The sequence below is a fragment of the Dermacentor silvarum genome, chromosome 7, assembly GCF_013339745.2.
Source record: "Dermacentor silvarum isolate Dsil-2018 chromosome 7, BIME_Dsil_1.4, whole genome shotgun sequence".
NCBI lineage: Eukaryota > Metazoa > Arthropoda > Arachnida > Ixodida > Ixodidae > Dermacentor > Dermacentor silvarum.
This window is the reverse complement of record NC_051160.1, coordinates 42,441,101-42,585,279: the sequence shown is the minus strand read 5'-3', so window position 1 is coordinate 42,585,279 and position 144,179 is coordinate 42,441,101. Positions and strand designations below refer to the sequence as shown.

The window sequence follows — 144,179 nt, the reverse complement described above, 5'->3', positions numbered from 1 at the left end:
AGTAAGTGAAAATTGTGATAGTAAATTCGAAATTGTGATAGTAAATGTTAACCGATAAAGATGTGAAGTGAATAAAAAAATTGGTGGCACATACATTGTTTGGAGATGATTGGGGACGTTTCGATTAGCAATCTTTCTTACGATGGGAGTGAAGTCGGCTATGATATCTTTTATATGCTGTGATAATTATTACTGTCTTCGTTCGTCCCGTTTCGGCGGCGTTGGCGCTTGGTCGCCCGCATTTGCTTCGAGGATATTGCGTTCTTAAAACTCTTGAGCGGTAACCAGCGTATCTGGGCGAGGCTTGCATATAGTTCTGAACCTTCTGCCATCGTTGCCGTTCTCACGCTGTTGTCCTTACCGCATACAGTTAACGCTGTTGTGGATGACACCTAAGCAATTTCACTTCCATGGGCCCTATATATTCCTGTTTTATTGCGATAGCAATGACAAGGACACTCCAGGCGCATTTCTGCCGTCGCCGTGAGGTTCCACATAAAGTCCACGGGCGATAAAATCATCGCCGCGCGCTGTATGTGCGAGTGAGCGAGAGCATGCGACGGTGAGCCGCCAGTCGCAGCTCGCACACGCAAGGAAGTGCTCATTCTTCCAGTCACGCACAAGGCTCGGGAGGGAGGGTGGTAACCTCGCCGAGCGATGACGTCACGTGCATCGCCTAGCAACGCCTCGCACCAGCTGTGCGAGGCCTTGTTGGCAGTGCACGGTGACGCCATCGCTAGGCTCAGTTTTGAGTTCGCACTACGTGGCCTAACCAAGAGCTTGAACAGCTCCGCTATTAAAACGCTCCTCTACCGTGTGTTGGTTGTCAAAATGAATCCGCACTTCTCCGATATATGACATGCCTTATAATCAGATCGTGATTTCGTCGCAAGTAAAACCCCAGAATATAATTTCTTTTAGTTTTCACAGTTAAGCGCTCCACTGGTGCCCATGTATATATGCTCAGCTACACCAGGGCACGACGCCATCTACGCGGTCACGTGCACACAAGGCCATGTACCAACAAGGCCATCCACACTGCTTTCAGCCCCACGGTGCTGTTTCGTAAAAGAAGAAATGAAAAAGAAAAGCTTGCTCTTCTTCCATATGTGTGTAAGCGTCTGGAACACGACACGTAACCGCGGGACCAACACCACCATCATGACCCCTGCGTGGTTGCATTCGCTTATTCCCGCGGACCCCATGTTGTTGATGATACAAATTACGACCAAGGTCGGGCGCACGCGGTTTGGCCGGACAAACTGCCACAGCACTATCTATTCTATCTCAGCCTGTGTACAGTACACTGTGTATACACGTTCACCGAAGCGGCACTTGCGACACACAAACAAGAAAGATAAATAAAAGGACAAGCGACGGCGAAAGAATGCCACCGAACTCTCGTCCGCGAGAAATCGCGCCCACGTTTACGTCGACATCGGTGCATGCGTGCGGTTCTATACGTGCGTCTTTATTATTCGCCTCCTTTTTCGCGCTCTCCGGCTGGCAGGCCAGACAGAGCAAACCACCGTCGTGGCAGTCAACAGGCGTGCAACAGCTAAGTACAACAGTTCAACAGCACTCATCGAGCCATAACGCCCCCCACCAGCCCTGCAGCCCCCCCCCCCCTCCCCCAACCACCGATCCCACTCCCCGTCCCTCTATTTCAGTTTCATGGATGTGCGTAGACGCGGAAGCTGACAAAGGCACCCCCTCTCGGCCGAATATGAAAACACGCTATGGCGGAGGCAAAAACTTGTATGGAGAAGCAGAAAGGAGGGGGTAGTGGGGGGGGAGGCTGTAGGGATGCTTGCCCCGTGCAGTTTGTAGAAAACCGGTGCATTTGGGGGTGGGAGGGGAGGCTGCGACAACCCAGGGTTTTGCAGAACGTGAAAAAGAAAACGAAAGCAACAGAGCCCGCAGATAAGTTTGGAGTTGGGGGAGGGGTAGGGGCAAGATGGGGGGGGGGGGGGGGGGGGGCCTCTTGTTGGAGAGCGACTAAACATCCCTAAACGGCACCGTGAAGAAGCTACCCCGCGCGCCGCGCGCGCAGGTCGGGAGCGCGTGCTTTTGTGCCGAGCTAGAGAACGTTGTGCAGAGGGCGCTGACAGCGGGATGCCAGTAGAACCACCGGGGAAAAGGCGGCTGGGTGGGTGGGAGAGGGAGTAAAGCGGGGAGGAGCGAGGGTCTACCGCATCGTCGAGCGTATTACACCCCAGTTACCGTTTTAATCTGGAACGGCTTCGGGTTACGCGAAGCGAGGCTTAAATTGAGAGTGTAACGTCGGAGTCTGGCGTTATGTTTGAACGAAGGCAAGACGGAGAAGAAAAAGCGTGTGTTTCTATAGCCTTTACTTTTTGAAGCCGCGTTAACGGGACGAAAGACGCGGGAAAAAAGTATACACAGGACAGAACTAAAAGGTCGTGTGGCTGCAGTCATTTTCAGCACAGCTCAATGATATGCAAGCATGCAGTAAGCACACACGTGAAATCTCGAAAACATTCCTGATCAGAAAAATGATAATTGCATGCCAGTTCCCTCGATCTATTTCCCAGTTGGATTGCGAAATAGGTTTTCTCGAAACCGCCTTTGGTTGAATGCATGCGCATGGACGTTGACCATTTTGCATTTATTCGATGGTTTTCTGGATGAAAAAAAAGAAATGCCGGTGTTAGGCCTGTGCCTGTCCTGCGTATTTCATCCCCGTGTCTTTCGTCCCGTTTGAGCTGTTCCCCAAAATTTGCATTTTCGCCCGAAAGGCGAAGCACTGACTGTGATAGCAAGGTATAGCGGTGCGCTTCAACTTCTCGGACATTGTTCTAACTATAGGTGGGACTAACGCGGACGCAACATACGCAGGTGCGCCGAAATTTGTGGCCTCCATAAAAAATTTACACCGCCCATGCACCCCGTACAGATGGTAAACCAGCGAAGCTGAAATGTGCGGCCCCGGTGTTTATCACTGGGTTAATCCCAGCGGTTAATTGAAGTCTTTCTCAATTACTGGTTACGTCTTTGTCTAGCTCGGCCGCACGAGCCGCCGGATTGGCCGACATTGCAGCTTGCGCGGGGCAATCGCGGCCCTCATCTTCTGCCGAGGCGTCGGTGGAACGCCGACGAGATCTCTGCCGCTCCTGCTGTCGGCGGTTCATACCCACATATCCAATGCGGGCATGAGCCACACGTGGTTTCTTTCTTTCTTTCTTTCTTTCTTTCTTTCTTTCTTTCTTTCTTTCTTTCTTTCTTTCTTTCTTTCTTTCTTTCTTTCTTGTCCCTGGCTCATACCCGCACATCCAATGCGGGTATTCGCCACACGTGATTTTATTACCGTTAATCGTGACGTAACTGACGAGCATGTGATGGTATTGATGTCATGACCTATGAGTCATGTTATTCCTACATTCGTACCCTTACGTGCCAATTTTGGTATATACCAAGTGAATGAGACGCGAGTTATCGATAGGTTTTCGATAGGTTTATTTCCGCCAGAGGGTTTCCATGGTCGGACCAGGAGTGTTTCGCCAAGGCATATACAGCTTCGCTGTAAAGCTTCAACACGCCGTGTCACTAATGACGTCGCACAGGCGCCTCTACGCTGCCCGTAAGGAGCCGCGCGAGTAAAATCACATCTCTTTGAGGTTTGAGCTCTAGCTGGTATCGTTTTGCAAGTTTAATATTTATTAGTCTGAGAATATCTAAGATAAAAGGGATGCGCTGGGAATAATATGTGTTATAGCATTTGTTCGTGGGCTGCCATTCTCAAAATTCCGAGGAATAATTTCTTGATGAACGTAAGAGCCTTTATGAGCAACTTCGTGATTGAATAATGAAGCAGTATAACGTGCATATGTGGCATGGACAAGCGTATAGCACACACACACACACACGCACACACACACACACACACACTATATATATATATATATATATATATATATATATATATATATATATATATGAAGCCTCACGGCGACTGCCCACATAACTGCTATCGCAATAAAATGAAGCCCAATTCGGCCGACTGGCCGCCGCACTAGCTCTTAACGCGGGCCTCTTAAGGGCCGCGTTAAACGCAATGAGCTTTTGGGCAAATGAAAGCACCTCACCGCCCCCCCCCCCCCCCCCCTCGAAATAGAGTGCTAAAAAATATACAGTTCACTACTCTACATTTACTGGCTACTGCGCTTATTGCCACCCCTTAAATTCGTTTTCGACAGGACCATTACGCGCATTTGGTGCTTCAGCGAAGACCCAACCAAACTGTGGTCCTGGGACCTATATACGTATATGTATTGCTTATTTAACCCTGGCTGTCTGTCGCGTCGCCACGACGAGGAACAGACTTAGCACGCAACGCTGTCTGTGAAAATAACGAACTAACACGGTCCCGCACGGCTCCAACAAGCGTGAAATCGCCGTGTCAGCGCACTTTTTTTTTTTTTTGCCTTGGGCGATGTTCTCTTCATTCAACCGCGCAAGACACCCCGCCGTGTCGATTGGGGCGCGGAACTTGAAAAGAACAACCCGCAGTGTGAACGCAAGCATTGAGGCTACAGAAATCAGCAATGGATTGGAGAGGGTCAGGAGGAGGGGTTGGGGACTTCGGGCGAGGGGGGTGGGGGTAGCGAGAGACCCCCCCCCCCCTTCGTCTAGCTCCCTAGTATATACTACACCTTTGTAGTAAGGGACATAGCGAGAATAGCAAACGCTGTGTGCCTTTTTTTTCTCCCCGTCATTTCTCGTCCAACTCGAACAATTTTTTTTTTTTTTTTTGCGTGTGTGAACGCGTATACGTTGTGAAGGAACAGGAATCGGGTCCGTGTGGCCGGTCAAGTGCTGCCCCACAACCTGACTACGTGCTGTCCGCATGTTTAGCTGCAGAAGGCAAAGAAATCTTATCTTCTCCTGCAAATTCGGCAAATCAGTTCTGCGTATATAATTCCTCAAGGTGGAGAGTGTCGCGAAAAGCAAAAATTTACATCCACCTGAATGTATAGCCTGAAGCTATAGAAGGGTAACTCATTCGATCGAGTTTCTGAGAGACCTCAACGCTTCGCAGTTCAAAAAAAAAAAAAAAATTCCTCCTGGTCGGAGATTTTTCATCGAATGTTTATTGGACGAATTGTTACTCAGCTGCTAAGCGTTCTTTCCGTGAAACTGGGTTTCCTTTGTAGATTCGCGCTACATTCGGCTGGATGACAGTTTTCCTTTTCGTGACGCTTCCTTCACCTTCGGGGTTATACCGTAGTGTTCCTCTGCTTGGAGTTGTCGATTAATTCGCCCTCGCGCTGCGATCTGCTAGCCTCCTGGTTAGCTCAGATGGCAAAGCGACCGCCCCAGAAGGGCGTTCGTCCCGGGTTCGTTTCCCGGATCAGGACGAATTCTTCTTCAACTGCGAAGTGTTCTTTCTAATAAACTCGTTCGGGGGTTTCCTTTGTAGATTCGCGCTACATTCTGGTGAATGGCGATTTTTCCTTTGGTCACCCTAGAAGTTCCGCGAGGAGTACGCTGGATTCAGGGTTCTTTTGCTTTATCCGGTGCAAGATAGCATATCTAGTGCACTTGCGGGTCAAGTAGAGAGTGTTTGCAGTGTATGCATGTAGGATGATTCATCGCTATTTATATGGGCGATATACCTTCCAACGACATGAACAATTGTTAAGGAACAAAGTTAATGAGCACTTATCTCTGCATTGTATTGAGGGAAGGGGAGGGAAGGAGCATAGGGATGAATGATCAGTCGAGAAGAAGGGAAGGAGTGGGTGCGTGCGAGTACGTACGTTGCACAACGGCCTTGCTAAAGTCACTCAGCCAGCCGAGACACGGCACAGGAGGATTTAGTCGTTTGTAAACCGAAGCGTGGGTCTCTGTAAGTTGTGCGCAATTAGTGTTTTATCTCTCTCACTCTGTATTCGAGAACCCTCCCGGACTTTGCCGATCGTGGCAGTGGCGCCGTGTATAGCGCAGGACGGCCGCTCGTATACAACGAATCGTCTGTCTGTTCTGTACGGAATGACGCCGTGAAGCAACACGCGTATACCTAATTGTGCTCACTGAAACAAATGTGCGCCTTCAACTGCGTAATTACTTTGTTAGGGCGAAGCTCTCAAAGCCTTCTTTCCCAGCTTTTGGCGCATCTGCCGAGTCGGTTTCTCGCCGAGTGAGTAAAATGGGCCGATCCTGAACATGGTGCAATAGTACCGTGAGACGGCCCTCGGGACAGTGTCATAGAAATGTGGGCCGATCCCGGCGACAGTTTAAGCCACGGATGCGCACGGGTCACGCGGGTTGAGGGGGGGGGGGGGGGGGGGGGAGGTGTTAATCGCTATGCTAGAGAACGCCGTCTAGAAGATGAACAGTTGTATAACGTTTAATTAGGCGCTTCACGAAAGCTTCGCATCGCATAGTTTCTATTGTGTGCATTGGCACCGCTGCTGTTTAATTTGATTTAAATGTAAAAATAACTACGAATGCGTCTTAAATTTACGACAAGCTTCCTATTTCTAACATAAAGAAAAAAAAAGAAGGGGAAATAAAGGAAGACACAACTTGCGTGCTTGTGGAAGTCGAACTCAAAACCTCAGCACCCACGACTGATCTAAGCTGATTCAGTGTTGCTCCTTAGGTTCCCTTTTGGGTTACGACAATACATCTACGTAGCCTTCTTTTAAACTACAATTAAAAAGAAACAAGACCTCGTACTGCGAATACTGCTGTTTCAACATTCCTCGATGATATCTCGGGAAATACTTCGACGGAAAACCGACGCGGCTCGGTCTCTCGGCCTCCGAGCTGTCTCCGCTGAGCGCCCGCGAGTGCCCCAATATACGAGCGTGAATGCCCATTTCCCTTTTCGCTGCCGCATGTCTCTCTCGAAGAATGGTTGCCTTTCTTGCGCGGCCAGCGTGCCTTTTTGCGGTCTCCTCAACAAACCACGGCTCTCCCCCTTCCTTAGAAGCGCACCCACTGTCCCATTCGGGCATTATGCTTCTCCTTGAATGGGCAAACCCGACGCGACTATAGTATATGAAGATGTCATTGCCCACTTCCTCTGTGGAGGGAACGAGCCCGAAAAAAAAGCGAAGTGCTCTTCCTTTTTTTTCTCCCCCGACTCACTGCAAAGCACAGCACCTTTGACATCACCCCTACTTCAATCCGAACCCCCCCTCCGGACACTCCTAACGCGACCCTGTCTCGCAAACCGTATGGCGTATAAAAAGGCCATTGGCATTGTGTGCTGTAGGAGCACACGGTATACGCCTGTATACTGGCTGCCGAAAAAGACAAAAAATATATAAATAATCTGGCTGGCAGCGGGGCGAATCGGTTGTTGAGTGTACTCGGCTACATTCGGTGTGGATGTTTCAATTTCCTCAAGGCGCACGCATGTACTTCACAGCCAGTTTCGGTACGAGAAAGTAGAGTCCTTGCTCGTCTGTAAACGTACATATATATATATATATATATATATATATATATATATATATATATATATATATCGGTAATTCGGTATATAAACTAAAAATTTTATGCAGAAATTTCCAGGGGGATTTTACAGCTGTTCCATATACGCCGTAATTCGTTATATGCGGGTACGATATATCCGGGTTCGACTGTACTACCCTATACGAAATAGCGGGTTACAGTAGCCCTGCACGGCCGTAGCAGCGCTTGGAGCGACACCTAGTGGCGCTCTGTGAAGCTACAACACGTCTGAAATGATTTTGTGTTACGTGTGTGTTCTTTGTCGAATAAAATTAACGAAAGGAGTGCATGTTAGCGATTACCTCGCTACCTCGTACTTCGCATCGTCGCCGTGCGCCGTACGCTGTATGTGAGAGTGAAAGTGTGCGAGGGTGAGCCGCGGATGGCGGCTCAATTTGAGTTGAAGCGAGAGGCCGCACGAAGGTCAATTCGCTCGCTCCTGCTGCCGCGCTTCCTCACTCCAGCGTTTTGACGGCGACTTTTCATGGTCATTGTGTGGGGTGTGTTCATACATGTTTGCTAGTGCGCGCGTGACACCATGGTTGTTAATTTGGTTCGTAAGCGAATGTTTACAAGTTTCTACGGCCGATAACACTACTATCCTCAATTGGTATAGCTGTCTACTAATTTGCCATCGCAATCGATGCTTCGCCTTGCTGGCGAAACTGCGACATCTTTTGTTTTATTTTCGTATAAAGAAAAAAAAGACAAAAGGAAAGCCACTATACATCCTTGAATATCGCATTAGCAACATCATTCGCATTAGCAACTGAGTACCATTATGCCGTCGTTGCAATGATAGCTTTGTTCACTTTGGTTGAGCTAAGCGTCACGAGATGGCACCACCAGCACATGCTGCTCACGTCTACGTCTCTGGAGTTTTCTAAATGGTAATACGAGCGTTACCAAGCTAAACCTCTAGAGCAGTGAATCCTCTATTAAGCTATGCATGTTATCGAAAGTTCGTGTGAGCAAACGCACGCAGTGGAACATTTATCGAAAAACATGGCTTGATTGTCGGCGTGCTTCCTTTACATGTAATGAGTTACACGGTTGTCATTTGTATTTACTTCCGTGATCTTTTTCTCACATCGTTTAATGCACCGTGTTTACTTCTTACTGTTGGCTGCTGTGGGCACAAATAAATAAATTACACTATACACATACAGATATATTTTGCATATTGGCAGAGAAAAGAATAAGGCCACACACATCCACTCGCCCACAAACTGGGGAATTGTAGGCAACAGTGAGCACCATGAAAGGAGTAAAATGGAAAACAGCTTTATGGCATCATAAATAACGAAATGTTATCCATCTATCTATCGTTGGCTGCACCAGCGCATACCTCGCTTAACATTATCGTAAAAGCAACAGCAACAATAGCTTAGAAACGAAGGTAACAAATTTTCCCCAGGAAACCGCAATATCATATATTTTTATTCACTACTGTATATATTGTTTAAAACCGAGTATGCATGCACATACGTACGCATAGACACACGCACGCACCTAAGTAAACACATGCACACAGACACACACACACACACCTACAGCAAGGCAAGGTGTGCCCTATTCGTGTAACAGCGCGAAAAATAACAAGGAAGGGACGACAATAGAGACAGAGTGAAAAGTCGTCCCTTCCTTGTTATTTTTCGCGCTGTTACACGAGTTGCAATGAACCAACTAGCCCAGCAAGCTGCTATTCTGCTGTGCCCTATTGTTGAATGAATGTGTCCAGCTCGCGCGCGCCCCCTTACACAAATCCGTCCCACTCCTCCCGTCAAACATTCCGTGCTTTCCAGCACAACGGCCTGGATGGCCGGCAAGCCATGTTTCTGGAGCTCCTGAAAACATCGCCGCCGACCAATTCACTCCCGCGACCGACTTAGGACCCTATCTAGACAGACGAGGCACCCACTCGTTGTTCGCCTGCAGCTCCCCCAAAAACGCGCTCTATAGACAAAGCCCCCAGGCAAGGGAGGTGCAATGCCTCGCTCCTCAGAACGAACTGTTCGCGTCTCGCATAAGCGTTGGACCCTGGTTGGACCCAGCTGTGAGCAAAGCACTCACCAACGCACGCGCCAAGCCGCTGCCCGTCACCTCTCCCTTCCAACAAACACTTGCATCCCATTCCCTTCCGCCTAATTAGTTCCCTGCAGCACTGTGAAGGTTACGAACGTTGCTGACCAATGGGGAGGTTGAACGTCACCGAGAATGTGTTCATCCGCGCCCCGTCGTCTGCTTCACGTCCGCTATGATTCCCAGTGCCCAATTAACGCTCATATAAAAGCTTATGCCGGCATCACTGGCGTATGTCAGTGTACGTTATTATAGTTTATGTCTATATAAGCATATTGTTTGAACGTTGCAAGCGGTATATATGCGCCGCGCCACAACACAGCTTCAGAATCACCTCGTAGCCTGCCGGAGTGCTGTCGATAACTATACTGAGGGGGAGTGTACAGAGTAAAGAAACAAACGTATTTCTATAATGCGCCCGACTCCACGCCATTGGACGCACATTTCGTTGATCCAGGAGCGCGCAGTCCTTTAACGGGCCGCTTAGCAGCTTCACCGCCGCGGCCGCGGGCGTTAATCCTCCCCAATGCGGTCCCTGCCACCCTCCTGTTTCGCAAACGCGCCGCCCGACCGATAATCCGCCAGCCAAATCGGTCGCTGACAGAATGCGTACGACGTCCAATGCAGCGTTCCCAGCAACGCATGCGCGTGCGGCAGCGATTAGTCCTATTTCGAGTTGTGGTGTGGGGACGGCGCTGGGCGACGCGGACCGGTTGCGGATCCACCGGTGCTGCCGCGACGTGGGGCCGTATTCTGAAACGATACACTTCGGCGATAGTTCGCCTCGGCGACAATATCGCCTTCAGACGCGCGCTGATTGGCTGGTTGAGCAAAATTGGATGACTCCGTGCGCAACCAGCCAATCGAATCATCAAATTTTGCTAAAACAGCCAATCAGCGCGCGCCGTTGGCCAACGCGATAGTATCGCCGAAGTGGATCGTTTCAGGATACGGCCCCTGGTGCAAAGAACTTGGCGATGCGCTCGGAGCACCGACAACGCTTTTGACGGCTTAGTTCCGCGCATTGCTGGCAAAAGCTGTGCTTACGCGCTTTAACAAAAAACCGTGAGCCATTCCACTCTGTGAAGGTGGATGACCAGCGAAGTTTAGCACGTAGGCACGTTGCTCCTCGGGTGTCCGGACTATACGCAGCATCGCAACGACAGAAGAGAAGTGAAATTGAAAATGGAAAACGGCAACTTGTCTTTCTGGTTTTTCATATACATTCGCGTGGACAACACCAACCCCAACCCCCATGCGTCAATTAAACGTCTTCCCTTTCGATGCCGCCTTTTTTTTACAGCGAAGCTGTTACAGGGTATAGGTTCCAGGAGATCGCGTCCGGCAACCGAAGTAGATAGACCGGAAGTAGATTAACAATTTCGGCTCCATGTGCATGCCGGTTTGGTTCCATGTGCGTGGGGGTTTCCCGCCAGTAGTGCCTAGCACATGTGTCAAAACGGATTATGGATGGCCCATTCTTATATCCCTCGCCACCACCGATGCCTCTTTATCAAGTGTCGCGATGCTCGGCGGCGGCACGTCCCTCCAATCGTTGTGCGCCCCTTTGTCTCGTGACGTACAGATCGCGCTGTTATCAGCAGTTGCCCTTTGGACTCGCTATGGGACGAACGCTCGTTAAACCACATCTTCCAGGATCCTGACGATGTCGTGTAGTATGCCGCGGCTATGAACGCTGTGGCTCATACGCTAGTCTATGACGATGGGGCGGACTTGGCGCAGCAAACGTACTACTTGGCCATATCGCGCCGGGCGAAAACAAGACGCCGGTGTCCTTGCTCTTTGACGAACATGCCGAAGACGCTCAATATAGTCAATAATTATAATATATAACTGATGATGAAGTTAGGAAATTTGCAGGCGCAAGTTGGAATACGCTAGCGCAAGACAGAGGTAATTGGAGATCGCAGGGAGAGGCCTTCGTCCTGCAGTGGACATAAAATATAGGCCGTTGATGATAGTGATGATGATGATGATGATGATGATGATGATGATGATGATGATGATGATGATGATGATGATGATGATGATATAAATTCACGATAGCTATATTCGCTATAGCAGATACAGTCACAGATTCGCTGGCTTCCATCTTCACATGAGTGGAAAGGCTCTGATTTTTTTCTTTAAACTTTTCATGTACAGTGTTCTTGTTTTATTGCGATAGCAATTACATGGACACTCCAAAGCGGATTTCTGCCGTCGGCGTCGCTGTCGCAGTCGCCGTGAGATTCCGTATGACGTCAACGGCGATGAAATCGTCGCCGCGCACAGTATGTTGTACGTGCGAGTGAAAGGGCGCGAGGGACGCGCGCGCTCACGGGGAGCGAACGCACGCCGCAGAGCAAACGCGCGTTATGCGCCGTGCTCCATGAAGGGCTGCCGAATTAAGCGTCTATTTCCTCCTTTACAATCACCATATAAATGTAGCAAACGCTACTTCTTCCGTGGCGCGAAAGGCCGTGGGGCGACGGGAGGGAGGGTGGGGAGGCGACGTTTAGCTGCGGCAACAAATGCGTATTTATATATAAAAACGTTGTGAGGCGAGAAGGTGCCATGGTAAAGACTTCCGACGCTGCTCGTCGAGTATCCCACACGCGGCTGTCGTGCAAATTGTGAATGCGCCGCATGGCTACCCCTGACAGTCAGGAGCTGTGTAATCGACGAACCTTCACTCTTTTCTTTCTCTTTTCTTTCTTCTTTACATCCCCCGCCCCTTCCCCAAGGTGCTGAGCTGTGCTCCCTAAAGGGCTGCAGAAAATAGCGACTCTTCCTTGGCAGACTACTTCGTTTGGAATTTGTACAGACATCTGTCGTCATATGTGAGCCATAGGTAAACGTTTCATTTGCTTCACATCATGGGTGTGACAGCACTGCAGCCGGACATCGTGCATCGGTCAGTGTCCTCTGACCGCGCTTTGAATATAACGTGACTCGCGTGCCGAACTTCAACCTTCGTATTGTGTTCCCGCTCAAAGCCGACAAATCATGCTCACGTCTTCCCTTCAAGGACGGCGTGAGCATGATTCACAATCGCGTCGTCCTGAAGGGAAGGTCGCGTTAGACGACTCTTGCACACGAGAATCCTTACAGTGCACTTGAGAGTACTTCGCTGATTATCGCCGCTTATAGGCGCTAAAACAACGCGTGATGGGCGCTCGCGCGATATAGTTAAAAACGCGCGAGGCTTTATTTACATCCACTTGGCGTCGTCGCTTTTGCAGCCGAATGCAATATGCGTGTCTCTGGAGTCATTATCGCCTTCCGCACGCGGTCGGCGCATGCGCGTCGGTACTGTGACAGCATGCACGCGGTAACTCCAACGGCGATGGCGAAGACGCGCCTCAAGTTTTTCTCTGGAAGTTGCGGCAAGACTATATGAGACATAAAGAAACAGAAGGAAACATTAGAAACTCGTCTGTGTTACAGTAACACCAGAGCGCGGCGCGCTAGCACAGTTCATAAGCACTTTGACGAAATATAGCTTTCATCCATTCGGTGCAAATAGATTTACTTACTAGTCGGAATACGGGCTGCAGTATTTTAGTGGCTATATGCAGTGGCACTTCTGGGCACAAGGTCGCTTGGTCGATTCCAGCCGCGGTGGCCGCATTTCGATGGGGGCAAAATGCAAAAAAAAAAAAAAGAACATGCTTGTGTGCACCTATATAGATTTGTGTTCATGTTAAAGAACCACATAGACGGTCAAAGTTAATCCGGAGTCCACCACTATAGATGCAGCGTACGTTCATAATCAGGCAGTGGTGGGGGTACGTATATAAGAAACCCAACGATTTGTTGTTAGCTGTAGTCGAGAAATAGAAAGTTATGCCTTTCCGTTTTCTAATTTCGCGCTAGAACAGCATCCTGCACAACGATGATGTCACAGCTAGTTCTCAACGTACTTCAAGTATTTCGGCCGTTTTGATGGAGGAAAAGTTATCGAAGCTTGCTATAGGCCGAGCCTTTGGTTTCTTTACAATGCGAACTACGCTCCTTCTTTACCAATAAGCAAATTAACTAGACCCGATGAGATGTTATTGAAAATCTCGACGTCATGAAGTGCTAGTGCGGAAACATTCAAGGGGAGTTCAAATATTCAAGGGGAGTTTTTCATATAGGTGAAGTGTTATATACTACTATAGCTTCATTACCCTTCTTTATAGTGTACTTTTGAACCTGTTTGTCACGTTAAAGATATGAATTACAGAAAGAAATGGCTATACGTACATCGAACCACGATTTTTCTGAGTGGATACGACGCCTTAGCGGCAGCGGTGCCGTATGTAATGAAACGCATGTGCGTATTGGTGTATTCGGTACTCCCGGCGTTTTGCACCTTTTCCGCATGAGCCAACCACCTTCCCTATATCCACGCATTCTCTACCCCTGTGTTTCTTTTTCTTTCTTTTTTTTTTTTTTTTTTTTTGGGGGGGGGGGGGGGTCCTTGACAGCCGCCGCCGCCGCTGGAAGGCGTTCTGGATTGCGCGACGCAAGCCACTTGCCTCCGCACAAAAGAGGGACGTGCGTGCGCACTTGATCCGACGCCGCTCTATATACTATACCGGGTCGTTGAAGAGGCGACGCTCGCCAGCCCCTCGTTGCTCTCAAGCCAGTTCAGACTCCTGTCGAACGCGCAATGAGACTTCGGAATTCGACGAAAAAAACCTGTAGGGGGCTGAGCGACAGCGCGTGTCGGAATTGACGCCGGTGATGGAGGGAAAAAAATTGAGGTTATGCCTTCCTGCGCGCGCCTGTGTGTGTGTGTGTGTGTGGGGGGGGGGGGGGGGGGGTGCGTGCGCGCCACAACATAACCCTGATATTCGATCGAATTAGTCACTCCTTTATTTAAACGCGAAGCAAGGGGAAAACGTGCAACGAAACTAATTTTGCATATTTTAATAATGTAGCCTATAGTGTGCAACACTGCACAATGCGTGGTTAACATGCACTATAAGAGTAAAAAAAAAAAAAAAAGAAAAGAAAAACAAGAGCTTGACAGCATGTACCACCCTCACGTTTCAAAATGTATGCTCATATCATCATCATCACCGTATCACCACCACCACCACCACCACCATCATCGTCATCATCGTGTATCGTGAAAGAGGTTAAAGCGTGCGGACACGGTCTTTCTTTTACATTGCGTTTCTCATTTTCAATATATTTTTTTTTTTAGCTACCTACTGCCGCCCGATTCTTGGCCTATTCCCCTCAGTAGGTACAAGCCGTTATAGTGGTTCATCATCATCATCAGAAGTGCTTTGTGCTCGTGTTTGCACGCCTTACCTTCTTTTACGATGGATCCCTAGCAACTAGCTCAACTTCCTGTAGTTCTAATCATCATCGTGTGCTGTTGATGCTGCTGTCCACATCTCCGACGTTGGCATTACATAAGAGGTGATACGTGTACGGGGCGATAAGCTATAAAATTTTTCACGCCCATCGCGGTGACTCGGTGGCTATGGCGTTTGCGGTGCCCAACACGATCGAGGTCGACGGTTCGACCCCGGCCGTGACGGCCGCGCATTCCAGATGAGGGCGCGGAATGCAAAAGCGCTCGCGTACCGTCAACGAACCACTCCACGGTGGACAAAATGAATCCGGAGCCCTCCATCACGGCATCCCTCGTGACATACAATACACTGCGGAGTTACGGCATGTTAAACGTCACGATTTAATCTAATTAATTTACGACTATTCACAACCACAAAACACGGCTTCCTATAATCGAGCCTTGGAATCTGTAGTAAACGAAGGCCTGTATATACCAAACGCTGCCGATTCATGCGTGGACCCTGCTGTTGACGTCACAAGCTGAAGGGGGGGGGGGGGGGGGGTGTGAGCGATGGCTTCGAATGACGCCATACCGCTCGCGCTCCCCTTACTCCCCAAGGAACACTCCACTTTCCCCCCGTGCCATAATCTCTCTCCCCGAGTTGGGGCCGCCCGTCTGTTTGGACAAGGGGGATCTCGGTGGTGAGCTCAAATTATATCGCACCGATTAGGGACGTAGTTTGGCCCGGTTTCGAGCGCACCTAACCTCGCCGGTCCCTTGGCTCCCCTCCGTGGCCCACCTTGTCTATAGATCAACGTATCGCGTATCAAAACACAGTCGTTGACTTTTTTTTTTTTTGTGCAGTGTGTATTTAGGCTTAGCGACGCTTCCCGGACCTCGCTCTATCGCTGTTACATTTTATTTTTATAATATTAAAAAAAACGTGAAATCCAACGCACTTGCTGAATCAACCCAAAGCGAAGGATGTAACGGTCATTGAAAAGTTTCAATTAAATGCTATACGCAAAAGGTACGCAAAAGGTACGCACGATGCGTGCAATTTTATTTTATTTCACAGTTTCTACGCGCAAGGAAATGCTCGCGTTCTTGTCCCAGAGCAGGGGGGGGGGGGGGGGGGTATTCTGTAAGCATCCACCTAGCGGACATATCCATTTCGTCTGCTGCTGATGTGCTGATTGGCTGGGAGGGGGCAGGGGGGGGGGGGGGGGTTGCTGTCGCCTTCTGACGCATAACCGATCCCAGCCAATCATATATGTCTAGTCGCTGTTCAAGTTCTGCGCGACGTTTCGCAGCATAAAACGAATACGTGTTTGCATGACAGTATAATCTACAGCAAGGTGGGGATACCCACACCAGACGATACAATTGACCATGGATTATACACTGACTCCGCAACCGGCCCACTTGGCAAAAACCGGCCGAGCATGCGCGCTAAATCACGGGGGAAAAAAGGTTCGCTTCGATAAAGAAAATATGTACTTGAACGCATGTATTTGCTTCGGTATAATTATGGATATTGTCACGGGTATACTCAAGGCTGTCGCGATGATCCTCGAGGACTGACGATGACAACAACGATGTTGGTCTGACTGAACACTCCAAATTCCGGTGCCATATTTAGGTGCCATTTGTTTCATAGTGGAAAGAGCGGGTTTTCTCTGAGTGTCCACTGAGTAGGATGTCCATTTCAGCACGCGCTGATTGGCTAGAGCTCGAAGCCAGTATAGGCAGGTGCCAGTTGTGACCGCCGGATCTCAAGCTCTACCCGTTCAGCGCGCGCTGAAATGGGTAGTCCACTCAGTGGATCTGTTCCAATGGACTCCAGGTCACCGGCACAACTGTAACGACCGTATACAGATGACTATGTAAGCCGACTGACTCTATATTACAAATGGCTTGTCCTGTGTCGAGCTATTCAGCAAGACGTGAGAGCGCGAGTTGACAAGTACGCAGCCGAGAATGTTCACGAAGAAAGCTTCGGCGCTTTAATAACTGTTTCTTGATCTTGAAGGAGGCTCGGCATTCGTCGCAGTAGCTCACTGACTACACGGTGGTGTGTTTAGCTGGGGAGCCAATAGTCGTGCGTTTGATTTCCGGTCGCGGTACATGCGTGCATTTCCGCGTTGACGAAATGCAAGAACAATCGTGTTCCGAGCTCTATATATATAGGTGTTGGATTAATTTCGACCACAGCCCCATGTGGTCGAAATTAATCCAAGACCCCCTCTACTGCGGCATCACTCACAACCCTGGTCTTGCTTTAGGACATTAAATCCGATCCATCAACTGTCTTCGAACCGCTTTTCTTCTTTTTTTTTTTTTTTTTTGTCTCTTGAGTTTTAATTGTTCGCCTGCAGCGTCTCCTTGCACTTCTGGGCAATGATTACTTGCGTTACGTCAGCAAATGTGTAAGCCTAGTTGGTGGTGTGGATAAATATAAACAGTATAAATTATTGTATTTTACGTGCCCAAACGACGGTCTGCTTAGGAGGCACGCCGTACTCGGGTATTAATGCGTATGCATTCTTCGACGAGTACTCCAGCAAAAATCTGTCCGTCACGCGAAAAGTGTAATGCCTTGTATCTGCACATAAATGCGTTATTTCCGAACTTAAGACATTTTATCGTTGTAATAGTTTAAATGTAGATGATTGGTAGCTTCTTAAGCAGCAATGAACAATTGAAGATCAAAAGACATGAATAAAATTGATCACAGAGAAATCCGTTGTCATCGGACCACCTTGTAAAGCTTACTTTTCCGCATTATGGGTGTGTGTGCAGAGAAGTTTGCTGTGGGGCTGCTGAGTACAAAAATAACTGATTGGTACGTGTGATAACAGTTGAATAATAATAATAATAATAATAATAATAATAATAATAATAATAATAATAATAATAATAATAATAATAATAATAATAATAATAATAATAATAATAATAATAAATGAGTGGCAGAGTTTAAAAAACTGGTGACGTAGCCGTCGACGCGTCAAGGTCGTTACGAAAAAGGAAAAAGAGAAAGTAAAATGAAATAAAAGGGAAAGGCAGCTGTGGTGAAACCGTTTGTGACGGCGTTCCCGCTAAGTTGATGCGAACGCTTTGAAGGGGCTGCTCGCACATCACATCAAGAAGAGCACAGCGTTCCAATTCCGCTTTTGAGGACAGACGCCGCAAGGCAGCTGCGACACTTGGCACGCAGTCTCTCACTGACCGAGTGGAACTCGCCGCCAAACTTAAGACATACACGCAGTGCATCGATTAAATCACTCGCTGCAACTCCGACCTCCATTCTGACTTCCTCGACGTGAAGCTTCACTTCTCTGTCGCCTTTGGTTAGGAGTCGCCTTCACAAAGGCATACTCTACATTAATCGGAGTGACCGACAGTGCAGCATGCGAGGTATGCGGCACCGACGAAACTATCGACCTAAACCGACGAAACTATCGACGAAACTGGCTGTGCCACTGTCCACGATATGCCCCAGAAAGGTAAAAGCTTGCAAACGCGCTACAAAAAATGGACAATCGGCCGCTTTCGGTGCAGGTGCTGCAGGTGCGTCGGCCCACAATGTGGTGAAGGCACTTTTGCGTTTCTTGAGGACGACGGCCTTGTGCCAACGTCTTTGACTAATAGTGCAATAGCACACGCGTCGGCGAACTCACCGCTAATTTCCTTCTCTCCTTCCCTCCTCTCTCTCTCTCGCTGTCATCTTTGTATTCCCCTTTCCCATTCCCCCGGTGTAGGGTAGCCAACCGGACGCTATTCTGGTTAACCTCCCTGCCTTCTGTTTTTCTCTTTCCTCCTCCCATCTCCACACCGTTCAGTACATGGATTTAATTTCTCTGGTGCCGGAAAAGCGGTGGGTAGACATGCATAAGCTAGGAAAAGCAAGTAAGCAAAAGCAAAGTATACGTAAGCGCAGTGCCAAGGAGTGCTTACACATCAGTAGAGAATTTCTGTAGAATTTTTAATTTTGACCACCTGGGGTACTTGAGCGTTTTTATATTTATTTTTTTTGTTGTTGTTGGCCCCGTCGAAATGTGGCCGGGTTCGAACCAGCGACCTCGAGCTCAGCAACGCAACACCACAGCAACTGTTCTACCGAGGCGGGTGGTTACTTGTCGAGGAAATGAAAGGGCCACTAAAATTACATCTCATTGTCGTTTTCTTTTTTTTTTTTGCGTACGATGGAAGTAGGAACCCTCTAAGCCCTACAAGATGTACTGTAGAGCGTTAAAGAGTCCCCAGTACTTAACGGCAATGCTTGTTCTTCTTTATTATTTTTTTTTCACTACATTGGTTGAAACGTGCATATAGTGTGCACTAACGCGGTATTATAAACTGCATGGGCGCCTCTATGTGCTACCCATGCACGAAAGGTGAGCGCGAATGAGCCGATGATTTTGCTGCACGAGTAATGTACCCCCTGGGCCTCTATATTTACATGACATTCGCCATATACCAGCTGTTTCTTTTTATGCGGAACACTCAAAAAGAAAAAATAAACTGTCATATCTAGACCCCTGCCGTCAGTGCTGATCGGATACGCTGGGAGGACACTAGGTGCAAGAAAATGTTCAATGATAATTTCGACAATTATCGCATGTATATGCTGATTGACGTTTTTATTGTGCTAACCTGTGTCGTAAACGGTGAAATCGAAGCGGAAAAGTAGTGAAGTCATGTATGCTCAGAAGAAATGCTATGGCTATAGCACCACTTTCAAGATGCGGGACCCTACAAAGGGGCTACGGAACACGTCGGCGTTCCGGTGAACTGTTTTCCCAAAAAGCGCGCCCCTAACTGTTTACGACCTTATTAACGGAAACACCGAAGCATTTTTCGCTGGTTTTGGGTAGGCATATCTCGAAAGGGGTGCTAGCGCGTCTTAGGATTTCCGATAAGCGGGCGAGAGATTCACTACTCCCGATCGGCTTCAATTTCGCAGTTACAACATGTGCACTAAAGTTAGTGATGACAAAACTATTTCGCGTTTTATCGTTGAAAGTTTTCAAGCTTCCGGAGTCCGCTAAACAATGCAGCCTATGTGCGAATACGGCACGGGCCTAGATATGACTTTTTTTTTTTTTTTAAGCGTTGTACCTTAAAAAATAAAAAAACACAGCTGGTATCAGCACGTCTTGAGCGTTGACTGGCTCTTCACCTGCAACATGGTCAGAAAAGTAATATTTAAATATGTGCTTTGTTAATTAGAAATTAACTAGTGATTAACGCACAATTCCTCGTCTCAAAAAGTGCGCATTCACACTTGTTCTACCAGCGTTTATTTACCTTCGCGACACTACGTTTCTGCCACCGTACTGCAGCAGTCTCTTTACACGACTCTTCTTCTTGCTTCCTCAAGACTCGCAATGGTTAAAAGCTGAGCGCTTCTAGAACGAACACGCACGCACGCACGCACACCCACACACACACACACACACACAAAGCTTGACGACTTGGGACACTTGGGGGTTTTGTTTGCTGACTTGCTCAATATCGCTCGCGAAAATCGCACGCAGATGACTTTATGCTCAGTCGCTCGAGGTCTCCTGAGAACCATTCATTAAAACGAACCCCTCGATCACTAAACTGGAACAAAAAAAAAAAAGAGAAAGAAAGAAACGTGTCAAAACAAACAACAGGGCGATAGTGCGTATAGAGACGTCTGGTGTACGGTGATGTGACAAATGACGGGCGGGTTGCCGAACACGCGTTTGCAACGCGACATATGGCTTGGTTTCAGAGCGCGGGGTGAAATTGTTTTTAGTCAACTTTCTTTTTTCCTCTCTCAGTCTTTTTCACTGCCCACTGTGTGTGCCCTGCGGGAGGTGGCGCGCGCGACAGGGGAGACAACGCGCATACATTGAAAAGAGAAAAAAGAAAGAAAAAGTACAAAGGAAAAAAAGCCACGACAAGGAAGTGCTGGTTTAATAGGCAAAAATGAACCTACTCAATTCAAAACTGTTGTTTGCTTTGCATTGTTTGCTATTCTTTTTTTCCCCTTTATTTATCGCCTTTATCTCGCAACATTTTGCTCTTGAATTATACTTGCCGGTGTACAGTCGGCTCTGACCGCACACAGCCGTCTGTTGGACGGACGATGACTCTGCATTGTTTTCTATTTTTCGTCTGCTGATTTAGTACTTAGAACAGCCTAGAACGTGCAGTTATGTTCACGTGTCACATGGAAGCTATCTGAACCTGAAGGGTTTTTTTTTTCCTCTTTACTGTCTCTCTCTCTCTCTCTCTCTATCTTCCTTTTCAAAGCGTTACCAAAAATGCGGCGCTGGTTAAGAGGTCAAAGCCACCACCAGTTATATCATCGAAAAAACGAAGCAAGCAGTTTTTCAATAGGTTGTGTCATTTTCCAGACGCTGTTATCACTTTAAAAAAGAAGCAAATGGAAAAAGAAAGCGCCGTACACAGAAAAATATTTCAGTTCTTTGGAAGGATACTGTTTCTTTGCCAGTTGGTGCTATACCATTGTCAAGTGCGGGCGAATTTCAAATAATTTGATGCCGGTATATGCTGTTGGCTTTGACGAATAGTAAAAATCATACATTTACATACTACATAGCTGCAGGAATGCCGTCTTTTTTTCCGTAACGCTATCAAATCGCGCAAGCCATCACTATAGTCCCTGTGAATTACTATCTGAAACATTTTTGCGCCTTGCATCAGACATTCCGAGGTTTAAGGTGTCGCCGCCGGCAAAGCTTCTCTAAGCGCAGGCGACTGCGTTTTGTTATATCTGAGATATTTTTCCTTTTGGCGGCACAAGTCATGTGCTGTGCACTAACAAGGCAATTTCTCCGTAAATAGTTGCGATAAATCTGCGTCCTATCTCGAAACAGAACATCGAAACAAAAATGAAGTAAACGATCGCCGTATGCATTGCATTGTCAATCGAACCGGCCACTACTGTCTACGAAATTTTTGTATTCTTACTTTTTTATTGCGATAGCAATTATATGGACACTCAAAAGCAGATTTCTACCGTCGGCGTCGCCGTCGCCGTCGCCGTGAGGTTCCGTATGACGTCATTTGGAGATGAAATCGTCGCCGCGCGCCGAACGCTGTATGTGCGAGTGAAAGGGCGCGAGGGGCGCGTCTTTCACAGGGAGTGAACGCACGGCGGAGAACAAACGCGCGTTCTGCGCCGTGCTCGCTTAAGGGCTGCAGAAGTAGGCGTCTCTTTTCTCCTTTACAATCACCATATATGTAGAGCAAACGCGCCTTCTTCAGACGCGCGAGAGGCCGTGGGGGAGGGGGAGGGAAGGGAGGCGACGTTTAGCTGCGGCACCAAGTGCCTATTTATATCAGAGGCTCCAGCAACAGTCACCAACGCCGCACGCATTTTGAGCTAACGCGGGCAAAACGCCGATGGCGTCGACAACAGTTCTGCGTGTTGTTGCTACCAAAGCCGCTCACCTTACTTCGTATGACATTGCTGTGTTGCTATCGCATTCATTGCTTCGCCCTTAGGGCGAAACTGTGACATTTTTTTTAATTTGACAACAACGCAGACACGTTCTCCAAGCAGCACTCCTGGCGGATCCAGAGGGCCGCCGGCCCTATTGTTGTTCAATTCATTCATTCATTCATTCATTCATTCATTCATTCATTCCCTTTTATTGGCTGAGAACGCATTCATGGTCACGACAATAAATAAAACATATGTAACAGCGACGTTTCCTGTCTATTAAGGTGGCTAGGTGTAGAGCCACGTCATTCTTTCCGTAACTGCGCCTAATTGGAACGTCTTTAACGAACACCAAATGCAGTTTCCTCATCAACGCTTGTCTATTATGATCTGCAAAATGCGGCAGACGACACAAACGGCGCGCTATCGAACAGTACAGGGTGAAGAAAGAAAAAGAAAAAAGAAGAAAAAAAGCAGACGACAGAGATTTGGCCAAAGACGTCACTGCACAGAAAATGGCGCCCCTACATAAGCAAACGCGAAGCCCTCGAGTTGCAAAATATAAGAAAAGAGCCAGATTTGATGAGGAGAATCGGAAAGGAAAGGCGAAAGATGAATGAAGCCGCCGCGAAAGAAAGAAAAGCGGGAGAGAAAGGAAATAAGCAATGGACAAATGAGGCGCCGGTCCACGAACGAAAGGCTGGGAAGGGGGCTACGGCCTAACGCAATCCGACACCACCTGCTGACGACCCACGGATGGCGTCGCCGCCGAGCAGTCATTTTCCTGCCTTTTCTTTTTTTATATATTACTGGCCCAGAGCTTTCGCCCTGTCGTCGTCGTCGTCGTCCATTGCATCGTCCCACTTTGCAGTGATTACGGCGTAACACGAGACGGTAATAATGCCTCAAGACCGCCATCCCTCATTCCTTTCTATCCCCCCCTATAGTCCCTTCTTCCCCGAAGCCTGTCCCGTTATCTCTCCATACTGCGAACTACTTTCTCGCTTTTTTTTTCTTCACTTGCATCGTCTGCTATTCACTCGCCTTTCGACGCGCCGTTTTGTCGTCTGCTCCTTTTTCTTCGCCGAAGCGACGCCTAGCTGTCATTTGGCTTGACTTGACTTTGTTCTTATCTCGTGTTGTCTGTGTGTTCCTTTTGTTCGCGCCTTACGTCGCGTGTTCTATTTCTGATTCCTTTTTCTTTTTTTTTTCCGCTCGCATTTGTCGTCTGTTGTGCCCATAGAGTTTCATGTTTTTTATTTAGAAACTCTATGGTTGCGCCTCTTCACTACATACGGCAACGCTGTTCCTGCGCAAGGCGTTGATCGGCTTGGCTATGGCACTGGTTTGCCTTGACTGTGGCCTTCGTTATTTCACCCTTCGTCGTCGGTAGTTAAAGTTAATTCCAGAGTTTTCTGTTTCTTTTTTTTTTCGTCGCTCTTTGAATATTCCTTGCTCGTTCTTCTTTTTTTTTTTTTTTTTTTTGGCGGCAGAATATACGGCCCTTCGGCATTCCAGCTTGGTGCCGTTCTCAGCGTCTCTGTTTAACTGTTATCGCCCCATCAAGGGAATTTTTTTCCGTTGTCATAGCGATTTTTTATTCTCTGCGGCATGCGAAATATTTTCCCTGGTTTTGCTGTTCACCCGAACCTGGTATTTTATTACTTTCACAAATTTTCTTTTCTTTCTTTTCTGTTTGATAAGCCAGAGGCTCGTAGATCTGCTCTCATGCACAACAGCCATTATGGCAGTCTGAAACGTGGTCCCATTTCTCGTCAGGCATGGTTTTGCTTTCCTCTTATGTCACGATGTTACTCGCCTCGTCTAAACAACTTGTTTTAATTTTTTTTATCGCTGTACTGCAGTCAAAAGACCATTCAATTTTCGTCTGTAGCGCAAGAAAGGCGGATAAAAGAAAATAAAGTCTGGGCTTTTACGTGCCAAAGCCACGATATGATTATGAGTCACGCCATATAGTGGGGTACGCCGGATTAATTTTCACCACCTGGGGTTCTTGATCACGAGCACCTAAATGTTTATCACGCGCACCTAAATCATTTCGCCTCCATCAAAATGCATCTGATGCACCAGAGGGGAGTCCATTACCTGGTGACTGGTTTGCCTCTAGGATGTCTAATCTACTCATAATTGCTGCTATTGCCTTAGCCATTTGGTTCATCATTTCGTCCCGTTTTTCATTTGCCTTTTGTATCTCTATTAGGGTCTTTCGGATATCGACTAATGCTTTATCTACCGCCGTGTTATCTTGTTTATCATTTCTGGCTTGGGCCTTGCGTTTGAGTGGAGGGGGGTTATCCCCTTCGTCCATCTTATTGTCCGGGACCTCAGTTGAATCTTTCGTGCTCGCCTGTGGAGCGGAAGTTACCTGATTTAATTGGCTTTTTGCTTCCTTGAGACTCTTTATTTCATCGCTCATACGTGCTAGCATAATCCTCAACTGCGCGTTCTCATGTTTTAGTTCCTTTATCTCGTTATTAATGGCAGTATCCCCGCCAGCCCCCGGGCGCTTGCCAATCCTCAATCCACAATCCTCACCCACTTCGCAACCACAAAATTATATAAGATCAGCTTCTCTCCAGCCTCCCGTCTCCCTCCCATGGTCGCACCCGCAATGAGGCGCGCTGCAAAAGGGTTCAGGATATGGCAATGGAACTGTAGAAGTTACAAAAACAAAAAATCAGTTTTGCTGCAGTATTTAAAAGACAAGGATAAGCCGGACGTCATAATTCTGCAGGAAACACATGGGGTCGCAAAGCTGGCAGGATACAGATCTTTTGGCTATGCCGAAGGGGAGACCAGGCTATTAACCACGCTTGTAAAAAGAAACATAGTATGCGTGCAACACAATACAGGCATAGCGCACATAGACAATATTCTATTGGAACTCATCCCACAAAAGAAGACAGGACCTAGCTTATTTATTCTGAACATTTATAGCAATCCCACTAAACATAAGCACAAGTTCAAGAGCCTATTCCAGAAAACACTCAAACTAGCTCGAGAAAATCCGGTAGTAATAGGAGGAGACTTTAATGCCCCACACACTGCGTGGGGATATCTATATTCCAGACCAAAAGGAAGGGCCTTATGGAATGACTCGCAAGAATTAGGCCTCACGCTAGTCACAGACCCCGGTACTCCAACCAGAGTAGGCACGGCGTTAAACAGGGACACAACCCCAGACCTAACATTTACCAAGAATATTGAAAAGGTGACGTGGCGCAACACACTACAGGATTTGGGTAGCGACCACCGCATATCGGAGTTACTCGTCAAAGAAGGGCCGAATAGACCCAACGAACGACAGATCAAATTAATAGACTGGGAACTACTTCGTAGATCGCGAGAGGCTACACAGCAACGATCCATCACAGACATAGAGCAATGGACTAAAGAGCTCAGCGATGACGTCAAAGCTGCCACAAAAATAGCACCACCTGAATCTAACTTGGAGAAATGCGACAGCAGACTTCTCCACATGTGGGAAGCTAAGCAGTCGCTGCAAAATAGACTTCAAGGTCAGAAGCATAACAGAAAATTGAGAAAGCGCATAGCGCTCCTCAACAAAGAAATAGAAGAATATGCTGCGCAATTGAGCAAGCAACAATGGGACGAGATATGTAATTCCATGGACGGGCAATTAAGCACCGGCAAAACCTGGCACATGCTTAGGTTCTTGCTGGACCCTGAGAATAACAAGAAAAACCACAGACAAGCCATTAATAAGTTAACACACGCCTATGAGGGCACGCAGGAGGACTTTCTCAAAGAATTAGAACAGAAATACATAACACAGGTACCCCCTTGCAACCATCCTAGCTACAACGGGAATATCAACGCAAAATTAGACGAGGAATTCACGGAGGCATAATCCGCGCGGCCCTACAAATGTTGAACACCAAATCAGCCCCAGGCCCAGACGGTATAACAAACAAGACTCTCAGGAACCTCGATGATGGGTCGATCACCAACCTAACGGAATATATGAACGAGTGCTGGATAAAAGGAGCAGTACCAGCTCAATGGAAGAAAGCGACGATAACGCTTATTCCAAAACCTGGTAAAAAGCTTTCGATCGACAACCTCAGACCGATCTCCCTAACATCCTGCGTCGGAAAATTAATGGAACATGTAATTTTAAACAGAGTAGATAACTTCTTAGAGGATAATAACATATACCCAGATACAATGATAGGATTTCGCAAAAACCTTTCGACACAAGATGCGATGCTTCAACTTAAGCATCAGATAATCGACTATAAAACGCGCTCTACAAGAGCCATATTGGGCCTTGACCTTAAAAAGGCTTTTGATAACGCCAACCACGCAATCATATTGGAAAACATCGAGCGATTAGGACTAGGGCAACGGACGTATAACTATATCAAGAGCTTTCTATCAGATAGGAAAGCAGTCTTTTCCGTCGGAGGACTCACGTCACCCGAAATCGACATCGGGGGGGCCGGCACGCCGCAAGGCTCTGTCATCTCCCCGATGCTGTTCAATCTCGTATTGATGGGACTCCCCGAAAAACTAAATCACATAGAGTCCCTCAATCACACAATATATGCGGACGATATTACTATCTGGGTCTGTGATGGCAGCGACGGATCAATAGAACAACGACTCCAGACCGCAATAAACACAGTAGAGGAACACCTCATAGGAACAGGCCTCACATGCTCTGCAGAGAAATCCGAACTTCTCTTATACCGCCCCACACTTAGGGGCAGGCCTCCCAAAGGATACGACAGAAACAAGGCTCATGAGGAAATCAAGCTACACACCAAGAACGGGCGGAATATCCCAATAGTGAATCAGCTCAAGGTACTGGGTCTAATAATCGAGAACAAAGGTACAAACGGGGAAACCATAAGGAAGTTAGACACAAAGGTAACGAACACCATGAGATTAATCAAACGAATTACTAACAAGCACCAGGGTATGAAGGAAGAAAGTATCATACGGCTCATACAATCATTCATAATCAGTCAGATCACATACATAGCAGCCTTCCACAATTGGTTTGCAGCTGAAAAGACCAAAATTAACATCCTCATAAAAAAGGCATACAAACTAGCACTAGGGATTCCAATCAGTACAAGCACAGATCTATTCCTTAAGTTGGGACTCCACAACACACTGGACGAACTCATAGAAGCGCAACAAACATCCCAGGTGGAACGACTAACCAAAACCAAAACAGGACGGCATATACTACGCAAGCTAGGAATGAATTACCACAATCAATACGGGGAAAAGACGACGATAACGAGAGAAATTCGCGACAAACTCCTAGTAACAAATATACCCAAGAACATGCATCCAGTTTACAACAAGGGCAGACGCACGAGTAGAGCAGAGAAAATGATCCGAAGCTATGGCTCAGACGACAGAGCAGCCTTCGTAGACGCGGCTGAATACACACACAGAAATAGCTACGTGGCAGTAGTCGTAGATCACACCCAAAAACCCCTTACAAGCGTGTCAGTTAATACCAAACATTCCGAGACAGCAGAGGAGGTAGCCATTGCACTAGCATTGGTCTCCACAAATGCTCAATACATAATTAGTGATTCTCAGGCGGCCATTAGAAACTATGCTAAGGGTAGGATCTCTCCTGAGGCGTGGCACATCATCATAGTCAACAAAGCAAAATTATCTAACGCAGAGAAGAACGGCAGGCAATTGCTCTGGTTCCCAGCGCATACGACTCCAGCAATTCACGCAATCAACCCCAACGAGGTAGCACACCGCGAAGCTCGAGGTCTTACTCGCCGAGCTGAGCAAGGAGTGACTTCCATTGGTCAGGGAAACGCGGAGGAGGAGATCTGGAGAGAAAAAGACAGATTAACAAGATTTAGCGATATTACAAAATTCTATCAAAATCAGAGGCGAATATTACCACCGCCTCACACTTAACTGAACAGAACTGAGTCCGTTGCTTGGAGGCGATTACAAACAGAAACCTATGTGAGTCCCGTGCAGTTAAAGACTTTCTATCCTGAGATATACGCCAGCGATATATGCAAGCTATGCAAGTCTGCTAGAGCCACCCTTCAACACATGTTGTGGGGATGCACAATATATCAAGAAAAAGTGGCAGTCTCCCCGGAAAATCTACGGGCGCGGTGGTCGGCCACGCTGCTCAGCTCAGAACTCCAAGACCAACTTTGGGCCGTCCAGCGAGCCATGGATGCCGTGCGGGAGCAACAGCTCCCAGTGGCCATCTAGGCGGCCCCAGGCCCGGGCCTCCCAATCGCCGGATTTAAAATAAAGTTATGTCACTCACTCATCAAAATGCAGCCGCCTGGGTCGAACCTTCGACATCAGCAGTGGATGTAATAGCCAGTAAGCTATATACCATGGGTCAAAGGAACAAACGGAACGGCTACAGACGTGAAGTCAGCAACTAAAGATTTTACCAGTAATGACGTAAGCGCGTGTAAATAAATACACCAGAGCAGGCGTGTGCGCTATACATTGTCTGATTCAAGTAAAAAAGTTACAAAAGTCACAAAAATAAAAATTGCTGGATCCCCAGTAATCGAGAGTAGATGTAAGCATGAAATGGCTACCATCTTTTGCTGCCTGTGGTGCCGCCGCCTATCTTGAACCGCGTTTCTTCTAGCAACAGTCCAACGCGCTCAGCGTCTGTCACCACATTTAAGCGAAGCTTTATAGGCTCGCAAGTGTCACGCTGAAAAGTGGGCCGATCCTGGCGATATTGCAGAAAGGGTCCAAGCTCAATGGCACATCATCATCATCATCATCAGCCTATATTTTATGTCCCCTGCTACAGTGTACTAGAAGTATGGGGTAGTGGGTTCAGGGAGCGCCCGCAAGCGAGGCTTCTCACGTTGACGGCGCGAGGTGGCGCCAGCAGAGCATGGGCTGTATGAAACTCGCGGTACGCGTTGCATCGCGGCCTGGAATCGTCGCTCTGTATCTCAGTGCATGTCTCGTAAGTAATTGCCGCCGCCCACAGGAATTGCTGGACTTACTGGCTTTTGAACGACCACCACCTAACGCAGGAAACGCTGAGACTGCCAAGCGGCCAACATGGAACAGCCGATTTTCAATGCTGCCCAGCACGGACTCGCGGCGTCGGTACATGTAAAAATATTACTGGGGCGTACCACGAACAAACCGAGACGATCCTATTTCAACTTTGTTGTTATATCGTTCTGTGCCTGATAACTGGTTATCGCAAACGTGACAATTTTAAAGTTTCAACCATGTTCTGTTATTTTGTCTAAAGGTGCGGTCAGGATTTGTTAGAAACCACCGAAGAGAAGTATTAGGTTAAGCTACGTCGTTATGTTTCTCTTTCTGAATAAACCATTTTTATCATTCCGTGTAACTAACGATTCTTCAAGGTTCGCAAAGGCCTGGCGATGCGACCTTGTAGTTGCCTCCAGGTTCTCGTGCCGTCATAGATTTATATTGAGCTCCCTTGATGCATTGAGCTGTTAACGGCTTTAACAAATTTCTCTGCCCTCAGAAGAAGCCAAAGCGCTGGCATGGAAAAAATGGGCGTCTGCATGCTTTCTAAACATGGCTGAATGAAAAAAAAAAAGAAAACTTTAGAGAACACAACAATTCTTTATTTGAAGCTATACAGGTGTTGCCAATTCTCAAATGTACATCATTCTATTCTATTTATACAGCACTTCCTGGTATTCATGCACAGAACATAGGCTAGAGAAACAACTATGAGCACTTACACATCTTTGCATGAAAGTTCTTTTTCCTACACGCTTCCCGTGACTCGTTAAATCTTTTTACATAGAAGTGAAGCCGTGTCAGGACATAAAGTTTCACTATGCTGGCAGTAAGCACTTCGGAGTGCTCGCTGCACCCTACACCATATGAAATCTGAAAGTTGCCCAACAGCATGACATCTACTATGCTGTTGCTACACAGCTTTTCCTGGCTGAAGAAAGTAGTGAACATATTCTCTAACTTTCTTACTGTTAAAAAGCACACGTGACGGCTAAATCAACCATCCTTTGTCACAAATAGCAGTGAACATATCGTCTTCGGCTATGTCATTGGGTCCTTGCAGAAGCAAGTTTTTGCATTCTACACAGTCATTGCGAGCTATAAATTTGCGCGCTACATAACCTTCCATGTAGTGGATGAGCCGGTCATCACTCTTTTCTATGACGTAGCCACTCTGTTCAAAAGAAATACGATGTAGCTTGCGTTCTGCTAATGACAGGTTACCTGACTCGATGAGTGAATCAATGTCAGTTTCTGCAGTGTGAGCATCACAATTAAGCATTGAGCAAGGAACTGAGTGCCTCTTTAGTGTCAGCATTGCCTGAGCTTATATTGAGTTGGCCAAATTGTAAAATGAGAGGCAATTCACAACAACCAAAACTGGGTGGGCGTCGGGTGGTTGTTTGATCCACAGGATTGTCTTACGTACAATGCCGTAAAAGTTCTCTAAAGAATCCTGGCTTAAGCGAGACGTCATTAAATGTTTCAAGCCTTGTGTGCCGAGGTAGTCCAATAGAGCAAGGGTGGCAGTAAGTGCGACCCTGAGACCGTCTGCCGTTGACACACTCAAGAATCCCCCTGCTCCATGTGCATGCTTCTCCCAGTGCGTCTAATGCTTTGTCCTTTCGGTGTAGGTTCAGTTCCCATTATTTTAGTAGATTTTCATCCTTCGGCACCGCGAACAGTGACGGCTGCTCGTCTTTCGTCCATTGGTATCCTGTCTTGCACCCGGGAGCGAAGCAATGACGTTGACGCCTGCGGCCAGGCATTGCATCTGTCGTAACCCCTTTACAGCGAAGAAAACGTGGGTTGCTTCTTTCGGCAAGCGAGGTCAGAGAGCACAGCAGCACAGCACAGCGACGCAAACAAAGCAAAAGCAACACATTGCCGCCGTGCAGGGAATACTGAGCTTACAGCCCACGCTACCGCAGCGTCACCGCATACATCCGGGACCTGTCAACACTCGCCGCTTCACGCCATCATATGGCGCGCGCCCTCTCCTGAACCCACTACCCCATACTTCTAGTACACTGTACCCCTGCAGGACGAAGGCGTGGAGCAGAGGTGGTGGCGTGGAGCAGAGGTAGAATACCCGGCTTCAAATCTGAAGATCGTAAGCTCGAATCCTACTCCAGTCCACTACATTTTCAGGCATGGAGTGGTGCCTGAAAATCGGCAGAATTGCCGCGCGACTGGCCGCTCGAGGCACCTTGCTGTATTCGCGGGTTTCTTTCAAGCTCAGAAAAACACTTTCATGTAGCACGTATTGAGCAACAGAAAGCTATATCGGGAGTTTTTCAAGTTTCTCTACAATTTTCTCATTGACACTTTGATAATTAGGTACAGTACTTCTCGAGTTAGATAATTAAATTACATAATTAAATCTCAGTAACGAAAAAAATACTGGCGGCTACTCCACTGTACTGGAAACAGTATGCACAAGGTTTACTTCGCGTAACGCCCTTCCTCTTTTTTTAAATCGTGCTGCGTGATAGCTGGGACACCCTGCACACACACACACACACACACACACACATATATATTAAATCTTGGTGCATGACAGAACTATCATGCACAGGGTGTCCCAACCTTGGGACACCCTGTGTATGTTGCCTAGAAAGGTAGCAGAAAATTATCCTAACAAGCCGAGATCCGAGAAACATTCCCTTCTTCCGGCGCTATTTAGATTTTCCGTCGTGGGTAAAGAATCGTTACGAATTAAGGGTGTGCCTTCAGGAAAACATGAGGGTGTGTGCACTCCCCCCCCCCCCTCCCCCGAAGTGTGTAGGGAAATCATTGAGCGGCGGTGAGGCTGCCTGGATAGCCGCGGCGTCCCAGGAAGCGGATTTCGGCCGTCGGCGTCGCCGTCGTCGTGAGGTTCCGTATAAAGGACAAGGACGACAAAATCGTCGCCGCGCGCCGTTTGCTGTATGTGCGAGGGAAAGCGTGCGACGGTGAGCCGGCAATCGCTGCTCGCGCACCCAAGGGCGAGAAGGGGAAAGGAAGCGCGCAGTCTTCCAGTCGCGCACAACGCTACGGAGGGAGGGTAGGGAGGTGGAGGGGCCGCGCTTTACTGCGGCTACGCGCTCCCGCCGGGCCGCAAGTCTGCGGGGGGAGGGGGGGGTGGGGGGTGGGAGAGTTCTGGGCCGCGAGCGCCCGCCCGCGCGGCTGTATCTTGAAAGTCATCTGTGACCGGAGCAGAGTCCGCCCTCCCTGTGTTTTGGCGGCTCAGATCGCGTTGATGCGAGTGCCGGCACGAAGCTAAGTTCGCTCGCTGCGAGGTTCCGCAGTCATCGAGTAAGATGCTGTCATATTTGCTTGTGCGCACGTGACGCCATGATTGCTAATTCAGTTAGCGTGCATATGTGTTTACAAGTTGATACGGCCAATAAAACTACTACCCTTACTTCGTATAGCTGACACTAATTTGCTCTATCGCAATAGAGGCTTAGCATTTCGGGCGAAACTGCGACACTTTTTTCACCGACGCTGCAGCACGTCCCCCAGCGGTTCCGCTGTCTCTTTCACAGTCTCTAGCTATAGTTCATCGCGAACTGCATCCTACTACTCTTCGTATACGCTATAGCAGAGCTGTATGCCCTGGCTGCTGCTTTCCGTCATCTATACCTTCGAATTCTATGCAACCTCCGATAATATTCGCGGATTACATTTGACGCCTGTCGCAACCTTCTGCAGGGAGCGCTTTCCACCCCACCTGCCTCTCCCATCGCAAATTCTTTACGCACACCGGTGGAGGTTGTATATATGGGTTCATGCGGGATTGTCGTTCAATGAACGGGCTAACTAACCAGCTCGCCTGTGAATTAAGCTTTACGCAATGGCGCGATCCTGACATCCCCGACCCCACTCCATACACGTGCACCCGGCATTCTTGCGTGGCAATGACGCAGTCGTACTCCTTGTTCTTCTCTGCAACCTGCCTTCATCTTCTCCGCGCTCTTGCAGATGAACTCCCACCAGCGCTTAAAGTCTGGCTCCATCGAAGGGACCCTGCATATCTGCCTGCTAAATGACCCCATAGAACCGTATCGTACAAATCAAGGTAAGTGCATGCGCACCAGAGGAAAAAATAGCAGCACAGGCAAATGGGCCGGATTACTGATGTTCCCGTGGGAGAAACAAATATTTCGGCCTTTTATTGCTTATATACTGCAGCTGATTAAACCCCGAGACGGTGAGGCTGACCGATACGGTACAATCTGTAAGTAAAGAAAGAATGTTTTTTCTTACAGGCCGGGCCTGGTCATGCACACGCGGGCCCTAGCTAAGCTTAGTGATGGACGGCCGGGCCCGGACTCAGTTACACGGGCCCGGGTCGGGCCCGGGCTTGGAACCACGGGCCCGGGCTGGTCTCGTTCGTGTACGCCCGGGCCTGGGCCGGGCTTTGTATTACGGGCCCGGGCTGGGCTCGGGCCTCGTAAAGCGGGCCCGGATCGGGCTCGGGCCGAAAAATCAGGCCCGTGCAGTGCTCTAGGATTCTCTAGTGATTCGAGCAAAGGTGGAGAGGGAAGTAAAGAGGGAGGAGCTTGTTTTAGACATCGTTTTTAACGAAAGGGCCAAATAATTTTAACGGTGATTTGTTTTGTTTGTTTGTTTTTACTCAATTTATGACGCAGACGTGAAACAAGCGGTTCCTAAAAACTGCCATTGTGCTCGACGGTGTCTGACATAAAACAGCTCACAGTGAAGCGAAGCGTCGACACTTCGAACGTATGTAATATTATTCGCGAAAGCACTATTTCATATATAGTAACCATGACATCAAGGACAAAGATTGAGTTTCTGGACAGTCTCAACGGTCTGGTGCGACGGAGACTTTGTAAAACTACGTAAATGTAAATAACTTTTTTTCCCCCCAACAACGGGCTGCAGCCATGCCTGGAACTCCAGCGCTGTGGTGCAGCGCCCGCACTTAATACAAAAAACGCGAGATTGAATTACACCTTTACAAACAGTCAAAGAAGCAGGGTAAATATTTAAAAAATTGCTCCGCAACTAAACGAAACGAAAAGTATCGAAAATACTACAAGAACAATAAACAAGTCTAGCGAGAGGAGGGTCTCACAGATCCCTTGTCAAGACTGGGTGGGGAGGGAGCCCGGGGGGCGGGGGAGGGGGGGGGGGGGGGGGCTTGTCTGAGACCTCCCGCGACCGCCTTTACTTTAAGCACTCCCACCTGTCTGACCTTCTTGTGGGGTTTGAAATATCGTAATGAAATGACCCCCTACTGGCAGCGCCCGCAACTGTCCCGCGTTAGAGTTAATGTATATAGTTACCATATGATTTTGATAACATTTGCAGTAACTCTACCCTGGGCAGCTCGAGCACGCCGCCCTCGTAGATGGTCGCAACTCCTGCGCTTGCCTCAATTTCCTGCGTGTGCGCTCTTTATGGAGACGGACACGTTCAGTCGTGGTCAGAGAGGTTGGCTATACCGTTGTCTCGCTGCCCGACCCGATCTCTTCACGCCATTTCTTGACCCTGCGTGTCGAACGTAGCGGCTCCATAACCGAGCAAGCGTGACATTTATGCGATACATTGCACACTGGGAAGTCATTTACAGCGCCTGGTGAGTTTTATGGGTTATATACATATTATATAGCTGAGTCAGCTCTCTGAAACGACAAACGTACTGCTGTGTTCCATGAACGCCGTGCGAGGGGCTAAATGTAGTTCCGATTGCGTCACGCGTGGCGCGATAACGGCGTCATCTGTGCACTCGACTAATGCACGATCGAGCAATGGCTTCTTTCCTATACACGACGATACCAAAGTAAGGCGCGTGGGTAGTGTTGTTGCAAAGTTACAAACGATAATGCTATAACATGTTTTCGTTGCGTATACGCCAAACTCGGCATGATTACAACTCCGCGTAAAAACAACGTGCTCCCTGGTGGTCCCGCGTTTCATTGGGGCTACTAAATGTTACGGCGTTTCCTCACTGAAGGCGCTAAGGGGGTGATGATGATGATGATTTAATGGCCTCACATTTGAAACGGGGCGGTGACAAATAGTCATCTAGCCGGCTTGATTTAATCAGGTATGCTATACATGTTCTTTATGTAGCATTTTTTTAATACATTTCGTTGATATATTTTATTTCTTTTGCCTCAATACAACTAAGCGATGATACCTATTACTAAAAGAGATCAAATCAGGCAGTATCGTTCCCTTCCTTGCTTTTTCTCCACCAATACTAGTCTAAACGTCTCTTGCTTATCTCGACTGCTGACCGGTCGATGCTTCCGTCCACCTTATAACCCAAGCGCTTCTGGAAGGTGTACGTTACCTACTGTTCTCACTGGGTGAATCCCTTCACATTCCATTAGGATAGGTTGAGCGGTCTCCAGATTCTTGTTTCAGCACACACGTGCCTCATCTAGTTCCGAATATTTGCTCCGGCATGTTTTTGGTCCTTGGGCAACTGGCTCGAGCCTCGAATAGCGCTGCGCTCTCCAGGGGGCGTGGGTGAAAAACAACCCGTGCCTTGCGCATGGTTCGAGCTAAATGTGCGGATAGGACATGGACGAAGGAATGTGCAGGGTGGAAAATTATGTATCTGAGATGAGGTATCAGGCAGCAAGAAAGTTCGCACGCTAAAACAAAAAAAAAAAAAAAGAAAAAAATTTTTGAAAATACTTAAAAAGAATAGCGAGCTTGCCAGGATTCGAACCTGGAATCTTCTGATCCGTAGTCAGACGCGTTATCCGTTGCGCCACAAGCCCGAACGGGAAGTGCAGCACTACATGAAATACTTCTGCATCGAAGCATAGCCTCAGAAGGCTATGGTCGAAGTATCATTGGGGCAAGGTTTGATTAGTTTGCCGCTAGAAGACGTTCTACTTAAAGCACGACGCGTGCACCCGGTGTTGCAGTCCACTTGTTCCAAAACAGATCGGCTGTTTCTCAGGCAGCGCGGGCAGCGTGAGCAGCGCTGTCCGCAACTGTACTGAGTGTTGCATCAATTGGAGTGTCACTCTTGCTGGTAAACCACTGGTTTCTTCGCGCACAAGCTTTGCAAAGAGATCGCATTTTGTATCCAGTTTAGTTTTTAAAAACATTTGAGGGCATTACTTGCCCGTTCCGTCTACACCAAGTCCAAAAAAGGGGCGTCGTCTGCTGTGACGTGATGATGATGCTTGCCGCCAAATCCCATTGAAGTGTGAAATGGACGGGCATTGGCCGATAAGGCCAAAAGCGTGAACGAGAAGTTATTTAAAACGTTAAAAATTGTCTACTGCTAATTTGAGGGCATATCTGATGCAGTCGATGCAAGTGCAAAGAAACGTGGCGCCATCTGTCCTAAACACAGTGAACCGTGTGTATTTTTTAATGGCCTCAGAGCTCTGTTCGTTCTCGGAAGCGCTGATTTGCCGTTGTCATGACAGATGGCACTAACGTCAAGCCATTTTGGAAATTTTGGAAACATCTTAACTCCTTGAGTAATAAGACTAGCCTAGAGCAGAGGTTTATAGTTACAGCTCAAGGTGTTCGACTAGAGGGAGATGAGGCAATGAAACATCTAAGAACAATGATGACAGAAAATTTTAAAGAACGAAACATAGCATGTGCTCAATCAGGTGAGGATGGACTAGTCAGTGCAGTGGCTCCACTGGCACAAAGCGAGTGGGAAAGGGCAGAGAAGAGGGTTCCTAGTAGCACGTCGACATTGGCGCTGAGCCGTGCTCCCTCAAGGGCTGCAGAAGATAGCGCCAACCTTTCCCTTTCCCTCAAGAACCACTTATCATCATCGACAGGTCCTGATGGCATCCCAATTATGTTGATAAAGACATTGGGCCCAAAATCTAAGAAAGCATTAAGAGAGGCAGTGAGCAAAATGATAATGGACGGTAAAGCCCCTGACGGGTGGAGACTGAGCAGGATGAGCATGATATATAAGGGAAAGGGGGACAAAGCCGACATAAACAACTACCGTCCCATAACAGTGACGTCAGTGGTTTACAGGGTGGTGATGCAGATTATAAAGGACAGACTGCAGGCATGGGTGGAGAGCGAGGAGGTGCTGGGGGAACTACAAAATGGGTTCCGAAAACAAAGAAGGTTAGAAGATAATCTGTTCTCATTGACGCAGTGTATTGAAATAGCAGAAAAGGAACACAGGCCCCTATGGCTTGCCTTTCTGGATATCAAGGGAGCCTATGACAGTGTAATCCAAAAGGATTTGTGGGACATACTGGGCACTCTAGAGGTGGAAGATGGAGTAAGAAATCTTTTAAAAGATATCTATAAAAGTAACAGGGTGCTTATAAAATGGGAAAACAAGGTATCTGGGCCTATAGAGATACAGCAGGGGCTTAGGCAGGGGTGCCCTCTGTCACCTCTGTTGTTCATGCTGTATTTACAAGGATTAGAGAAAAAATTAGAGAGGAGCGGACTTGGCTTCAACCTTTCCTATTTCAAGCAGGGAGAATGGATTAAACAGTCATTACCAGGACTGATGTATGCAGATGACATTGTACTTATGGCTGACAGCAAGGAAGACTTGCAGAGATTAATGGACATCTGTGGTAAAGAGAGAGATAGCTTAGGTTTGAAGTTTAGTAAAGAAAAATCGGCAGTCATGACTTTTAATGATAATCAGGGCAGCGAGCATAGAATACAGGAGGTTACGCTGGAGGTGGTGGATAAGTACAAATATCTTGGAGTGTGGATAAACAATGGGGCTGAGTACCTAACGGAACATGAAAAATATGTGACGGCTAAAGGTAGCAGAAATGCAGCTGTGATGAAAAATAGGGCACTGTGGAATTACAATAGGTACGAAGTGGTGAGAGGGATTTGGAAAGGGGTGATGGTCCCTAGTTTGACTTTCGGCAATGCGGTCCTGTGCATGAGATCAGAGGTTCGAGCAAGGTTGGAAGTTAAGCAGCGAGGGGTAGGTAGACTGGCTCTGGGAGCACACGGAAATACACCAAATCAGGGGGTACAGGGTGACATGGGATGGACGTCATTCGAGGGCAGGGAAGCCAGCAGCAAGATAGAATTTGAGGAGCGATTGAGAGAGATGGGAGAAAAGCGGTGGGCAAGGAGAGTTTTCAGTTATTTGTACATGAGGAATGTTGATACAAAATGGAGGAAGCTGACCAGAAAACTGTCAATCAAATATTTGGACTGCAGGAGGGGTGCAGACCAGGAAACAGCGGTTAAGAAAAAGGTTAAGGAAACAGAGAGGGGTCTGTGGAAAGCAGGGATGCAGACGAAATCAGCACTGGGCACATACCGAACTTTCAAGCAAGAAATTGCCAAAGAAAATATCTACGATAATTCTAGGGGAAGCTTTTTGTTGTTTGAAGCCAGGACGGGAGTATTGCGGACTAAGATGTACCGAGTCAAGTACGTTGTGCTGTGCATGTGGAGAAGAGGAAACGGCTGAACACCTCATACTTTTCTGTAAGGGGCTTAACCCTATAGTGCAAGGCAACGGGGCTGATTTTTTCAAAGCATTGGGGTTTAGGGACAGTGAAGGCAAAATAGACTTTAAGCGGGTAGAAATAACCAAGCAGAGGTTATCTGATTGGTGGATAAAATTAAGGCAGGGGTCAAATTTCACCCACCACAAAGTACAAATTATGTTAATGGTCATGGCTAGGTGGCGTATGCCACCGCCCGATTTAAAGGGTTCAGCCTCATCCATCCATCCATCCATCCATCCACAAGTGACTTTAGCGAGGCGCTGCTTTAGCCATCAAGCGCGTGCAACCGGGTGCACTTTTGGAAAAAAAAGTCCCACATTCTCATTCGCATTACCTTAGGTTAGAGAAGAGAAAACACACCACTGAGAGTTAAATCGTGCGATCACGCTGCGAACCACGATCACTGCAGGATCGTTGGGCTGCGCTCCACGAGGTAACTTTAGCTCACGGGCTACCAAATACACGGAAACTGGGAAATCGCTTTTCTCGGCAACCACTGAAATAAGTTTGCTGAGGTCTGTTGCATTTAAATGAAAACATTAAAATCTACCGACTGTTGGAAGTGAACTTTCGATTTAGGCCGCCAATTTTCAAAAGATTGTACGAAATTGCAAATTTTCAGTAAACGACCGTATACCACGTTTGCAACTCTGTAAATCCGCAATGCAAATACAATTTATATCGCAATGCTGTAAGCTGCATCTATAATAGTACATCTAAAGCTGACGAAGTTAGTGTACTACACATAATTATCAAATACACGACTATATATGTGAAAAGGACTTTTACAAAACCATTGAAAACATTGCAACAAATTCGCGTAAGATATAAACTGATATACCGAATGTGGCTGCTTTAGATGCTCTAAAGGTTGCAGTTTACAGAACTGCGATATCTGTTTTTAATGCAGGGGTAGAAATTTGGAAACTTCGGGCTTCCATTATTTTTTTTAAAGTTTTCCAATTTCCTAAATTGCAAAAAATTCCAGTCCCTAAATCAAAAACTTGCTTATACAGGCACTATAATACCTCTTTCTTTCTTTTTTTTAACGGCAACAAATTTAATTCAGATCGGTCCAGAGATTGTCCCGAAAAGCATTTCTGTGTTTTACATGAATCTGAATAGGTGGCAACAGAGTTGGCTGCGGGCTTAAGCGGCTAAAGCCTCGTCTGTCATGGCGCCGGCGCCAGTAAAAAAAAAAAAAAAAAACAAGAAAAAAAAAAACAGCAAGCAACAGGCGCGGATTCCCGCGCGCTTACACATTGCCGCAGAAACGGCGCAATAACAACCACGTGACTGTACTCCACCATCAGGGGCACGGTGATCAGGGGAACATCAGGGGCAAGATAAAAGCTAGCATGTCGCTATCTTCAGTTTTATTCTGGGGGCTTATTTTAGTTGAGGCCTGCAGATTCAAACATTTCTCAATGACGCCTATTTCGGATTCACAAGGGACGAAGCAGGCAAGTAGAGTGCCCGCAAATGTGGATTATTAAACAAGACTTAGTACAAAAATCAAAAATTTAAAAAAAATTAAAAAAAAAAACGAACTGTGATACACCATGTAACAAGTTTGCATGATACTAAAGATCACCTTTGAAATCTTCACACTGAATTGTTGATTCAAATAACCTATTCGCACGGCATGTTGATAGCCTACAAACACAGAAATACCTGGAAGGCTAGATGACAATAAAATGCACAATGCGTTAGGGAAAGTTTAAGAAATGGGAATTAATTCGTTCGCGAAAGTTCAGCTGTGTGTTTATGCATGAACGCCAGACAGAGAGCTTGCAGTGCTGATTATATTAAGATTCAGGGATAACTGGAAAACTGGCCAATTGCGTGCCAGTGGGTGGTTGAACAGGCATGGCGACAGAAGAAAAATTGTTCCTACTGTTTATCTGATATGTTTAGATACTAATAGCATCCACTTTATCCATGCACATACTTACTCAATCTTAGATGCAGTTACAGTCGAACTGAAATATATTAAAACCACATACAGCCAAACTTTGGATGTATCGAACCCGTGTATAATGAATTATTGTGTATAACAAACAGCACTAATATCCCCTTGTAAATGGTTGTTTTATATATAGCATTACCTATATATCGAACTGTTTTTGTGATTCCCTTCAGATTCCATATATCTGGGTTTGACTGTACCATTTAATGCAGTCTGGAGATTTAATACAGATCAATACAAAGATGCGAAAATACACACGTATTCTTGTGGAATGTAGTCAAAGCCTTGCAGTTTCACAAGTGTGAATGATATTGCTACGCGTGCAATAATATGAAAGGCACTGAGAATGCAAGGTGAATAACACAAAAAGTATTTATGGGAGCTGTTCATTTAACTAAGAACTCGGACACTGCTTCGTCACATTAATCAGTGTTGGCCTTGCCTGACCATAATGTAGACAAATCATAACCACAACAAATAGTCAAGCTACGAAAGTCATCATTTAATCATCGAGAAGAATGATGTCAGTCTATTATGAACACAGGAACAGCTGCCTTACTCATGTGAAATGGACTAGGACTTATGAAAGGAAACCCAAAAAATTTGGAGGAGAGCTAATTACACATTACAGATGATCAGGCTGACTCAGCCTCACGTGACAGCAAGCCCCCTTTTGTCTTTTCAAGGACGGCGTAAATATCTAGTGCTTCACCAGGAGGAATGCCATAGCCCTCTTTCAATCCCTGAGGATTCGACGGCGTCACGCAATCCATGTCCACCTCCTTCCTAAGCACAGTGTCAACTTCAACGCTGCTGAAGAAAGCCACACTCTGCGGAAGATCCCGCATTCCCAGTCTCCAAGCAAAAAAGGAGCGTGTGAGCAGATTAGTCACCTGCAGTGCCAAGGCAGCCCTGTACCTGTCCTCAGATGCGACTAAGAAGCGCACCTCGTCGTGGATACTGACGGCAAAGCGGCCACGAATCGCAAAGTCCTCCATGAGCCACCTCATGGTGACCAGCATGAGGTGAAGGTAGTCCACCGCCGAGCTCTGCACAACCCAGTTTATGCGGCTGTTGAAGAAATTTGTGTTCACGGCAGCAGGCTCCAAAGCACGGCTGATGCAGCAACCCAGAACTGGAGTCCTTGGAACTTTTGAGTTGGCAATCGCTTCGAGTTTGTTGAACATGTGGGACTCACTTCCTCCGGACCAGACCTTACGGGCACCTTGAATGTAGACATCCTGGCCGCCGACATTTTCGCTGGCGTGCACCCTTACACCTTTCGTCTGGGCATACATCATCTTTGCTTTGGAGGCAGCATCCTGCAAGGTCAGTCTGTGATTGAACTGCATGAAGAGGCGCTGCGCAAATGGCAGCCCTGCACCATAGATGCGGGCATAATTGATAACTTTGGCTTGGTCCCGACTGATGCCGACGGAATGAGCAATGCGGCTGTGCATGTCGGTACCAGCTGCCTTGTTACCCTGGAGGGTCATCCACCCAAAGGCCGTGCAGCCATGCATGCCTGCAAAGTGAGCATCTGCGAAAATGGAAGCAATCCAGAGTTCCTGGGAGTCTACGTCAGCACCTACAATGTGGTAACCCTTGGGAGCCTGAATCATGCACTTGAGCTCACTACCCACACGGTCTTTGTAAGCGTTACTGGCTGTCAGCCATGTCGTCTCGACACCCCGTCGTGTTACTGTGCCGGCCGGAATGATCCGTGGCAGAATGACGCCGTAGTCGGCACGCTCGTCAGCTTCGATCGTTTTCGGCAGTTCCTCCCTGTCAAACCACACCACCATCTGTCCCATGATGCGGTCGCGAGCGTTCTTCCAATACGAAATCATCTTGCTCAGCGACAACACCTGATTGGCTTCGGGGTTGTCGCTTGACTGTAGGGTTCCGTCAGAAACCTTGGGCAGAAAGTCTTTGGCAAGTGGGTTTCCAACTCTCTTGTGAGGGCCATCCTTGTGTGGGAGCCTAAAGAAGCTGCACCCTTCAATGCCAATGTCTGTGTCGGCATTTTCCTCCAGTCGTGGAGTATCGATTTTTTCTCCCAGAACTTTCCGCCAGAGTTCTTTTGACCCTTCTTCTGGAATCCTCTCTAGTTTTTGCCACATTGAATCGGTGTCACTACTCTCTGCAGAGCACCTCTGGTAGCCACAAACTTTCAGAAATTCTGCAAGAGGAAACTTTGGCTTCTTTTCGTCTGTGCCTGTTTCTTCCTTGACAGCTGTAGAAACAATTATGGACCTGTCGCTTCCAGCCTTTGGGACCAAGTAGCCCCAGCCATGCTTCTCATCATAGTGAACAGGATAACCATCCCACTTTAGCCTAAGCAGCTTTGGCACTGAACGCATTTGAGTGCTGATTAGGTAGGGCCCAGGAGCCCAATCTGGGTTGTCCTCGGGGTTTAAGGGAGGCTTCGTGCAGAAGTCACGGTACCAGGCGGGATAGCCAGGCATGAATGGCTGCACTTTATACAACAGCTTTGAAGTATCAAAGATGTGCTGGACTTGCATCAGCAATTCTTTCTCAGTAGGAACTGGGCTGCTGTTATGGTCTGACTCTGAAACTGGTGCTGTCCTTGAGGAAGGCTCTGAGTAATTTTCCAAGGGCTTTTGCAAACTAACTGAATTTGCTGGAACAGTTGTCTCGCAACTGGTTCCAGAGCCTGCTTCTGTCTCACCCACATGAGCCAATGGCTCCTTTGAGGATGACTTGGACTCCTTTGTGCGCTTCGAAGAGGTCTTGGAAGTGGTAGGTGCCTTTTTGATCCTGATGCTCTGAACTGTCCAGTCAAGGTCCCAGAGCCACGGGTCCTTCTTGTATGCTTCACCATGCAGCAGACGGCAAGCACCATTGGCAATACTTGTCAGCATCTGCTTCAGCTCCTGTTGGTAGTCCTCATAGATCGAGTCCGCCTCCTTGAGGTAACGCTCCCAATTCTGATTCACTGGAAGATATGCCGTCAACATCTCCAGCATGCCCGCAAATGACACTGGGTGTGGGAACCGCTCAAAGTACAGCGGGAGAAGCTTCTTGAGTACCAGGTGGGTGGCGACCACGTCATTGGCGCAGTAAGTCATCAGCTCCTGGAAGTCGCCAGCAACGTCCTGCAAGGTGCCATTCACGAAGGTGTCTCTGGACTCTTTCTTGAGTGTGCGGCCGCCGGAGTAGAGCTTGTAAACGGCGGCGAGATTGTTGAGGGAGCTCAGGTCCTGCCACAATTCGACCGGAGGACCGCGCGTCACCGCTGTCGTTTCCGACGACTTCTCCGACTTGCTGGCCATAGAAAGAGCTCGCTGGAAGCTCGTCAAGCCCGACACGCACATGTGAAGGGACAAAGTGTCCAGAAACCTTAGACGACTCCCTTCGATCATATACTGCTCCCTGATGAAAGACCTGTCGAAGCCGACGTTGTGGCCGACGATTATCCTCGCTGGCGACTCATGTGGGCCAGTGGTCCTTTCCAGGGGTATGAGGTCGCTCAATTTGATGCGCTCTTTCCACCTGAACCGCTCGCCGACTAACTGCGGACTGCACCAGGAGTACCAGCAGTCGCCGGAAGCAGCCGTTGCGAGCGTCGGGAAGTGCCCTTCTCTCACGCACACCTCGACGTCGAAGACGAGCGACGTCTCATCGGGGTAGTCGACTTCGATCGCGTCTTTCCCGTCATTGAGGTACTTGGTCCATCCCGGTGCGAACTTCCAGCGCGGCGGCTGGCGGGGCAAGGTCGTCGCGCTCAGCGCTTCCGCAGCTAACCTGTAGTCCTTCGAATACCGGCGGCCGAGCTCCAAGAAGTGCTCTTCGAGGTCAGAACCCAGCAAAGGCGGCAGCTTGAAGTCGACGTCGGGCTGCGGGGTCGTTGTATGGCCCCACAGTTTTTGCTCCTTCAAGTGATGCACGCTCCTCTCAACAGCTTCGCGATCGACCTTGTCGCAGACGCCGCCGAAAACTTGCCTGTGCAGCGCTGGCGACAGCATTTGCACTCCGATGGGGTTGAAGCGGCGCGCATTATCAGTTTCCCCAACGCCGCTGTTGCGGTCCTGCAACGCCGTCTCCGAAAGCGATGTCGCATTTTGGCGTCGGGTAACAACGACGGATCTCTCACGAAGACGAGGAAGGCGGGCACGCACCTGCGTCAGCATCGAGAGCTGTCACCACGAAAGTTCACACACATCTCACACCAAAGTCGCAAAGTTGCGCTTTCCTCCGACCACGCGTGTTTTGTTTACAGCGGTTCTGTCGGCTCATTTGTCTAGCACTGACTCCTGCATAAAACTAGAAGATTTGTCATGAAGTATGCTGTTTAGCAGCGCCGCTTCTGAACATTCCTTGAAATTATAGCCTTCAAGATTTGGCGGTACGAAAGCCCACGCATCTCCCAATCTTGAAGGCTAGCCTCAACTCAACACATACCTTGCTTTGGAACTTTGGAATACGGCAATAGTCAGGAAATGTAAAATGCGTAAATTGCCCGGACCAGTCAGAAGCTAAAGCCTCTATCGAACAGTTTGACGTATGAACCCACTGGCACGCTGCATTTTTTTGCGGGCGTTAAACTGACAGTATAATTCGAGAAGAGCCTTCCCGTTTTCATTTGAAAATTTCTTTTATTCAGTAAAAATGACGCATATTTATCACACGCGTTCCGAATGAGCACGTACGCCTCTAAACAGACACGGCGACAACTACTGAATCGCCGTTAGAAATTCATACCGAGATTAGTGTCAAAAGAAAAAAATACCTCAAGAAGCTCTCACACATTCGAACAAACAGGCGTTTATAAAAGCATTTTAATGTGACCGATTTTGCCGCATCTTTGTTGTCGCTCGCGCGGAAACCGAAATGAAACGTCAGACACCAGCAGGCAGCCAGAGCGCAGATGTCGCCACTCGAAAATGAATCCTTCAAACGTAAACATGGCTGATGATGTGCGGCAAGCCGCCCCGAAATCGCCCTCGAATAATGTTATATCGGGTACGTTGGGAACACCGGTTGTTGTTTTTCGAACTGTCGCTGGACGTAGCATTTCGTAGCTGGAAATCCTACTTTACAGATGAGCGCCAAACGCTGCCCGGAGTTATTCGCCCTCCATTGTATCGGCTTCCTAAGCCTGAATCCGTGCTTCTATTTGATATAGCGGGGTCGATTTGTCTTTTTCTCTGCAGAGCGGGCAATAATTTGCGCGTCTCCTTTGGCGCTAGCGAATCTTTACTTAATTCTTATAGTGAGTGTTGTTGTACGATTGAATCTCGAGCCATTTGTATGAAGGGAAAGATTTCGTTCTTGTGCGCGAAGCTGCGTAAAAGCGAAGCATTCTAAAAACGGTCCGAGGCGCGCACTTAAATTGACGGCTGGCGTTTTTTCTTTCTCTTTCTTCTTATTTTCAGACATCAATCACGATGAAGCGATACTCGCACAGGAGAAAGAAATTGAGCGCGAGGTGAGTTGTCTTATCGCCGTGTCATTTGTTTTTCAGAAAGGCATTCAAACTTCCGCGTAGTTTGCATGTCGGCGCGCAGCGCTTCATCAAACCGCTTCCGAGTCCACGCGCGTTGGATGTCTTTTGCAAGCCAGCTGATTTCACGGAACGATTGCTGCTATTTGCCAACGCATTCAAATGTTTTCTTCCGAGTAAATTTGATGGTACAATGCAACACTGTCGATGCAAGTAAATATGCTGTTTCAAGTAACCCGGTGCCGAGGCCGTTTGAACCAGCGCACATCTGCTATCCGATACACGGGAGCCGCAACTCTCTACCAATTCAGTATCTCTTGGATGTTTGCTTATTTATTGTGCGCTGGTCGCGAGGTTATCAGTGATGTGCCAGAATGAACGGGGTTCTCAGCAAAGCAGCTAACTAAATTGTTGAGAGAATCCTGTGTCGTATACAATCCCCGACAGTTACTACCCAGTGCTTATTTTGGGATTAAACAGCGAAACACAATTTTTTGCCGTAGACAAATGGTGCAACATTTCTGCTTGTAATCGGCACACGTACATGGTACAGCCATCATTCTTGGAATCAACTGTTGATAGTATCTAATACCCTTGTCATGCCGACAAATACAGTGCAGTTTTGAGTGTGTGTGCCTCAATGTTCGGGTTGTTATGGAAAGGTTTAAGGACATCATTTGTGGAATTCACTCATTGGCAAGTGCATTCAACTCTGTTGGGTGAAAGTGCATAGCTTTGGTACAAGTTCTTCAAAAATACAATAATTTTCAATGAAGATGCAGTGAAATGCACTTGCTAAATATGATACAAGATGCTCTAAAAGGCCAAACTAAAGCATAATCTTCCAGAGGACTTCACCCTTTGTATAAAGACAACAGAATCCACTAACTCATTGCAGCAGTACCTGTATTACACAGGGCAGCATGCATTTATTTTGTGCCCCTTTTGTTAATTCTTAACAACATATGCCTATCGGCAAATTGCCTGAATCTAAAAAAATGCATACCTGCCAACTCTGTCATGTTTTTTGAAACGTACGAATTTGTGCTCATTCTACAACTTTATGAATGGAGCATTTAGTAGTACGAAAAATAAACGATATTTGCAAAAATATTTTGTTCGTCAATTTCCGATCAATGATTGCTGTTGAAGCTTGTTTGATGGTGAAAGGAAAAAACGGGTACTTGCTTTGCGCTTGTTTATACAAATTGGCAACTGGGATGTCGCTGAAAAGTCACTCTTATCTAAAAACAATGTGCTGCCTCTTGGCAGTTGCAAGTTTGTGGTAGCTTGTGTGCTGATTCTAAAGGCAAATCATCATTAATAAATTGCATGTTTATCCCACAGAAGACATGGGTTCGGGGGCAGTCAAGCTCTGGAAAAAAAAAACCCGGCCATCCCCACCTCCCTCCTCTATGGTTGCGTAAAGTTTGTCAGAGGTTGGCATGTATGAATTCGTCTGGGCAGGAATAGTACAGAAAGCCAAGGGGCTTAATTTTCTGTTACATTCAACTATATCATGCCAACTGACAATGAAGTCATAGTGGAAAATTAACCATTCTTTTTAGGGGGTGTTTAAATGTGAAGGTAACAATAAAAAGGAAAATGAATGTGACTGGTGCGTCATAGCCTTAGCTGCTTTTGTTCCATAAAACCTTACGTAAATAAGTAACCGACTGATAACTTGCTTCAGGTGAAAGCCGAACCTGCACGTTTCACGTTATGCATGCAATGCTGTATTGAACTGTCACAGCGGCCATTCTCCAGTACGCTACCTTGGTCATCTGTGTGTGTGTGTGTACTAGATCTAGCACTGGGAGTGTTAGCTAGCACCACTCGTGCTGTCACTCTGGTGTAATGGTTCATTATTAACAACGCCGTGAAAAACTGGTGGTGGTGAGAGACACGCACAACAAAAACGAGGCTTCAACTTTAAACTGACGCTTTATTGTTGCAGCAGCCTCTATTTCTATAGATCACGCTATTGCTGCATACCTGCCAACTCTCCCGAATGTTTTGTAATGTTTACGAATTGTGGCTCATTCTACGATTTTGCTAACATTACGTCGTTTTACGAAAAATAAGTTTTGTTTGCGAAAGCTCCCTCTGTGGTGCTCCCTCTTGCAAATGCCGTATACCGGAAAGGTATTTGCTTCGAGCAACTTGATTCAGATAAGTTCCTGAAGCATGCAAAATGTACAGCAGCAATGGGGCTGGAACAAGCCAGTTATTTAAAAACAGTGTTAGTGTCTGCAGTTCCAAGTTTTCTGCTGCTTATGTGCTGTGTCTAAAGTGTGTACATCTGCAACAAAATGTGGGGGCTGAGCTGAGGGCAAACTTAAAAAAAAAAAAAAAGAAAAACAATCCGTGCTATCCCTCTCTCCTGCCCCTAGGCAGGATATCATTCTGCATGATTTTTATGAAATGTTCACAGGTTGGCTGGTATGGTGCAGTGCATGTTACTTGCTGAATGCAAAGGAGAGAATCGGGAAGAAAATAATAGAAAACGCGCCACAATGGCAATAACTTATGTACCCAGTATGTTGCTCTTGTGTCTCTAGCACAAAAGTATACACAAGGGTCTCGCACAAGAGCAAGAATGAGAGTTCTTGTGGGAGGCACCTTTGACAAGTACATACAAAAGTTCACACTTCAGTCAATACTCTAGAGCACTCAAATACTGCGCTTCATAGCAGAGAAAGAGCATTAACACAGCGGCTGCTAGGTTCAAGCTACTGGGCTGAATACTATGTTACCCACACATCCTATCAGCTTACATTCTCTCAAATGGGCCAGCAATGTACAGATATTGGTTTTCTTGCATTGCAGAAGCGCCGATTCAGTGCTCTAGACTTAAGTGTGGACAACTGTACAAGTGGGAGGCACTTGCACATTCTTCTACATTCTTGCCCGCACTTGTCTTAAGTGGCCTGGCAACTTTTTGTGCAAGACGTGTGTGCATTTTTCTAGGCTCTTGGGCGAGAGGCACAAGTTAATTTCTCTCGAAATGGCAGCCCCTGTGTCTCTCACTGTCCCAGTTTTTTGCCGCAGTGTTTGAGCGCCATGAACCAGTACCGAGTTGCCGCGATTTGCTGTTCTCTGTGTGCAATGATCGTGGCTCACTGTGCTCCACCAAGTTCATGTTTGGTCACGTGCACGTTTGTGGCAAACGACCCGCTCTGCAGATTGCCGAGCGCATACCATTGGTTGACACGAAGCAGGATTTGTCCATCCTCGAGAAGGAGTACGCCCTGGACGATGAGGTCTACCAACAGAAAGTCAAGGTAAGGCGACATTGTTTGCCCGGTTTCTTTAGCTGAGTTGCAACAGGGGTTACGAAAGTAGCACTCGAATAAGGGGGTGCGGTGTGAGTGCCCGTATTAGCATAACTGATCGCTAGTGCCACCTGTGGCACCTTTACGCCTACATGACACCAGGCCGAAGTGAGGCCTGGGCTCTTACGCTCTCTCTCTCTCTCTCTTGTTTCCGCCGCCGTCGCAGCGGTCACATTTTTGGTTGAGCGATGAAATAAACGTGTTCTGTTCAAGAATTATTTTCGCCTCGAGTTGCGATGCTACGGCTAACGTCCCTAGCCTTCACGTCCAGACCTCACAGTGAATAGTGATTTTTGAGGGCGAATCGAATACAAATGGAATGGCGCCAGCAGCGAATTGAATATCGAATAGTTTTTGGATAATGTGAGAACAGCACTTAACGCAATTAATATACAATTATGTTCACATCGTAGTGTTCTAAACATTGGCAAGTTTCTGTCATTACATAGTACGCACGTTATAAAGTGTTAATTATTAGCATAAATGGAGTCATTAGGAGCAAATAAGTAGTTTCTTCGCATGCATATGACTCTTCAGAGAGTGCAAATGATCGCTGTATGGCCGATAAAATATGGCTTTTAAGTAAAGCTTGTAAAGTGACGTAGACTGCAACACTAAGCAAGTTCTCGTGTTTTATGTCTATGCTATGTCTGCATGGGTGAAAACTTACCGTACTTTTGCTCCAGTTTTGTTTCATTGGGTGCAGTTTGCGTTTGAAATAATTGAAAAGTGTTAGAATAATATTCGCATTTACGAATAGTGACTATTTCATTCGAAGACCAAATCGAATAGGACACTATTCAATTCGTTATATTGCACACCCCTACGCAATAACCTCTGTATTCTAAAATGTGACTGCACTCGCCGTTTCACCTAGACTCGGTGACATGACGTGCATGGCAGTGCCATCTATCAACTGAAGCAGTCGCTGCACTTAAATGACACTCCAAGACATTTCTCGAACGAAATTTTGAGGATCAGGTGCTCATGAAAATTACTCAAACGCGCCTTACTGAAGTTGCATTTCTCAAGCTGCTCCTCATTGCAGGAGTAATCCAAGAATAGCTACTGAAGCACAGCTTTTTTTTTTTTTTTCACTCGAAGGACTGTATTGTGCTCCACATTGGCTAAATGGGTTGCAAATGAGTACCAGTATGCAATCTTGGCGATGTTGCAAGGCTGGTAACTGTCTAATTTGTTTATTAACAGCCTTCAAAGAGCACCTAAGCAGACATGTGCACCTAGTGGCTAGCAGACCTTATGCAAATCCTAGGCCACCCAAGATAGAAGTACACCAAGGGGTGAAATTTTTGGCCGTAATGCCGACGAACTGTAGCGGTATTTGTTTCATGTTCTGCATCAATTCTGGCAAGTGACAGTAGCGGAATTTCCACTTTGGTTTCAAGAACCTTTCTTTTTTATTGTAGTTTTGATAACTTTCGTGATGAGTTCACTCGTTTGCACAATGACAAGCAGAATCTTATTTAGAGTTAGTCATATCAAAAGGGAACAAACAGTGCAAACTGACGAGAATGGGAACACAGTAACAGGTCATTCGCTTTTAAGTGCAGCCTACCAACCACAATAAAACAATCATACCACAAGGTAGAAGCACCACAAAGCAGAACAATTAAAAATAATCACATCTGATAATTGCCACATGGCAATATGAATGATGCGATAGACATGAATAAGGACAGTCGTCTATAACAAACAACTTCATCTCAAGAAATGACAGTGAAGGCATGCTCACACACTTTTCCCTCTGCCTAATGTGATATTCTTCTATGACCTCGCGCTCCATCCTGTTACTCTGCGTTCCTTTCCTGGTTCGTGCCACTTGTTACCCATTGACACTGACAGTGCTGCCGAGACTATACAGCACTTGATGGGACAAAATGGAGAGAGCGGGGTTCTTGCATTTCCAAGTGAAGCGTACAATTGGGAAAGCCAGTTAGGCAGCTATTGGTGACATAGTCATTATATTGCCTTCGAGCACACACACTTTGGCTAACCGGTGCGCTCTTTGTGACACTACGTGACCACCACCACCTCTGCTTTGTTGACGTGAATAGCTACACTGCACTAGTGCATGTTTTGAGCGTGTCTCGTGAAAATGCGGCAATTATCTGTGACGCTCTGTAGGAATTGAGGCTGTGTATTGTAATAACGGAGTTGACTCGAAGAGAAAAAAAAAAGCAAAATGAAAAAGAAAGTGCGACACGAGAGTTTTGTGTCGTTACTCCTCTAAAATGTCTGGCGCTTGATTGGCTTTGCAGGACCTCCGCAGCAAGTACCAGTCTATCCGCAAGACACGGCCAGACGGCAACTGTTTCTTTCGCGCCTTCAGCTTCGCCTACCTGGAAAGCCTGCTGAGTGACCAGCAGGAGTACACAAGGTACATGAAGATGTCCTTGCTTGGTCTTGGAACGGGCTGTGCAAGGATACTAAACCCCATTTCACACTTAGCAGGCAACACGACAGAAGATACGCAAATACAGTCAAAGCTCGTTAATTCGGCCCCCGTTAATTCGGAAATTCGGATAATTCGGCCTGCTAATTCCCTCCCTTCAAAAATGTACATATGTCTATGGCAGCGAACTCTCGTTAAATCGGCACGAAACTACGCGTGCACCGCTTAATTCGGACTGGAGACAGGCCAATACTGGCGCTGAAGTGAGTTTTTGGAGTTTTGGAGCGCAGAAATCAGTACTGGCACGTACACACTAGCCGCAAAACGCGCGCGGCGCGCCGGCGGCGGCCAAAACGCAGCTGCGGCAGGGCGGCCACACCAACCGGCGGCGCGCCGCTGCGGCAATCACGTGACAGACTAGACTCTTCCCCCCCTCAACGTTGCCCCCCTTCTCGAACTAACCGCGTTGTCATGGCAATCGTGGAGCTCTTAGGTGCCTAGGGACATAATCGCTTAGGGACTTTTGAGGCACTGGTCTCCGCTGAGCGTGGCTCTTATCTCCGGGACCGGGCGCAGTGACCTTGCCGAGCGCAGCTCCTACGTGCGTAGGGAGCGAATCGTTTAGGGCGCGTTGAATATCTGGCGGTGTCTGGGCCACGCCGGCCGCGCTGTAGCGTTTGTTCAGGGCCGTTTATAGTCCGACGTAACGCGAGCGTGCACGCTACGTCACGTTGGCGGAAACGAACCTCTCAACGTAACCGGCGGCTTCCGACGCGGCCCGATGGGCACGGCTCCTGACCCATTCGCGCGTTGGTCGCGCAGAATGCGCCAACCCACAATGCATTTAGCGCGAAGAAATAAAGGCGCCCACTCCACTTCGCCGATGGTCGCAGACAGCCCTTCAAAGCGGCGCGCGGGCTTGTGATCATATTGCGCATGCTCCGAAGATAACAGCCGACGCGCGCGCGTCGGAAGAGATGGCGCTTCGGCTGGCGCAGCGTGGCTGGCCGCGAACGATGCTGACCTGCGCGCCGATAACGTCGGACTAGAAACGAGCGGTCGGGCGGGTCCGCATGACACCAGTTTCCCGCGCGCACGTCAGGGAAGCGGACTGCTCTCATTGGTCTCCTTCATGCGCGGCACGCGGCAAACCGCAAGAAATCGGTCCTGGAGCGATCCCTTCTGCGGCTAGAAAAACCCGTTTCGGCGGCTGCTTTCACGGCGCGCGCGTCTTGGCACGCCGCGACGTGAGCCGAAAGAGACGCGGCGCGCGCCTCGGCGCACGTCGCGGCACGCTTGCACTGGACGGGTTGGCGCATGTGCGAAAAGTCGACCTTGCCGCCCAGCTTTCGACGAAAAAACAAACAACCATCACGGACTTCTTTACGAAGTGAAGGTATGGAATAAAAGCCTTGTTCATATGCATATTTTGTTGTCCATTCGATAATTCGGCATTCGGATAATTCGGACATTTTTTTTACTCCCTTGAGATCCGAATTAACGAGGTTTGACTGTAGCAACACTCAACTGTATATTAAACCATTTTTGGCACTCTGAGGCTTCTCACAATCTTTTCTAGAGTTTAAACTGAATAATACATATTTGATTTGCAAATCAAATTATTCGAGTATTCGCACACCCCCAATTAAGGCAAAAATTGTGGCTCGAGATTACTTAGCCAATTCGTGGTAAAAGACATGGTCTTGAATAGGGCTCAAGCCACAGAAATTCAAAATAAAGAGTGAAATATGTGAAGGTTCATTATATCTAGATTTAACTAAATGTGAAACAGTGATCATATTCCTCAAGGTGCTTTGGTGCTAAAACACTGAACTGCTTTTCTTGTGTACTTCAGTCCACTTTCTTGTCGTTACCAAGTGAAACAGTGATGAGGGTACAGCACATTTTGAACGGTATTTCTAATGTTTTCGTATAGTTTAAAGTTAAAGTTATCTACCTTATTGCCTGCGTACATTAACCCTTTACAGCCAACGACCGATTTTCTGAATGCCTGAATTTTCGGACATGCCCGATAATTTGGACACCTTCGCGGCACCGCTACGTACCCCATAGAGAATGTACAAGAACATTTGAAGTTTTGGACGCAAAAATGCTTCGCCATCCAATTTTCCTGTCTTTTTGCCATCATCACAAGTCCGAAATGGCATTAATAGTAGCCATCGCCCTCGCCATTTTTATTATCTCGCCTCCTCGGATCGGCGCTCTCACACACAGATCCGCTGGCAGCTGTAGTCACCACCACGGCAATGCTAGCCTTTCGCTACCAAACTTCTTCTGTTAGGTGCCGTGTTTTTCATTGAAACAATTCGCTGCTGTTAGCAATGGCGCCGACTCTGCCTTTGCAATCCTCGCCAATGTCCTGGAAGCTCGGAAAGCACAGCGCGTTGCATAATGCCGGTTCACAAAAGTCAGCTTCGCCTCAATACAGCAATGTCACGCAATGAAGCATACAAAAAGTGGGAAAGGGCAATTGTCACGGGACACTGTATGTATTCATTAATTATACATGCATGCACCCGCCGCCTCCTATCACAGTACGAGCACTGATACACCTAATAAATGTACTGGCAGGTCTTCAGAGCTATTTCGGATGTGCCTGTGGCGATTTGAGCCCTTGGGGGCAGTAAAAAGGCATGCATTCGTTTTTCCGGACTGCCCATTTTTCGGACGCTTTCGCGGGCCTAGAGAGTCCGAAAAATCAGACATTAATATATACTAACAAACTGACTTTATTCAGACTACAAAAATATCATGTTTACATGACCACATGCAAGTAACAAGTGCGGCAGATAGTACTTCAAACTCATGAATGCTCACCTCCCCGTGAGAATTCCTTCTTGAGATTTTCCCGACTCTCCTTTTCAATGTCATCATCTCCATCAGTAGAATGGGTGTCCAAAAACTCATTTGCACAGCTGAGATAAAATAGGAAAACAAAAGAATTTTTTTTTCACTGTCATGTTGTTTTTCATGTTTAACAGAACACTGTGAGAGTAGACAAGAGTTTCTGTTTCACAAAGTGATAACTCCATACCACTTACAGTAACTGCTTTCTTGGTTTCTTTCGTGGCGAAGCCTCCACTGTAGAATTTTGATGGGCAGGCAGGACCGAGGCATTTCCATTTGCTAGAAAAGTGCAAGCATAATGTTACTTACGGGCCTACAATTAAAATATTAGGAGATGCTGTTATTAGGAAGCTGTGTGCAAAGTGGTCACCCAAAGCAGGAACCCTGGAACCATGCACCAGTGCTTAACAATAACAATGACAAAAAAATAGCTTTTTTTCTTTACTCTTGCATGAAGCTGCTGATGCTCCAGAATAGTCACCAAAAGATTCAAGGTTTCTGAACACAAGGGACTGCTAAATCTGATTAATTAGGCAGCCCCCAAAAAACTGATCTTAGGAAAAGTAATTTCATTGCATTTTACAATGCAGATGCATGGAAAGCTTATTAATATAATTTTGGTTGGTTCATTTTGTGTCTTAGCTCAATAGTATCTTCTTGGAATTTCGTGTTATTATAATTAACTTTGTGTTCTGATATACAGTCTGATATACAGTCCGATATACGTCACATCAACAGGAATCACAATTGAAATCAATGTCAAATGAACTGATATTTAGAAAACAAGTCACAGTAGGGAATGAAATCGCACTATGAATTAATGCAATACTCACGAGGTGTTTCACATGTGTCTGGAGGCTCTTGCTTGATATTGACTATAGGCAAGGACGATGACTTGGAGGCCTCTGGTAAAAGTGGGTCACTTGCGGTGCTACTGCTATTGCTGCTTTCCTGCTGAATGTCACTGCACAAAGAACACATTTCCAAGAAAAAAGAATGAGCCTTTAGCATGTGGAGCAATGCCAGAAAAATAAAGAACATCACCAATATATATGCTTCTTCTTTCTGGGGTTTTACGTGCCAAAACCAGTTCTGATTATGAGGCACGCCGTAGTGGAGGGCTCCGGATTAATTTTGACCACCTGGGGTTCTTTAACGTGCACTACAACGCAAGCACACGGGCGTTTTTGCATTTCGCCTCCATCGAAATGCGGCCGCCGCGGCCGCGATTTCATCCCGCGATCTCGTGCTCAGCAGCGCAACGCCTTAGCTGACTGAGCCACCCCGGCGGGGTGCACCAATATATATGCTGAAAATTTGTACACAGAGAGGTCAACTACAAATTAAAGGCCAACTCCAACAAAATCTTTGACTGCATAAAAAGCCTAGCTTAAGATACCATAATTACAAAGGAGCCTCCGTGCAAAATTTGACACTTGAAATATGAGCAGAAAGTCATGAAAAGCTAGCAAAAATAGCAGTCTTTGATAACTAAAAAAGAATTAATGCCATTATCGTTTGCCGGATGTGACACATGACCTAATAGACAACTCCTCGGCATGACCTCCGAGACTGCAATGGTGCACACATGCAATCTCTGAGGCCACGTAGTTTAGTGTAAATAACGTGGCCACCGCAGGGTGCCGCGACAAGCCCTCTCGCTGTTGAGATGTTTGGACTACCACATACTCTGATTGGTCTCTGTAATTCATCTGGCGCGGTGACGCGAGCCCACGTGCGGCAAGCTGAAAAACCTGGGACTTGCATCATAGCAACACCACCAGGTGCAGTTTAAAGGATGCTAACAAAAAAACTATACAATTACCAGCTATGTGGCTTTACCAAGATTCGTTCAGTGGTATATACAGAGTAGACAGCTTATAACGTAAGGCACCGAAGTCGCGAATATCTGCACTATAAGCGGTACTGCACTATAACCAAAACAACGATTTTCAAGCCCTGCACGTATGCAAAACATGTAGACCAAGCATGTAGACACGCCTTGTACTATCGCGCACACATTGCGATTACGTTTTCGCCAGTGAGCTGGCGAAAACATAATCGCGATGTAGCCGGTGCTCTTCAGGCTTGACAGTTTTACACCGAGTCAAAAAGAAACAACTGTTTGCTGCAACCGCTGTGGAAAAAAACCGTGACCATTCGCTGCAACACTTGCAGCCGAAACCGCAGTCGCTATCTATTCGATCATCGATGGCGACTACGCAGTTTTTTAGGCATGCGGCGGACGCGCATACCGAGTAAAAACAAAACTACTGTTCGCCGCAACTGCTGCGGAGAAAACCGCGGCCGCTATCGACGCGATCGTGGATAACGACTACGCATTTACGAAAGCCCGTGGCCAACGCGGTGTTATGCGCAGCGGTAAAAGCAAAAATACAGGGTTTAAAGACACAAATAGGCTTGAAGCGTTCCGGCGTTGCTGTCATTCAGGTACGATTTCAACTGATGGCTGTGGCGATGCGGACTCTGCCGCTTCGTTTCGGTTGGACGCTAGCGCCGTTCTTGCTCTCTTGCGTCGCACATTTGCGGCGCTCCTCGCTCACCGAGCTCCGAAAGTTGTCCAAATTAACCGATGTGCGGCCAAATAAGTCCGAATTAACGAGAGTTTGATTGCATTGAATAATGCATACGCTGGCCGGGAGCACACACCTTGTTGAGAAGCGTGCTCGCTGCCGCCCTTGTCGGCGGAATTTTTCCCGCGAAAGCGGCATTATAACTGGTATTTCGTCTCACCCGACTGCACTGTAAGCGGTATGTGCACACATGGAGTTCTATGGTAGGGTAATCGGGAGTCAGAAAAGGCCACGTTGTAGCCAGTTTTGCACTATAAACGGTTACATTATAAGTGGTCTATACTGTATATATATTTACTATACCGTAAGTAACCGATTCTAATGTGCCCCCGAACCTAATGCACACCCAATTTTCGCAGGCTTAAGCAAGAAAATAAAAGTGCACTATATGTAACGTGCTGCCCATTCATAAAAGAAAAATAAACTCAAACCTTGTTATAACGAAACGAGATATAACGAAATAATGGATATAACGAAGTAAATGAAATTTCCCTTGAAGACTCCACAGAGATCAATGTATTTAAAACCTTGTTTTAACCAACTGAAATTGTCTAGTCAATGGATATAACGAACTAGATTAGTCTCCCAAATACCAGACCATTGCAGGCTAAGTAAATCGCTTTCCACGGGGTTCGGCATGCCATGGCAGTTCAAAACTCCGGTGTTGAATATGTCATTGAACAACACTGGTCTTTCTTGCCACCGCGCATAGCTGCGCACCTGCGCACAAGCAGCAGCTCACTATCGCACTTCTCCACTGACCTCTCTCTCTTGAGCGTGCCTGGCTGCTTGAGACATGAGGCAGTGTAAAAGGTTAGTGCATTCCCTTTAACTGCACAGCGCACCACACAGCTGGACGTGGCCTTGAAGATCTCCCCGGTGCAACCTCGGGGGTCATGTGCATGCCAGCACGAGTCACGCTATGCTGCGCAGCGGTGTGAAAGATTCGAGAATTCACTCCTCTCTTTCTTTACAGCGCGCCGTGCAGGCAGCCACAGCTGGGCCTGGCCTCAGAGATCTCCCCGGCGCAATATCGGGGGCCCAGGCCACAAAATTCACTTCTCCCTGCGGCACGCCGTGGCCTCCGAGATCACATTGGCACTGGTGCAATCTCGGAGGCCACGAGCCGGCCAAGCCAAGCTGGCGCAGCGAAGTTCGCTTGCCTCGTAGATCACACAGCGCAGCGCTGTGTTGTGTGTGCAATGAGCCAAGTGGAAAGCGGACGTGAAATACCACCACAATGGAACAGAAGGCAGCTATCTAAAGGCTGTCGCATCAGGTGCCAAGTCGGGTGTTGCGCAAGTCAAAGATTTTTTGTTGTTTTATTCAAATTTCATCACATGTGTGGCTGTGTAGCGGTTCGTCGGGCCACAAAGCAGTCTTCTTATTTCGATGTTAACAATTGTGCACCCCATTGGGCATGTATTGCATGAAATGACAATAATGAATATAACAACGTAACAGATATAATGACGTAATCTCGGCTCCCCCTACAACTTCATTACAACAAGGTTTGAGTGTATAGCATGCCCCCCCAGTCTGCGATGCGAAAATTTAGAGGTGCAGAATTTATCTTCACAGATTGGAATTAGTTTTTCTTTTTATGAGCTTTCATAAGGAAAGCAGCGCGCTTTCATCGCCACGTGCGCTTCATTGGCAACATATACCAAGCACATAGGGGCAGTATTTTCGAGCTATCACTTTGATGGCACACTCCATCAGCAGAACAGGAGCGGAGACAAAGAGCAGAGAGGAGCAGCGCAGTAGCGCAACCTGAGTGCGGCTGCTTGGTCCCTCTTCGAAACATTGCACGCACTCTGAGAGCAGGTGCGAGGGTGTCAGTGTTTCACGTAATCAGATTGTTTGCATTCCCACGGTGATTATCACGCCAACTTCGTTTCTCAGCTATCCATTGGTGCCGCATACTGAACCAAAACAATAGAAACACAACCAAAATAAAAGGATATGATGCATGTGCATCACGTGACGTCCTTTGCACCCTGCTTCTCACACGAGAGCAGCTCAAAATGCTCTCGACTGCCTTCAATGTCGACAAACTGCTCCTGTTCTGCGCCACTGGATCACAGCACACCTACTACTGTTTGCCCACTGGAATGCAGTTACTCTTGAGAGAGCACTTTGGGGATGCTTTCGAGTGCTCCTGTTCACCCAACGAAATGCGCCATTATAGATACTGTACTATCCTTCTCGCGAGACTCTGCATAGGACTTGTTGAAGTACAAATCTGACAGTGTTCCTGGCACTGTGTGCAGATAGCGAGCTTGGCCAATTACGCCAGAAATACTGGAGGTCAATTATGCCAATGCATCTGGTGCAGAGTTGCGCGAAATCTGTGTCGTTCTTCTCTATGTACCTCGTCTAAGGCTGGTCTTCCAGAATTTGAACTTGGCAAAAGGAAGTGCATGTGCTCGAACTGGTGGGAAATTAAATATGCACCACTGAATAGGCCTAGCACCAGTCCGCTTATTTTTCGGCAATTGCTAGCTGACTTGGCTGCAAATTATTGCTTTGTTTATGTGCGCCACTACACAGAGCATAATCTGGGCCGATCTCTCTCGCGGATACTCCCACTTCCGCAAGATTTTGCATGACGACCAGCGCTGGGTGAGGCATCTACGAGCGACAGCCTTCTTAAAGGGGCCCTGAACCACTTTTTGTCGAACTCGAGAAAGGCGTTCGAAGTGAAAATACGCTATTTCAGAAATACCTCGCTGCAAAAAGTACTTCAATGCGTTACGCAGAAGCAGAGTTATCGGCAATCAAACATGGCCTCCGCTGTGCTCCCGTTCCTTCTTCAATGCCTAGCACTGCGAAGACTACGGCAAAGTGAGGCATTGCCACAACGCTCTGCCTTTGAAATGTCACCGTGGCACACAGTTAAGATTTCATTGTGGATGTTAACGTAGACGCCACGACTTCAGATTTTGGTGCCCACGACGCGCTAAACGTACGCCAAACGTGGTTGCCCTCAGTGAGCCACAGTGCGCTTAGCCAGTGGACTCGTGGCGGCACCCCGCAGCGACCAATGTGCTTTATTACAAAATAAAGCACACAGAAAAGAGTGAGGATCATGGCTTCTGTTGTAAAGAAAGAGTGAGAGAAAGATGACTTTGCACCCCACTTGCAAGTGGAGTGCGACAGCAAAACTTGGCTGAGATGTTCACAGCAGCGTATGCAACCCGCAAATTATGTTATTTCACCAAGGCCGAGGGGTAGTTCAGGGCCCCTTTAAGGGGCGAAGTGGGTTTTAAAAGCCTTCTTTAAAGATTCCTTTGCCGAATGTAATGGAACTAAACCACCTTGTGCAGTTTTTGGGGCTTATTAGAAATATACAATCATCTTTATAATATGCCAATAGTTCTGAAGCTATTCAAAAATAAATTGCTATTGTTTCCAGGAACAATAGTACTCACCAAAATATTGCCTTAGGCACATAGCTCGATACTAGGAAACGTAAGGTTCACAGTGGTAGGAATACTTTTGTGGTATAACAAGTATTAACAACTGAACAACAGTTTAAAGTGTTGTGTTCAATACGTAGCAATCATGATTATTTAATGTACAACCAAGAAAAAAAAATTGAGAACCAGAATTTGAAAATCTGCTCCTACCCTTGCATGTGCATTATGCATTGGCTTACATGCTGTAATAAAAACTATGACTCTAGGTGCCCTGATGGCTGAGATGTCACTCCTGAAAGATTGCACGAAGGCCAAAATTGGTGTTTCGTGCAAATGCAAAAAAAAAAAAGAAGGAACAACGCTCATTTTTAATTGAATACTACAACAAAAATTATTGAAATACATTCATTGCTAGAAAGTTAGTAGCCACCAGGTATATACTAACTCTACCTAGAGCTATACGAATACTATTTAAAAAAATATGTTTTTGACATGGTGCCCAGCGTGCTGTTGTAGCACAGTACCAGGAGCGCTGTCGCTTGTAGATGCCAATGCGTCTGGCGCTACTTACACAAAATCTTGTGAAAGTATCCCTGAAAGTGATTGTCAAAGAATACTGCCCCACATTGTTGCCACCATTTCAGTAAGCAGAAGAGAGAGGAAGCATCAGTGTTCCTACATTTCTGCAACATTTCACATAATATGCTCTGCAAAATGAACTACAAGGAGATCCTAGGGACATACCTTGCAGGTTTCGGTGAAGAAGTAGTTGAAAGTGATGCAGGTGCTTCAGAACGAGGACTGGCAGGCTCCGATCCAGGAAGCGATGCCATGAGGTTTTTCTTTACACTCAGGTGGGCACTAAAGGCAGAACGGAAATGTAAAATAATATATGGAAACAGCGAACAGCCAAAACAACGAGGGATGATTCACAACAAAATGTCAGTTTTCAGGCAACAGTGCCTATCTTATAGGGGTGTGTGAATAATAAATTTTCACCTTCAAAGCAAATTCAAATAATGAAAACCAAGTGAAAATCGAATCAAATATTTTTCGAATGTTTTTCGAATGCGAATACTAATATTGAAAAAATGCAATTTTTCACCAACCAGAAGTACAAAAAAAAAAAGCATGTTTACTGCACAGCAAATACCAAAAATGAAAATTATGCTTTGTGGTCAACAAAACTATTTAGTACAACACTTTTGCTTGACAATATCATAACTGCAGTTATTTAATGTGGTCATGAAGGGAGGATAGCTGCTCAACATGCTCAGGGAGCAGCGACATCCTCCTGCATGTCACAATTCCTCCAGACACCGAAAAGAGCTGCTCACTGGACACGCTAGTGTCTGGTATCAGCAGGTTGCCTCTTCGCAGGCCAATCCAACAGCAGGCACCGTGCTTACGCCACCACTCACCATGGATCTTCTTTGTGGCCCAAAATTTCACCATGCACATATCTTTCAGCCTGTGCTTTCACTGCCACAAGCAAGTGCAAATTGCTGCTGATCGAAGTCTTTCAACACCGATTACGTGGAAGGAGCCTCTTCAGAAGCTTTCATTTTTGAGGACACATATGGGTTCTTGGTGTTGAAATTGTCCTTGCTTCCTCTAAAGCCAGGTTTTTAATCCAGTTTGCTGTTGAAGCATCCTGGTGGTACTCAACTACTGTAGAACGAGGGTCTAAAAACATTGCCAAGCTTGCTACTTGGTCAAATTTGTAGTTCATAAACAGAGTTTTTAAGCATTTAGCCAGATAAGCAGCAGACACAGGTGTTTCCACCTGGCGGCTGGTGTTGTCCAGATGCATGAAGAGGCAGCCCAGTGTGGGTACTTGAGCTGATAGTTTCGGGTAGCCATAAGCACCAGCAGAGGCCTCATGACAGTGCTCCCTTCTTGCCTTTGATAGGCTTCACTGCAATACAGTATGTCTGCTTCGCCACATAACACAACTGTACTGCAACAAAGCTGACTTCAAAAAAAAATGGGGAAAAAAAAAGAAAAACAGCAACAGCAATTTTCGTATAGCAAAGGTGCCTATCGAATCGAATCGAATATGGACTGATTTGAATCTTCGCACACTTCTACTATTTTATTTGCACAGGGTGTTCCGGCTATTGTACATTACAGACGACTCTTTAAAGGAACATCTAATAGGTATTCAAAACAACATAATGTTAAAGTATCACCCACTTCTTAAGGAAAAAGTGCTCGATGTGGAGAATTGGGAAGTCATATAATGGTAAACATGAGGTGCAACAATATTATTGCAGAGGTCTTTATGTAACACCTGAGCTATAAACAGTCCCGAGATACTAAGTTGGTGTTCCAGTGAATTGTACTACACAAAAAATAAATTGATCCCACATGAACTCTTTTACTAGGGTTCACATGAAAGCCTGCCACAAATTTTCATAAATATGCTTGAAGATACTGCTAGTAGCCAAAACATGCTGTGGAATATGTTACACGCATTGTAATATTTTTGCTCACTATGCAGCTTTTGTTGAGGACAGCAACAGTGTGTTGATAAACCATTTGACATGAAGCATAACTGCGAGTTGGCCTAGTTGGAACAGATTCATTTTTCGAAAAAAAAAAAAAAATTGACATTCTGGTATTCTCACTATTTAGAAGCCGCCCCAAGTCAGGCACCAGGTGAGCAGCAAGAAGGGAAGGCTTACCTTTCAAACGTCCGCTTCCTCAAAATGCTAGGACGGGGCGAAGTGTTGTGATTCGGTGGTGTTGAGCTGTGTGTAGGTGAAAGCAGATTTGATGGTGTCACACAGCTGTAGGGCTGCGCAGGTGCCGAAGATGGCTGAGAAGTGACCACACCATCGCTTCCGGAGTTACTATGCGCCGTCAAACCTGCACACAAATGACAATTTAGAAAGTCACAATGCGATATTCAGCAGTATTCAGATAAGGAGATGTCCCAAATGTGTTCCCATCCTATTTAGGTGAACAGGTGAACTACACAGCTCCCTGTTCTGCTCCACTGCAGTTTTTGTGTTCCAACATACAAAATGCCACAACCACTAAGCCTGCACAGTAGGTCATTAATGTTTACTATTGCTATTAGAGATTGAGAGCTTGAGAGCTTCCCAATGCGGCTGCGCAACTGCATTTGGGATGACGATGAGGATTACAGTCAAACCTTCTTATCTCAGAAGAAAAACTTGTTATACTGAAGTCTCATGTGGCACGAAAACAGCCTCACTACTATATGCCATATTCGTTACGTGCATATCTGTTGAAATGTAATAGCAGTAAGACAATTTTTTTTATTTACTTCATTATATCCGATAATTCATTATAGTATCCATGTTTGTTATATTGAGGTTTGACTGTATTCCCTGTATGCACATACTATACAAGTGTACATACCTGTGGACGTGAAGCCTGTTGGCTGCGCGTGCAGAGCACTGTGGGAAACTAGCTGCTGCTGATGTTGCTGCTGTTGTCGGCTGCTCATTGAGTCCACTGCTACCATGAGTGGTGCGCGCACCGTTGTGGCCCCCAAGGGACCGGAGCCCATTGCTGAGCTCAATGGTGAGGCTACGCCCAAAGTAGCTGCTGCTCCCAACGGCTGTTGTGTGCTAGCCAGCGGCGGAGGAACAGCAACGGCAGAAGGCGTGGCCTGACCAGTCCCAAGTGGCACTGCGTTGACAACTTGACCTGCTGCTGCCCCTATCACACAACAAGGTAGTGGGATGGACATTCAGGCATTGGTAAAATTTTGAAATAATATTTGTCAGCTCACACAGATACCATACAGGTATCACACATGTCCAAGCACTGTCCTACTTCTTTACAAGTACACTTGAACTTCATTATAACGAGACAGATACATTGAACGACCGATTTTCCGGATGCCCGAATTTTCGGACACCTTCACGGCACTGCCACGTAACCCATAGAGTCAATGTATAAGGATGTCTCAAATTTCGGACGCAAAAAGCCTTCGCCATCCAAAATGGCAATAATAGTAGCCATCACTGCCGCCATTTTGATTATCTCGCCTCCTCAAATCGGCACTCTTGCACGCAGAACCGCTGTGCTGTAGCCACCACCGTGGCAATGCTAGGCCTAGCTACTTCGACGTTCGCTGCCAAGCTTCTTGCTGTTTGGTGACGTGGTTTTCACTGAAACAATTCGCCACTGTTAGCAATGGCGCCGACTCCACCTTTCTAATCCTTGCAAATGGCTTTGAAGCTCGTTAAGCACGAAGCGTTGCACAATGCTGCGTTCCGAAAGTCAGCCTCGCCTTAGTACAGTTGTGTTACGCGGTGAAGCATACCGAGAATGAGAAGGGGCAACCGTCACGGGGCACAGTATGTATTCCTCAATTATACACGCGTGTACCCACCGTCTCCTGTCGCAGTAAGAGCACCGATACACCTAATAAGTGTACTGACAGACCTTCAGAGCTATTTTGGACGTGCGTGCGGCGATTAGAGCCCTTTGGGGCTGTAAAAGGCATGCATCAGTTTTTTTTTCGGACTGCCCGAATTTTCGGACGTTTTCGCGGCCGCTAGGGAGTCCGAAAAATCGCACGCTGACTGTATAACGAAATAATGGATATAATAAAGTACAGTAGAACCTCGTTCATGCATTCTGGAAAAAAATACGAGAAAAGCGTACTAACTGAGAAAACGTAAGATCCGAAGTAACTAAAAAATTTGACAGACTCAACTGTATTTGACATCTACGTAATGCGAAGCGTTGCCCGAATCGTTGTGCATGGGACATGAGAAGCTGACGCGCGTCAAGCTGGTGGGGCTTCAGTGGCTGAGACACGTTTTGTTGTTTTCTTATTGCGCAGTGTTTAAAGACAGCGACGCTGAATGCAGCCAAACCGAAATGTGACACTCACATATGTGGGCACGCTTGACTTTCACGTGTCCCCTGACATTGTTTTTCCCGCGTGGCCTGTGTCTTCTGTAATTCGGCTTCGTAGCGTGGCTTTGTGCCGGCGGCGGTTGGGGTGGTTGCAAGACTAGTACGAGAGATGGCACGAGTGTTGCGCTGCTAACGCCACTTAACGGCGGGGTTACTCAGGTGCAGAAGGGAGAAGGCGGTGCCTCTTTGGCTGGTGACAGGCCAGCAGCGTAGACATACCGCGCATCCTCCGACACGCTTTCTGCCAGACCGTCTCCCGAGACTTCGGAGCGGGACACGGGAAGGGACGAACACGATCATTTGAATGCGCCGTCATTCGTGTGACTGTACACGCCAACGACTAGGCGTTGGTTTCCAGCATGGGGCAAACATATTCGCTCGCTATCCGGTCGCAGTCAGTTAGACCTCCTCAATTTGTCGTGTGCCCATCGGCGTAGTAATTCGGCTAGCAGACATTAGTGTATGAAAGGTGCAATAAATGCCCTTTTGATCGTTTGCACTACTGTGTTGTCGTTCCTTTGTCCTAAGAGCATGTTTGAGACCCCACACACCATGCAGCCTTCAGCAGGGAATAGGGGCATGTTTGGATTATCCCCTACTAAAAGCGTGCAGTATGCTACCAATGGCACTACGCCCCACGCGCTGTAAAACAGATAGGTGAAGATGCTCATCGCAATAGGTTTGGCGGCGATAGCTGTGAATCAGCGTGCAACAGCCTGGGAGGAGAATTGCGGGTACCGGAATAAGAAACTGAGCGTGCGCTGGCATTTTCACATGCGACGGGTGGGTGAGTATTGCGGGGAAGCTGATGCGGCGGGCGGCTACCATTTTAAACTGACTGCGCCTCGCGCCTTTTCTTGCTTACACGACATCTCGCGGCCGGAAAACGTATATGATTACAGTCTGCAGCAGGGAACGGCAGTGCGTTTGGGTTATCGCCTATTAAAAGCGTGCAGTACGCTTCCAACAGCAACATGCGCTGTAAAAAGATAGGTGAAGATACTTATCACAATAGGGTTGGCGGCAATAGCTGTGAATGCGGCGTGTGATGAACCTAGAGGTAATTTGTTGGCACCGGAATAAGAAAATGAGTGCGCACTGGCATTTTCACGTGAGACGGGCGGCAAGTACTGCGGTGAAGCTGCCGTGGCAAGCGGCTATATACTGTTCTTGATCGCACGTGCATCACGCATTTGCTTGTTTGCATGGGCCGGAAAGCGTATGATACGATTGCTGTTTGGCGATGTACTAAATTTTGTTGCCGAAAAATCTTGTTTTCTGGGAATGTACGAACTTGTAAAAAGTAAGCGCAACTCTATTGGGGCATTCTTTGTATTTTCAATCGCAAACGTTGGCGCCGGGAAATCGTATTTAACGGGATCGTATCAACGAGGTTTTACTGTAAATGCAATTCCTCTGGAAATCCCCATGGAGATCCGTGTATAGTCAACGTCCAATTTTTCAGACTACCTAGGGGCCGCGAAAAAATCTGGAAAGAAAATATGAATGCATGTTTTTTATTGCCCCAAGGGCTCAAATTGCCCCAGGCACATCCAAAATAACTATGGAGGCCTGCCAGTACACTTATTAGGCGTATCGTAGTTCGTATTGTGCTATGAGGCGGCGGGTGCACACGTGTATAATTAAGAAATACACACCGTGCACCCTGACAAATGGCCCTTCCCACTCCAAATATGCTTCACCGCAAAACTTTGCGTATGCTTCACTACGTAACACTGCTGTATTGATGCGAATCTGACTTTCGGGAACTGGCATTATGCAATGCACTGTGCTTTTCAACTTTCCAAGACAATGGTGAGGATTGCAAAGGCGGAGTCAGCGCAATTGCTAACAGCGGCGTATTATTTAAATGAAAAACATGGCACCGAACAGAAAGAAGCTCGGTAGCGAATGTCGAAGTATCTAGGCCTAGCGTTGCCAAGGAGGCAGCTACGGCTACCAGCGGATCTGCGTGCGAGAGTACCAGTTCGAGGAGGCGAGATAATCAAAATGGCGACCGTGGTGGCTTCAATTAATGCCGTTTCGGACCTGCGGTCATGGCAAAAAGTCCGGAAAATCGAACCGGCGAAGGTTTTCCACATCCGAAATTTCAGACTCTTTTATACATTGCTCTATGGCGTACGTGGCGGTGCCGTGAAGGCGTCCAAATTATCGGGCATGTCCGAAAAATCGGGCATCCGGAAAATCGGTCGTTGACTCTATTTAAAACTCTATTTAAAACCAGATTTTAACAAAGTAATGTTGTTCTGCCAATGGATATAACGAACTATATTCGTCTCCGAATCCAAAAATAGTGAACGTTGCGCACCAAGCAAATTGCTTTCCACTGGGTTCCGCCCTCGTTTGGCATGGCAGTTCAAAATTCCCATTTCGAATACGTCGTCGTGCGACACTAGTATTTCTCACTGCTGCGCATAGCCGCTCATACCGTGGCCGTACACATGCAGCACTTCACTCTTATCTTATTGCACCTCTCTCTCGCTGTGGCATGTAGCAGGCGAAGCTAAGCGCACCCTCCAAGATGACTATCTTGAAGACCCCACCTAGCTACACCACGCCACATACTGACGATGATCCTTGGGTGCAGCGTGCTAAAAACTAGTGTCTTCTCTTCTCTGTCTCCCACTGCGGCAAGCCACGGTGGCTGACGCAGATATGCGTGACCGCCGAGAACACGTGAAACCGACATGTGCAGGCCAAGCCAATCTGGTGCGCTCACACAGCAGAGCCACGGGGCCACAAGAGAGAGGCGGATCAGATCGTTTCACTTTCATGGGCTGAATGCACCTGCATATACGGTGGATAGTGTTTCTGGCGCTGTGCCAAGCTCTGGTGGCTGTATACTTCGACGGGTTCACGAAATCTCACGAACGTGAAACTATTAAAATCGTGGTGGTCGCCCAAGAATACCCCCCCAGCTGCATAGTTGCCGCACAGTGTTGTATGCCATGTGCTGCTCGAACATGACGAACTAGCTGTTCCCTTCAAGGGCGCCACTTTTTTGCCAGTTTCACTACAACATGAGCAAGCCAAGTGGGAAGTGGAAGTGAAAGACCATCATATTGGAACAGAAGGAGGCTATTGTAAAGGCTGTCGTGTAGGGTGCTAAAAAGATGCATGTTGCACAAGCCAGAGAGCATTTTCCTGTTGTTTTACCAAAGGTTTTATTGCGTACAGCTGTATAACGGTTTTGGCAGGCCGCAAAGCCATAGTCTTCATTGCATGTTTAAAGTTGTGCACAACATTGGGCATTACAGTGGAATCTCGTTGATACGATTCTGCATAATATGTTTTTTTGTCTTTTCCCAATAATACGATTTGGTTGGATGTACGTTGGATGATAAGATTTTCACGATTTATTTTCCGGTTCCCAAGAAGATTGTATCAACGGGATTCCACTGTACTGCAGTAAAGTGAAAGAGTCGATGCAACAAAGTATAACAACAACATATAACAAAATAATTTTGGCTTCCCTTTCAACTCTGTTAAGACACCGTTCAAGTGCATTTAATTGCACAGCTGCATTACCAAAAACGCACTGAATTTACCTATGTATGCTGGCTCCTAAGGCTTGCGGTGTACCACTCCGACAGCCTATTTCAGCCCATTGCATAATGACATCTGCTAGTGGCCTCCTAGTGCCAGCCAACTCCTTCATAAGCCTGCAGATTTTCTAACCTCATGTCTCAACCTACTAATTCATTCACCCTTCACTGACTCCTTTGGCACAAATTCCAAAACTCTTAACAGACCATTAATTATCGTTTCTATGCATCACATAACCTGCCCAGCTCCACTTATCCCTGCTAATTTTAACTAGAATAACAACTTCGCACATTGGCTAAGTCTAATCCATAATGTCGAGATGAGAGGAACGATGCGACCTTCGGCTGGGCCGGCAACGAACTAAGTGCCCGGCGCTGTTTATTGTCATGGTATACACGAATGGAATGGAACCACTTCAGTGGCGCCCTCTGTTAGAGGGGTAAACAGCGTTAGTGGTGTTAGTGGCACCACCGTGGACTAGAATGCAACGCAACACAACACAACACTACCCATAATGCCTATCTCTCACCATAGGCACATCATTTTCCCCGCCCTCACTTGTGGTGCACTCCTTTGCATGCTTTCAAGTTTACTTGTTATCATCGAAGTTTCAGCCTATGGGTTACTACTGGTAGAATGCACTGATTGTACATTTTTCTTTTTTTCCTCAATGACAATGGTAAACTACTGTTCAGGACTTGAGAATGCCTTCTGCATGCAATCTAACCAATTTTTATTCATCTGGAGATTTCCTTCTCACGATAAAGGTTTCCTGTGACTGTCTTGTGCTGCACTGGGTAAGTACTAACAAAACAGCTACCAATGACTGCTAACAAATCACCATTGGTCCCATCCTTGTATCTTGTGGCTTAAATAGCTTGGCCCTCGTTAGCTGGGACAACCTGTATGCACACATTTGTGCTTCCAGTATGTGATGCACTATGTTTTGGTAAGGAGAGCAGGTGGTGCACTGTGGTAGCTGGTTGCAGAAACATGCCACTTCACTTGTTAAGTGGTAAATAAGCTCAGATGTGCAGTACCTCCGATGTAATACGTAATATTTTTGGGACATAAAAGTATGAGACTTGATCTTACAATGAATTATGTGACGCTTACCCATACTTTTCTTTCATATGTGACGCACTATCTTTTGGTCATAAATGCAAGGAGTGAAAAATCTCTCTAGCTTCCGTAGCATTGCCTGAATTCTCATTCCCTTACCAAGGCTATTGAATATAATTGTCATCAAAATCGGTGTGCACCAGGCTGAGCATGGCACTAAACGTACTTGCACACGAAAGCCAGGTTCTCTTACCCATGGTAGGCACCACAGTTGATGCCAAGGAGTTGGCACCCAGAGGGCTGGCAGCCCCAAGGGGAGATGGCGAGCCCAGAGTGGTGGCAGCTCCGAGAGCCGGAGAAGCACCCAGTGACAAGGCACCTATGTGCGTCGCCGTCGGCTGCGGCTGCGACAGCTGAGCCTGCTGTTGTTGCTGCTGCTGCTGCAGAGGCTGTGGCGGATGCACCACAGTAGTTGCTGATGAAGGCATGGCACTTCCAGTCACCAGGTGCGGCCCTGTACAGGCATCCAGACGAAAGGTTCAAGGAAATACTCGGAAACAGCATGCAGATTTTTTACTCATGCATGTTGTCTGCCATATGAATCAGGGGGATGCAGGACAATTCTAGGAGTAGATAACTGGGTAAGTTGGAATGCGTTCATGATATAGCAGAGCAGAAAAGAAGGGACACGAGTGCTTTCTTTCAAGACGCATGAATGTAATAGTAAGTCAGTCCTCTTTACCTAACAAAGAATGAGTGATTGTATCTGTATGGTCCTTATTAACTCTTTCCCTACTATGGGGAAAACAGGTGTTTTTTGTATGTTACGGCAGATATTTTTTTCTGAAGGAACTACTGCACTAAATATTTATTGTAATACATAAAAAGAAAGCAAAATGAATGCACTTTTCACTCATAAAAGCTTTATTAACGAGATGTCATAAAAAAAGATATAAATTGATAAAATCTAGATTGCACGATAAAACTGAACAAAGTTTGTAAAGACACGCTTGTATCTACTAAGAAAAAAATGTTACGAAAATTATGAGATATACAAAATGTATTGCCATCTATTAGGCACTATCTCCGAAAAAATAAAAATTTTTCATTGAACAGGTATTCCGCTATAAAAATTTACCTGCAAGCACTACAGTTGGGCGTGCCGGGCTGCAGCCGCCGATATTTCGGGCTGGTTTGCGTCGTCGTCACTTTCAGACTCAAAGTTTGACGAAAAGTCAGCGTCTTTAGTCTCGCTGCTACAGTGTAGTCCACTTATAATGATATCGAGAAGAACGAGAAATCCTATTGTTATAACCGATCATCGCTATATCTGGACTGCCGAAAAAAAAAATGCCGATATACCTTTGCAGTCCCGAAACCGAAACTGCCACTTCCTACAAAAAAAAAAATCGACGTTGTAGAAAGTAGGCCGTGAAAAATAAAACTTTTATTTATACCTCTAAATAGTGTCTCAATTGTTAGGCACGTTGAAATAGAAATCTGCACTTGCTTTCGCGGAAGTTTCGGATTCACAACCGCCATGTGCATCGCGTCCATCTGCTGCACGAACACTGGTGGCTATAATTTAGCATGCATGAATTCAATGAGCAACTCGATCGACGACGTTGCACTTTGGTTGAACCTCAGGGTCGGTGTCAAAGACGAGCCATTGTCAATCTCATCGTCACTGCTGCTGCTGACGTCACTTCCGTCGCACAATGCCGCCATCTGTTGCGACAACGATCGCCCCGTCGGACATCTCTTCGCAGAACGAGGCAGCACTATTTGCACTCAAAAGCTCCTCCATCGAAGCGCCACCTATTACATCGTCAGTAGCGACGTGCTCCCAAAGTTCGTTAATAGAGTTTTAGATTAGAGGGATGCAAGCGTTGGGGCCCCCTAATCTAAAACTCTCTAATGTCAGCAGCTTCCACCATGTTAGTTTCACCCATGGGGGTTTCGTCCTGGCGCACAAAGTCCGCCTTTTTCTTTGATCGGCATGGCCACTGCTTCTAGCCTTCATGATCCTGGCACTCCCGATGTTCATAATCATCGATATCAGCACTGCGCAAGCTCGTACTCCTTCAAGTCTTGCAAAATCAGTTTCGTCTCAAGGGGCGCACCTCCCGCTGCTACCGCGGTGCAATTCTGCACTCGTTGAGAGAGAGCGTGGCAGGGAGCGTAGGCGCCCCTCGCCAGAGGAGGCGTTGCCCTCGCTTATCGCCTTTTTTCCGCCCCCTACTCGCGCGAACGCCGGTGACGCGGGCGCAATGCAGCTGGCGCCATCTTGTGCACGCTGCACCAACTTGCGATGCTCTCCGTGGCTTTCGCAATCGGCGCGCGGGCGGGCGCGGTAATGGCGGCAGATACGAACTCGCGTAGGCAAACTTTTCGCCCCGTCTCGGTTAAGGGCAACGTAGGAACGTAATTTTCACAATTATTCTGCATGAAAAACACCGCCCAGAAGCAAAATTTTAACTGTTATATCCAATATGCGGTGAATAACATATTGTTATATCTGGATTTTTTTCCTCATAGCCCTAATGCATAAGTTGCTACTCTTAGCTAGACTCATTGTTCGAACCGATATATCGTTATATGTGGACTGCACTGTATTCGATGTATCGATAAGATCAGCCGCAGAGGCAGCGGAATTGCGATATCTGCGATCTCCCGAAGCGCACGCGCCGTTTCCAGAGTCAGACATTTTTGCGTTCTGCTTTGACGATCGTGAAACTTCGGAGTGAGTTTAAAAATCACCGCCTGGGAAAAAAGCGAACTGCTTAGAAAACTAAAATATAGTTCACCTCTTTCACGTCCGATAGCGCAGTATGTCCGTGAGCGGCACGGAAGGTCTTGAAAGCGGCGTTTCAAACCATCGATAGAGGGCTACCGATGCCCAATGGGCGCAGTACGGAAAGAGTTAACCCCACATTTGAGTCTATATACATGCTTCTTCTAATGGTTTTGACTGTTTTGTTTTTCATTTCAGCATAGTCTGCTTTGTATATATTTGCTCACGTGCTTTCATTAAAGCTTCAGTTGAAAGACAGAGCTTGTGTTACCCCTTCTTTTCTCATCTGCATCCCTTCTCTGAACTGCTATATCATGAATGCGAGAAGGGTGTCACCACTGCATCATAGCCTCCACTCCAACTACGGATGTAAGTTGGACACTCTTTTTCAACATTTGGTAGAAAGAAAAAAGATACCAACCAATGTCAAACAAAACATTAAACATACTCACCAGAAAATTCCACCCGAGATAACATTAATTGTTAAAAAAAAAACACAGCCAACTGAATGTGGTAGTTGATGACTGATTGAGGGTGTTTAACAACACTGCGAAGCAACACCGAAGCCATGAGAGATGCCGAAGTGGAAGGCTCTGAATTGATTTCAGTTGTCTGGAGTTCTCTAATGCAGATGAAAAATTCAAGACATCAGCATTGTTTTCCATTCCACACCAATTGGAATGCAGCTGCAATGTCAGGGAAACAAACCCACGACCTCTTGCTCAGCACTATAATGCCACAGCCACCGAGCCACCTGATGGGCATAATTTCCATGTTCTCTATGTGAGCATGAAAACTAGAAAATCACAAAAGACAGGAAGGGCGCTTTCACACTGGCGATTGACAGAAGTTGCACGACTGACCCCAAATGGTGACCGAGGAGCGACTCACGGCGACTGATGTTCACATCGGCAAGTGCAACCTTTCAGTCGCCACATCTCCCCACAGAACAACTTCAACCAGGGCTTGCGATTGATGCCATTCACGTCTGCTTGTACTGCCATCGCCACATGAAATAAACGTCAGCGTATACAGATGTTCTGCTCCTGTGCCACTGACTGATTCAGTAGGTTTGCGACCGCAGTCACACGACTGATAAATCAAGCGACTAACCCAAAACGTTTGTTTTTTGACCAAAATCATAATTTGCTACTGGTCGCTTTGAATCTAACTTGGTAATGTGACCTCTGCGTGTCACCAATGTGAATCAAACATACCAACGAGATTAATGTTAAACAATGGAACCCACGTTGATACATTCCACGTTGCTGCATTTTCTCGGCTGTGACATTGCGTTTTCACAGTCCCGACCTTAATCCCACTGACTCCCATGTATCATGTCCCCATTGAATATGTCGCCATTCTGTAATCATCCAGCATCTTACACTGCGTTAGAACGCAGCGGTCCCATTAATTTAACAGTGCACAGGGATATTAGCTCCCGCATGTTACCACAAGCAACTGGTAAATTTCAAAAAGCGATCAATCTATTGCAACAAGCGACCGTAATGTTGCAACAAGTGATCAAAGTTTGCAATAAGCGATCATGGTTGCACAAGCCAGGCACTGCACAACCATCAAAAGAAAATGTGCACAGAGAAGTTGGCCAAGCACCCGAAAAAGTGTGCATCGGTTCAAATCTACCAGGAACCAAGCACACTGGGCAAAATCCGCCAAGCATAGGGCTACACTTATTTTGTGGCCTGCAAGGGTCTTCTATGAATTGCATAATGGCTAGATGTCTTTAGCCAGCTTTGCCACAATAGTGCTGTGTTATGCGGTGAAGCATATCAAGATAAAGGGGCCACTGAAATGAAACATTGTACGCATCCGTTAACACGGCATCCCCGGTGACAGTACGAGTGCTGTGACGTCTAATAATTGTGCTGGCAGCCATTCAGAGCTGTTTCTGACGTTGCTATGGCAATTTGCGGCCTTCGTAAATGTTATGTTTTCCCAGCTGCTACAATTTTTCTCAACGGACCGGTCCCGTGAAGAATGTATCAATAGGGCTCTACTGTAGCATATTTGAGCGGTCATTTTCGAGCGCTGTAGAGCTCTCTGAAAAGTTAGCGCCCATTTGGGTGGTTGAAATCAGGCACTCCAAGTATATTCGGTTCGTAAACTTGAATCGTGCTCTCACTTCCGGGACAGGACTGTACGTGAGATCTTAAAAAGATTGCGCACGTGATACTACAAATGCCTTCTGGCGGCGGCGGTAGTGGCAGTGGCAAGTCATTGCACCCACGCCATCAAGATTATGTTGTGCACTGTGGTGGTGGCGGTGCTGCACTTGTGCAATTGCAGAAGTCGCCTCTGTGTCTGGTTCAGGCTTTCTCTGCTCTAAAAGTTGACTTGCATTCGGCTGGTATGCTGTCCTTCCCACTCAGACTGAGGTTGGCTCCAGATCTGTCAGCTCGAACTCTGAGGATGAAGGCAACCACCCGGATATGCTACATTTAAGAACATGTTTATTCTGACAAGAACGCAGACCACCAGAGAGTCTGCATCAATGGGGCCGATAAATTCACAATACATTAGAACCTCGTTAAAACGATCTCATTTCGAACAATTTCCCAGCTCCAACATTCCCGATTGAAACCATAAAAAATGACCCAATACAGTTAAGGTTCTTTTTTATCAGTTAATACGTTCCAGGAAAACGCAACCTTTCGGCACCAACGTACAGTACATCGCCAAACTGCAATCTTATCCCTTCAAGGCGCTATGTACACAATTGTGTAAAGCAAGAAATTGCATCAACAGCAAAAGCATTGATGAAAGTAATGAAATTTAAAATGTGTCACATGCATCTTGAAACTGTTCTGCTTGGAATCATGTTTCAAGTTTGAATAACGGGTACAAAATGCTTTAGTAAAATGAGTAGGAAGGTAGACGGTTGTTTGAACTTGCTCAGTGCAAGTATGTCGTATATAGTGGGCTCACCCCTTTCATGGTTTTTCATAGTATGTTGCACCAAGCATAATTTTCAAGTGCCTGGATAGGCACTTTTCAAGCCTGCTGGACGTAAAATAGTTGATGTCCTCATATGTAATGTTCCTGTAGCGAGTTTCCGCATGGAGTCCATATTCTGTAAACTTGACAAAGCTCACTAACAAATTGAAAATTCCTAATCTATTCTGCAGCTGTATGCTTTTTATGATTTTGAATATGAAAGAAATGCAGTGAAAGCAAGTTTTCAATCAACAGAATCCACTGCCGCCTGAAAGGGTTATGATACGTTTCTCGCCGCTAGAATCCATGTAAACAATAAAAGGCGCGAGACGCGCATGATTGTGAGCCGCAAGCGCCTGCCACAGCAGCTTCCCCACAGTACTCACCCACCCGGGTGACATGAAAATGCTGGCACATGCTTAGTTTCCTTTCCAGTACTCCTCGCGGGCCATCACACGTTGCATTCACAGCTATCACCGTCAACCCTGTCGCGATAAGCGTCTTAATCTTCATTTATCTAGCTGTTTGACACCACGTGGAGCGTAGTGCTATACAGTAGAACCGCGCTGTTACGTTCCCGGGTGCTGCGTTTTCCCAGCTGTTACGTCGTTTTTGGCCAGTCCCGGCACAGCTCCCACAGAACCCAATGCATTGGTAACCCCGCTGTTACGTCTCAACTGTGGGACTGTTCCCGCATCATACGTTGCGAACTGCCACCCTGCACCGGCCCGAGCGGCCATTTTGACTTTTCATGTCGCTTGGCTTGGTTGCTTGACGATGGCATTGGTCGCCCAAAGTGCCGGGGGGGACACTTATGACATATTTTCGGTTTCGGCCAGCAAAAGTATGGCCCTTGATATCCGTATTTGCTATCTAAAAATGGTGTCAATGACGCATTGCGGCCCTAAAATTGGTTTTGGCTCATAGATGTTCCGTTTAAAGTCCAAGGGTGATAAAGCCGGCGCCGCGCGCCGTATGCTGTATGTGCGAGTGAAAGCGTGCAAGGGGAGCCGACGACTGCGTCTAAATCTCACACGCGAAAGAAAGAAAAGCAGGGAGGAAGCGCGCCTTCTTCCGTTGCACTCGAGGCACCGGCGAGGGAGCAAGGGGGGAGGGACAGCGGGCAGCGTTGCGCTCTGGCATCAACTGCGTACTGCACGGTGGCCGTATCTTGAAAGCGATCTGCGTTGGGGGCAGAGTCTATGCAGTGTAGGTGCGTCGGCGGCTCGTAGCTTTGTGCGTGCTGTGTGTTCTCGGCGCTCAGTTTGCGTCGAAGCGATAGACAACAGCACGAAGATCACTTTGCTCGCTTCTGCAGCGGCGCTTAAATTCCTCACGCCAGCTTTTGACAGCGCTTGTCCGCGCTCATCGAGTGTGATGCGTTCATGTTTGCCTGTGGGCGCTGACACCATGCTTGTTAATATAGTTAATAAGCGAATGTTTACAAGTTTATACGGACAATAAAACTACTATTCTTACTTTGTATAGCTGTCTACTAATTTGCTATCGCAATCGATACTTCGGCTGTCGGGCGAGGAGGAGGAAATAACTTTAATGAGTCCTGAGGAACCCCTCCCCACCCACTCTTTGTTTAGTGACCAGCAGGTGTCACGGGCCGCACCCACGTTGGGACGTGAAGCCCGTGAGCCTCTGCCCTTTCGTGAGCCCTCTGGACAGCCCCGAGCTGGGTCTGGTGGTCGTTGCTGCGCAGAGCGTCCTCCCAGTCTTCTTCTTTACGGAACCTGGTGCCGCTTAACGCGGAGCATTGCCAGAGCATGTGTGCTAGCGAGCAGTATGATAGGCCACAATCCGGACATTGCGGCTCTACCTCTGGTGAATAAAGGCTCAGTCTGCCTCTTGAGGGGAAGGACCCTGTCTGAAGCATTCTGAATATCGATGACTGTGGTCTATTGAGTTTAGCGTGGGAGAGCGGGAAGGCCCTCCTCGACAGCTGATAGTGCGTTGTTATTTCGTTGCAGGTGAGCAGCGGGTCTCGGTGCTCCCCTCCCTCCCCGCCACTTCGCTCGCCACGATCACCGCGGTGCGTGAGTCCTCGCGCGCGGTCGTGCGCCAGCTCGTTGGCGTTGGGAAAGTCGGGGTGCGTCGGGCGAAACTACGACTTTTTTTTACACGTAAGAATTAAAATAATATTGTGTGCAGTTCAACACTACTCCCATTTTTCAATTTCCTGTTTCCTGGCTCTTACATTTTTTTTTTTTACGGTCCCGTGAAAAACGTATCAGCGGGGTTCTACTGTATTAGGCATACTGCATGCTTGCAATAAATGATGACATAAGTGATAACCCAAACGCGACGCCACTCCCTTCATGTGAACGTAGTGTGTCACTCTGGCGGCATTGTATTCACTACACAATATTCAGGCGTTGCCCACCAGCCTGATTTTGTTTCGGTTTCCTGTCAAAGCATTACACGACAGGAAAATAACAAAGCGCACCTCAGGCCACTTGGGCCCCACCGGTTGGCGCACGTTAGCCTCAACGTCAGAACTTCCCGCCAAAATGCCCCGCCAGAAGAAACTGTTGACCCAGGCCAACTTCAAGGAGCACAAACGTAAGCTTGCCAAAGCCGCAAAAACAACAATGTGGCTGTCAGGTCGCTAAGGCCCCACCAGCTCGGCACGCGTGGGCGTCTCATACTGCAACGCTTTACTTATGTATATGTCAACTGCAGTTGAGTCTGCCAAATCTTTTAGTGACCTCAGATCATATGTTTTCCTTGTTAGTACGTTTTTCCTTGTGTTTTCTTCTAAAACGTATGAATGAGTTTCTACTGTATACGCCTCTTTTCTCTGCTGCACACTCTTTGGCTTAGTCCACTTCAGTGACAGAGGATGCTTTTTAACATGTCCACAGGCTAGACACAAAAATACACCACTCTATAGTATCACAAGAGGCAAGGATGGATGGTTAGCAAGTGTATGCGAAATTTTTTCAATTTTTTTATTACAAGCAGCAATACAATAAATGCAACAAATTTTTCAATGATTCTTCGGTTTTATAAATAAAGTGTTTTGCTATACAAATGCATTCAAAAGGCACAAAATAATGCTGAATGACAACAGGAAATTCTCATTTTTCTCTAACGTGCATCAATAGCTCAAAGATGTGTGCTAAACATTGCCCACGAGAACTTTGAGCGCAAGTATTTGTTCCATTTTACCAGCAGGACATACAAGTTTTGAACTTGCCGTGAGCGTACTCTCGCTTCCGTTGTCCGTGTTCGCCATGGTTTCATGTTCATCAGGCCATGGCCTCTGAAAGCGGCGGTGCAGCAGAAATTGGTGTCAGTTACGACAGCCACACTTCCATCATTAATGTGAGAGATGCACCGTCACATGCCTTCAAGCATTTCCCAAGTCAAACACGCCATGTGGTTCTGAGAGAAGTCAATTTTTCTCTGCCATTCCTCCTCTTCTTTGTATGTCCGGCCATGAGCATCCTGTGCCATGCGCAGATTTTGCTTCAGGTTTTTAGCAACTTGGTTAGGAGAGCAAGCCATGGCTGGTACTCTTCTCCACATAGCTATATGATCAAAGAACCCTACAGAGATTTGTTTGACAACATGAAAACTAAATGTTACAACTCGACACATCACAGGCATCTCGCAAACTGCCATGAAGACCTGAGCACCCTGTCTCTGGGTGTGTAAGCGATGCCCTTGGTAGTAGCAGCTTCGTGATGTCACAGCCTGCTTTGACATCCCTAGAAGACATGCCTTGCAAGTGGCTGCATGTAACTCGCCAGAAGCTGGCAACGCGAATGAATGGAGGTGTGGCAGAACGAAGAGATCAGGCTCATGATGGAGCAAAAAAAATTAAGGAGTTGTCAGAATTACATAAAGTGTAACTACACGGAACATTCAGCATGTATGCTTGTCCTGATGTTGCTGCATCTATTTAACACCACACAATGCGCGCATCATAATTAAATCTGAAGCTTGGGAGAGGGGTACATTTGTTGCCGTAGACACTGCAATCAAAACTATTCCACGCCATAGGGGGAGTCATCAGCTCTCAGCATTTCCAGGTTGGCCCCCACCCCACCCCCAAATTGCGACCAAGCACATGGCTGCTTAGCTTGACAACAGTAGACACCTTCAGCATGAAATGGCTCATGGCCACCGATTTACAAACGGAGAACAAATGCAAAAGTACTCACGGCTGGGTCGCGCTGACGTCACAGGAAAGACAGGCGTGACACCTGCTGGGGTAGCTGCTGCGTATGGATGCATTGTAATGGTGGCACCCTGGATCGGATATGACTCGTACAAGTACGTCGCTGGTACTGCATATGATGGTGTTGCTGCGGCACCCTGCAACTGCGCTGGCCTGAAAAAGTAATAAATATTGGTCAAAAAATGGTTACGTAATTTGCTCACTTCCGGTGCTCTCGCTAAGTGTCATAACATTTTAATTTGCTGACATTGCTGCTGACTCAAAAATGGTTACGTAATTTGCTCACTTCTGGTACTCTCGCTAAGTGTCATAACATTTTAATTTGCTGACATTGCTGCTGACATTTTCATGGCCATCGGAAGCAACAATGACTGTCTGCGAGAACTCATCTGCCCTGTAGTCCATGAAGAGTTGTAAAAGGCAGCCGTACACCAACACCGCACCCTATGGTAAGCTCCAGTGCAAGTGTTATCAAGGACGTGCTGCACCAGGCCCTCCGTGATGCTTTGCCTCCTGACAACGCTGGGGCAGTACCTACTGAATGCCGCTGTGCAACCAACGCGGAAGCCTTAAAGCGCCCTGCTTCCCCCCAGTGCCAATGTTCGTTCGTGCTCCTCCTATAGTGTCACTCCAGTCAGCGTAGCCGATATCGTACTACGAAGCTGGGTACACGCCGCCGCCCTTTGCTCATGCCGCTCCAGTTGCTCATCGTTCGGAGCAACCGGTCCACTACATCGACGATAGATGCACGTCCCCTAGGAAGTCGGATGTTTGGCACACACCTGATCGCCGGCCTCTGTGCTTGCACTGCGGTGAAGCTGACCACTTGTACCGTCAGTGCCCATACCGGAGCCTTGCGCTTCGCGGCTTTTCCGCATACTCGCCGCCGCCCCGATATGGCCAACGACCCCGGGACATTGAGGACTACCTCTCTCAGCAGCGCTTCCCTGCCGGGCAGCAGTCGTGATTGCCGTCTCCGAGACGATTTTCACCTCTGCCCCAGTGGTATTCTACCGCGCGGTCGCCCAGTCCCCGCCGGTAAAAGTGCTGAAAACCTCTGATGAATGCAGATTAGGACAGATACCGATCCGACATCACCTGCAGCTGAACGGGACGACTGGCTTTCTCTTGATATACCAGTGACTGTTGATGGTTACGCCGTTAGTGCTTTAGTGGACACTGGTGCAGACTACTCGATATTAAGCATGAAAACGGCAATGCACCTGAAGAAAGTAATCATGCCCTGGCATAACTCGCAGACTCAGATGGCTGGCAGCCACGTCGTTACTCCACTGGGCGCCTGCATGACTAGAGTTAAGAAGGATCTACATTCGTAGCTAGCTGCCTCGTTTTACGCGAATGCTCCCACAACGTTATTCTTGAGGTTGATTTCCTGCAGGAGTATGGCACTATTATTGATCTCCAAGAGCGTCATATCATCTTCTCAGCTGAACGAGCAATCAACTTCCAGGACGACAAACGGCATGCCGATGTACTTCATTTTTCTGCAGACAGTATAACACTTCCTCCACAAGCCAGTGTCTTTGTCGACATCACATGCTGTGGCTTACGCGATGGCGAAGCCATAGAGCAGAAAGCAAATTTCTCTAGAGCCCAAGCTATCCACACTGTCCGGTGGCGCTAGCATTGGCACACGCACACCACCTCTCACCACAGCTGCGCAACTGCGCCACAGGCTTGTTTCATCATGAGTGCATCATGTGGGGAAGCCAAGTGTTTGGAGGAGGTGAAAGTTGTACATGGAAGATGAATGTCAGGGTACGTGACAGAGGAATGTCCCCGTAACATGAAACTAAAATAAAGACGATTTAGAGATTCTGTACCGCACAGGAAATGTTGTACAGTAAAAATTCCATATACAATATTCTGGACCATTTTGCAAACAACAGTTGCACAGATGCAGTAGTGGGCTGCAAGTGTATTGGCGTAGAACTGTGGTGCATGATAAAACACAGAATGACCCTGTTAACAGATCAGCATTCTCAACATGGCAGCAGCACACATCAAGCGAGCAAAGCTAAATTAGTCATCTAAGGATACCCATGAGCCACCTAGGTTACTTCTTCCTCTATATTTGAAACTCAATTTTTTTACCTGTCTGTCCGGGTGTCGGAAATGACGACAGTTGCAGGCAATGGCGACGCAGTTGTCGGGATGTTGCTTGACACGGAGGAAATGGTTGTAGTGAGGTTCCTTGCTGCTGTGCCAGTCACAAAGAGGTTTCCTGTGGGCTCCGACACAGTAGCCGCTGCCTCCAGGCCGGCACCAGCATGCAAGCTTGCTGCTGATCCCACAAGAGACGTCGGCCCAAACACCTTGGTCCCCGGCACATAGCGTCGGTCATCTTTGGAGGCATCCTCAGGGCGTGTCTTGACAACTGAAACTGCACATGGGCACAGCTTATTTAGATATGGAGCTATTTACTTATCACTTCGCAGCGCAACGGCTACGATTGAACACGCCACGGTAGCGTAGCTTCGTAGCTGACTTCAATAAATGAAAAACGACACAAACATGACAATAGGGGCAGAGGCAGAAATGACACCACAGGATACTATTATTACAGTAAAATCTTTGTGATACGAATCTTGCGAGGTCGCGTGAAATATTCGTATCACCCAAAATTCGTATCATCAAAGCATATGCAAAATCAAGAAACAGTTTACTTAATTTTATCAGGAAAATTTCTTAATAGTGAAACCCCATTGATACGTTCCTCGCTGCAGCATTTTCCAGGCTGCTACGTCGCCCTTTCATGGTCCTGATCTAAATCCTACATTGAGTTCTATGTATTAAGTTCCCCTTCATACGTCGCCAATCTGTAATTTTCCTGCATCTTATGTTGCGTTTGAATGTGGCGGTCACGTAAATTTAGCGGTGTAGCCAGCTTGTACGCTGCAACAAGCGACCGACACGTTGCCGATAAGGCGCGGCCGCCGTATCTTGAAAGCAATCTGCGACGTGAGCAAAGTGCGTGCACGCACGAGCCTCATCTTCTAAACGATCTGCGATGTTGACAAAGTGTGCCTAGTGCCGGCAGCTTTGTATGTGCTGTGCTTTCGACGTTTAGTTCGCTTTAAAGCGAGAGACAGCGTGAAGGTCAATTTGCTCGCTGCTGCTGCAGCGCTTCCTGACTGTAGCGTTTAGACAGCGAATGTCCGCAGTCATCGAGCAACATGTGTTCGCGTTGACCTGTGCTTGTCAATTTAGTTAATAAGCGAATGTTTCCAAGTTTATACGGCCGATAAAACTACTATCCTTACTTTGTACATCTACTAATTTGCTATCGCAATCGTTGCTTCACCTTCCGGCTGAAACTGCGACTTTTTTTTTTCTTGGTCCCCTGAAAAACATATCAACGGGGTTCTACTATTTGTGTGCAATTTCTTCTTGCCCAAATCGTCAACGATTGCTTTCTGGAAGGCGTAAACGTGTGCGCACATGATCTCACGAATGTTTTCGAACCCCACTGAACGCCTCAGCACGTCAAGTGCAGGGAGAGTTTTGGCCGTCGTGACTGCTGCCGCAGTTGTCGTTGCTGCAGTGGTCCTCGTCTTCTTACTCGCTGGTCAAAGCATCAGCTAGGCTTTGATGTGGTCCAGCCCACTCGACGGGGGAACCAAAGATAGATAGTGCAGCCGCGTAACGTAGCCGGTCGCTTGGCAACTATGGATCCCACCCAGATCCCGCTGTGCATGCTTGTCTGTGTTCGTCGCTCTACTGGCTTGACCGCCGCTGGTGCTCACGCTTTTGTATGTTCCGCAGCGGCGTGGCAACGCATTCGTAACAGCCAATATTTTTCGTATGAAGAGCAATGGATTTCGGCCGGGGAATGTTACTAATTCGTGTCATATCGAAATTCATACCAGCCGTGATCGTATCACTGGGGTTTTACAGTATATCAAACCTGCACCAAGACGCCAAAGGCTCTATTCTAGCAAAACTAATTATGTTTAAAGGAGCCCTGAGCCACTTTTTATCAAAGTGTAGAAATGCATCTGAAGTTAAATTAGGCTATTTCAGAAATACTTTGACCCAAAAAGTACTTCAATGCGTTCAGCAGAAGCGGAGTTATTTAGCAGAAGCGGAGAAGGTGCATCCGCTCCTTCTTCAATGCCTTGCACTGTGAAGGCTACGGCGGAGAGGGGCATGCCCACAATGCTCTGCCTACCGAATGTCATCGTGGCGCGCAGTTCAAATTTTATTTTGGATGTTCACGTAGACGCCACTATTCACGATTTTGGCACCTACAACGTGCCAAACATGGTTTTCCTCAGCAAGCCGCAGTGCGCTCAGCCAGTGAACTGGTCGCGGCACCCCGCAGCGGCCACGGTATCGCTTCGTAGCTGACTGCAAGCTACATGCAACAGCAGCGTTTGCTTGGTGCACGACAGGGCTAGAGTGCTCGCGATTGTATGCTCCTGTCCGGCCGTGCTACATGGTGCGGGCAGGCTTCGTCCTGCAACAGCTTGATCGACAAATAGTAGCCACGTACAACTTGTGCATTTTGAAGCACTATCAATAGATCGATCATTACAGAGCGAAGTGTGCCAAGGCCTAACCAGGAGCAGCCAGGTGTGAGCGCGCACTGGCAAGCATGCGTGTGGTTTGACCTTAAAGGGATATGGACACAAAAGTTGGTGGGTGGTTTTTTTCGTCGGAACAAAAGTTGAACTGTTGAAAATTACGAATACAACAAGCTGCTTTGGAAAAAAGAACGAGAAACATATTTTTTTTAGATTTTCTGTCGCACCTTGCCTCCAAGCAGCCACCGCAGAAATTTGACCTCATCACACTCGCGTGCGCGGCCAAGGTCGGCCACAGCCTTCGCAGTGTTTCCGGGGGTGTCGGTCCCTTGCAGCGTTTGTTTAACCCCTTTCGGCGATCTTCGCACGTGGTCCGTCCGAAACATCCCCGTCGGCGCTCCACGTAGGTGGTGCGTCTTACATACGCCTTCCCGCGGTCGTCGCTCTGTATTGACGCATTTGTCGTGGTGGAAAGAAATGCCCAGACATTGCTGTTATAACAGCATCGTCGGTCGTGACAAGCCGTCACACACGCTTCCCAGAAACGAGAAGGTGCGTAAACTTTGGATACCTGCCTGTCAGCCATCACACCCAGCCTGGAGACCTTTAAAAAATGACTTCATTTGTGCGGACCACTTCGTTGACGATGATTATGTGACCAGCCTGGCTGTGCTGAAAAGCCTCGGCATGCCGCTCAAAAGGCAACGCCTAAAGCCCGACTCTGTGCCAGCGGTCTCCTCACGAAAACGCAAGGCATAAATGATCAGCGGCACATTTGAAAAGAGGAGGCGAAAAGATATCGGTACAGTTTTCGTTCACTTGCAGTCTTCTTGAGCAGTGTGAGGGCGAGGCTGGGGTGAGATGCCCAAGGCTGGACACAAAGGCAGTAAAGTCCTTAAAAATGTTGGCAAAGCATAGTAGAACAATACAAGGCTAGCAAGCGTAAGCGCGACTCACGAGATCAGACAAACACACAGCTCTGCTTCTCCACAGGCTAAAATCGGGAAATACTGGGGAGAACACCATACAGGTGCTGCCATCTGTCGGTCGGCTGTCGAAGTGGATGTGAGAGTCTGCTGCTGAGCACGAGGTTGCGGGATCGAATCCCGGCCACGGCGGCCGCATTTGGATGGGGGCAAAATGCGGAAACACCCGTGTACTTAGATTTAGGTGCACGTTAAATAACCCCAGGTGGTCTAAATTTCCGGAGTCCCCCACTACGGCGTGCCTCATAATCAGATCATGGTTCTGGCACGTAAAACCCCATAATTAATTTTTTTACGTGAAAGTCTCAGAGGTACTGATACCTTACAGCAGTTGCTCACGCTGACGGCATAAACTACTATGCAGTCATCCACGCAGTGCTGAAGTACCCTGCAGCTGCCTTGCCTGTGTGTGCTCTTGAAAAAGCAAGTTTACAGAGGAAATGACAAATAATTCTTGCACAAGTGTCTGGTGCAGAGCGAAATCTTCGCGCTACGGTTCGCGAAAACCTGACCGGCACTTCCACGGCCACCTGTTTTTCTTTGTCGTTTGACGCGGAAGGCTCGTAACCGTAATCGGTAGTATTTCTCGCCAAGTTGGAATGGTCCTCGTCTTCAGACGTGTACTCATAGCTGGTAGACGCACCAGAACTCGAATCCATGCTTGCGATGGCGGCGGCGCCGTGCTTCGAATGACTGTGGCCGGCCGGCTGGCTGTCTGACGAAGGTGTCCTGACGTCACGCCTTCCAACTCCCGCGGGTCGGGCGGCGAGGCGCGCACTCACAATAACGCCAAAAATAAAGCCATTGGCTAAAAAATGAGCTAAGTGACTACTTCTTTTCGGTGTAATCACACACTGAGGATTCATTTTCAGCATTTTCGTAAAATTTTCAGATTTTTTGGCCATATCCCTTTATGTTTTGTGCGGTTCGAGACTAGTTGATTGTTCAAAACTAGTTGAAATCAGCGAGACTCAACGGCTATGAAACTGATAAGCAGAGTGGCTAAGTTTATTTCCTATATGGGCAGCCACGGCCGAGCGTGAGCAGGCGACAGTCGGCTTCTTCTTGAAGTACGTACTTATTATCGAAATTCGATAGCATATTTTTGCTTACTTCAGCCTGTTTATTAAACTGCGACAATAAGTATACACAGTAACAGTACGAAGAACACACTGATCTAAACGCCCTTCTTGATTGACGTCAGCTATTGGCCAATAGCAAAAGCGCATGGGCTTCCACAATATTACGAAATGAAGAATCCAGAAAAGAGTGAGGAGAAGGCTTTTGTTGAAAAGAGATCACTTGAGAGAAAGGTGACTTTGCGCTCCACTTGCGAGATAGATGCGCCATGCACGACTGCAAAATTTGGCTTAGATGTTCACAGCAGCGTATGCTATCTGCGGTCTGTGTTTCTTCACCAAGCCCAAGGGGTGGTTCAGGGCCCCTTTAAAAAACTTTTCTATACATCTTGGGGCACTGCTTATAATGATCTGTCATATCGCACTAGATTTTCATTCAAAAGTAACAATTTGTGGAAATACTATTCAATTCGGTTTTCGAATCAACTTCTAGTCACTATTCATAAACACAAATACTTCTCAAATAGTTTTTGAACACAGTCAAACTTCAATATAAAGAACTTGAATATAATGAAATTATCAATATAACGAAGTATTTCGCTTTTTATAACGTCTTGTTCATAAAACACCATGTACTTTGTTGAACCTCAATAAAACAGCGTGTTTATACATGATTCATAATAACAAAATTTCACTACTGTTATGAAGAAATACCAAGGCAATAAATGGAAAGTGCAGTGGACACAGATGCTCAAACGGTTGAATTACATGTGGTTGCTCGCAAACGCACCTATCAAATTTCCCGCCGCATCACAGAAAGTGGCCGCCAAAGCAGAGCAGCGTCTTTGCCGGTAGCGGCAAATTGGCCTCCGAAATGTCATGGCATGCGCCACCCAATTTCAGGGATGATAAGTGGCGAATACCATACATACTCGCGTAATGAACACACTTTTTTTCCCAGAAATCTGAAGCGAAGTTGGGGGATGCGTTTATTATACAGGGCAAATTTTATGGGAACTTTTTCGAAAAAAAAAAACAAAAAAATGAAAAGTAAGACGGTAATGATTTGAAAAATGCATTAGATAACTTATCTTTGCAGTAAGAACGCACGTATACCACGTATACTATTTGCAAACTGCAACAGCGTTTTTATTGCACTTCACTCCACATCAAAACCACCAGACCTGTCGTTCTGGACGCTGGCTGCTTCATCGATAGTGGATCACAACAGCTCGTCCTCAGGGCCACTTCTGGCCGTCTGCCGTTATCACAAGCACCACGCTGAAGCGCTGCTTTTCAGCCCCTGTTGTTTTGACAACCACGCTGTGTTCGTCTCTTTTCTCGACCGTCCATGCCGAAGTTTATCAGTGTCTGATAAGCGTTTCCGTTTTCTGAGTAGATAAACTCTATGTCACGCAGCAGGCATATAACTTGACTAGGGAACCATTTCACAGCAAAACCAAAGACGAGCACAACAGCGAGCAAGAGAAACGCTTCGACACTATGCCCAACTAGGCTCACCATGTCAACCAAGTGCCGACCGTCCCTTCTTCACTCTCCGGACTCTGGACTCTCCCGTGTGTCACGCCTGGCTACGTATTGCACGCGATCTCTCTGCTATTACATCAGAGTAAAGTCCGTAAACTGTATGTAAAGTAACTGTTGCAGAAAGCCAGTTGTGGTTTTCTTTCTCTCTAGAGTCTGTGAGGTGCCTTTGCGCCGGAACTGCCAGCAAGGTTGTGGTGAGAACAGGCTCAGCGTTATCATGGTCGCTCTTTCCGTCAGGCCCCAAGCTACCATGACAACATGCAGCCAGTTCTTACCACATGCTTACCACCAGTGTTCTCTCGTCATGGCTTTGTTGTCAGCTTCTCAGTTATCAAACCCATCGCCACTGCCAGTGTGCCACCACGGCACGTTTGCTGCTAGCGTGGATGTGCTGCCTACAGAAGTTAGCAGCAGAATTTTGTTAACGTGATCTCGGCGTTTCTCAGGTGGCATCATTATTAAGTATTTCCAGCACGACGGGCATTGAGATTAAGTGCGCTTGCTTTAAACACGTGCGAGCGTAAAGGATTTGTCTCTCCGGAAAACTACAGCACAGCCATTCGATTGTGGGACTGCACAGAGAGAGAGAATAAACTTTAATAAAAAGAGCACGCGAGCGTAGGTAGCTCCCCCGCTCTGCAGTGGGTGGTCCCCTCAGTCCAGGAGTCCAGCGGCCTTAGCTGCCCTTCTCGCTCGGTTGACCAGGTTGAGCTGGTCCGTCGAGTCGGAGCTGGACAGCGCTGCCTCCCAATGCCGTGTGGTGGGGTGTGTTATGGGTGTTAGCTGTGGTGTGTTTGCGCAAGCCCATACCATGTGGTAAAGTGTTGCACATTGATCACAGTGTGGACATTTATAGGAATACAGCGCAGGGTGTATGGCGTGGTAAAGACTAAAATGTGGATATGTCTTTGTTTGGAGTTTTCGCCATATTACGGCCTCCTCTCGCGTCAGAGAATTATGAGCTGGGGGTAGTGTTAGTAGCGAAGTTTGGGGTGCGTTCATTACGCGAGGAAAAAAAAAATTCAAATTTTTCGTGACCAATTCATTACGCAAGTACAGTGCAGTCCACGTATAACAATACCACATATAATGATATATCGGTTATAACGATGAGTTGACCTAAAAGTATCAACTTATGCATTAGTGCTATGAGAAAAAAAAAAACATATATAACAATATATTATTTACTGCATATCAGATATAACAATCGAAATCTTGCTTCTGGGCAGCGTTTTTCATGCAGAATAATCGCGAAATTTGCATTCCTAAGTTGCCTGTTCCTAAGACGGGGCAAAAGTTTGCCTACGCGAGTTCGTATTTGCCGCCATTACTGCACACCGATTGCGAACGAAAGCCACGGAGAGCATCGCAAGTTGGCGCAGCATGCACAAGATGGCGCCAGCTGCTTCACGTCCGCGGCGGCGGCGCTCGCGTGAGCGTTCAGAGGAGAGGAGAAGGGGGAAGAAATTGATAAGTGAGCAGCGCCTGCACGCCCTATGCTGCCTTTATAATCTCTAGCTCTCAGCGAGCGCGTAAATTCACGGCAGAAGGAGCGGGAGGTGCGCCGACAAAGCGCCAAGCCACGTCTCTTGAGACGAAGCTGCTAATTTAGCAAGACTCGAAGAAGTACGAGCTCGCGCAGTCAATGATATCGACGATTATGAAAAATGGGAGCGCCCCGATCATGAAGGCTAGAAGCAGTGGCCATGCTGATCAACGGAAAAAGCGGGCTTTGTGCACCAGGACGAAACGCTCATGGGTGAAACCAACACGGTGGAAGCCGCTGACATTACTGAACTCTGGGAGCCTGTCCCTACTGACGATGAAATAGGTGGTGCTTCTATGGAGGAGTTTCTAAGTGCAGGTAGTGCTGCCTCATTCTGCGAAGAGATCTCCGCCGGGGCGATCGTTGTCCCGACAGACGGCGGAGTTGTGCGACAGAGGCGACGTCAACAGCGGCAGTGACGGCGAGATTGACAATGGCCCGTCATTCACACCGACCCCGATGTTCAACCAAAGTGCAATGCTGTCGATCGAGTCACTCATGGATTTCACGCACGCTAAATTATAGCCGCCAGTGTTCGCGCAGCAGCTGGACGCGATGCACACAACGGTTGTGAATGCGAAACTTCTGCGAAAGCAAGCACAGATTTCTATTTCAACGCGCCTAACGATTGAGACGCTATTTAGAGGTATAAATAAACATTTCGTTTTTCCCAGCCTACTTTCTACAACGTCAATTTTTTTACCGCCAAGTGACAAATTTGGTTATGGCATTTCAAAAATATATATATTGTAATGCGGTTTATTGACAACTCAAACGCGACCGTCTCAGTCGAGCGTCAGACACCTAGAGCGCGAGCCCATCTTCGTAGGCGGGCCGATGATGATAGGGCGTCTATAGGACGCACCAGTCTTCTTCGCTACAATATATATATATATTTTTAACGGCAGTCCAGATATAGCGATGATCGGTTATAATGATCGGATTTTTCATTCTTCTTGATATCTTTATAAGTGGACTGCACTGTAATTACACTGAGTGCTGTTGACACACCGTATTATTACACATTCGTATCGGTGCATTCTACGCCGTATATAGTACTGTATTCTGAGCGTGCGTTGCTTCAGCACCCTATTTATTGCTTTTGTTGTGGCCAATTATCCCTGCCTCGTGTGGCTGCAATAACTGTGATAAACATGAGTATTGGTATATTATTAAACACAAGACCCTCTCGCCGTCATGTTCCGTATAAACTTCAAGTGCAATAAGATCCTATCACACCTCGCACGCCGTATGCTGTAAGCGCAACGGTAAGCATGCAAGGGTGAGCCGAGAAGGATGGTAGTTTGATGCACGCCATCTTCCCACGCGCGCGGTAACATGATCAAGTGCTCGCTAAGGGAGGGGTGCGGGGGAAACAGGTGAGTGCGCACCTCCAACACCCAAATTCAATAAAATAAAATTTTTTCTCATTGCAATTGGTTTTTTTTCGATTGCCCAATAATTTAGAAAATTTTACAGCCCCTTCTATGTAAGAAAAATCTGTCTGCGACTGCGCTTATTTGCATAAGGTCGAAATTCAATATACAGTCAAACCTCGTTGATACGTACGCTCTTAATGTGTAATTGCGGTTTAAACGTAGTCACGAAGATTCCCCCACCCAGCCCCCATTGAACTCCATGTATTGGCTGACCGCTCAAGCCGTAGTGCACGTTAAAGAACCCCAGGTGGTCAAAATTAATCCGGAGCCCTCCACTACGGCGTGCCTCATAATCAGAACTGGTTTTGGCACGTAAAACCCCAGAAAGAAGAAGAAGAAGCCGTAGTCGCTCATTGCCCACCAAACGATTAGTGCATACTATGATTGTTTCTTATCTACACGCACAGGCACAAAATCGGCGAAATCTCATGTGCGCAGACGTTCGATTCTTGAGTTGCAATGGCCGGACGACAGCCGCCAGCGATAGTGAACTTAAAACATGGCCACCATGACGTATTTGCTGCTCATGCAGCTGTTGCAGATTGCCGCGCACAAAAGCATGGCCTTCGAGATTAGCTCCCGGTAACGCGAAGAAGTCGCCTGTAAGGGGTGCGAGTTCGCTGTCACCGTTCAACCCAATTCAAGTAGTAACCGCGCAGAAGCACATATTATTGCAAAGTGCATTTCTGCCGTCACTGTGGACGTCGATTTGAGGTTCCGTATAAAGTCCAAACACGGCAACATCGTTACCGCGCACCGTATGCTGTATGTGCAAGCGAAAGCTTGCGAGGATCAACCGCCTATCTCGCGTGCGCGAGGGAGGAAGCGCGCTGCTTCTGTCGTGCACGGCAGGGGAGACGAGAAAGGGAGGAGTTAACTTCGGCGGCGGCCGCCGTATCTTGAAAGCGATCGGCTGCGTGGAAAAAGTGCGCGCCTGCAAGGGCCTCATCTTCAAAGCGATTTACAGACAAAGTGCAACTAGTGTTGGTAGCTTCGTATGCACCGTGCTTTCGACGTCTAGTTCGCGTTGAAGCGAGAAACGGCACGCTCGCTGCTGCTGCCACGCCTCCTCACTCAGCATTCTAACAGCGAATTTCTGCGGTCATCGAGCGAGATGTGTTCATGTTTACCAGTGCACGCATTACACCGTGCTTGTTAATTTATTTAATAAGTGGGGCCTCATGGACAAACTGGCTCGTGGCCTTATCGAGTTCGAAGAAGATGTCGTTGCGGCAAGGCTGAGTGAACATTACCGATTTTTTGCTGCCTACCCGCAAATAAAGCCTGTCTGAGTGCGTGTGGTTTGAGAGGATGGTGACGTAGTTCGTTTCTGGCTGGTAAGTAGCCGCTAAACTGGCATCAGTGGTTAATTCGTATATCGTTCAGTGCGTACCTAAACGTTGTTCCCGGCCAACTATGTATTAACGAGGTTTGACTAACAATGTAAAGTGCCAAATTTAATGACTTCGTTATATCGAAGTTTAACTGTATTTGAAGTCGTGAACAGTGCACGATGAAACATAACATTAGATCAAAAGTAAGATAAATATACTGTCGTGGCCATTTAGTAAACATAAAGGACGAGAAGTAACTTAATACAGCACGCTATGTCACTTAGGCAGCGAGACTATTTCGGTGACCATTCGCATTCAATAAAGAGTCGTAGTTATGCGAATGACTGCTTATCTGTTCCCAATGCTGTATTTGTACTTTAAGTAAACACTTCATGGGTACATGTTATGAAAGAAACTTGCTAATGTTGTGGATACTAGGATGTGAACATTGTTGTACAATACTGGTGAAAATGGCCCTTCATATTCAATTCGATTTGATTTGGTCTCAGAAGTTGCTATTTACACATCTCTACATTTAGATTACATGTAGTTCTTATTTATTTTGCATAAAAAATTAGAAAAGGTTAAATTTTATAAACATGTTGCTAAACGAAGCCCAACACAAAATGCTTGCTGTTTGCTAAGTTCGAATGAAAATAAGCAAGCACTTTAGCTGCAAGAGCTAGGCTACGTATTTACACTGACTTACTTTATCAGCACATTTGTTACATGCTGCAATTTTGGAAGAGCTAGCACATTTAGTGGTACATAATATCATCGGTGATATTAGTGCATAAAAAAATAAACTTTGTTCAAATTTTTCTACAGCTTTCCTAAGAAAGCAGTCACATACCCGTTGGCACAGACATAGTAGGTGGCTGAATGGCCACAGTCGTCGTTACTGGGCGAGTCACTGATCCCGCAACCTGGACACTTGTTGGCTGCACTGCTGGAGACGCTGTCGTCACAAGACGCGATGCGCCTGCTGTACAGTTAAAATAAGGAAGAAAAAAAAGGAAGAGTCAGCTTACATCATTCCTACGTTTGTGACTTCAGCAAAAGTATGGCAACAACCAGACAGTACAGTGGAACCAGTTTGCATGGTTTACAAGTTACTGTTTTCTTAAAAACAGATTTAATGCATTTGCAAGAAAGGGATGTAAACAGCGTGCACAACAATGATAATAGTCACAGTAAGGCAACCTTTTGCCTACCATTAAAAGAGCAAACCAGCACTAGCAAAATCATGCATTCCTGGCAAAATAGTAAACCTAAAGTGACATTCGGCACAAGCCCTTACATTAGGCTGCACACATTTGACCATCATTGGTTGCAGTGGGCTGTTACCGGATTACCAACATTGCCAAAAACAGCATCTGTTAATGACCATCAGAAGAGCAAAGCTGGCTTTGAAAATTTTAGTTTATTCGAATGTTCAAGCGCATCAGGGGGGGATCGCGAGGCTAAAATCGCTATTCTCATCAAAAATACACAATTTTAAAGTTATGTTGTATTGGCCTCCTCAAATAATAAAGAAGCTCCTCGCCAAGTTTAGTTGCTATGTGCGCTGTTGAAAAGACAAAACGACTTTTTTTTACGTGACAGTGGTGCGCGCTTGGCATTGAAAGCACTCGTGAACGCTGTTGTCAAAACACGGCGGCAGAGCCCGAGAAAAACCGATCGCAGAATGAATGCCCCGTTTTAAAAATATTTCTTCATGCTTTTTAGCCATGAGATACTTATCGAGGTTGCAGCATAATGCACAGAAGAAGTGCCCGAAAAATGTAACATTTATGGCTTCGGCAAGCAGGGATTGAGTGGCAAACTGAACCTGAAACTGCTTGGCAGAAAGACAGAAAAAATTACATATTTCCAATCATGGCAAGTCTGGACTCACTGGCAACCCAACACTGAAACTCAGATTGGTGGACTACGATTTAATTACAATCAGTGAGAGTAAAATTGGCATAAAGCTCTGGTTGATGCCAAGAATCCGTTGGTGTCAAGAACCCACCTTCCAGCCTTCAGTAGGGACATTGCAAAAGAGTTAGTGTGTCTATGCAATCGCAAGAAGAGGCCAGATCTCCTTGCACAACGGTCGAGGTGTGCTCGAAGGCAGAGCTCACATTCCTGAGAACAGTGGAGACTGCAGCTGCGATGGAGAGTCGGCTGTGCTAGAGTTCAATGAGGGTGCATGCGGTATCAAGACGGTGCTCAATGAGCTAGAGCTGGATTGTGGAGTTCAGACGACGAAGCACTCAAGCAACTAAGAGAAGCATTTCATGAGCACAGACGAGGGCACTTGACAACGCTACAGCTGAAAAAAAAAAGAGAGACAACTTGAAGCGACTGCTGCAGAGCAGTGTCATGCTGAAGAGGGTCATACTTATGCAGTAGTGGCCTTTGATTAATCACTATTCTTCATAGAGTAAAACAGCATGTTTTGCAATCTTTAAATTGACTTTTTCTAACTTTGCACTTTTAGGCCAAGCAAGACTTCTAGAAAAAAATCCTGTTCCCAAATAAAAATTGCTTTGCCAAAAGCTGCTTTCAAGGTGGTTTCTACATTGAAATTTTCTCAGGTACAAGATAAAGTACTCTTTAGGTTTATAAATTTCCTCTAACACAATGAAACTATCAGATATCATAAGGTGCCAACACAAGAAACAAAGAAACAAACTTCATTTTCAAGTGGTGAAATTTTACAGAAATGCCATAAAAAAAAGTAGCTGCTCTTATCCTGTATTATAGGTAACCTACAAGGTATCTACTCAACAAAAATTATTACATCTTTATTACTTTTGAAATACTTTTCCAAAGCTAACACGCTCAAGCGTTCAATATAATGACCATTACTTCTGTTTGTGCCAGGGTGATGAAATTTAAGATGTATTCTAATGACAACAAGGTAAATCATCCTAAAAAATTTCATTAAAATTCATTACACAGTTCAAAACTTGCACCTTCAGCTTTGCATCCCCCCTTAAAAGAAAACACAAGAACCCAAATAAGTCTTGTGGAAGAGGCCATTGCATGTCAAGCTGTTTCACAAGTTCTACAATGAAAGCCATAACTTGCACCATAGACAGTGTAAAAGAACGGAATAAATTTGCTTAAAAATGTGCAGATACCATGACAATGATGGTCAAATGTAAGCGAATAGCCCAACGCTACTATGCTAGTTTACTTTATTTAAGGAATGATGCATTTCAATATGTATATTTCTTGCAGTGAGGATATTTAGGTAGCGTTTGTCATTTCATTGCATAATTTCATAGAGAACAGAGCCACTGACCAGCACAACTGTAGCAGTAATATACAAGTGGCTATATACATGTAAGCCGACTCGTCATGTGTGTGTCTGCAGCAACTGAAAAAAAAAAAAAAAAAGCAACTCCCATCCTCCTTTTCCGCAGCCACACAGGGAGAGAGGGCTGTGGGAGAAGAAGAGGGCTGTTTTTTCTAAGTGCACCACCACAGTATCTAAAACTTCAGATGGCTCCGCCAAAGCTCATACTGGACAGCACGTGCATCTCAAAGAGCATTTGGTGACGGACGTGCCCTAGAACTCAGTTGTGCGAGAGCATGCGCGCTTTGCATCGACACCTTTGTATCGGCCACGTAAATGCACAAAAAGAGCCAAAAAAGCTATCCAATTAAAGTTTCATCATGAATGGCACATTTGCTATAAGCAGGCTTTTACTATACAATGTCTTCTTCTTTCTGGGGTTTTACGTGCCAAAATCAGTTCTGATTATGAGGCACGCCATTGTGGAGGGCTCCGGATTAATTTTGACCAGATGGAGTTCTTTAACATGCACTATTATACATTGAGCCCCTCTAACGAAGTTTGATTACATGATGTGAACCCAAGAAACAAAGTGAACACTGACCAAGCCTGTTCTGGGGTAGTCCTATGCTTGGCGCTGTGGATGCCGGTGCCACTGACAGGGGACTCTTGCCTGACACCACGGTGAAAATTGGGTGAATGCCTGAGCCTCCAGTGGCCAGGTTGGAACCATGAAGTGATGCAGGCTGACATGTTGCCACCACCTGCATAAGATATCCACAATGATGTTGACAACTATCTGCACAAACTACCCCAATAGTACGATTAATATCACTACTTATTTTCCATCTGGCACCAATGCCATGCATTATTAGGGGGAATGGGCAATGCCTTGACGTTCAAGCAGAAAGTTCATGAATTGAGTCATGCAGGGTATGACCAGTAACCGAAGCCCTTCATAAATGTCTGCCAACAGTGTCCCAGTGTCCAATTTATCAGAGTGTCAAAGAGTACAATTTAAATCATTGTTCAAGAGTCATCGTCATCATCATCATCAGCCTATATTTAAGTCCACTGCAGGACAAAGGCCTCCCAGCGATCTCCAATTACCCCTGTCTTCAAGTCTTCAATTACCCTAGTTCTGTTCAAGAGTCATCACTATGCAAATTGAAAGCAATACAGGTAATAAAAGTAATTAAAAGGACAAGAAAGTTTCACATAGAGCCTTGCTTCTATATGTCGAGGTCAAATACAGTGGAATATCATTGATACGATTCTTCATAATACATTTTTGGGGATAATACATATTTCAGGTTAATACCTTTTTTTTTTTTCCCGGGCCAACGTTTCCTGACCAGATCATTTATGTTTTTCTGAATATGTTTTGTTTTCCGGTTTCCATGAAGATCATATCAACAAGATTCCACTGTATTTACAGGAGTTGGTGCATACCAAAAAAAAAAAAAAAAAGCAGTTCTTTGCAGAAAAAGGGATGGACAATCTCTCATGGTTGGGTTCAGGATATAAGGGCGGTCTACTTTGAGGGCCTAAACTTAGACTAGTGGCACAGTGGCATCGCCAATGTGCTGCTGTCAGAAAATTGCTGCCAACACTATACATAGACTAACACACTGTTAAAGTACCTTAAAAGATTCTGCAAATGCAACGTGCCCGCACACATATGTGTCCTGTCCTTTTAATCGGGTGTGCTTTCCTCTACCAGCCCAAGACACTACCAGAAACCAATGTTCACTTAAAGCGGCCTTGAAACATTGTTTCAATTTCCTGTAACTACGGGTCAGTTAATACAAGCCCTTTCGTTATAACTTCCAGAAACCTTTTATTGATTGAGGTGCACCAACTTCCCTTGTGTGCATCAAAGTGCATTTTTAAAAGAAGCATGATGATAAAGAAACTACTACAATCGAATCTCGATAATTCGAACTCGAAGGGGCCCGAAAATTTGTTTGAATTAAAAGAAGTTCAAATTAAAGGAAGGACGTATTTTTGAAGTACTCGAGCACCATAGCACGATGCACGAACGGTGCGAGTCGTGAAATATCGCAGCGCGCAAGCGCATAAAGAGCGCAACTGCCCACGCCGGCCAACGCTCGGTTCCCGACAACGGCAGAAAACAAAACTTCAGGGAGCGGACAAGGCCAGCATGGCGACGGGCGCGCGCGCTGAGATTGTGGAATTTGAGGGAGGAGGGCGGCAGGGAAGCAGATTTGGCCTCGGCAACTCTGCCGCTTCGGTGGCAGTGGCTTCCGTGGCTCCCGTCGCCCTTTCTCCCAACTCTCTCGCAGCTCCCTCACCTTCGATGGTATCTGCGCACGCGCAATGCCGCCTCGGCGCCAGCATAGCCCGCTCCCTGAAGTTTCGTTTTCTACCGTTATCGGGAAGCGAGCGTTTGCTGGACTGGGCCTCCGCCGCTGCATTAAGGGGTCTCTACAAAGCTTTTGCTCTATGGCGGTGTCGGAGCAATGCCGGTCGGAGGCGCCGCCACATTATTTGGCGCGCTGCTGAGAGCATTGTTCGCATTTGGCGCGCTGCTGAGCATGTTTGAATTAACCGTCGCAACTGCTTTCGCGTTCGAATTACCGAGCTTTTTCGCCCATTGAAATACACATAACCTTGACGAGACCACAGCGTCAGTTCGAATAAACCGGCAGTTTGAATTAAACGTGCTCGAATTAATGAGATTCGACTGTATAAAAATGTGAACTCTTAATATTAGTGAGTACCTCCAGTGACATATAAATGTAAGTACTAGCGCATTTAATTTGGCTCTTCTTTCAGATACAAAGACTATGATTACTTCAGCAGGTGGGCTACTCTGCTTAGGAGTTAGTGCATCAAATTATTGAAGCTTCTGCGTCCTACATTGCCTTCTTTGTATTTCAAGTGAAATTGTTTTTCTTTTTATAAGAGCACACAGACAGCACATTCACCATATGTGTGCGCTTTATGCCATCAATCACCCACAAAGCTTAGCGTCAAAGACCACTGATGATGTTGCCCAACTTCAACTTTTCACAAGCACACATTGGAGACAAAAGACGCCAGTACTAACCTGCGGTGTCGACTGTACAACAGACGTGGGAGCCAACGTAACAAGGGACATGGTGCCCATGTTACTTCGAATGGGCACACTTGGCTGTACAACCTGCCAGAAAAAAAAAGACTGATGACATAAATGCAGAGAGGAGCACCCGTTGAAACAGAAAATCACAGAGGTATGTATTGCTAGAATTTGAAATTCTTTGGACTACAGCTCAGGTTAACGCTTCCGCCCTGGAACTTGAACCAAGCTTGATGTCACTCACCATAAACCATGCACGACCCGCATTTCTCGCAGTAGAATATACACATACACCCACAAAAATTAAAGGGCCTCTGAACCACTTTTTATCGAAGTGGAGAAAGACATTTAAGGTGAAAATAGGCTATTTCAGAAATACTTTGCTGCAAAAAGTACTTCAATGTGTTCAGCAGAAGTGGAGTTATTGGCAGTCAAACACAGCCTCCGCTGTGCTCCCCCTCCCTTCTTCAATGCCTTGCACTGCGAAGGCTAAAACGTAGTGGGGCGAGGCCACAATGCTCCGCCTTCAAAACGTCACCATGGCGCGCAGTTGAAATTTCCGATTTTGGTGCCAACGCCTCGCTAAACGCAAGCCAAACGCAGTTGTCCTCAGAGAGCCACAGTGTGCTTAGCCAGTGGACTCTTGGCAGCTCCCCGCGGCGGCTGCGGTGTAGCTGACTGCAGCGACCAATAACAGCCGCGTATGGGAATGCCCTTTATAGTATTACAAAATAAAGCGTCCAGAAGAGAGTGAGGAGCAGGCTTCTGTTTGAAAAGAGAGCGTTTGAGAGAAAGGTGACTTAGCGCTCCGCCAGCGAGCTCCACGCACCGTGTACGACAGCAAAACTTGGCTGAGATGTTCACAGCAGCGTATGCTACCCGCAGACTATGTTATTTCACCAAGCCCGAGGGGTGGTCCAGGGCCCCTTTAAGCCTGTTATCAGCAATGACAACAAGAAATAATATGCGGATAAATGAGGCTTACATAGACCAGTGGTGAAAATGCCAAGGGCAGCAACTGACCACAGTTAGGGTTTCCTCATTTCCCGGATTAGCTCTGAACATGTCAGTTTTGTTGAATCATTTGTGCAGTGCTCATTCACAAGAACAGAGACTACCTTAAAGCCAAACACTTCAAGCAAATAACTGGTTTATTTTGATGCATGTTTTAACCCTTTGAGGGGTCAAGTTTTTCCGCCAAGTGCGAGACTACAGGGTCGAATTTTTTTATTGTAGATTTGAAATCTAGACAGAGCTATGTCGGAAAAAGTTTACCGCAATTTTTTTAGAGTGACCATAAAGTGACAAAACAATAGTCGGTTAAACAAACTCTTTGTAATTTGCATTACAGGTTAAGTGAATAACTACTGAACTGGGTCAAAACAGCTGGTCCAAATAATGGGGGAATTTGCTATGTATTTCATGAGTGAACTTGCTCTATCCTGTTCAGGCAACTCACTTGTGCATGAGGTGACACGATGGTGGCCCCACAGCTAGCAGTGCTGCTATTGCTAGTTGTGAGAGGCGATGGCGATGATGCGATCACTGCAGAGTGGCCGGCTGTGCCTGTGGCAAGCCCAGGCACAGCTGTGTACTGCACGGCGGCTGGAGATGTGCTGCACTTGAACGTCTTCTCGGGAACCTAGTGGTTTTTAGCAAATGAGGGGACGTTTCGTTGCATCACAAAAGTGCCGCACACACATTAGCAAAGCAGATTTTTCTATATTTAAGCACAAAGAAACAAAAGTGTTGCAGATGCTTCTGAAACTGATGAACTGCAAATATGTGCCACTGAATAATTTACATGAAATTCCATGCATTCGTTATTAAGGAAAATTTACAGCTCTTAGATGAAGTTATCCTTTATAAGCACCCTGCAATGAAGTAGGTGTATGAATTAAATGGACCCTAAAGGGGAAATGTTAAGTAAGCCTTCAATAAAATATGGTTACACAATAACAAAGTGGCCACTCTTACCATGGTAAAAGGCTTAGTAACCTAGTAAAGACAGTAAGACAAATGACTACTGCCAAATGCCATCCTGAAGTTTCCACATCAGCTCACCATGACATCATGAATTTTGACAGCGTCTACACAGGTCTAGTTAACCGCTTATTGGTAGACAAGGACTACACAGCATTTTAAAGGAACCACATATTCAGCACAACAAGTTTCCAGAGTTCTTCCTGCACAAGAAAACCACAAATATAAGAAAAAACTTTCAAATACGCAATGCCACACTGACACTATATAGTGCCAATGAGATTTTGACAATGACATGAATTCAAGAAAGAATTTGGCTGTAATCTTGCGACTAGTGATCCACACTTTTCTGCCAAATGAATAAAAATAATATATTGATAAAATACTTTGCCAGTCTGAACTGTTGCTCTTTAGTGTCCCTTTAAGAAAATGTCACAGTTTGGCCCAACAAGCAAAGCATTGACAGCGATAGCAAGGTTAAGCATTGCACTTGAATTCCTTAGACGGTGTTCTAACTACTGTCTATCCCAGATATATCGAACTCGAAGGGAATCTAGAAATAGTTCGATATATCGATAATTCGAAATATAAAACATCACTATCTGAAGCTTATCTGAGATCTCCGCACGTCTCTGACAATTTCCAGAGATCATGAAAAGCCAGAACTTACAAATTTGCTTCAGCAAGACCGTGTTGACTGCACAAAAGTTGGCTTACTTTTTCGCTCACAAACGTTGCAAGTCACTCGCACTGCGGAATGGTCTTCACAATACTAAAGGTTGATTCACACTAGGCTAACACGGCACCGATATTTGTCTGCCAACTGTTGGCAACAGCGTTTTACTTCCGTTAAACCGTTGGCTACAGTGTTTTCTGTCCTGTAAACTGCTCGCGTCATCAGTCGGCAGACCAAAATTGTTCTCTTGTCGGCGTAGTGTGAATCAGCCTTAACCCTAAAAGCCTGTGTGACCCAGAAAAAAGACCACGGCATGTCTCCCATGCATTGAAGTGCGTGTAGCGCATTTTTATTCAAGAAAATGTAGAAATACAGTCAACGACCAATTTTCTGGACAAAATGACAGGAATGCGCCTCAAGCATCCGTATAATTGCTATTGCAATAAAAGAGAAGGCAGGAAGAAGTGGGGAACACAGTGACCCACCTGATGAAGGCTGTGTACAATGGGTTGAGTGACGTGCAAAGGCTTGGCTATGGAAACTGAGGAGTGGCCAAGTGTTGTCCGTGCCAGGGGTTCCAAGGAGCGGCCCGAGGCAAAGCCAATCTGCACCTGACCAGCTCCTCCGTGCGAGCCAGACCTGGGCACCCCATGCATTCTGTGAAGGCCATCGTCGCATACACTCTTACATATAAGGAAATCCTAGCAGAACACAGCCACATTCTTGACCATTTCTGGATGGCATTTACCAGTTCACTCAAAAGCCAAAACAGTATTAAGGTCATTGTAGCCTACACTCTTACGTGTAAGGCATGCCTAGCTGCACAGAGACCTCTGATCGAGGAAAAACACCAGTCCTCTGTGCAAACGGTTCTCTGTATATTGCACAGAACATGAATAGCGGCAGTTGGAAGCCTTTGAGGCATTGACATTGACTATCTTAAAGCACGCGCATGACATGAAAAAATAATTGCAATGCTCCCCAGGGACATGAATGCCCTTTACCATGAGAAGAGATAGTTAATGCAAGCAAGCCTCCTGCTCAGGAGTTTCTCATATAAAGCACATACATTGTAAATCTCGTGCATTGACCACGAGAAAGGCATAGAAATTAACCTTTAAGCATTCACTCAAATCTTTCTGGGATAACTATATGTTAATGACGCATAATACATACATAAACTGCTTACAGCCCTAGTAATTATAAGTTAGTACTCTACACACTGCTGAGAACATATGTGCACTGTGGTCCGACTCCCTTGCCAAACTGCTGCAGCCATTTTTTAAGGAAACCTGTGCAATGTGTTACGACAGATGCTGACAGCTCCAAACACATCCCAAGTCAGTGAAGAGCTCATAACAGCTAGCAATGTGAAATTATGATGTACAGAAACAAAAGAAAGTGCAAAAATAAAAATTAAATGGAATGTTGCAAGTGCCTTTAAAGGGGGCCTGTTCAAGGCACCTTTAAAGTTGCTGCTGGCAATACTTGATGCGGCTTTATGCTCCAAAGACACAAATTGGCTATGAGGGACGCTGTAGTGAGGGCTCTGGTCTACCTGGGGCTCTCTTTAAGGAGGGACACGGTGCAAACACAAAATTTTTCCAGCCAAAAATGCATGTTGAGTTGCTTGTAGTTTTGGATTCCTTAACTGCTCAAGAATGTGCCAGCAATATTTCAGCCACATCTGTGCAGTAATAAAGCCCCATATACATGAAATTTGTATTTGTTGATAGGTTGGTGGTGCCACGGATAAAAGAAATGTGCCCATGACCTCAGTTCTGGAAGTGCATTCGCAGCTCAAGGAAGAGGCTTAGTATGAAACAGCTACAATCATTGCACAGCTCGCTTTTCTCTTGTTTTATAAGCTCAAGCAATGATATCAAGGGTGTGATAGGACATGTGAAAAGGCCGATTCAGGGACCTGAGCTTCAAGTCCTGAGCTTCATCCCTGAGCTCAAAACTTGAAGGACCTGAGCATTCATCCCTGAGCTTCAAGTTGTCGATTATCTCACCTTCGCACTGCAATCTGCTAGCCTCCTGGTAAGTTCTGATGGTAGAGCATCCACCCCAAAAACGTTTCGGTCCCGGGTTCGAATCCCGAACCAGGACGAATTTTTCCTGAACTGCGACGCTTTCTTTTTGAGAAACCTTAGTAGGTTTCCATTGTAGCTTCGTGCTACATTCAGACATATGAAAATTTTTCCTTTTGTGACACTTCCTCAACCTTGCGGGATTCAGCAGAACTGATTTGCCGTATATAAGTAGAGCAAGTTTCATCAATTTATATTCACAGAAAAGAAGCAGTTTCAGTCCCCTTAATCTCTGTATGTAGAAAGCAATGTTGCTTACTTCTGCAAGTCCATCACCTGGGCCATTGACAGGCCTGCCGATCGAGGTATGGATGCAAATGACGCTCTAGCAGGAACAAGCCCAGCTGCCCGTGCCTGCTGTGGGAGGTTACAGAAAAAAAGAAAAATCACAGTAACCAAACATTTCCACATCACCAACACAATAGCAGGCGAGTACGATAGAAGTAACAAAGAATGACAACAGAATGTCTTAAGTGAAAGCACCATGCACATGTAATCTATGCAGAAGTACGATTGCTCCACAATGAAACGAAAAAAGAATTAAGCACAGCAGAAAACCAATTAAGCATCTGTAAACTAATCGCACCAGTGTCATACACAATTGCAAATGTGGGCAGGTAAGCGCACCTTGTCATTTGTCTTCTTGTGTTCAAGTTCCGTTCCAGTGTGATAGTACATTAAACCTGTCTGCCGACTTTTCCTGAGCCTTCAAACCTTCAGTTTGGTGTGGTGGTACATTATGCCCATCTTCCACAACACTTCTTAAGGTCCTTCAACATTTGATCACAAGATCACAGGAGGATTCTTCAGTGCACACGCACAGCATGGAGATTACAACCCATTGCAATCAAAGGCATTAAATGGTTATGAACAGATTTGTTATCTGGCAAAGTGACTGAATCCACTGCCGAGTCTTGAAGTCTTGAATTAGCAAAATGGTATTGCAGTCGAAATAACTGTTAAAGGGTCACTAAGGCAAAACACCAAATAGTATAAGGCTGGTGGATTACTCTCTCTCAGCTCTTTTTCACTTGCTCGGCAGAGAAATGTGGCTTGTTAGCAGAGGAAGTAAAGAGCAAGCTTCCCTTCTTCAATTTCTTGTCAAAACCACGGTGCTGGTAATGCTGGTGTGAAATTTCCGATTTTGCTGCATTCTTGCCCATTGAAGTTCTTAACTGCTGAAACAACCTACAAGAAAGCCACATTAAGTTCTTAATTTGTCTAATGAGATGTTACATTTTCCTGATTTAGTAACATTTTTATCTAGCCTCAGTCAGACACTGCTATAAGGTATGTAATGTACGACATCATGTGGAGCAGGTATGCGTGTTTAACCCTTTAAGTGCCATCACCTAATCTCACAAGGTCCAAGGTAGAGTCTCACTTGTCCACGTGTTTTGCAACTCACTTCAAATGCCAGTGTAAAATCCAGCACATTCGTCCATCCAATTTCAAAATTTTGATGAGTACCCCTTTGGCCGCAAGAGCTTGGGGCAACATCAAGAGCAATAGTTCTTGGTTGTGGTGTCAAGGTACCACCAGCACGCAGTACATGGTGCATAGTTCTTTTTTCTTGCAAATATTTTCAAGAAAAAGTTCTGATACTGGAACACAAGTCATGAGCCTCCACAAGTGAGCATAACATGTACACAGGCAACAACTCACAAGGTGACAAAAGAGAGCAATGACCCAATGACCTTCCTGTCTCGGTCTTGGGAGAAACCCAGCTCACCTCAGCCTTCCAATGTCATGTTTTCTTGAGCAGCACACGTTTCTCATAACAGTTTGGTTTATGTGCAACATTGTCTTCTAAGAGCGGTAAAGGTGCCCTGCGACTCAGTCAGTGCTCCCAGGATTTACACTATGGATGTCCTCAAATCACCCATTTTCCCCTCAATTGCCTGCTGGCTATGACCCGCACAACTGAGTTCATTATATTCAACGTCCTGCCACAGCTAAAAATCTCAAGGAGGTGCATGTTTATGATGTTGCTGGCCCTCTGCTTGTCTGCCAAAGCTGTGGTGTTGCAGGTTGAATTTTGTTGGTACCACAGCTACCAATAAAGACAGTATGAACATTCAATGACGTGTGGCCCACACTACTCCTTGTTATATGAACTCTGCTCTCAATGTCAGCTTCAAGAAACGTTACCACATGGCTTGAGTTTGGAGATCAGGCATGTACTGTCTAGACAATGTAATTATTTTCAGGCAGAAATTTACTGAGCGAAATATGTGTATGTGTCTAGACCTTGCCCTTGACTGCTTGGGCAAAGTCAGCCTGACATTCAACTTCCACTTTAGTGAGCATTCAATTGGGGAAGACTTGAAACACAGAAGACTGTGGTTGTTAAAGTACAGCAAACAAATTGTCTTTGAAGAAGGGGTTATGAAGTTTCTTGGGCTTGTGCTCATACTTCCGCAGCTTCATTCCTAGCTTCTCTAACATCCCTCAACCTCTCAGGTGCCTTTTAAAAACAAGGCGTCCTCACGAGCCTTGAGTGAGCACCTCTAGGTCACTGCTCTTTTGCCAGCTGAAGTTCCTCTTGACTTCGCAGCATATTCTTCAGCATGTGGGCTCCAAACTTGACTCAATGTTCACAAGAACGCAACTGGTGTTGGCAATGAGGTTTTACTTGTTCACAACAGTGGAAACAACACATCATCCCTTATGCGAGTCAATTCTGCATTAACGCAGCCTTTCCGGCCCTTTGACCTCCAACAGACGATCACGTGGATGCAAACAGAGTTGGCACCGGTGCTGTATCAAAAACTAACGTGTAATCTTGCATGAGAGTTGCCTCTTCAGTCACGCAGTGTGTTCTCCAGTGCTTTGACCCTCTACTCCAGCGATCACAATGGTGCAAGTGGTGTTGGCATTGCTGTGTACTTTTTCATGACAATGGTGAAAAGCTGCCTCTGGAGTCAAGCAGTACATTCTCTTGCACTTTGGCCTTCAACTCCAACAGACATTCTTAAGGATGCAAGCAGTGTTGACACTGGTTCTGTACTTGTTCGAGGTAGTGGAGACAACACATCTCCTATGCGAGTTGCCTCTTGAGTCAAGCAGCATAATCTCCGTAACTTTGATGCTCAGCTCCAACAGATGTTCGCAAGGAAGGATGCAAGTAGAGTTGGCAATGGTGTTGTACTTGTTCAAGATAGTGATGACAATTAACACATCTCCTACGCAAGTTGCTTCTTGAGTCGAGCAGTGTATTCTCTGGCACCCTCTGCTCCAAAAGATGTTCACAATGATGTAAGTAGTGTTGGCACTGGTGCTGTGACAATTAACACATCCCCTATGCGGGTCACTTCCTGAGCCACTGTGACCACAGCTACACAGTTAATGAAGAAAGAGTGCCTTGTAGCCATCGCCGAGGTGTAGCGCTTTTGCTCATACCTGTGCGGACTCAAAGTCTTCACGGATAAATTCCTCCACTGGCTCGTGAAACTTCGCGATCCATCTGGTCATCTTGTACACTGGCCGCGTCCTCTGCAAAAGTGTGATTTCATAATTTCATACAAGAATGGACAATGACACGACGATGCAGACTGCCTCTCTCGGATGCCGCTTCCCATGACTGGCTGCAGCGCAGGCAACTGTGATCACTACATCGCCCTTCCATCCTCGAAGCTCCCCGATGCTGGCTCCTTCAGAGCCGAGCAGCAGAAGGACGAGAGCTTGCAGCTGCTCCTTGATGCTGCGCACACACCTTTGAAAGAGGGCCGTTTTCACATGCACGATGGCCTCCTCTGCAAGACGAACCTATTGGACTGCAGGTCTGTGCTTTCTCTTTGAGGTTTTTAACAGGCATAATACACCAGCCTTGCAAGCCATGCATGTTGATCCAACATTTGGTTGCCTCATTGACTCAAACGAGCACTGACTCTCAGAACTTTATTTGCTGGCTGTTTTAGCACAGCGAGGTGCATGATACTATACTAATGTAATGCATTGCAGAAAACAGCACTGCAAAATGGGATGAGGCAAAGAAGGGACACACACGCTATGCTGAGAAAGCTCCTCGTCCCATTTCTGTAGCCCTGTTTTCTACAATGTGAAGTTGCCAAATCACCTAACCTTCTGTTCTCGCGTACAATAATGCGTGTTCATGCAGGATGCCTGCGCTTGTGCCAAGGTCCATGGGCGCGCACCACGCTAATAGTATATGCGATAGCGTTAAGGGCCCCGTGTCACAGAAAATTCGGTGTCGGCACCGATATCTCGTGAACAAAAATTCCTGTATATATTTAGGTATATGTATATGCCACACCTTGCTGTATGACATGCGGTATATGCGGGCTATAGTGCCATGCTATTCTGTCCCTAAGGTTGTTCATACCTTGTCTTACATTCTTGACAAAGTTATTTCTTGGAATTTGGTGAATGACAGCCCACAAACGTCATAAAACAAAGCACCGACAGCGCATGTTTTCTTATGTTAAATTTTCTCAGACTGACATATCAAAAATGCGAAACAATAACAGAAACATGAAAACGATGTAATTTTTTGGCGCGGCTGTGGGCTACCTCCAGAATCGGGCCACACAAGAGGCCGCGCTTCTACCAGAAAGCTCGCCTTCATGCATAGCGCTTGCCGCTAGCGTTTCCCAGTAAACATTACGGTTACATAACATGCAGTTGCCAAGAAGCGTGAGAAGCAGCCAGGGATCTTTAAATGCCATCGCATTCCACTCTTAAAGGCGAAGCTTAAGCGTCCTCCAATTTTTGATCACCTAGCAACCTTACACCCTTTACAATGCACCAGCATCCTCATACTTACAGCACATCTCATGCATGTGCATTTTTATTTTTCCTAGAGCACAGAGTTTGGCTTTCCTGCAAGCATCCTAGGGTCAGGGTGAAGAAACAACAGTTGAGAAAAGAAAGACGGGACGAGTTGTGTGTCTCAGTTCCCCATCCCTTAATCCTTTGGGCTGGTTCTCAAGTGCATTCTGAATGTAGCCACCAACTAGCCTGACACTCTATGTTGAGACTGGTTATTAAAAAACATTATGGGGTTTTACATGCAAAAACCGAGATCTGATTATAAGGCACACTATAGTGGGGGGGACTACGAAATAATTTTCTTTATTATTCTCTCAAATCTAAGTACTCGAGCATGTTTAGATTTCAGCTCCATTGAAATGAGGCTGCTGCTGCGTCCGGGATCAAAGCCGGGACCTTGAGCTTAGCGGTGCAACACCCTAGCCACTGGCCTACCGTAGTGGTTGCGACTTATTTTTCCAGCAGAGCTCACTCAGTTGCCTGGCACTTTATCTGATGCAGCAGACATGATGCACGAGCTAGATAAAATACATGCACATTTTATCACATATTTGGAGCATCCTTCCAAATACATTGCAAGGTGCTGTAGAGCTTTAATTGCAATGCAAAATAAGAGTTTGGCTGCATTAATGCACACATAGGAAGTTTAATTTTTTTTGTTCTTTAATTATGGGGTTTACCAACCCAAAGCAACAAACTGGCTATAAGAGACACTATAGTGAGGCGCTCCGAATCAATTTGGACTACCTGGGGTTCTTTAACATGTTTTATAGTCACTATTCGTAAACACAAACCCAAATTTTTTAAATTATTTTCGAATACAGTTATACCTCAATATAATGAAATTCGATACGACAAGATTCTAACGAAGTATTTGCCTTTTTAGAACTTGTCCATAGAACACGATGTATTTTGAACCTCAGTATAACAAAGAGTGTTTATACACTATTTCAATATAACAATGTTTCACTGCCACCACGAAGGAATACCAAGGCAATCAATGGAAACTGCCACAGACGCAGATGATCAAATGGTTGAATTATATGCAGCTGCTCGTGCACACATTTCTCAAATCGCGCACCGCGCAACAGAGAGCGGCCACCAAAGCGTAGCAGCAAGGCCATCATGCTCCGTATACAGTGGAATCTCGTTGTTACGATTCTGCATGATACGTTTTTCAAGATAATACGTTTTTTGTTCTTTTCCCGGCCAACATCTTATAGCAGCAATGTATTTCGGATAATACAATTTTCGGATTATGCGTTTTATTTTCCGGTTTCTGTGAAGGTCATATCAACGAGATTCCCCTGTAAAGTCCAGATGCGATAAGATCCTACCGCGCACCGCACGCCGTATGCTGTGGGTGCGAGGAAACCATACGAGGGTGAGCCAAAATGGATGGTGACTTGATCAGCGCCGCTGTCCTGCACAAGCAGGGAGGGGCTGGGATGGGGGAGAGGGAACATGTCCGAGTGTGCATCTCCTCATCTAGCCCGTGCTGTCAGCATGGCTGAGCGCATACGCGGCCCGTGAGCCCTTATCTTGGAAGTAATCTGTGACAGATGCAAAGGGTGGACGAGATGAGATGGTCGTCGCTTCATGTGTGCTATGTTTCCACACGTTTAGTGTTGGAGGTCACGTAATCTCGAGTTCCAGAGACACGTTGAAGTGAGAGGCAGACAAAGCATTCGCTGCCCTCTGCCTGTGCTCTTCATGAATGCATCATCCCACTGCAGGTGACATTATCAGCCGCGGTGATGGAGTGGACGTGAAAGCTTTGCAGGCTTTGCTTTCGTACCGCCGATGTGAAGATATCGTTAACATGGCATGAAACCGTATCTTGGTTGCAAACTCTCAAATTCTACAAAAGTTTTTTTCTCATTGAAATACGTTTTTTCCAATTGCACAATAACTGAGAAAATTTTGCAACCCACTTCAATCTGCTGGCAATGGTACTTATTTGCATAAAAGGTAGAATTTCAATACAACTAAATTTTGGTATAATGAAGTAAAGTGCCAATTTTACCGACTTCGTTATATCGAGGTTTAACTGCATATTCATGCATGAATACTCCTTTTCTCCCTATTTTCATGCATTTTACGAAGTGCATAGTAAGTTTTCCCAGTGTCCTTGGTAGGAGGCAGATTATGGGTGAATTGTAGGCAAAGTTCAAAGTTTGTAGGTTAAATATGATCTTTGCAGTAAATTACTTATGCAAGCACAGCACAGCATCATAAGTGTGTTTTATGAACGGTATAAAATTCAACCTGCTGTGCTGGGATTACTGCATGTAATCGTGTAAGACCTGCACTTCCTTTCTCTTTGTTTTTTATTTACAATTTGGCTGTGGGCTTTACACGAGGCAAGCTATGGCTACTCACTGAAGCCTTGAACTGCATTTGTTCTCTATGCAGAATAGCACAACCACTAGCGGCCGACTATGACTTTCATTCAGTCATCCTTATTTCATTCGATCTCCTCATTTTCAGGTGTTATATTAAGCACATAGATTGCTTGCCCACAGCCCTCGGAGAACTGAGAGTGCCACAGACATATATCTAGCGGAAATATGGGGGGGCACGTTATGTCCAATGCTCATTAATGTGTATACAGAGCTTAATTACAATGTTACGAGAGCATTATACAAGTGTTTGCCTGAGTGTCACATGACACCAATATTAATTTTGAGCGAAATTGAGTCCATATCACGAGTCATATGCAGGCAAAAGAAATTCGTAATGAAACAGCTCGAATGAAACTTCGCTGGAATTTGGAAATTGATTCTGCGGGGTCACACAAGCATGCCATTTCTTTTTCCCTTTTGATCTTTCCTTTGTTATTTGTTTTTTAATGTGAGAACGCATTATCTGCACTGGCATGTAACAGGTGTTAGGATGACATGCCTTGATGAGCAAGCAAAGAGTGCAGCGACTCTAGTGCTACCATGCTAGTTACCCCTCGTCAGAAAATTAAGAGAATCTAGGCCAAAACAAAGTGGTGCAGGTGAGAAACTGGCTTTCTGCACACAAAATGATCATGGCGAGTTATATTTAGCACAACTGCTGAAAGCAGTGTTTGGTTGCAGATTGTAACATTAGCCTAAAAGTCTGCACATCCTTGCCATGGCATACCTAACACCGTTTTACACAATTCAAAGAACTGCACATGTTGATCGGCCAGCCAACCTTCATGGACTCAGTGTGTTTTTTCCTTTAGCATTGAAAAAAAAAATTTGAACACCAAGCCAGTCTGTATGAAACTCCAGCATATGCCAGTGCTCATACACCCTATTGCGAAAACGTTAACGCCAGCTGTTCGGCCAAATGGCCTCTACATTTTCGCTATGGGGTGTACATGCAAAAACATGCCCAGTCTTTCCCAGGCATTCCCAAACTGGGTTTCGCAGGCATCTATATTTAGTTGCCCTATCCTACTCCCTTTCTACACATTTCGAAGTTTAGAGAGCTAGTTGTGCATTATGATTTCGGCTTAATAATGTTTTTTTGAACACTTACACACACTACAGCAGTCATCATGAGAAATAGGCATTTAGAAGTGCTGCAGTGAATGCATTGGTGTGTTCTCCTAGCACAGCACATCAGCACCCCATGCATGACGCATCACTGAAACTCATTGCAGAGCCCCAGTTTGTGCTGCTGAAGTATTCTTTGGAATCAAACACTCAATACATGCTACAGCTTTTTGCATTAGCTTTCGATGGCGATCGAACCTAATCTAAATCGAAATTCGATGCCCATCGGGCCCAATCGCAATAGAAAGTGTGCTGTGTGATACCCGTATTAATGTGCACAATATCAAACTCAACTACTGTCATGAGCAACTCAACAGCCATCTGACCTATAGGCTGCCTCACACAAAAGCACAGCATGACTTGCATATCTGCTAGGTCTGGCAGTGCTGAGAATTGGAGATAACCGTCTATTTTAACACTTGTTGCTGAAAACATTTCATAGTGGTGATAGTATAACGCACAAAAACACAATGAATAAAGAGGAGTCTGTTCTTACGCCAACTGGTATGTGAGGTGCTGTGGTTGCTTGACTCATTGAAGACCGCAACATTGGCGTTGCGAGCGCCGATTTTGGAGCAGTGTTGATGCTTGCAACAGCTGCTGGCCCTGTGAATGAAAGGAATATGGTCCCTCCTTATGATTGCAATTCTGAGAAAAAAAATGAAGTGACTAAGAATGCCATCAGCAGGCTGTGTTCATGCGGCTGAGCACCGATGCATTCTATAGACCCTGTGTATGCAACGAGTTGTATGCAACAAAGTACATAGTCTCATATTTTATTAATGCAGAGGTATCACACCTAAGTACAAGATGAATGAGAGCACATCACAATCTAACAGACATAATTCAAAAGGTTGCTATAGTCGAATCTGGATAATTTGAACTCGAAGGGGCCCGAAAAATTTGTTCGAATTAAAGGAACTTAAAATTAAAAGAAGGACTTATTCTTGAAGTATTCGTGCACCATAGCACGATGCACACAGCGAACGAGGACCACAAATCTGCCCACGCCAGCCAACGCTCGCTTCCCGTTAAAGGCAGGCACACGCGCAGACAGTCGAAGGTGACGGGAAGAGGGCGGGAGGGAAGTGTATTTTGCCTCGGCAACTCTGACACTTCGGTGGCTCCCCTCGCCCTCCCTCTCAACTCTCTCACCTTAGACTGCCTCCATACGCGCCCGCCGTCGTGCCGGCCTGGCGCCAGTTTAGCCTGCTCCCTGGAGTTTTATTTTCTACCGTTATCCGGAAATGAGCATTGGCCTGTGTGGGCAGCTTCGTTGGCTGGACTGGGCCTCCGACGATGCGTCCCTTCGCACCGCGGCCACAGTGTACGTGACCAGAAAACAGAGGAAGCAGAAAGGAGAAGGGTTCACTGCCATTTTCTCCGTGTAGCTGAGACGTAAACACATACACCTGTGTTCCAGCATGACGCAGAAATGACGACCTTGCCATTTGAGAGAGAGTGAAATTTCCGCCACAGTTTTTTTTCTTCTTCACACGCGGCGTTGAGGGGTCTCTCTTAAGCTTTTGCTCTATGGCACGGTTGGAGCAATGCTGGTCGGAGGCACCGCCGCGTAATTTGGCGTGCTGCCAAGAGCATTGTCGGAGCGCAGTATGTCCAAATTAACCGTCGCAATGCTTGCCCGTTCAAATTATCGGGCGTTTTCGCCCATTGGAATACACATACCTTTGATGGGACCACAACATCAGTTCGAATAAACCGGAAGTTCGAATTAAGCGTGTTCAAATAAATGAGACTCGACTGTATTTAAAATTGCAGCTTTTAGCATGCAAGCTACTAATAGTCTCCCAACATTGTGGTGTGCACGACACCTCTGCTGTTCAAAAACTGCAATACTGTTATTTTTGGCAGGATCTGAATTAACATGTAATTCAGTTTCATAATCGATTTCAATTATTACCACTTACCCTTATTAATTGACCCCCACAAGGTCTGTCCCACTACTGCCAGTAGAGGTCATCACAGGCCACTTGGATCCCACAAACAAATGTTTACTTTTGTTTCCCATAGCACTGCATGAAATGTGCTGCTGTGATGGTCTTGTAGATTGAGAGAGCAAAATGTCTTTCAAGCACAAGTTGAATTGTGAGAGGCCATCACCAAAATGTTGCGTATAACAAGAACACTGGCAGGAAACTTGCAATGCTTGACACCATCAAGTTTTTTGTACTGCGAGCAGGTCTTTTCACAGCCGCGTAAGCACGTGCATTTTTTTTCTTTAACATTCTTCACACTGTGTAGATACAAGCTTTGCTAGCACACACCACAGCAAACCCTTTACTTTCATGAAATGCAAAATGGTGCAGACTCATTCCTTCGCATAGGCAAATAGACATGTACTATCCTACAGTTTTTTTTCAGTACTACAAAACACAACACAGCATTCCACAGCAAACCACTGTACAGAGCCTGTACTTCAGCGATAGGTACAGTCAAACGAGTTCAGTGAATTCCCAATCATCCAGCGTGCTGATTTTCACTCAAATTACTATTAGTTGGAATTATTCAGAAAAATTAAGTTTTTATGAATTGAAAGCTCACTTTGAACTATGTATGTAAAAGTGCATTTAAAACTCATTAGGCCACCCTAAACAGTAAAAGTTGTTTGACTTATTCAGAATGTTATTTTATTCAAGTCCTTAGTAATGTAAGTTGTCTTCAATGTAATGAAATTCTCAATATAACTAAGTATTTAAATTCTTATAACTTCTTGTAAGTTTCTACAGGGTGTCCCAACTATCATGCACCAAGATTTAAAAATATGCAAATACCATGTAGCTTGGACAGAACCAAGGTAATGTTGGCTGCCGTCACTTAGAGATGCTCAGATTATTTTTCCCGTTCTGCCTAATTACATAATTAGTCTTAATTAATCAATTATCAAATATTATATTTAATGACAAGTGTCAATGAGAAAATTGTAAAACAACACGAAAAAAATTAGGGGCAGCTTCACACTAGTGGTCAAAGACTGGGCAAACAGCGAAGCTGGCGACCCCACCTATCTTTATCTCGGTTCGGCCAAGTTTTTGGAAGGTTATACTTCAAGACTTGGCCACGTTTTGCGCAAGATCACCCCGGAATCATCGACAGCCCAAGGAGCAACGAACACTCGGTCATTTAAGTATCTGGACGCTTCTGAACGCTCAAACGCTTTTGCTCGGTTTCGCGGGCTTGTAACTCCGCATCTTCTGCGAATTGCCGACATTTCGCCTCCACTTCGGCGGTGCGATACTCGGGATCGGACCAAAGTCATCTCACTCGCTGTCGAGTAGTGGTGCGGCAGCGTTCGCGCCGGCTTTTGTGTCGCCGTGGCAGCGACGCGAAGCTATATATCCCGTGGGTCGGCACAGTGACGTCACGGCTTAGCTCCGCCTCTGCACAGATGCGGCAACCACTCCGCACGGCGTGGTGACGTCATGGCTCGGCAAAGCTAAGGCGAAGCGATGCGGCGCGCGCCGTGACGTTACGGCTCATGCAGCTGTTGCGAGGCTCGGCGCGGTCGGCGCAGCAGGGGCAAAGCGTTGATAGGCGACGCCTGATGACGTTATCGCCGGGTGGAGGTTTTGTGGCATACACTCGACGGGCCATCCTCGAGCTTAAACAGCTTCGCTAGTTCACAGGGGTATGTGCCATTGCACTTGGACCCTTTCTGCACTACCACCAGGATCGGCCCACATTTCAGCATTACACCTGACGGCAAACGCCCAGGTTAAACAGCTTCGCTGTTAAAGCTCCCGGTACAGCTTTCTGTCGCTCAAAACGTGCAAAATAAAAGTGTTCTGCCAAGTGTGACAGAAACCTCTGAATACACACAAAATTGCCGCGCGACTGGCCGCTCAAGGCACTTTGTGTGTATTTGCAGGCTTCTTTCACGCTCAGAAAAACACTTTTGTGTAGCACGTTTTGAGCACCACAAAGCTTTATGGGGAGTTTTTCATGTTGCTCTAGAATTTTCTCCTTGACACTTTTTGTCTAATTAAAATATCTGAGAAGTTGATTAATTAAGGCTAATTATGTAATTAGGCAGAATGGAAAAAGTTATGTGAGTATCTCCAAGCGATGGTAAGCAACATTACCTTGGTTCTGTCAAGCTACGTGGCCTTTGCATATTTTAATGCGAAAGCGTTAAAGGCTCCGTGTCGCAGAAAATCCAGCGTCGGCGACCAAGAAAATCATCCCAAACCACCCCGACCATGCAGGCCCTTCATGTGGTGCAGATGTGCTGGCGAACTAATAGAATTTCTCAAAGTAAAATGCATCAGAAAAATAGTAAAGTACGATGTAACCACAACCTACAGATGTGACAGCGTCGGATTGTAATTTTTGATACAGTAGAACCCCACTGGTACGTTTTTCACGGGACCGTTAAAAAAATCACACTCAATGAGCGCGGAAACGCGCTGTCAAACGCTGGCGTGAGGAATTTAAGCGCCGCAGCAGAAGCGAGCTAAGTGACCTTCGTGCTGTTGTCTATCGCTTCAACGCAAACTGAGTGCCGAGAACACACAGCATGCACAAAGCTACGAGCCACCGACGCACCTACACTGCGTAGACTCTGCCCCCAACGTAGATCGCTTTCAAGATAGGCCCGTGCGACCGCGCGTCGCCGCGCAGTACGCAGTTGATGCCGCTATCCCTCCCCCCTCGCCGGTGCCTCGAGCGCAACGGAAGAAGGCGCGCTTCCTCCCTGCTTTCCTTTGTCTCGTGCGCGAGATTTAGACGCGGTCGTCGGCTCCCCTCGCACGCTTTCACTCGCACATACAGCATAAGGCGCGCGGCGACGGCGTTATCGCCCTTGAACTTTATACGGAACATCTATGAGCCAAAACCAATTTTAGGGCCGCAACGCGTCATAGACACCACCTTTAGATAGCAAATACGGATGTCAAGGGCCATACTTTTACAGACGAAAACCAAAAATACGTCATAAGTGTCATCCCCAGCACTTTGGCCGGCCAATGCCATTGTCAAGCAACCAAGACAAGCGACATGAAAAGTCAAAATGCCCGCCCGGGCCGGCGCGGGGTGGCATTTCGCAACGTATGATGCGGGAACAGTTCCACAGTTGCGACGTAACAGTGGGGTTACCAATGCATTGGGTTCTATGGGAGCTGTGCTGGGACCGGCCGAAAACGACGTAACAGCCGGGAAAATTCAGCACCCGGGAACGTAACAGCAGGGTCCTACTGTATATGAGAAAACATAATTCTCTTACGCGGAAACTCAAACGCAAGCCCCTTTTCCAGCATTTCTACCACTCATACAGCGGCGCGCCGTGGTTTGCTCCTTGCAAAAACACCATCCAGTTCGCGCTTGCCTCCTCGGCAGCCACATGCGGAGGTGAAGTTGGAGAAAAAGAAAGCTGCAGTTGCCGAGAAGCCTGATAAGCAGCCAGGGATCTTTGAATGCTATCGCATTCCACTCTAAAAGACGAAGCTTAAGCGTCCTCAAAATTTTTAAATCTTGGAGCATGATAGTTGGGACACCCTGTATAACTGGCAGGGTGTCACCTGCCAGTTAGCCTGGCAGCGTGCGAGTACCCAGCCTGCGCGCCCTGTTTTAGAGGTAATCAGCCGCATCTGCAAAGCCTGGGCGAGCTGAGATGGCGTGGTATTGTACGCTGTCTTCTCGTACGTTTAGTGCTGGAGGTTGTGTAATCTCTAGTTTCAGACACAGATGAAGCATTTGCTGCCAGCGTTCTTTATGATAACATCGTCACACTGCAGGCGATATTATCAGCCGTGTGGGCAGAGTGAATGTGAGAGTGGCTGGCTTCACTTGGTACCATCTATGTGAAGATATTGTCGACATGTCATGAAACCGTATCTTTCGTCACCGACTCTCAAATTCAACAAAATGATTTTTTTTCCTCATTCAAATTTGCCTTTTCTGATTGCCAGATAACTCAGCAAATATTGCGGCCCTTGCTGTGTGAAAAAAAATACATAGGCGATTGTACTTATTGGCATAAAAATTGAAGTTGAATATAACGGAATTTTATAATGAATCAAATTGCCAATTTCATAGACTTCATTACACCGAGGTTTAACTGTATATGCTCTGCACTCATCCAAAAAGGATACTGTGCTGAGCTCCGTTCTGCTTATGAATATGCAACAGAAACAAAGAGCTCACCTCGGGGTACGTGTGAAGAGAACTGATGTGAGGCAGTGTGGCCAATCTGGGTGGTAGTGATGGTGTTGCCTCGGATGATGGATGCCATTGGAGATGCTATTGAAGTAACAATGGTGCCAGCATTCGGAGACGACACCCCTGTCGCTGATGGCGTCACCATGTGCCGCAGCGTTGAGAGTTGGGGCACTGACGATCCACCCACTAAACAGACGAAGAAAATCAGAGGCAACGATACTTCAGATCATGAGAGTCTACAGACATTTTCAATTTAAGGACATTCAGTTGTTTTTATCGACTAACCTGTCGTAAATGCATGTCACTGGCCTCGTGCCATAAACCATGCTTTTCTTTTCTATGATGTGAATGCGCCTGCCAGCCTGTTGCTACGCTTTTCATCTTCTTTTCTTTTTACCATTTGGACAGTCGCCCTAATCTTTAACTAGAGTTTGCGAGAGGCGACTTTCTGTGTGCCAGCACCTTAAATTAGGAACAAACTTACAAATGACTACGCTATCTGAATATGCTAACAAAGCTCCTGAAGATAGCATAGTCATTTGTAAGTTTGTTCATAATTTAAGGTGCTGGCACACAGAAAGTCGCCGCTCGTGCACGCTAGTTAGAGATTTGGGCGACTGTACCTTGCTGTCTGCTTTTTGAATCCCCAGCTCATTTTTTTTCATTATATTTTTATTTCACTACAAAGGTCTCCCCCCCCCCCCCCCAACGCATGCAATAATGCCCTTGTGGTGCAGCAAGTACTTGTAAAAATAAATAAATAAATAAATAAATAAATAAATAAATAAATTTCTGGTTACTTGTAACTGGAACACAACGCTTATCTGGTATCTAGCAAAAACACCAGAACATTTCTTTTAGCAAGCAAAGGTGATATGCCCACTCAACACAACTGTTAAACAGGAATTGTTCGCGCAGGGAAAAATTTCGCATAAGCAGAAAGGCCGTAGACAAAGTGTTGAAACAATGCTATGACTAGCCGCAGTCAGCCACAAGTGTGCATCTCGAACAGCTATTACCACACTTACAAGAACAAAATTGTTTCCTTTCTTTCATGTTTGCCAGCTTAAGAGAATGTGCTGTGTTATAGTCTGAACCAAGCTCCAGATACCCCAAAATAGTGCGTAATACAGGTGAGCTCAACCACGAGGCAACTGAGCTCTGAAGGAAAGCAAATTTCATTTTCTGAGGAGACTACTGAAGCACTGCATGCATGAGAGGCGGTGCAATTAGAGAAATCAGTATAATGGCCTAGCCTATTATTGCAGTACACATTCATAGATTTCCTGGCCCATGCACAGATTGTTCCGCGCAAGTACACATTGCTGATGCAGATAAGACATTGCACTGTGCTAAAACATTTTGTTCTAACCTCACAGCTGCGCTTGCATCACATAACGCAAGGCCACGCTGTAATTCTAATATCACTTTCTTTATTTCCAGAGTCATCAAAAGTCCTCCATTGCATTAGACTCGGGGTCGCATTATTTTCATGCAAATATGCCACTTCATGATTTAGAATATGTTTCTACGCCTCAGGACATTCACTTGGCTAAACTAGCCCCACATTAAATAACAATTAAAAACCGCCATGAATATGAACGGTGGTGTCCTTAAAAGCAAGTCATTAATCCACGCATCTCACTCTTCCAATTCAGCTTCAGAAACCCACACTGGCCTGGGCAAATGTGATCGCTCGGATGCACTTTTGCTGATGAGACCATCACCCGCGAATTACTTTAGGAGTCGGTGCCAGGTGGGAACATTCACTTGATAACCTTGTGCCGCAAGTTTAACTTCCATGACGTGGAACTGTTCCTCATGTGTATTTCGGCTAGCTGACATTTTTGTATGGAAGAAGCAATAGATGTCCTTTTTGTGTTTGGACTACGGTGTTGTCGTTTCCTCTGCCACCGAGAGCACTTGAGACCTCACAACAAGAACCTCGTAAGTCAAAACTTCCTTTTGTCTCAGGGGCATCAAAAGCCAAAAATTATAATCCTTTCCTCGGTCACTTTAGAGCCACGGGTGATGAATCAGCTGCTATTGCAAAACTGAACTGCATTTAGATGGCTTGACAGATTTTTCAGACTTCAAAAATAACTCCGTAGACTACAGAGAAATAAAATTATGGGGTTTTACGTGCCAAACCCACAATCTGATTATGAGGCACACTGTAGTGGGGGACTCCGGAATAATTTAGACCACCTGGGGTTCTTTAACGTGCATCTATATCTAAGCACACGGGTGTTTTTCCATTTTGCCCCCGTCGAAATGCGGCCGCTGTGGCCGGGACTTGATCCCGCGACCTCGTGCTTAGCAGCCCAACCCCATAGCCACTAGCAACCACGGCAGGTAGAGTACAGACGCACATCACAAATGTGACCAATCCTCTTTTTCATAGTACACACACAAAATTAACATTGCATAGGATGCCAAGAGAATTCAAGATCTGTGGCTGTATTTTATAACGATCCTTTTTTCCCTTCAAATCTATTCATTCCTCATCATCTGCCCAACTGAGTGGCTGATCCGAGCTTTATTCGGGCCGATGACAGAGAGCAAAATGAATTAAAAATGAAGAAAATCATTGCAAAATATGGTCCTTGCACTTTTAACACATGGGTGCTATGGAAATGTTTTGGCAAGCAGAAAGGCTCTAAAGGATCTGCACGCACAGCCACAGCTGCACTAGTGAAAATAAGACATGAACGTACCAGACTTGACTGTATACGATGGTGTAACAGAGGCAGCGACTACATTTCCCCCGGTTGAGGACACAGAAATGGCCGGCTGCAAGACTGGCCTTGAAGACGCAGGAAGCCTCTGGCCCAGCGTCTGGTAAGCAAAAACAAGCAAGCACATCTGAGCACACTGCAGATCATGCAGGGTGTTTTTTACTTATGTGAAAAACTTCAGAAAAAAAACATCTGTTACATCAAGGCCCTGCCATTTTTGCAGCTAGGACATGTGGCTAGCCAGGCGGGTAGCAAGAAAGAACTTAAGCACTACATCGTCTAATTACCTAAAATGTGTTAGTAAGCCTTCTCATGACTTAGGGCACGTGTAATTGTAAATTCAAGTTAGCAGTAAATTCATGTCTGCTGAGCAGAAATTTTACGACAAGCATCGCTTTTGAAATATTCATCCCTGAAATGTGCCACGAAATGCATTCATGTTCCAGTTAACGGTTTCACCAAGGTGCGCCTTTTGGGGCAATATTAGATGAAACACCAAAAACTTTGGGGACAGATATTGCAAAATTGGCGCTACTCCATTACTGCTCAGCTTGAATTTCGCAATTGCAACATATGCCCTAAAGTAAATAATTAAGAAGTTCATTAGCATAATTCAAGTAATCAGCCAAATTATTGAAATATTTCTTGCTGTTAACATCTGCCTAGCCATGTGGCCTAGCTGTGAAAACAACAGCAACAGAAGCATAGATATCCATAAGTTTCATTTTTTATTTTATTTTTTTAGAAAAAAAAAAAGTAAATTTTTTTTACACGATGAAGTAGTCAGCAAGGTGAAGATAGCATAGCATTTCACACTAAGATTATGAGACGTCCCACACTGCAACTGTTCACCCACCACGGAAATCCTTAGCAGCACAAAAAATAGTATTTTAACGCGACAGCGTTAAGGGCCCCGTGCAGCAGAAAATCCGGTGTCGGCATAAGCACCGGCGTTGTTGGCGGAAATAATTGTGCCGAACCACATCATAACCACAACAAGTTTAGATAAAGTACGACTTGACCACAACCTACAGACGTGATAGTGTCGTACTTTACAATTTTTCTGACGGATTTTACTTTGAGAAATTCAATTTTCGTTCACTAACACTTTTTGCCACGTGAAGGGCCTGCCCAGTCGGGGTGGTTCGGGATGACGTGGTTCGACTTGACTACAAACTACAGATGTGATAGCGTCGGATTGTAATTTGAATATACGAGAAAATATCCTGATAAGCAGCCAGGGATCTCTGAATGCTTCGCGGTCCACTTTTAAAGGCGAAGCTTAAGCATCCTTCAAATTTTTCAATTTTTTTTTGTACGACTTCACATGGCTCTTTTACAAAATGCACTTCCTTAAGTTTGACCGTGTTGTGTCCTTGCCTTTCAACTTATTTCTTAATGCTTTATATCCAGAACCAGTGTATTTTCCCACATCAGCTTCAATGAATAAATAAGAAAATCAAGGCACTTCAATACAGTATGAATGTGGCTAAATCCAAATAATACCTGCACTGTTGCACGACAAGACTCACCCCGTGCACATTTTTGGTATATTAAGCAAATATTTAGTTCGATAAGCGTGTCAAACCAGTCAGATAGTAGCAATTTAGTGCTTCCTAGTGAGTATGCCATGCATAGAAAAGAAGCTTCAAGAGCTCACAAAAGGCGTTTGAAACTAGAAGCACCAAGTTTAGACAAACCAGTGCACGATAAATTTGCACAATAAACTTAAACTTTGTTATATGACAATGCCAGATTTTCTTTCAATTATCAGCAGCAGCCCATTAATGTCCACAGCAGGACGAAGGCCTCTCCCAGTGATCTCCAATTACCCCTGCCTTGTGCTAGCTTACACCATCTTATGCCTGCACATTTTTGGACCTTCTAGTTTATGGCTAGTTTTAAGATCTAGAGAGATCTTAAAACTGCCACCTGTGATCATGAGCAGGTCATACCCAACTTCTCAAAGGGGCTTCCAGCGCCTTTGCACAATGAAAACAAATGGTAGACAGAATGAAAACAATGGAAAAGAAATATAGGAAAACTTGTGAGATGCGACGTGGAATGTATATGGCAAAAAATGTATCTGAAAATGATGCACAGGGGTTCTGTTTTAATCAAGTGCTTTATAACTTCGTGAACCTAATTGAAAAAACTCCACTCATACAATGGCTTCCGAGACTATGGTCGTTATTGTCTGTAAAATATGCAAAGCAGCACAATCTTGGAGGCCATAATTTGGGAATATTGAAATCATTATTGTCATCAGAAAAGTGAAACGTCTTGTTCATGAGCTGGAACACATTGCAAGAGCAGAATTTGTTTCACTGCATAACAATTTTCAGCATCGTGGTTGGGTGTGAGAGAAGACCAGGACACTCTATGGATTTGCGCACCAAAGCAACAATGTGAGCAACCGCACAATGGAAGCGCCATGACAAGCCATTGGTGATGTTTAGTGACATCATGCATGGACACCACCTATTAAATCAGGCAGGAGTGGTGCTAGCACAATGAATATTTAATGTTAAACCCATGGCAGTGATAGCATGTCCTACAGTTCAAGTGGCAGCTTTTTGTTTTCACACCACTTCCGATTTTGATGTCCATGTGTGAATACCTGGCATTCCAGATGTATTCACTGCATTTTTTTTTAATAGAAGTGCAGTCATAAAAAAAAAAAAGTTGTAAAAGTTTGCAGGGTACCCAGGAAAGAAAAAAAAAAAAAAAAACGCTGTGCTCATTTTAAAAATATTACTGAAAGTGGGACCAAACAAGTGCTGTCCCGCTTCCACCTGACCCATGTGCAGTGTGTACTGGTGGCACCACTGAATAATTCCACTCAGACGTGGGATAAGGGCTGTCATCCCCATTGTGTGAGCTACATAATGAGCTTGTAGGATTAATTAGTGTACTCATGATAACCTACACTGGCATTAATGCTGTTGAAAAGCAATAAAATATGTTTGAAGAAGCATCTGGCCAACAAATAATTGTTGTATCAAATGGCCAGAGGCAAAGGAACTAGAGTTTCCTTGCGTTCAAGACAAATTATACACCTTACTGGCATAAAAGCAGCTCCTTTACCAAAACAGAAAGTTGGCATCCATCTGAATGATGCTGGCCTTCGGTTTTATTAATCTTCTTCCACCTTGCGGAGTTTGTCAGAACTGATTAGGTCGTTTACACTGTGAATGTAAGATGGCTGCAGCTCGAAGCTCGAAGAATCTATGCTGTCTTGGTTAGTTCATGCCAGTGCTTGGCTTCGTAGCTTCACACTATTTAAGTTTGTGCAAGAAAATTAATGAATCCATGGCGTAGCACAACTACTGAGCAACATTATATCGAGATTACTGTGTGTGAGAATATGGTGTATTAAAAGCCAAATGCAACTAAGTTTTGGACCGCATAATTCGAGATAAAGCAGCCCCCAAGACGAGCTGAAAAATCTTGGGCGTGGCGTGCTGGGACTTACGTCTTCACGACAACCACCAAGTGCGCACATCGTCTGTTCACGTGCTGTTTAAAGGATGCTAAAAAGAAAAACTATACAATTACGAGCCCCGTGGCTTTGCCAAGATTGCTTCAATGGTATATACTACTCACTTATAACAAATTTAGACAAGGAAAAGTTTGTTGCAGTTAGCCTTTAAATAATATAGAGAAAGGTAATTTCAACAGCTTCAACTTTTTAACAGGCCTAAATATTTATACATATCACTCAGGGCAACATGTTTTCAATAGCTATTATTAACCTACCACAACAAGCTTATACTCCGATTACAGTTTCATAAGTAAGCACAATCAGAGCATTCAAATATCATGTAATCAACTCAGTTAATGAATACACACACTACATAAATAAATTGTACAGCAGTTAACATCAATTTTTTATAAGATGATACTGTTTATCATGCATGCGGTTTAAATAAAAAATGTAGAGAGGAAATGGGCAAGCGATGTGTATTATCAACCACAAACACTTAGTTTAATGTTTCTGTCCAGACACAAGATATGAATTATCTTTCAAATATAAGTCAGATTGTCATTTACTGCCACAAAACAACAGAACACAAGTTTCCACAGGAATTTCAGCAACCAATAAGCAGCGGATATGAGCAAGTAGATGGTGCAGTAATATATACATATGTTCAGAGCTTTTTTTGTTCGATCATTATTGTTGAACCTACAAGTTTCTATCAGGAATCAGAATCTCATTAATAAGTTATGTGCCATGCTGACATTACGAAAAGTCCAGTTAACAGCACTCGGCTATGAGTGTTGTTGCAATGTTGACATTAAATACTAGTACAGGCTGCTGAGTATTCAACACGTACAGCTCACACACGCTGTAGGTATCAAGACACAATTTGGCTTATCAGTACATGGGCTTCAAAACAGTGAAAGATGCTGACGGGACTACCAACGAATAAAAACAATTCACGTTTTCTCAACGGCCCGGAATAGCTACGGAAGTGATCAACAATTGTCTAGGTACCAGTCCGCCTGGTCACCGTGTTCAAACGCGAGGAAAACCATGAAATGTGCCTTCTTTCAGCACCGACGATGATCTTAGTCGCGTTGTGAAGACAGCAGTTACGATGAAGTCGAGAAACAAGGCACACAGTAGCTACGGTGTCCCAAACACAGCTGGGCGCGCTGGTGCCCGCGATGCCTCTTACCGTGAACGCCGACTTGGCCGTGTCCAGGTGCGGTCGGAGCGCGGGCCCGATAGTGGTGACCTGCAATTGCGTCGGTTTGGCAGCAGAGGCGGCGGCGGCGACGTGCTGATGCGCCGTCCTGGGAGCCAGGTCCATCGGCTGCTCCCCTTTGTCAGGCGGCTTCAGCTCGACGCTGCCGGGGGCCTTCTGCACCCCTGACATCCTGAAGAGCAAAGGAAATGGGGCATCGCGACCGAAAGGCTCGCGTCAGACCACGACGGGCAAACAGAGGCCGAAATCGCGGAGCGAGGCAAAAGAGACGCGAGCGAAATGAAGCCGTGCACAAGGTCGACAGCCGCGCCAGCAGCTCTCCCTACGTAGTGGCTTCAAAGGAGGGGGGGTGCCCCGACCGCTCGCTCGGCTTTTTGAATGGCCGCGCGACGATCGCAGCTGGGAGACAAACAGCCGCGCAGGCACGAGGATTTAGGAATGCGCTGGGCCGACGCAAACGACACCCGTCGCTCCGGACGATGCGAGCACAATCATGGCGAGAGGAGCGGCGGCAGCGGTTCTTGCGAGCGTTGTGTCTTCGCGATCGCGAACGGCAAAAGCCTGGCTCCGGGGCGGCAACCGGGCGCCGATTTCACCCGACGCGTTTCTTCGAAAATGCCGTCGCGAGAACCCCGTCTCACGCAGTTCGCTGCGCAACCAGCGAACGACCGCTCCTTCGGAAGCTCCCAGGTAGCTCAGGCTCGCTGGAGGCTGAAATCATCCTGGTAAGCAACTGGAAAACGTCGCGCTGTTCCTAGCCGTCGGGGAGGCACGGCGCGTGACGGGGGCCTGTCGGGGTAACGTAAGGCTACTATCGCTCAGGAGAAATCAGCAAGGAAAACGTTTTGTTTATAGTAGGTCAAGAAAAATACAGTATCTGGCTGAGCAAGGTAGCTCGACGACAGCTAAGCGCCAATTTAAAAGAAGTTATGCCAGCGGCTTGGATCGCTCAAAATACTTGAGAAAGTGTGCCCGACGATCGGTCCCCAAAATCGCAAGCTTCTGGTGAACATTTTCAACTTACTTTTGCATTCGGCAGATACACCAGCTGTAGGTATTTTAAACTCCTGCCCCCACGAAGCAACATAAGCTGTCGAATTTACAGTACTTGTGCGCATGTCCGGCTGAGGCGAAAATGTGGCGGGATAAGCGTGAGCTGTGAGCCTCGGTAACAAGAAAAACAACGCAAATAGAAACTAAACACAACAGTAGCCACTGCAACATCGTGCAGCGCCTAGTTTTCGCAAAATTAAATTGCTTTTAACATAATAATAGACCACTTGCATTGAAAACGAATACTATAATTAGGTTTATTAAAATATTATTATAAGTTATTGCACGTTTCACGTTTTGTTTAATTTACTGCCAAATGTAGCGAAACGCAATACAAATCTGGCAACGTCAATAACAGTAACTTTATTTATTATTAACAGATGGCAGCACTTTCTCAAAAGATTGCTAGTTGTTTTAACTTGTGACCGGTAGTCGGCGGTAGTGATGTTTGCAGCCGCCAAATATCTACTCACCCACCTTCATTCTGCGGTTTTCAAAACAATTGTATTTTTCATATCTGGGCGCTGAATATACAGAGTAATGCGGACACTCTGCGCTGCCCATGGGGCTTAGCTATCGCACCTCGACTTTGACGAACTTGCAAAAGCAGCATTTTATCGGTTTCTTCCGCACGACGCCAGAGCGTCGTTTATTCGGCTTTCTTTTTGCGGCACTCTGAACTGCTCAGCCATTGGCAATATAGACCAGCTGCATTCACTAGATTGATAGAGCGCTCTTTGAGAAATTTGTTAGCATTTCTTTGACTGAACAAGCGTGAATTACTGGCGGGGAAAAAGGCAAAATTTTACGATTTGAATTTCGCGCGAATTTCGCTGTGCTTATGACCATTGTAGGACGTGATACATTTTCTAGTATTCGGGTAGCTTTCCTGCAGAAAAAGTTACCGAAAATTATTACGTTTAGTTGTTGTGTACCTGTGAATGGAGTATTTTTTTTTTTTTTTTTTTTTTGCAGATAAACAACCAACAAGCTCCGAGCAATCAAAATTCATGACGTCATCAGAAGCTGGCGCGCATGCTGGCGCGGAAATTTTAAAGTGCCGTCGCCACCATCTTTTGTTCTTGTATAGATTGATCTTGTGTCTCTTATCGCTGACCAATGCTGCATTCACGTTAGGACTGTCTATTTTGAACTCCAGAATGTAACGCGCCACTCTAGCGGAAATTCATAAAATAGCACGGAGCGTGGAGTGAGTTCATAGGCGTATCTACCAGGGGGGCAAAGTATGCCATTTGCCCCCGCCCCCCATTTTTGAAAGCGAGTACTTTTGACTGCATGCTGGAAAGTCCAACAAAACTACAGCTGAGGCAAAATTTTCTTTCGTAATAGAGTGGTCATGTTCGTGGGCAGCGAGGACAGCGTGGTCATGTTCGGGCTACAGCGCGTCTCCTCGGGACGCGCTGTAGCAGACGACACGCAGGATTCTCCGTACACGCTCGCGTTGCGGGGAAGGCCTGGCGCTGGGCAGTTCCCGCCCTAACAAATGTCAGCTTGAGCTACTTGCATCATGTCCAGTGTTTTGGGACACCTATATCCATATTTGAAAACAAAATCAGCTTATTTAACCTGCGGGCGAGGGGGAGGTCAGGATAACGTATTATTATCAGCCGCGTCCAACGACTGGTGCGGTTTACGGCATGAAACCGTTGGATTTTCAAATGCTGGAACTATTTAATCTCTGTCCGGAGACAGCCTACATAGCGTCGCAGTCTCAGTATCTTATCACCATTAAAAAGTCTAATCAAACCTCTTACAGGTATAACTATCGAGTTTCTTTGTCTAATCACGAATTATTGTAGATATGTTCGTGACAGTGACCTTGGTCTAACGTGCAGAGCCATTTAAATACCAATAGAACAGTGACTTGATTTTTTTTTTTCTAAAGGCTTGTGTCACTTCCGAACCTGTCGATTTCATTTTCAGGCTGTTCCTAAATAAGAACTACACTATTAATTGTATCCCAGCGGGAGCAAGAAGAGCAGATGTTATATATTTTGAAAAAATGAGGGCCACTTTTTGGTGGCGTGTATCGAAACGTTGCCCTGTGTAGGTTGCTTATGTGCTCCGAAAACAGTTACTGAATAGTCTCTTTCTCCCAAGTTTTATGCGTTATGCACGGCATTTATTTGTATCCTCGGTAAACTATGCGGGGCATGGGTTTTTATTTATTTGAAGTACGAAGAAATGTTTTGAGTGCCGAGCGATAAATGTTTATTCTGTATAGGTTCATTACAGTCTTTGTAGAAAGTTATTCTTGGGAGCGTTCCAGGGAGTCATACTGCGTGCTAATCGAAATGTTTCCCAGACTCCTAAAGCTACAGCACGAGATACGGTTGAAATTCCGTGAAAATAGAGATAATTTTAAGCGCAGTGCGTTGCGAAACATTCACTTTTCTGCTTTTAATGCAAGTGTTGCAGATAATTACTAAACCCTCGTTTTTCCATGTGTTTGTGTGCATCATACGAGATTCGTAGTTTAATGTTTCTCCGGTGTCCTCTCTGAGCTAAACAAGGTATTCTGTTTATATCTGGGGATAATTAGGGGCATGGTATGGGTAATCTGTAGGCAATGTTCCAAATGGGTGGTTTAAATGTGCATTTTCCAGTAGAATACGTATGCAAGTGGTCCATTGTGTTATAGTCTGTTTTACGAGCGGTGTAAAACTTAGACGCTGCGCTGGCATAATTACAACTACAACTGAGGTCAAATTTTGCGAATATAAGGGGAACAATACGCCAAGTTTGTGTGCGCTGGTAAATGCGTGTTGATCAAATACAGGTTTAAAAAAAATGTAACCAATTGTTGGAAAGTATCACGCTGCTGCTAGGTTTCCCAATGTCCCAAGAGAACTCTGCGTTTCAGATATTCTATACTTTGAAAGAATAGGCAGATTTTAAGTGCAATGTGTCACGTAGTTTTAACGTTTCTGGCTTATTTAGAAGCGTTACCAATAATTATTGAACCCTCATATTTTATTTATTTTTTAATTTTTCATGCATGATATACTAGGTCCGCCTGGCCTCCTCACTGAACGGAGGCAGCTTTGTTTTGTTTGGGGACTGTAAGGACAAGTTAATAGCTGATGTGTAGGTGAAGTTCAGAGTATATAGGTAATTGAGGCTTTCGCAATAAATTACGTATGCAAGCACTCTAGAATGTTGTGAGCGGGTCTAACGAGTGGGGAAGCCCGCTTCCATGGCAGAACTGTAAAAGTCACCAAGACCAAATTTAGCGAAAATTCGTGGTATGCTATGGAAAACTCTCTCTGCGAAGTTAAATGTGGCTGGATCATACGCAGCCTTTGTCAAAAGGTTCTTATTCAAGTGTTAAAGCGTGTGATATGGCAGCTATCAGCTATACTTCCCAGTGTCCCGACATAGCTGAAGGTTACAGCAGGTTTATATTTTGTGGAAAGGGGAGGGGGGACATGGTAACTGCAATGTGCGACAAAATTTTTACGTTCCTGATCCAGCTAGAAGTGTCGCAAATAATTATTGAGCCGTCATTTTTCTGTCCCTCTTTTAAGGCGTCATAACACGTTCAGACTTTGTTTCAGCAATGTCCTCGCTGAACTAACCAAGACATTTTGTTTATATTTGGCGAAAATAAAGGGATTGTTACGGACAATATGTAGGTAAACATTAAAGACAGGGGACTAATTATGAAATTTGCAGTAACTTACGCATGCAAGGGATCCGGAGCTTTATCAATGTGTTTTGCGAACAAATGATTTATCACGTTGCTCTGGCAGAACTGTGAACTCAACCGATATCAAATCTAGCAGAAATTGAATAAGGAGGGCGAGGGGTAGGGAAGGGCACCATGGTAAATGTTATGGCGAAGTGACATGCTGAATTACTCGCTTTTTTAAAATTCCAAACAAGAAATGCTCCAAAGGATTACATGTGGGCAAAGTTTCAAATGGTACAGTCATATATGGGCATTTTTTTTTAATGTATGCGATATAATTATAAGAAATTGAAAGTTTTATTGCAACTGTTCGAAAGAAACTGCTCCACTGTAAATGAGATTGTTGCACACATCTGCTGTCATTTTTTTCTGGTGAATATTGCAAGTAATTTATGTTGATTGTACTTCGTTGCGTAGAACCTAGACAATACTATTACCTAAACTAGCGATAAATTTAGGCTATAGACTTAGATAACAAGTACAATTCTTTGTTTAATTATTAATATTTTTTGTGTGTGCGCTGTACTGCTGCTACTGGGCGGGATCCGAGACCTCTGTGAGACGCTCATTGCTTTTCGTTCCTGCATCACCATGAAATTTTATTAGTTGCAAGAAATAAATGCATATTCAAATAATTTTTCGTACCGCCATGGTTCACCATGTGTGTGATTGATAAATAGGTCGATGTCTGTTAAATATAAAAATAACTGACAGACGCATTTCCAGGCTCTTTCACCTATTGTAATGTAATTCGAAAAAAAAAAAAAAATATATATATATATATATATATATATATATATATATAGAGAGAGAGAGAGAGAGAGGGGGGGGGGGCAGATTTTTGCAGTTCCCCCCCCCCCCCCCCCCCAATCGAGAAATAGTTTGAGTTAGTCGTGCTTATTGATTGTGCGCAGTCAGAACAGTGTTTTGCTGATTGTGGCATGCTTTCCGAGGGCATTGCAATATCTCAGTAGGTCATGGCTGCACCAATCATGGAAAGTAGACGCCCCTGGTATAACGTTCCCCCTGTAACATAATATTTCGTTGTTTGCTCACGACCGGAAGTTGTGCGTACGTTTGCTTCGGTTGGGAACTGTTAGGAAGGTGCTCGTACTTATAAGCATGACATTTACGCGTCAAGTAGTCGCTGGGAAGCCCCTGCGTGTGGTATTATGCAGCGCAGCTGACTTGGATCGTGACGTGGCTGTGCACATTTTCTGCGACGTGCCTGTGTTTGTAATAGGAAAATCATTGAGACGCGTGATAAGAAGGACGAGCGCTCGATTTAGGATAAAAAATGGAAGGGTTACAATTGCAGCGCTCATCCAGTCAGAATTATCTGGTAAATAAGGTGAATTAAAATTGAAATTCAGTCCAATTATTTCCTCGCGTATACGCATCGGCATGTCTCACCTGCTTCCTGTTCGTTCACAAATACGCACCAAATCGCCCATAAGACACTGCACTGTATTATGTCTTGAACACAAGAGTGCTTGTGCTCAATTTGCAGAGCGCTGTATAATGTTTCGAATACACGACATCCCTCATAAATCTGAATCAGGCGTATTGTGAGGATCGAGCGCGAACACTTATTTCGAGACATGTATCATTTAAACAACTATGGACACAGAACGCAAATTCCAACTGAGCTTGTATAGTGAACCAATATGTTGACCCTTTTCGCGGAGCAGTTTGTTTTAGAGAAACGCAATGAAGTCCCTTGATACGCGCCGCACGTGGCCTCAGCGACAGCGCACGAATACGAAACCATTACCGCTTCTTCCTTGCTTCTGTGCGATCAGCTGTCGGAAATGCAACTGAGTTTTCGCTGACGCACTGTGCTGCAGTCATGCTGGATTTAAGACGTGTGCAGTAGTTGGCTGTAAACATAATGACGCGTATTAAGGAATCGAATGAATTTGTGTGGCCAAGTTCGTGGACCGCTGTTGCAACTGTCCGTACGTGTTACCGGCACTTCGAGATGTACGGCTTTCCTCGAGGATACATATAAGTTTGCTCATCCGCAAACGTTGTATCGCTAACCTTCAAAGAAAGGGATTGAGCCCCGGAAAGTCGGCAAGGGTGTAGTACCACTCGTTAAACAATGACAAAGGGAGTAGCGCCGCTTAATTCCTGTCATAGTAGGTTTCGCGCACGTTATCTATACACATCTATCCCAAATGGCAGGAAAACTTACGCCCGCTCTATCGCCGACGTGTCGAGAATAAGTGTATGTATGCACACTTGAATATATGTGCACTATATACACACAATAAATGACGTACTACACCGACAACGCACGAATGGTCGAAGCGGAATGTTTCGTGACGGTCCACAAGAGTAAGCGAGTTACTAGCGATAATACATCATTGCTACAAGGTATTAATATTATAATGCACAAAACAGCTACGTTTCAATTAAGCTTCATGCGCAGCAAGAACAAATCTATCGGAACTGAGCACACCCGCGAGCGATTAGGCAGAACATAATCAGATAGGTAGCGTACCGATCGAACTTTGCTGAGGGAGAAACGTGACAATCCGCGACTTCAAAATATTTGCCAACTAAAGAACGAAGAGCAAAACACACCAATTCTGATTCAATTCATGAGCGGAAAGTTAGGATAGCGCGGAATACATATATCGCCCCACTTTTAGAACAAGCACCATATACGCTGCTCGCGCCGTTTAGCTTAATCAGCTCCGAAAGTGCTTTTGCATGTTCTCTGAAGCTGTGAACAAAGCTTTCGTGCCGTACACCCAGTCACCGTCTGTGCGATATCTCCCGAAACAGCTTTCCTGAGCCGCACCGGCGTTAGATATTCTAGTTCACTATACCGGCGTCATACACATCCATTGTAAACACGGAGGCAGTTGAGGCAAGCAATGGACGCGTCACCACGTGATCAAACATGGCAGCGCCCACGGGATCGCCGCGAATAGGGTCAATACATTTTGAAAAGGTCTAGTGTCCCTGAAAAAGTGCTATATGTTGTTCCTATGTTTATGTAGCAATGCTGTCTGAATATTTCCAACTGGGCCAGCGCAATGTGTATGTTACATTAACAAGTGATCTTGATGCGATAGATGAGAGGCATCAATTTCTTTAAGCGCATATAAAAAACAAGAGAACGTCCACATTCGATGACGCAACCTCCCGATTCAGTATATAAATATCAAGGGTTTCAGAATGCTGAATGTATGATTTGCAGTGCCTTTCGTGAGAAAACTAGCTTGGCAGTTTTATACCAAAATTAAAGAGCTCTTAATAGAGTATTGTGAATAAAATAAGGTCTCTAACGGCGGTATAGAGCCTTTTTGGAACTACCTGGAGCAGATAAAAAATGCGGATTGCAGTTTCTTCCCATGTCCAGAGCCAAGCCATAGCTTTATTTTTCTGGGAGCCTGCAGCAAGAAATGGTTGCAGGATTTTTTTTTTTTTTACACCATCGACACACATTTGGGAACCGATATGCATCTTAAAGAGATCCCTTCTCTATTTTTTTATCGTGGAAGCACAAATGCAACCACCGAACGCCGCGCGTACTCCGCGGCCGCCTATGCTGGGGACGCGCCACTTTTGCCTTTAGCAATATTTCGATGGGGGCGAAATCCGAAAACACCCGATTTAGGTGCACGTTAAAGAACACCAGCTGGTCCAAATTATTCCGGAGTCTCCCACTACGGCGTGCCTCATAATCAGATCGTGGTTTTGGCGCGTAAAACCCCAGAATTCTTCAATTCAAATCTGCCCATTATACGCGATCTGTTTCACGCATGCATATTTGTCAGTCGCCGACAAGTATTTCTCTCTCCTGTGTCTGACCGCGAAGTTATGGTATACCGTATAGCTTTTTCTCCGGACGCTGTCCAGTCTTATCGACAAAGTCATGGTGCAAAGCCGCTATATATATGATGACGCCATTTTTCTCACGTGCGCGCGCCGTGTTGCAGTGGATGGCCAAATAGCCTTCCCTTCATCTTCTTGTTTGCTTCTCTCCCTTGCGACATGCAGAGCACAAGTGCGTGGCGGATGGGGGTAAGGCCCGTTGGGAAATGAAGGGCGCCAAGGGCAGTCACCCACGCGGTCGGCGAAAAACCGATGATAGTCGCGCGCGCTCGCTCGCTTATGCTATATATCGTTGCGGCGAGCGCGTGCACAGTCATGCGCAAATCACGACACGCGCCATCTCTCATCTCCGCTGCCCAGCCGCATCGCCTTCGCGAGGAATCACGGCGCGTATATGCGAAGAGGGTGTAGACGTAGCAGCAGCTGTCTCTCTCTCTCTCTACACGCATGGACCAGCGGGAAGGACGTCGTCGTGCGCGCCGTTTCGGAACATTAGGCGGCCAGGAAGAGAGTGAGGGAGGAAGCAATACAAGCGTATGCATACACGGCGAGAGAGAGAGAAAAAAAAAAGAAGAAACAAAAGAAAGCCCGACGGAAGCAATATATGCGTCCACAAGGAAGTGCGCGCAGAGAGGATGAGCGCGTCCCGCGCACGCGCGGACGTGAAATGCGCGCACATAAAAAGGGGGCGAAAACGGGATGATGCGGCGGACGGCGTGCAGGCCATTACGATGATGCGTACTTCAATTTCTCGCTCGCGCGTATACGGCGTGTGTGTACAGAATGACGGGTCCGGTTTAGGGGTGCGGAGCTCGGTCAAATTGTTGGCGTTTCCCACGGAACGCCGAACCGAAATGGCGGGGCTTCTATATAGCTATATAGCAGGGAACCCCCGAAACAAATGTGTGAAAGATATTTAGGTTGTGTAACTTGTGAACGTCGTATTGTGCTCTTTCTTCTTCTTTTTCCTTAATTTTTCTTCGGTTGTGGCTATCCTACGAATACTAAACGTTCCGAGTGCCTTTCTTTAGTACATGCTTGTTTCTGGCAACGAAAGTTGCTCCCGTGCACGCACAGTTCCAGTGCTGTCTTGACCATGGTGGATGATAGGAGAGGAGGGTGCAGAAAAGGAAGTAAAACTGTCCTGGGGGGTCCCGATTTACCCTTAAGATAAACGTTACTATAGCCCCAGTCTGATTCAAGGGTTCCGCTTCAAAACGCTATAGGCCCGTGGGTGTTAGGAAGTTGTCATTCCAAGTCAGTCTATGAACGAGAAGAAAGGGAACCGAGGTACAGTGTACTAGAATTACACTGTAACCGAGGGGCCCGATTTTAAGTGAGCGAAGCCTTATAGGCTCACAAGTGTCGGTGGTGATGGTGGTGTCACGCTGAAAAGACCCGCCTTGGTTGCTCAGTGGCTATGGTGTTGGGCTGCTGAGCACGAGGTCGCGGGATCGAATCCCGGCCACGGCGGTCGCGTTTCGATGGGGGCGAAATGCGAAAACACCCGTGTACTTAGATTTAGGTGCACGTTAAAGAACCCCAGGTGGTAAAAACTTCCGGAGTCCCCCACTACGGCGTGCCTCATAATCAGATCGTGGTTTTGGCACGTAAAACCCCATAATTTTTACGCGGAAAAGTGGGTCGATCCTGGTGGTAGTGCAGGAAAGGGTCCCAAGCTCAATGGCACATACCAGGGGAAAAAGAGAGAAAGAGAGTGAAGCAAGAAAGAGAGAGAATATCACCAGGAAGGTCAGATACACACACGACAAGCTTCGCTTAGCCCCATTTCCTCGACAGGGGAAGAGCTGGTTATTTTTTATGAATCGTATCATAAGAAGCCAACAAATAACGACACCAAGGACAACATAGGGGAAATTACTTGTACTTATTAATTACATTAAAGAAATGATAAATTAATGGAAATGAAGGTGGATGAAAAGACAACTTGCCGCAGGTGGGGAACGACCCCACGTCTTGGCATTACGCATGTGATGCTCTTACCAATTGAGCTACCGCGGCTCCATCTTCCCATGCACTTTCTGGGGTATTCATGTTTTACTACTAGAACTAATCCTGGGAGTGTTAGCCAGCGCCACCACTCACAAACCTTAGCGGCAGACGTGGAACGTCCCTTCTGCCGCAGGCTTCGGAGAGTAGCGCTCTATATGTCATGTTACACGCGAGAAAGAAGGCGAACTTGGCGCACCTTGCGTAGCCCAGCAATGCAGCTGTGCCGCACTGCGGGTAGGCCAGGACGCGTCCGTGGCAGGTGGTGCGCTGTAGCCGGCTCACCCATGCTCCCAGGTGTCACAGTTCGGGTCGAGCAGCTTGTCGAGGTATCGGGATGTGAACGCTGGCGTGACCGCGCCGTGCCGGCAAGGGGGGGCTCCTGCCCACCGCAAAGCCAGCTTGCTGGTCTAACTGCTAAGGAGCAAGGCAATAAATCTGATCTATAGCCTCCCATAGGAAAACCGAAAGGAGTTGCCTTAGTTGCCTTGCGTATACTGCTTCTCACTCACTTTCTTAAATCTGGCCGCATGCAACTTGTCAGACCGCTCGCTGCTGCGTTGCGCCCGCAGAGCAGCTGTGAGCGAACTGCAAACGCTAAGCTAAAGTTCTCTCAGACGCCACATTTGGCAACATGCAGCGTTTGTGCGACGCCGCACCGACGCCACGCGCGACGCTCCAGCCGGCATAGGAAGACGGAACGCGCGGCCCTCGCTCCGTTACCGCGTCTATTGAGCGGAGCGTCATGATGCGTACAATTCGCTTCTTTTGTAGTTTTGCAATAAGCCCAGGCCACACGTACGCTTGCAGACGCGTGTTAGCTCGCGTCGACGCGCCTCGCGCCTGCCGTGCCTCGAGGAATGGCAGTTTGCATCCACAAAGACACGCGACATCGCGCGCTCACTGGGCACACTTAAAAAAATAAATAAAAAAACTCCCCCGTAATCGAGAGTAGATGTAAGCATGAAATGGCTACCATATGGCGTCTTTTGCTGCCTATGGTGTCGCCGCCTTCAACCGCGTTTCTTCTAGCAACAGTCCAACGCGCTCAGCGTCTGCCGCCACTTTTTTCTTCTTGTCGCATCGAAGTGGTCGGCTGCAAATGTGCGGCCTTAGGTCGCCTGTATCTGCCTTTTGAACGTCGCTATAGGCACCGGGCGCGGGATGAATTTGGACCGGTGGCGTCTTCATGCGGCGGCGCCACGAAAGTAATGGCATGTGGCGGCCGGGCCGCGCGCAGCTGGCGCTGCCGTGAAACCACGTCTGATCAAACATGTTGCGTTTTCGGGTGCACCAACAGTTACTGAAACATGACTGAAGCTGGTTAGGCCATTCGATTCAATCGTTGTTCATCGCGGCATCGCGTTTTTCAGGCGGGAAGTCTGTATATGTGCGGTCTGTATATAGGCAGCAGCGCGTTCAGTGCTCAGCAGTTGAAATGCGATACTCGAATCGCATGGTCGCCAGCGCTTTTTGCATTGACTGTAAGAAGCGCCGGGGACCCCAAACTGATGGATTGTGGTGTAGAGTGAAAGCGAGAACCTTCCTAACGCATTATGACTGAATTTGGTCCCAAGGCGCGCACCTGTGGCTCGAAAAAAAAAAAAAAAAAACAGCGGCAGCCGCGCGCTGCCAGTGCTTCAATCGCTGGGCACTGTACATTTCCGACGCTGATTTGGTATAATCTAGTTGTTCTAACGTTAATAAAAGAGCCGTTCATACGCAAGAGATTCGTGTCCCACTTGCATGTCTTCGCCTCCGCAGTGTAACGGCTCCGGAGCTTGGGAACCGAAGGCGAACACTCAGATTTGTCGTCATTTTGCCATCTTATCAGTGTATCAGTCTTCCTTTTAATGTACATTTTCCTTCCTAGCAATTCCCAACTCTGGTTGCGTCCGGCACACGACTGTGCTGTGCATCGACGGCGAACACCAACGCAATGGCGTGTTCACACTCGCCACCACCGACGGCTCCCGTCGCGCTAAGTTATATAAAATGGGCCGTGACTGAAGATTGGGCTGGTTTATAAGCAATTAAGAATGGGGAAGCATAGCAAAAATAAAAACTACAATGGACAGAGAGCGGGAACTTACTGACACATGTGCGATCGTCGAAGCAGCTCAAAAAACAAAATAAGGAAGACGTATGTCCCTTTTTTTTCTGTCCATAATTTTTGTGTCATTCGCATATTTCCATGATTAAATACGCGGTAACGTTAAAGCGGAAAGCAAAATAGCATGTGTAATATAAGTGCTGGAGTTCCACGTCTTAGCTTGCCGCGGTGAGCTCCGTTCGCGTGGTGCATTTGCATCGCAATTTGCGCTCGTTTTCTGCTTTATATACTACCTGATGCCACGAATGTGATCGGCCTCGTACAAGTGACGACCTTTCTCAAAAGCAGACACACGAAAATGCGTTTTCCGGTGCGTCGGCCCTTAAAACCCGCAGTGCCAAATCACTGGAAGCACTGAGCGCCGTCGTCCCGTCGTCTGCTTCCCATGCCAGTGCTCCGACAGCTGCCGTTAGCGGCGCTGTTCGCCAGCATATCGCCGGCGCGCCGCTGGCGCCTTACGACGGCCGTCCGGTGCCTATTAGAAATGGCAAATAAAACTTCAGCGTACTAGAAGTTACAGCTTGAGTGATATTGTGAAGAAACATTAGGAAGAACTCGGAAGCAATATTTTTTTGTAACTTGTTTGGAGAGTAACTAGCGTATGCAATGCCGCCCTGTACAAAGGGTTGGGGAGCATAGACCGCATATTATTGCGATAGCAATTATATGGACACTCCAAAGCAGATTTCTGCCGTCGGCGTTGCCGTCGCCGTTGCCGTGAGGTTCCGTATGACGTCAGTGGAGATGAAATCGTCGCCGAGCGCCGAACGCTGTATGTGCGAGTGAAAGGGGGCGAGAGACGCGCGCTTTCACGGGGAGTGAACGCACGGCGAAGAAAAAACGCGCGTTCTGCGCCGTGCTCCCTTAAGGGCTGCAGAAGTCTATTTCCTCCTTTACAATCACCATATATGTAGAACAAACGCGCCTTCTTCCGACGCGCGAAAGGTCGTGGCGGGAAGGGGGGAGGAGGGGGAGGGAAGGGAGGCGACGTTTAGCTGCGGCATCAAGTGCCTATTTATATCAGAGGCTCCGGCAACAGTCACCAGCGCCGTACGCATTTTGTGCGAACGCGGGCAAAACGCCGACGGTGTCGACAACAGTTCTGCGTGTTGCCGGTGCTGCTGCATGTCCAAGGGTATACACCTGATAAAGCTACTATCATTACTCGGTATAGCTCTCTACAACGTTGCTATCGCAATTGATGCTTCGCCTTTCAGGTGAAACTGCGACAACTTTTTTTTTGTTTAAGTCAACACCTCCTATAAAGTCTTTATAGGAGGCGTTGGTTAAGTTTTGACTGGTTGCCGGGATGATCTCGTTTTGGTTATGCTAGAAGATGGCACGGATAGCGGTGCGAGACGAGATATCGAAAGAATATTTCGGAACTGATTCTCAGACGCATTCTCATCGGAAAATATTTACAATGCCCAACTCGTAGGTGAATAATTATATGGTTTTTGTAATAATCTACCCCACGTGGACTACATAGAAGGCAAGAAGTTATTGTCTCCCCAACCAATCTGCAAGAGGTTTTTTATGTTATCCGCTCCATGAACAATGGATCAACACCTGGTACAGATGGCTTACCAATCGAATTTTACCGGTCCCGCTGGCCAGAGGTAAGCACTGCCTCGTATCTCTTCTTAACGGAATTCTTGCACGGGAAGGTATTCCTAAATCGTTTAATCGGGGCCGCGTGATACTCTTGCCAAAGAGTATCACGCAAAGAGTATAACCTTGCAGAACCGTCTTCGTGGAGGCCCATAACGCTGCTCAACACACACTATAAGATATTGACAACCCTTCTTGTAAATCGCATGAAAGTATTATTGCCTAAAATAGTCAGTGTGCATCAAACATGTTCCGTGCCCGGTCGGAGTATATTTTCATCTCTCCATTTAAACACGTGGTATCATACAATACACAACAGCGCGTGAAGCATCAGTAGTAGTGAGCTTAGACCAACTCAAAGCGTTCGACAGCTTAGAACACCAGTAATTATTTGTAACCACATAAAGCAACAGACAACTAAGTCATGGAAAGAATCGGGGAAATTAAGTGTAGTTGAAATTGGAATGTAGAAACTAATGAAGAAAAGGGAAATGAAAGTGGACGAAAAGATAACTTGTCGCCGGCGGGAGCCGAACCCGCAACCTCCGCATTACGCGTGCGTAGCACTACCAATTGTACTACGGCGACGGCAATCAATTCGTCCACTAACTTGGGTATTTGTGTTTACTAGATCTTGCCCTAGGAGTGTTAGCCAGTGCCACTCAGAACCATGGTGGGCGGACCCACCCACCATGGTTCTGAGTGGCGTTGGTATTTCGTATTTATAATCAATATGCATCATTGTCAGGGGGTAAAATAAATATGAGGAAATGCGAAGCATTAAATTTAGGACGCAGTGCAATAACATTACCAGGAAGCATTAAACAGACCGAGCATATGCAAATATTAGGCATAAATTTTTTTACAAGTGGTGTTTCACCTCACACGTGGCGAGACATTATCAGCTCCACAGTACGCGCAGTAAACACACTCATTTTCTCGTGGTCCTGGCTAAACAAGTCGCAATACGTAGCACAATTTTTTGCGTCTGCCGAAAGACAGCGGAGGATGGAGCTTGCCGTGTATAGTTACATTTGGTAGGCTGCTGTGCACTAAGAGTACATGTGACCAACTTGATGATGATGAGTACCCAGGTAGGCCACTGCTCCTTTATTTGCTGGGTCATTACCGTCTAACGCTTATGCCGCAAAGTACAGGCAACTTGCTTCCGTCAGCGGTAACGCCAGCAACGAAGTGTGCGGCGGCTGCGCGCTTACAAAGCCAGCTAGTGCAACTAAGGAATACAAAGTGGCGTACGACACCAGTTTCAAGGCTTTGTGAAATGTTGTGTGAGACGGCTGTGCCTCCAGGGACAGCTACTAAAAAAAAAAAAAAACATGGACAGCCGTTTCTTCACCTGATTTGCCTTCTAAAATGAAGGATTTTTATTGGCAATATCAGTGGGGCATTCTACCTACAAGAGACAGGCTTGAACGCTGGGATATGGTAGCGAATGATAAATGCATACATTGCGCACAAACAAAAGCCAACACGCATGTAGTAAAGGAGTGCGTTGCAGCACGCACCTTCTGGAAGCTGGTTGCAAGATTATTTGGAATATCCATCGTGCGGGCACCACGGCGGTGAGATCGGTTTGCGAGTCTCGTCTACTACAGCGTTAGCTACGTTTTGTGGTGCTTCCGCAACATTGCAGAACGATCTCGCCAGTGAAATAGAGCAATGTACCCCAGAGTGCGCAAACTACTGGTACTAATATGGGGTTATCTTGAAGAACAGCTGTTCAAACTCGGTGAAGCCGAGTTTCTTCGCCGCTGGTCTACGCGGTACCTAACCGTGTCTCGAGGCAAAGTTTTGCTACAGCCAGAACAGTGCCCAAATTTTGCCTGATTAGCGACTGTACTTGTGTGTGCCTCGGGTGTCATTCATGAATCCGAGGCTGACATTTATGATTTTGCATGTACACTGCCATATTGGTTTTATTTGTGGCAAAGCCAATGTCAATGCAGACACCATTTATCTTTTACAGCGTAAGCTGTTATGGGCTGATTCCAATAGCCGTTTCGGTTCGCGATGATGCCGCTGGCGTTGGGCCGTAACCGCTATCCCGAAATGCGAAAAAAGTACGCGTTTCCCGCTGGAATCTAACCCGCGCCCGCTGCTTGGGAGTCATATGCTCTACCACTGAGCCACGCAAGCGCTTGCTATCGGCCGGCGGAAAATGCCGTATAAGGCAAGCAAGCGCCCAGGGGCAGACGACCCGAGCCTCCGGCAGTATGGTTGCGCCATCTAGGTAAGGTGCTTGCAAACGAAGCAGGCGTTTGAAGGCGCAGACGAGGATATGCGATTCAGACGAGGCGCGCAAGTAACGCGCTCCCGAGCTGCCGAGCCTCCGCCAGTTAAGGTGCCTGCAATAGTTAAGGTGCCTGCAAACGAGGCGCGCCCGACATGCAAGTTGCAGTTGTAAGGTTTGATCGAGCTCAGCAGACTGCTGTGCAGAGAGCATTACAAGCCGCAGCTCGCTGTCGACGCCGGTAGCTCGGAAGCGCGTTACTTGCGCGCCTCGTCTGAATCGCATATCGTCGTCTGCGCCTGCGCACGCAAATGCCTGCGCCTGCAAACGAACGCTGCTGCGTTTGCAGGCACCTTGCCTAGATGGTGCCACCATACTGGCGGAGGCTCTGGTCGTCTGCCCCCTGGGCGCTTGCCTTAGAGGGCATTTTCCGCCGCCCGATAGCAAGCGCTTCCGTGGATCAGCGGTAGAGTATCTGGCTCCCACGCAGCGGGCGCGGGTTCGATCCTAGCGGGGAACGCGTACTTTTTTCGCATTTCCGGCGATAGCGGTTTCGGCCCAACGCCGGCGGCCTACGCCGGCGGCATCATCGCGAACCGAAACGGCCACTGGAATGAGCCCATAACAGCTTACAGCTTACTAGTAGTAACAGCTTACTATTCTTACTCCGTGTAGCTCTCTACTAATTTGCTATCGGAATTGATGTTTCGCCTTGCGGGGGAAACTGCGACATTTTAAATGCGAAGCATTTCTTTGCGAATATTTGCTACTTTGACAGTATTTAACTATCTATCTATCTATCTATCTAGCCGCCTACGACTTTGTGCTCTCATGGTCGTTTCGTTACCTTGGTAGGTATCAAAATTGGTATGGTATAACAGGAGTGTATGACGAACATAATGATACCCGCCGTGGGGGGTTGCTCAGTGGCTATGGTGTTGGGCTGCTGAGCACGAGGTCGCGGGATCGAATCCCGGCCACGGCGGCGAAATGCGAAAACACCCGTGTACTTAGATTTAGGCGCACGTTAAAGAACCCCAGGTGGTCCAAATTTCCGGAGTCCCCCACTGCGGCGTGCCTCATAATCAGATCGTGGTTTTGGCAAGTAAAACCCCACAAATTTAATTTTAAACGAACATAATGATAGGTCATGACATAAATGTCGTGACATGCGTGTCATGTAGGTCATGACAATGACCCAGCGAAAAAGATTAACACTCAAAAACCACTGAAATAGGTTCTGACGTAGACACTAAGTGAAGTTAACACTAAATGATGATGGTAGAAATCAGTCATGAGCATGACTCAGCGAAAAAACAACACTCAAAAACCACTTAAATGAGCTCGGACGTAGGTACTAAGTGACGGAAACACTAAAGCATGATGATAGAAGTCATAGTCATGAGCATGACTCCTCAAAATGACAATGACTCAACGAAAAAAGATTAACACTCAAATACCACTGGAATGGGTTCGGACGTGGGCACTAAGTGAAGGAAACACTCATTGATGATGGAGAAATCATAGTCATGATCATGACTCAGCAAAAGTGACAATGACTCAGCGAAAAAAGAATAATACTCGAAAGCCACTGAAATGGGTTCTGACGGACGTGGGTACTAAGTCAACACTACAATACACTGGTAGAATTCAAAGTCATGAGCATGACTCAGCAAAAATGAGAATTACC

At 46.4% G+C, this 144,179-nt stretch overlaps 3 protein-coding genes and 1 non-coding gene across 4 annotated transcripts; 1 reads left to right on the top strand and 3 right to left on the bottom strand.

The window, feature by feature from the left end:
* Window positions 1-36,012: 36,012 nt before the first annotated feature.
* On the bottom strand, window positions 36,013-36,085 carry Trnar-acg (transfer RNA arginine (anticodon ACG)). Its single transcript has one exon. It is a non-coding gene; the product is annotated as a tRNA-Arg (tRNA).
* Window positions 36,086-41,227: 5,142 nt separating this feature from the next.
* LOC119457950 (DNA polymerase subunit gamma-1) lies at window positions 41,228-45,000 on the bottom strand. The gene has a single exon (XM_037719733.2). It carries the CDS (start codon window positions 44,915-44,917, stop codon window positions 41,399-41,401), a length of 3,519 nt encoding a protein of 1,172 aa, XP_037575661.1. The 5' UTR covers window positions 44,918-45,000; the 3' UTR covers window positions 41,228-41,398.
* Window positions 45,001-45,602: 602 nt separating this feature from the next.
* LOC119458820 (ubiquitin thioesterase OTUB1) lies at window positions 45,603-53,859 on the top strand. The gene is made up of 5 exons (XM_049671454.1): window positions 45,603-45,749; window positions 46,163-46,215; window positions 49,416-49,514; window positions 51,845-52,037; window positions 53,834-53,859. The coding sequence occupies exons 1-5, from the start codon at window positions 45,671-45,673 to the stop codon at window positions 53,857-53,859; spliced, it is 450 nt and encodes a 149-aa protein (XP_049527411.1). The 5' UTR covers window positions 45,603-45,670.
* A 943-nt stretch (window positions 53,860-54,802) lies between these two features.
* On the bottom strand, window positions 54,803-127,057 carry LOC119457949 (uncharacterized). The gene is made up of 21 exons (XM_037719727.2): window positions 126,915-127,057; window positions 125,861-126,062; window positions 121,158-121,278; window positions 118,426-118,626; window positions 112,763-112,872; window positions 107,345-107,437; window positions 104,202-104,299; window positions 102,335-102,488; window positions 100,650-100,832; window positions 99,182-99,274; window positions 96,713-96,872; window positions 93,673-93,804; window positions 82,456-82,744; window positions 80,324-80,493; window positions 70,650-70,910; window positions 64,253-64,555; window positions 63,550-63,733; window positions 61,607-61,723; window positions 55,680-55,810; window positions 55,041-55,125; window positions 54,803-54,914 (listed from the first exon to the last, which is right to left on the bottom strand). Exons 1-21 carry the CDS (start codon window positions 126,920-126,922, stop codon window positions 54,803-54,805), a joined length of 3,207 nt encoding a protein of 1,068 aa, XP_037575655.1. The 5' UTR covers window positions 126,923-127,057.
* Window positions 127,058-144,179: the final 17,122 nt, after the last annotated feature.

Excerpts from the sequence above, each read along its gene's own strand:
- LOC119457950 (XM_037719733.2), bottom strand. The coding sequence starts at position 44,917 with ATGCTGACGCAGGTGCGTGCCCGCCTTCCTCGTCTTCGTGAGAGATCC.
- LOC119458820 (XM_049671454.1), top strand. The coding sequence starts at position 45,671 with ATGAATCCTTCAAACGTAAACATGGCTGATGATGTGCGGCAAGCCGCC. Across the intron at positions 46,216-49,415 it reads AGAAAGAAATTGAGCGCGAG|ATTGCCGAGCGCATACCATT; the intron begins GTGAGTTGTCTT and ends CCCGCTCTGCAG. Across the intron at positions 52,038-53,833 it reads CCCCATTTCACACTTAGCAG|TCCACTTTCTTGTCGTTACC; the intron begins GCAACACGACAG and ends TGTGTACTTCAG.
- LOC119457949 (XM_037719727.2), bottom strand. Across the intron at positions 102,489-104,201 it reads CAGGTGATGGACTTGCAGAA|GTCTGGCTCGCACGGAGGAG; the intron begins GTAAGCAACATT and ends TGGGGTGCCCAG. Across the intron at positions 93,805-96,712 it reads ACTACCCCAGAACAGGCTTG|CAGGCGCATCGCGTCTTGTG; the intron begins GTCAGTGTTCAC and ends TTAACTGTACAG.